The sequence below is a fragment of the Zeus faber genome (assembly GCF_960531495.2).
Source record: "Zeus faber genome assembly, chromosome: 2".
NCBI lineage: Eukaryota > Metazoa > Chordata > Actinopteri > Zeiformes > Zeidae > Zeus > Zeus faber.
Window position 1 is genome coordinate 23,185,258 of NC_137189.1, and position 123,551 is coordinate 23,308,808.

At 41.7% G+C, this 123,551-nt stretch overlaps 8 protein-coding genes across 14 annotated transcripts in view; 6 read left to right on the forward strand and 2 right to left on the reverse strand.

Moving 5' to 3' along the window:
* Nucleotides 1-8,962, forward strand: part of slc30a2 (solute carrier family 30 member 2) — a gene marked incomplete at both ends in the record, with an annotated part of 15,579 nt that extends 6,617 nt beyond the window's left edge. The window contains 7 exons of the mRNA XM_079996744.1: nucleotides 482-693; nucleotides 3,989-4,135; nucleotides 5,158-5,311; nucleotides 6,136-6,355; nucleotides 6,882-6,987; nucleotides 7,670-7,804; nucleotides 8,817-8,962. Of these exons, the coding sequence (XP_079852870.1) occupies nucleotides 482-693; nucleotides 3,989-4,135; nucleotides 5,158-5,311; nucleotides 6,136-6,355; nucleotides 6,882-6,987; nucleotides 7,670-7,804; nucleotides 8,817-8,962 (1,120 nt within the window). The remainder of the gene's footprint in view (nucleotides 1-481; nucleotides 694-3,988; nucleotides 4,136-5,157; nucleotides 5,312-6,135; nucleotides 6,356-6,881; nucleotides 6,988-7,669; nucleotides 7,805-8,816) is intronic.
* A 6,751-nt stretch (nucleotides 8,963-15,713) lies between these two features.
* Nucleotides 15,714-44,620, reverse strand: gtf3c2 (general transcription factor IIIC, polypeptide 2, beta; the record flags this gene model as incomplete). Its single annotated transcript, XM_080023729.1, has 19 exons — nucleotides 44,531-44,620; nucleotides 43,493-44,039; nucleotides 42,696-42,823; nucleotides 42,045-42,247; nucleotides 41,721-41,815; nucleotides 39,557-39,634; nucleotides 39,155-39,253; nucleotides 38,521-38,748; nucleotides 37,124-37,235; nucleotides 36,840-36,957; nucleotides 26,887-26,918; nucleotides 23,628-23,757; nucleotides 22,887-23,031; nucleotides 21,739-21,900; nucleotides 21,519-21,606; nucleotides 21,013-21,141; nucleotides 20,460-20,573; nucleotides 16,335-16,553; nucleotides 15,714-15,719 (listed from the first exon to the last, which is right to left on the reverse strand). The coding sequence occupies exons 1-19, from the start codon at nucleotides 44,553-44,555 to the stop codon at nucleotides 15,714-15,716; spliced, it is 2,658 nt and encodes an 885-aa protein (XP_079879855.1). The 5' UTR covers nucleotides 44,556-44,620.
* A 3,125-nt stretch (nucleotides 44,621-47,745) lies between these two features.
* znf512 (zinc finger protein 512) lies at nucleotides 47,746-72,965 on the reverse strand (the record flags this gene model as incomplete). Its single annotated transcript, XM_080023740.1, has 19 exons — nucleotides 72,919-72,965; nucleotides 71,523-71,652; nucleotides 69,749-69,804; nucleotides 69,293-69,351; nucleotides 66,937-67,514; nucleotides 66,026-66,118; nucleotides 65,482-65,592; nucleotides 64,504-64,628; nucleotides 63,223-63,309; nucleotides 61,387-61,485; nucleotides 60,393-60,560; nucleotides 58,370-58,567; nucleotides 57,218-57,319; nucleotides 56,569-56,631; nucleotides 55,815-55,913; nucleotides 54,842-55,628; nucleotides 52,196-52,234; nucleotides 48,223-48,405; nucleotides 47,746-48,014 (listed from the first exon to the last, which is right to left on the reverse strand). The coding sequence occupies exons 2-19, from the start codon at nucleotides 71,617-71,619 to the stop codon at nucleotides 47,746-47,748; spliced, it is 3,213 nt and encodes a 1,070-aa protein (XP_079879866.1). The 5' UTR covers nucleotides 71,620-71,652; nucleotides 72,919-72,965.
* A 972-nt stretch (nucleotides 72,966-73,937) lies between these two features.
* Nucleotides 73,938-80,768, forward strand: LOC307246112 (uncharacterized protein). Of its 2 annotated transcripts, none has more exons than XM_080021917.1 (6): nucleotides 73,938-74,141; nucleotides 74,527-74,552; nucleotides 74,889-75,086; nucleotides 75,202-75,398; nucleotides 77,603-77,636; nucleotides 79,712-80,768. In XM_080021917.1, exons 1-6 carry the CDS (start codon nucleotides 74,110-74,112, stop codon nucleotides 79,792-79,794), a joined length of 570 nt encoding a protein of 189 aa, XP_079878043.1. In that variant the 5' UTR covers nucleotides 73,938-74,109; the 3' UTR covers nucleotides 79,795-80,768. The 2 variants fall into 2 exon arrangements, with proteins under 2 accessions (XP_079878043.1, XP_079878042.1); XM_080021916.1 differs by lacking the exon at nucleotides 79,712-80,768 and adding an exon at nucleotides 78,689-79,651.
* A 3,111-nt stretch (nucleotides 80,769-83,879) lies between these two features.
* On the forward strand, nucleotides 83,880-88,616 carry LOC307246622 (uncharacterized protein). The gene is made up of 5 exons (XM_080022608.1): nucleotides 83,880-83,890; nucleotides 85,485-85,679; nucleotides 85,777-86,000; nucleotides 87,307-87,346; nucleotides 87,656-88,616. The coding sequence occupies exons 2-5, from the start codon at nucleotides 85,664-85,666 to the stop codon at nucleotides 87,820-87,822; spliced, it is 447 nt and encodes a 148-aa protein (XP_079878734.1). The 5' UTR covers nucleotides 83,880-83,890; nucleotides 85,485-85,663; the 3' UTR covers nucleotides 87,823-88,616.
* A 333-nt stretch (nucleotides 88,617-88,949) lies between these two features.
* On the forward strand, nucleotides 88,950-94,562 carry LOC307227607 (uncharacterized protein). Of its 2 annotated transcripts, none has more exons than XM_079996984.1 (6): nucleotides 88,950-89,064; nucleotides 90,739-90,769; nucleotides 91,878-92,072; nucleotides 92,359-92,558; nucleotides 93,225-93,258; nucleotides 93,564-94,562. In XM_079996984.1, the coding sequence occupies exons 1-6, from the start codon at nucleotides 88,957-88,959 to the stop codon at nucleotides 93,728-93,730; spliced, it is 735 nt and encodes a 244-aa protein (XP_079853110.1). In that variant the 5' UTR covers nucleotides 88,950-88,956; the 3' UTR covers nucleotides 93,731-94,562. The 2 variants fall into 2 exon arrangements, with proteins under 2 accessions (XP_079853110.1, XP_079853111.1); XM_079996985.1 differs by having other exon boundaries at nucleotides 88,963-89,060.
* Nucleotides 94,563-94,662: 100 nt separating this feature from the next.
* On the forward strand, nucleotides 94,663-103,238 carry LOC307248214 (uncharacterized protein). 5 transcript variants are annotated; one of them, XR_013844766.1, is made up of 11 exons: nucleotides 94,663-94,802; nucleotides 97,612-97,667; nucleotides 97,808-97,823; nucleotides 98,261-98,446; nucleotides 99,271-99,476; nucleotides 99,590-99,683; nucleotides 100,075-100,269; nucleotides 101,451-101,671; nucleotides 102,144-102,185; nucleotides 102,537-102,620; nucleotides 102,715-103,238. XR_013844766.1 is itself a non-coding variant. In XM_080024528.1 (10 exons), exons 1-9 carry the CDS (start codon nucleotides 94,784-94,786, stop codon nucleotides 102,159-102,161), a joined length of 1,011 nt encoding a protein of 336 aa, XP_079880654.1. In that variant the 5' UTR covers nucleotides 94,663-94,783; the 3' UTR covers nucleotides 102,162-102,185; nucleotides 102,715-103,238. The 5 variants fall into 5 exon arrangements, 3 of the variants coding, with proteins under 3 accessions (XP_079880654.1, XP_079880652.1, XP_079880653.1); XR_013844767.1 differs by having other exon boundaries at nucleotides 102,576-102,620; XM_080024528.1 differs by lacking the exon at nucleotides 102,537-102,620.
* A 3,122-nt stretch (nucleotides 103,239-106,360) lies between these two features.
* The window catches only part of LOC307247578 (uncharacterized protein), a 38,848-nt gene continuing 21,657 nt past the window's right edge, over nucleotides 106,361-123,551 (forward strand). The window contains exons 1-7 of the mRNA XM_080023752.1: nucleotides 106,361-106,753; nucleotides 111,195-111,413; nucleotides 118,510-118,635; nucleotides 119,895-119,921; nucleotides 122,427-122,453; nucleotides 122,792-122,934; nucleotides 123,437-123,535. Of these exons, the coding sequence (XP_079879878.1) occupies nucleotides 106,735-106,753; nucleotides 111,195-111,413; nucleotides 118,510-118,635; nucleotides 119,895-119,921; nucleotides 122,427-122,453; nucleotides 122,792-122,934; nucleotides 123,437-123,535 (660 nt within the window). The 5' untranslated portion in view covers nucleotides 106,361-106,734. The remainder of the gene's footprint in view (nucleotides 106,754-111,194; nucleotides 111,414-118,509; nucleotides 118,636-119,894; nucleotides 119,922-122,426; nucleotides 122,454-122,791; nucleotides 122,935-123,436; nucleotides 123,536-123,551) is intronic.

Below are 123,551 nucleotides of genomic sequence, written 5' to 3' on the forward strand. Positions count from 1 at the left end.
ATGTATCCTGCTCAACGGATTAAGACTGTTAATCATTTTGGTGAAACATTATATTATTACTATACAATACAATACACTAATTATGGGGGGCAGTAGCTCAAGAGGTAGAGTGAACAGTAAGCAGAAGGTTGCTGGTTCGATCCCAGGCTCCTCCTGGTAGCGTGGCGACGTGTTCTTGAGCGAGACACTTGGCCCCCTAACTGCTCCCTGGGCGCCTCTACATGGCAGCCCACTGCTCCTAGATTTGCAGATACTAGGATGGGTAAATGCAGAGAAATTGTGAATTTCCCCGTTGTGGGACTGATAAGGCGATACAAATAAAAATAAATAAATGAATAAAAATACGCTCTATAGAGTGTGTGTTATTCAATTCCAAAACCCCTTTATCCCTACATTACTGAATCAGGCATGCGTGTATATGATATCACCTCTATATTTGATTGTGTCACTGATTCAATAACCCCTTATCTTATCCACTTAGCTCTTTCCCGGAGTCAAAAGACGAGTATCCCAAATTCCCTTTCGAGAATGGCGGCATGCCGGGCGCCATCGAGCTGGAGCGGCCCGTCGGTGCCCATTGCCACGGCAACAAGCAGTCGGCACGCGAGGGAGGCGTGGACAAGCTGCTGGCAAAGAAGAAGCTGTACATCGCCTCAGCCGTCTGCCTGGTCTTCATGATCGGAGAGGTCATAGGTAAGACTTTAATGCGTCTGAAACAAGGTAGGCACTAGGATCCACATGCAGAGCAAGGAAGGAGACGGCTAACTGGTTGGAACGGGTTTTCACGTGAAGCGGGAAAGTACAAAACAACAACAAAAGATACAGAGGCACCAGGAGGCAGCCCACCGGATCCGCGCCACGTCTAATATTAATAAAGTTGCTTTCACACATGCACTCCAGACAATATCTGGATAATCAGGTCTGGGCATTGTCCGGAGCTGCCCTTTCACACATGTAGCACACAACGGGAGATTGTCCGTGTCAGACACGTTCACACCTACTGGAAATACACCGTTTGCTTTTAGGCAAGGGGGGCCACCTGAGTAAAGCGTTCAAGGAGGCAGGACGTGACGTTTTTTTGCGTTGATACTCCGTGTATTTGGACATATCCGCAGTATAAACAAAAGAGTGGAAAGGAATATAAAGGAAAGCAGAAAGGAGTACAAAGCAGCTATGCTCTGTGCACGAAGATCCGCACAAAGGTAAATAACTGGCGCAGGATAGAGACCTCATCAGCACGCGACACGCCCTCTCGCTCGCTGTGAATTCTCCGGACAATCGCCTGCTCTGTTCGCAAACACCACTCAATCGTACATGGCACAGAATATGTACTAGGGTGCTCGCTGGGTAAAGTCAGTTTTAATGTCCGTCTCAACTGATTCCGGACATTTGCGTTCACACATACAGCTCCTCCGGGTAATGTCCGGAAAATTTCAGGGTTGCAGTGCGTGTGTGAAAGCAGCTAAACATGCGCCCGCTCAGCTCTGTGTAGCAGCCGGGCAGGGCTTCAGGGCTCTGCGACCGACTCACAAAGAGTGGCGCCAGCGGGATTGACGGATCAAGCAGGGTTCACATTCCTGCTCGAGATGAAATGTCTTCAGTTGTGAAACGGGTATGCACTACCTCAGAATACTTCTGAAAGTGGATTCTCACATGCTGTGTGCTCCCGCGTGTTCCTCACTGTATGAAGTGCTACGTTATTTGGCTTTTACACCATTACTGTTTTTAAGAGACAAAATAACACTTCATTAATTTGTGGACGGATTTGACTACGTGTTTTATGTGCAATGTATGTACAGAATATTTGAAATGGTCTCTGATGTTATATACTGTAAATGGAGGAGACAGGCGTATTTCTACTCTGTGAGGTGAGTACTGGAGGTAAGTTATGGTGAAGTTTCATTTTGGAGGATTTAGATGTATATGTAATACAACACAGTCAATTAATCCTATTATATAATTATAGAACACAGAATCGCGATTGTGGCGCCGCCCCTTCAAGATTCAAGATTCAAGATTCAAGATTTTTATTTGTCACATACATATACATACTTCCATACATATATGCAGTGAAATGTAATGCAACGCACCCGGTGATAGAACACAATATGTCCTAGGAAAAAATTAAAAAATAAAATAGAATAAAAAGTAGAAAATTCCTTTCTAATAGACCGACTAACTGACTCCTAAAACGTAATACAGTTAGTGGAATACTTATAGAATAAGATAAAAAATATATAGAATAAAATACAATAAAAATAAATTGAAATAAAATGGAATAGGTAGAAGGAATATGCCTATGTATATACAGATATGTGCATTTAAACAGATATGTGCATTTGCGGCCGCCTGCGCGAGCACCGCGTGTCGATTACGCACATTTGAGTATTTTTTCGAGCTTATAGAGCTTGTGCGTAATCAGCGGGTGTCATGACATTTCACTGCATATATGTACGACCGTATGTGTATGTATGTGACACATGATCTCTCGAACTTGAACTTGAACCACTGGTCAGGGTGCAGCTTTGTCTTCGGCAGACACACAAATGTGTTCTGCATGGTGATTGTATGTATGTCGATCGACAATAGGGAAGTGTATCACGGTCATTACAACAGGGTAAAATACGAAGGTAATCACTTTTGAAATCCTCATGATTCCCGTGTTCCTGCGGCAACGACACTGATCAGGCTCCTGGAGAAGACAAAGTGGGTTGAATGTAGCAGAGTATCCCTCGCTGTAAAAATATTTGAATTTAAGCTGCACGGGATCACTCGGTATGTCGGTGGCCTCCTGGGTCACAAAACCCAGCTTGTGTTTAAATAACACTGCCGGCCAATTTCACGTCTTGCTTGCTCCATCAAATGTTCCCTGAACAGAACATGGGTGTGTCCCAAGTAATTGAATGCCAGGCAGCTGCAAGTGAGTCTTATCCGCTTCATAGCTGATGTTTCATTTAAAATGACAAAGTTGCTGTATATTTTGCTGTTTTTAATTTCGATTTTATATTATCGTTAATTTTAGATTAATTATTTGAAATATATTTTCAGAGTTATTGTTTTTGGGGAGTTAAGAGAAAGCTCATTTTGATGCTGACCGCTTGTATGTTGAAATAATTGACTCCCAATCTGTTCTTTCATGGAAAAATCACCAGTGGTTTTCAACAGTATTTCCGAGTGAGAACAAATAACCTCTATACTGCAGGATGCACAGCCCAGATTTTTTGTACAATAGGATATAAATGACAGAACTTCAGTAGTTGTTTTATACTCCAGAGGCTCTCCAGTTCAGAGAGTAAGACATTACTTATTAATGGAGGACTGCAATATTATAAGTGTTCTATTGTTTACGACGCCGGTAAATTATGTGATTTGGTCACTCAAGTGTGCCAGAAAGGTAGGACCAACTAAAGGTCAAGGGCATTGATGCTACTTGCTGGATGCATACCTAACTTAATTTACTGACCCACTGAAGTGGCACTGACCCAGATATATTCATGAGGGTGTAGGATTAAAATAAATAGAGCAGAGACAAGCTCAATTTCTCTTTCTAATTGCCGCAGTACATCTAAAGAGAAATGTTCACGACAATAGGCTGCCTTCAAGCTGCCCTAACTCTCACAGTAGCTGTGATTGGTCAATGGACTGAAGGAGTTTAGCCCCAATGGAGGCCTTTTGAAGTGGGCGTGTCAACTATGTAATTCATGCAACACACAACGCTGTGATAGGCTGATACGCAGAGGCCTGAGGCTGCTGCTTGGGGCTCATAACAACCAGCCTTGCAGCCTGACATTACTCAGACCCTGTGTTTTCCTGGGGGCCATTTGGTAGTGCTGTTATTAGTGGATACACCAAAATTCAAAATAATGTATTTGGAGGGAGTTATTGACATGCAAAAGGACAGATTTCATTTGAATCCTATCTTCTCAACACATATCCCGTATACCTCACTTGTGTTGACTCTGTGTGTTTTTTTGATGGTGTACTATAGGAGGCTACCTGGCTCACAGCCTGGCCATTATGACGGACGCAGCTCACCTCCTGACGGACTTTGGCAGCATGATGGTCAGTCTGTTCTCCCTGTGGATCTCCTCCCGGCCTCCCACCAAATCCATGAGCTTTGGATGGCACAGATCAGGTTCAGACAGCTAAGCTTTGCTACCTCAGAACGAATGGGTGATGGTTGGTTTTACATGTGTGTATTGGTGTGTACATATTCATGACCAGGATGCCCCCACCCCTCCACATTTTGTCACATTTGACCAAAGCCCCCCTCAATCACCACTATCCCAAAAATAAGTCCGAAACCTAGGCCTTAACATTTGAACATAAGCATGAACTGACTAGATGGACTCCCACCCCTCCTTCCCCTTATGTATGGGCTCGGATCTATGTGTTGTCAGGATTAGGCGTACATCCTACAGTAAATGGAGGCATTCACAAAATGTTAGAGACGATATTCTGACCAAAAGCAGTTGTCAATAAAAAGTTATTTAGCTCTGATAAATAAAACTACACTGTTAAAATGAGACTAGGTGTGGCATTTTGGGTCATGGATCATTTTTTTGATGGGGCTGCCAAGGAGTGTCCAGAACCAATGATGGGGCGGCTTGAGAGACGATTCACATCTGTTATTCACAATGGCTCATAACCTTTAACTGTCACCTCTTTATTAACCGCCATTCAAATTCTGGGAGGTCCATTTTTCAAATTTCCTTAGGCTAATATTATAAGCTTTAAAGATTTCTATGTATATTTCTTATTCATCTAACTGAAGAGGTAATAGACTTATCACCAAATACAGTATGTGGAATCATGGAAGTTCATATAGATTACAAAATTGAGTTTGCAGTCATGTCTTTGGTCTTACACTTTTTGGAGAGCCCCGTTTCACCTATTCTCACCTTTTTATATATATAAGAAAGTCCAACCTACCATTGGATAAAGTGTCTAGTTTACAATGATGTGCTGCACTCAATACGGCAACGCTACGACTTCGAAACCAACACTGACCTTGGAAATTTGGCGTGGCACCTGAGGCGGCAAATCATTTTAAATGAGCACTCCCGGGCACGCCCCTGATTCAACTCCTTATTCCCTTATTTTATTCTTGTCCGTTTGATTCCATCCTATTATATTCTTTCCCACTCCTCCCGACAGAGATCCTCGGGGCGCTGGTCTCTGTCATGTCAATCTGGATCGTCACAGGAGCCCTGGTTTACTTAGCCATCGAAAGGATCGTGCGCAACGACTACGATATTGATGGTCATGTGATGCTGATCACCTCTGGCTGTGCCGTCATCGTCAACATCATGTGAGGGCTTCGATGTTTCTCTCAGCTTCGGCGTTGAGAAGCTGTTGATGTGATTCTCAAAGACATTGGATTCATTATGACTTTTCAGTGGAGACAGCATGACCCTTACACATATTCTAGTCATATTCTAGTCAAAACTGCCAATATGCACTGAACTTTGTAATTAGCCATTAAGCAACTTCACAAATGTTAGGACAAAGCTGGAATGGAATGGAAAACCAAATGTTCTGAAAAAATCTTTCAAGAAGTGCTACGTTAAAGACAGTTAAAGTGGCAATCCGTAAGATCAAGTCCCAGAATTCCATCTGAAACTCATAGGTTTTTGTTTTTTTAATGCCGACTTCTGATCGATTGTTTTGTACTTTTTCTTCATCAACTGAGGTTGCGGGGTTGTTTTTTTTCATTTTTGTTGTGAATGTTCATTCAGTTCGTCTAGTTCACTGACAACAACTAGTTATGCTGGTTCACCAAATTCTGCCGTTCACTACTGGCCTGATCATCCCGCCCTGCCACCATTAATGGAAACTGCATATACATATATTGCATATACTGTACAGTATATACAGGAGCTCATGCACAGCGGAAATACATGGAAAGGCTGTTTCTTGAAAATTGCCAGCTAAAAAACGATCAAATCAATTTGTAACAAATCAATTTTACGGATTACCACTTTAAACCGACACTGCGTAAGGAATCGGTGGCCCTGGTTAAATACTGTCGCAGTGAGAGCACAAGAACGCTTGCAGGATCCCTTGATTCGCTGCTCTCGTGGGTTACCGACGGGTGTAAAAACTATTGATTCTCTCACTGTTTCTCTCTCTCAGCATGGCTTACATTTTGCACCATTCCACCACCTTCCACGCCCACGGTGCAGGCTATCACCAGATAGACGAGAACGGCCTGAGCCCCGTGGCTCACGGCCACTCCCACGCACTCATTGGAGCCCATGGGAACACCAGCGTGCGCGCTGCATTCATCCACGTGGTCGGAGACCTTCTGCAGAGCGTCGGAGTCATGGTGGCCGCCATCGTCATCTACTTCCGGGTTAGTGATGTCGGGATTGACGTCATCTGACTAGTCAGAAAACGAATTTGTGATTACATTCCAAGAATTTTTAACTGAGTACCTTTATTATATACAGTATAGTTAATATATGATAATTTTTTAATGCCAGTTTGGACAATGTTTGTATTTGCCTCCATAAATAACTCTCAGCAAAATTCTTATTTTGTGAACACAAAATTCATAAAACTTTGCAGGAATTGAGTACGTTCTTGCCTCGTTAAATTGCATGAATCTTTGCAGGCTGCAGTATTAAATCTCTGGGGCTTCACGGAGGCAAAAGTGGACATTTAGGTCTGAAAAACAGTTAATATTCCCCCCATCGGGGCTGTAAGATGTTCCTGCTTGGCCGCTCGACCGATTCTGCTCGGAGCTTATTAATTTTAATGCGTAGTGACATTTCTTGCAGTACGCCATCTGAACTCCCTCACTCTCTCCGTTTCCTCTTTCTGCTACCCCACTCTCCTGAAAATCCTCGACCCCCCCCCCCCCAACCTTGGTCTTTCAGCCAGAATATAAAGTCGCTGATCCCATCTGTACCTTCATGTTCTCCGTCTTCGTGCTGTGCACCACTGTGACCATTCTCAGAGACGTCTTCAGGATACTGATGGAAGGTAACATGGTACCTTGTTGTAAAGGTTCCTACACTGTCTATCTATCTATCTATCTATCTATCTATCTATCTATCTATCTATCTATGTGTGGATGCATGTATGTATCATGCACATGTATGTATGTATGTATGTATGTATGTATGTATGCATGTATGTATGTATGTATGTATCTATCTATCTATCTATTTATCCATCCATCTATCTATTTATCCATAAACAATATGACAACAATAATAACAGAATAAGTTCAAATCAACACTTCATTTGAGGGGGAAAAATCATCCCGTGAGGAGAAAAAAAGGCCAGCAGCCATTTTAAAAAGCATGAACCTGAGAGTCTAAAGCAGCCTTTTAAAGAGGTTTTATACTAATAAGATAAGATACTGCAATACTTTCTTAGTCCCTGGAGGGAAATTCAGGTGTTACAGGAGCAAAACACAGTGCAGTCGAGAAAGAGATACAAATTAAAATGAGATAAGAAATAACGCATATGTACACATCAATCTACACAAGTAAACAGAGGAAGAAGAAGCACTACAGTATATGAACTAGTGAGCCCAATATGGACAAGTGACAGTGTTCGCTGCATTACTAATAAAAGTAGCATACAGTGGTAACAGTATTCACACCAGTCATAGAGTGGCATCCAGTGAGTAGGTGTGACTCTTTTTTTGCTTTCTAAGGGACTCCCAAGGGCATCGAGTTCAACTCAGTCAAGGAGGTGCTGCTGTCCCTCCAGGCTGTGAAAGCTGCACACTGTCTGCACCTGTGGGCGCTGACAGTCAGCCAGCCGCTGATCTCCGTTCACCTCGCTATAGGTGAGCTGCTGTAGGGGGCAGAATTGGATAGCAGCTCCCTGCAAGTATTAACTACCAGTTTAACTCAATTTTTCAGTTGCTTTGTGCCGTAGCGTGGTGTTGTACCGGACCGGGCTGTCTGTCTGATCGTACATTTATGCACCAACTCATACCAAGTCAAATTCCTTGTACGTGACGGAGTACGCGGCCAAACAAGCATTCTGATTCTGATACTGACTGGAAACCAAAACTTTGAAATTTGCCTTCATTTATATACATTTTACAACATGAAAAGTAGTTTTTGCACTATATGGATTTTAAAGATTTCTTCTAATCTGCTTCAGAGAGCTGGAGTTGATGTGCGTTGTCAAGGGGAAAAATGCTTTCTGGGCTGAGGTGCACAAACCAAAACCGGGGGCTTGCTGTCTACAAGTCTTCTGATTAGTGTAGAATTTGCTTGTTTCGTGCGTAAACCTCTCCTAGTTTTCTCAGTAGCTCGTAATGTATCTTGTGACTTTCAAAACAAGTATTGAATTTTTCCATTCTACATTATGAATGGCCATTGGCAAGCTACAGTAAACTTTCAAAGACAGATAGATACAGTTGTCGAAAAAAGGCAGTGGAAAAAAACTGTAGAGCTGCAAAACCATGAGATGTAATCCCTCCAACAGTGCTTGGTTTGCCAATTTCTGTTTGCGTTTTCAAGTGAAAGCCGCTATTTCAGAACCAACTAAATAGATAGTTTGTGCACAAATATGATAACATAAAAATATCGAATCGCAGATTGAGACTTTGTGAAATTTGCCCGTTGACCTCAATTCATTCAACACTGCATTTCGAGCGCCTCTAGTGGGCATTTGCCTTGAGTGGTGTGTCTTCCCCTTGACAAATCCAAAGTGCAGCCCCCGTGCCACATTACATCAATGGTTTTTATTTGGACTCAATAAGGCCTGTTCCAACAAAAATGTAAATGTTACCACAAAACAAGACACCACACCCAGCATTAATCATCTAATGTCTCCTACACCTTTAGAAAAGAATGCCGATCCCCACACGGTCCTGAGGGAGGCCACAGAGCTCCTCCAGACCAAGTTTGGCTTCAACAGCATCACCATCCAGGTGGAGCCGTACTCTGAAGATATGTCTCACTGTGTTCGATGCCAGGATCCCATGGACTGAAACTGCTCCCCCCCGCCCCACACACACAACTTTACTGTAAAGGCATCACTCCACACTGAATTAGACTGGATTCGACTGGACTGGACTGGACTGGCTGAAGCATCACTTTCATTGTCGTCATGAGGAGTGGTGTAAACTTTGTCGAGGCGTGAAAAAATTGTCGCTTCCTGCAAGCCTCAAGTAGTGCTTATTGTCTCCAGCTATTAATGGTTGAATTTGACTGTGACCATTGGTGCTCTTGAAACATTGGTGCTAGTAAAACTCAGAATAATACTGAAGTTTAAAAAAGGTACCTTTGGTTTCGGTTTTGGGATGCACATACAACCCACCAAACAAGTTGTCTCCTGCCCTGGTCTAGTCGCTGGTTTTCTCTGCCAAATTCGGCCAAAGTCCCACCTAGTGTCATTCGTTTAACAGGTACATGCAGCGAAGAATCTAGAATGTTTGATAAAGCTTTTGTTGGCACCCTCCATTAGGTCTAGTATTGAGTTTGTTTTTCCATGTTCAACATCGGTATTGACCATACAATCTTTGAAAGGCAATTAGAATTCTGTCGACACAGCCCCTATATGGGATTCTCAGCAAAAAAAGGGACTCTGCCGAATAGCGGCCATTATATCTCGGTGGATGGATGGCGGCCAAGAGTCGGAACAAATGAAAATGGATTAGTGTCAGATTGAGAAAGCGTCATCCAGCCTCTCCCACTGGAGGAAAGACGCTCGAAGGGGTGGAATGATTTACTCCCGGAGTCGGATGATGAGCTGTAGAGACGGATGAATCTATAGTGATTCATCGTTTTCTGGCCTAATGCTCCAGAACCTTCAGTTTTATCATCCATCTACTTTTCTCCATCTATCTATCTCTCTATCCATCCATTCATCCATCCATATATCTATCTATCTATCTAGATCCCCATTTATCTGAGACCTCGCTCATTTAAACTTATCTGCTTACTGGGAAACGGTGACTCCAAAGTGCAAAATAATTATCCGTCGTGAAATGCAAAGTGATAAACGTTACGGTTCCAAGCCAGTGCTCCTGAGCTGGGCACTTGAACCAAAATGTGACCATTTTTCACCCAGGCCATATTAAAACGTTGGTTCCCATCATTTATAACTGCTCATAGAAACAAGTCAAAATATGTTCAAAATCACACTCCTATTTTTAAAAGGGGGTTTCACATGTTTTTTTTTTTAGGGTTAAACATTTGCCCCATTGGACTGCATTAAAGCACAGTGTGAAGCCAGGGCGGAGATGTTTCTCAGTAGTTTCTCAATAGTGAAGCATTCAGTGATGGGAACCAACTTTAAACACATATGTTTAATAAGACCTGGGTTAAAAATAGCAAACCTACACAGCTTGCTTTACACCAAATCCCTAATCGTATCCAACAGTCGGATCCATCAGATGAACTACATCTGAGTTTCGTATCTCAAAATATGCTTGGGAAAACGGGAGAACTTGTTATTTTTTTTATTTTAAGTAGTTTAATCAACTGGACATTTTTGATTTCCATGAATGAGAGTTTAAAACGTCCTTAATATCGAGTTTGCAAAGTGCAGAAGAAAAGGTTGTTTGTCGTTTGTCGGATTCGGTGTGAAGCTGGCTTTAGTATTGCATTGGCGTGTACATGACTTTACAAACTCTCCTCAAAAACAATCAACATGCTACACATCTGTATACAGACATAGTGGTGATTTGGATAAGCTTAACTGTCCTTAGAATATTAGCCATATGAAATGTTGATGTAAATCAGCCAGCCAGTCAACCGGACAGACAGTTTTAATTGGATTTTTATTTTTTTTGCCTGCCGTGAAGTGTCTTCATAGTAAAAGCTTTTCTCATATTCCACTGTGGGGAAAGAAAGGAAAGGCCAGTTGACAAATTCTAAACGACATTCTAAACCCAAACATTTGCATGGTTGTTAGCTGTTACTCAGAAACACATACAGTGAAACCATACTCAAGACATTTCACTGCATATATGTATGAAAGTATGTATATGTATCTGACGAATAAACCTCTTGAATCTTGAGGTCGACTGCCAACCAAAGCAAAACACAAATACCTATACTTTGAAATCCTATATTTTGACCATGACCATGAGAAGATATATTTAAATGTGAATATCAAATGAAATTACAAAATGTTCCTCCTTTTGAAACAAAACAGTGAAACTAGAAAATAATTATGGAGAGAAAAAAAAAACCACCAATAATGAAGTGAATGTAATATTGACCAATGCATTTATTTTAATGTCTATTTTTGATACATACACCAACACATACAAACATGCTGGAATTCCCCATTTTATGCTGGGCTATGATGTCAGCCTGTAGTGAGGGCGTTCTTTGATAATTGCAGAATAAGTTAATATTCCAAATCATTCCAAAAATCAACCAAGAGACAAAAGCGATTTTGGACACAGCACCCTCAATCACTGTTCCTAATTGTTTCGCTTTGGAAGTGTAATGTCAGAGAATGCTGTTTGCACTGTCCTGGTAACGTTTGTGAAAATAACTGTAAAATTGTCTGACTTTTTGTAAATATGTTGAATTTCATGTATTTTCTGTGTACGATTCCTTTTTTGGGTGTAAATAACCACTTTCTCGTAAATTAAGTCTCAGATGTATTGTTGGTGACTGTTCGGTGATATTGTACTGTAGATGATTCCAGTTTTCAAGACTGTGCTGTTTGATATTTGGTTTGTATTTTTTGTGTGTGCCAAAAAAATGTTTTCTTTTTCCAATGCAAATAAATGAATGCAGACGATGGAAAGAGGCTCTATCATTTCTAATATAATCCACCTCAACTGTAGGAGACAAATTCTATTTATAAATCATAATTAATTAAGGCCGAGGCCAAGCAATGATAGCACCAGAGCTAAAAGTACAGATTCCTTTTGACTCCTGACAAACAAAATGCTTGCAGGTGGAGCAACAGTAATTAGTTAAAATATTTGGACATGTCATCCGTCACCATTCATGGCAAAGTAAGCATCCACGCAAAACATTAATTGTTAATGAACTGACAATCAGTCTATTAAAAATGACAGTTGCGGGTGGAGCTAGTTCTGTCAGACAACTTGACAGCGCCACATGATCCCACGGCCTTATGGGCCTTCCTACATTTAAGCAGCCAACCCTCCTGCCGCACCTGCTTTGGTTTCTGCTTTGCTGTGCTCCCTCCACCTCCCCTGCATCCACCTGTTGGGCTCTACTCTTCTGTCCAATGGGTGGATTTAAGCTCATCACTCCTTTATTTCTAGTTCACTAAGAACGACTATGTTTTCTGTACACCTCAGGAGGAGTGATGAGCAGTAGAGCTCAGACGCCAACTCAAATGAAGCAAAATAAATAAAGATCATTTTAAAGTAAATGTAAGAGTTGTTCGTCAGAACTGAGTTTAAAAGTGTCAATCTCGAAGATTTTCATTAAATAAATGTCTGCCCTTGGATTTGCAGTATTCTGAGTATTAAGAACCGGGTGTCTGTGGCGGCTTTCTCGCCATGCATTCAAATTCATGCATTCATGTGTACTGGCGACCTGGAATTGTTATGGAGGCGTGGCTCAGGTGCTAATTACCAACTGACTGCCGTCACACAGGCGACACTGATTTGATCTCTGGGAAGTGAGGTCCAAAAACACACCTGCAATTACTGCTTTTCACCATAGATGCCACCAAAAACAACGAAACGGCAACCTTAAATTGAATTTAAAAGAAGGGAAGATGCAGCTTCTTTTCTGACTGAAATTGGAAATTCCCGCCAGACCATAGTAAAGACGTAAAGATAGGGCCTTTATAAAAAAATGTTTCTTGAGAAAAAAGTGGATAAAAACTGACAGCGCAACTGTTTAACATTTACATCAAAAACAAGGACAACCACAAGGTTTCTCGCCATTTGAAGAGCCAATTGCTCTTAGCTATTATTAAAGAACTTGTCATGTTTCTGATGTTTGAATACTTGACTCATGCTCAAACTCTGATGTGATACAGATACAAGTGTAGTGGATATCTGCTGAAAAAAAAAGTCAACTTATCACAGCATGGGAAAAATATAAACAGTACCTCTATAGGGAATAGAAAATAAATATTATATAAATATTATAAACGGTATTACAACACATTAATAACTTTTCTACAGTGGTTAAAAAAACAAAACAAGGGCCTGTCCACTCTAAATTGCTTGAGATAGTTAACATAAACCACAAAACAATATTACTATTGTTTTTTTATTAGAAAAAGGTGGCCATTGGAAATTAATGTGTGTAGGCAGAATGGGCTTATACGCTACTTACTTTAAATTAGTAATCCATATCATCGTCCGTGGTATGTGGATTATGCTGTAAGTCCCAGAACTCTATTTGAAACAGCAAGGTTGCTTTTCAACATCTGCGTTTACCTTCGTCTTTGCTCTAGGATAGTATCTTTCTTTTCTCAAAAGTATGACACTTCTTGTGATCTTTGTGGAATTCACTGTGGCTGCCGTTTTTGCGCATGCACAAACGGTGCATTGTTGCTGAGAAAAGTGGACCCCACCATCAACTATGGAAACAGAGGAACACAAACATACACTACTCACAAAAAGTTAGGGATATTCGGCTTTCGGGTGAAATTTCAGGATGAACCTAAAATGCACTATAATCTTTACAGTTGAACTTCATTTGACCTTCTCTAAACTTTTGAATGCAAATTTCCAACTGTTCAATGTTTCAGTACTTTTTGCACAACTTGCTGTTCTCTAACAAGGAGCTGAACGGCAAAATTCACAACAGGTGTTTGATCCATGAATCGACCAATACATTTCCTGGTTCAATTAGAATTGGTATTTAAACAGTCCTCTTCATCATGCTGTTCACTGTGGCACGATGGCGCAGTGCATTGCACTGCTGCCTCACAGCAAGAAGGTCCTGGGTCCGATTCCCGCCTGGGGCGCTGTTGGCACCGTGCTCCGGGCCGGTTATCTCCCAAATAGGAGCCTTTCTGTGTGGAGTTTGCATGTTCTCCCTGTGCTCACATGGGGTTTCCTCCACCTCACGTCAGTAAGGACCCCCCTAAAACATGCACTCATCGTCTGACCAGCGATGGACACATCACCTGGTCCCCGGGCGCGTCCACGTATGCTGCCCACTGCTCCTGGCTGTGGCCCCGGAGGAAGGACAAGCCAGGATGGGTTGAATGCAGAGAATCCATTTCACCGGCCACCATCAAAGCATGTGCATGTGTGCAAGCATGTGTTGTAGTGTGGTGTGTTGTGTGACAAATAAAGACTGTTTCTTCGTCTTCACATTTTGACATCATGAGACCAAGACGACACCTAACAACTGATCAACAGTACCTCGCCATTGTGAGGCTTCAAACAGGATGTTGTCAGAGGGAAGTGGCCACTGAGCTTAGAGTGTCACAGAGTGTCATCAGCAGGTTGCAACAGAGATACAGAGACTGGAAGAGTCACAGAAAGACATAGAAGTGGACGTCCTTTGGCCACATCCCACACTGATGAGCGCTTCATTGTGAACAGTGCCCTGCGGAACCGGATAATGAATGCCACTCAACTCCAGGTACATTTAAGGAAGGTGAGAGGCACCCAAGTGTCACGTCAGACCATTCAAAACTGTTGACATCAGCCTGGTCTGCGTGCTAGACGACCTGCAAGGGCACCTGACCACACCACCAGGCACAGGCATCATCGTCTTGCATGGGCCAGGGAGCATTTACGCTGGATGAGGGACCAGTGGCCTTAGTGCTGTTCTCTGATGAAAGTCGATTCACGTTGAGCAGAAATGATGGCCGCCAACGATGTTGGAGACGTCAAGGAGGGCGCTATGCATCAGCCACTGTTGTCACCAGACGAGCCTTTGGTGGTGGTGGTGTTACAGTGTTGGCAGGTGTGTCTAGTCAATACAGAACTTCCCTACACTTTGTGAATGGTACAGTGACAAGCCCATACTACCTGAATAACATCATTCATCCAGTCATTGTGCCCCTGCATGAACAACACAGGCCTCATTTCATCTTCATGGACGACAATGCTCCAGCTCATGGAGGTGGCATCATTAGGGAACGGCTGCTGGAGACTGGGGCACCTCAAATGGAGTGGCCTGCACTTTCTCCAGACTTGAATCCCATAGAAAACCTATGGGATCAGCTGAGTTTCCGTGTAGAGGCTCGTAACTCTGTACCCCAGAACCTCAACGACCTGAGGGCCGCCCTTCAAGAAGAGTGGGGGGCCAGGCCTCAGCAGACAACAAGTCGAATTGTGAACAGCTTGAGACGTCGTTGTCAAGCTGTAATTGATGCTCGAGGGCACATGACAAGTTATTGAGACACTGACATTTTTTGTTGTGGTAAACCCACCACTGTTGTTGGCTTTTGTTTCAATAAATTGTTTAGGATGAGGAAATCACCATTGCATGGTTCTACTTAAATGCCCTACTTTCATGATATAATATCACTGTAGTGAACTTTTTACATTTCCAATATGGAAATAATTGCAATAAAATATTTTTATTTAAAAAAAAAAGTATGGCATAGCAATCACACACAAGAGGTATTTAGAATTATTTTTCTTCCAATGAATACATTTTCCCATACTCAATTTCTGTACCCAAACTGGGTGTTCATGAGTTTACAGAGAACAAAAAACCCTGAACTTTAAAATTTCCATAGAACTGTGCTAAACCCTAAACTAAAAATAAAAGTAGCAAAAGAGGAATGGTAAAAGTGAATCCAAGAAAACATTCAAAAATGACTCAAAACTGAAAAAGAGACATCAGGAATCAACATTATTTCAAGGTAAGACATGTTCAAGTATTTCCTCTCAGTGAAGGCCAGAGTTTTTCTGAATAACATAAGTGATAGCGACATGATACTCATTCAAGGCATGTAGCAGCAAAAAACTTGTTCAAGGTCAATTAAAAAAAAACATAAAAAACAAAACAGAAGTTAAAAAAAACATGACGGTAGAGATTCACCTTCACTGCACCTCAACTCAACACACACAGGTAGATTTATTTTCCGCTTTCTGTCTCTGCAACAGCTAACCATTGACAGTTAAGAGAACCACTCCACCCACACCCACACACACCCACACCCACACACACCCACACCCACATAAAAGTCATGTGTTAGTCCACCATTGCGTGAGGTTCCAAAATGATGAGAATGTAGAAGCGCTCCTCGTTCTGAGGGTTAAAGCTTATTTTCAAGCTGATCTTGCAAAGAAAATCTGAAAATGTGTGAGGAAGCTGCGTTACAGAGTGAGGTCAAACTGAATCGAATTAAATTTCAAAGTCCGCCAGCTTTCCGACAAGTGCACTTGAAAGATTGTCGCCTATCAGCCCACAATTCTTCTGGCGCGCCTGCTATAGTACCTCGGCGCTAGTTAGAGCTACCGTGACGGCTTCGGGCCCCGCCTCAGGACCGCCACCGTCCCCTGGTGAGTAGAGGGCGCTGAACTGCGTCTGGCTCTCACGCACCGCCTTGTGGATGTGGGGGCCGGTCAGGCCCTGGAGGCACTGGAGCCGAACCAGCCCCGCCTGGCCGGCCGAGGCCACCCACGTGTGGCAGCTCATGTTGGGGTTGAAGCGGATCTGTGGAGGGAGTAGGCGGGAGAGAACCAGTTACTCCTCTGGAGAGTGACTGGGGTGAGAGATATGTGCTTAAGTATCGTATCGCAACCCAAGATATGGATTATTTAAAAAAAAAAAAAATTTCTCCAAGACTATTTTGTGAGTTGTAATACACAAATACACTCACTGAATATTTTATTAGGAACACCATACTAATACTGGGTAGGGCCTCCCTTTGCTCTTGCTGTGAATCACCCGTTCTATCGCATCCTAAAAGTGTTCTATTGTATTCAGATACGGTGACGGGGAAGGTCACTGAAGAACATTGAACTCATTGTCATGTTCATGAAACCAGTTTAAGATGAGTTTAAGATTTTTGCTTTGTGACATGGTGCATTATCATGCTGGGAGTAGCCATTAGAAGATGGTAACTTGTGGCCATGAAGGGAGGCACATGGTCAGCAACAACACTCAAATACGCTGTGACATTCAAGTTATGATTGATTGGTATTAACAGGCCCGAAGGGTGCCCAGAAAAAATTCCCCATATCATTACAGCTCAAAATACTCAATACTCAAAATACTCAAACCAGCCCGTCTGGCACCAACAATCATGACACGGTTGAAAACAATGAGATCCGATTATTTGCAAATCTGAGGGTGGATGTGAACATTAATATAAGTAGGTGTACAGGTGTTCCTAATAAAGTTCTCAGTGAGTATATATCTGTAGAGATCAAGACAAGGCTCTTTAAAGACAGCTTTAAAACTAGGCAAACGAGGGCAAAATCAGTGCATTTTTCTCTGTTGTACAGAGTACTAGTCATGAACAGTTTGCCTCTCTCTCTTTTCTTTACGAGTGACTCAGTAAAAACATTCGTTCAGTTTTCCGACTTTGTTTGATTCAGGGTGTAACGAGTCAGAAGAGTCGGTTCAGCTCTGAGAATGGAATTCTTACAAGAATCATTTAATTTTGTCAAAATTAAGGAAGAATGCAAAGTGTAAATCAGCCACATTCAATAACAGTTATGAGACTTGCAGCTCTCGGCTCTTTTCGTTCAAGAATGGAGTCTGGGTTCAGCATGAGCTGCGAATTAACGACTCATTGAAAAGATTAATTCTCAAATAACGTATTGTTCGGGAGTCTTCCATCATTACCAAGTACCCACTCTTCAGCACTTGCCGATGCAGAGCAACCAACAAAAACACTGACATTTACCACCATAACAGCTGATGATTTTGACAATTCTGGGTGCTTGCTATTGTCAATAATTTATTAATTCACTGGCTCAGTGCAACTACGTCACATTGTGCTGGTGCTGGGTGTAGAGATGTAGGTATTTTTTTATTTATTTTTTTTTTAATGGTAGTGTTGCTTACACTATATATATATATATCTATCTATCTATATCTATCTATCTATATCTATCTATCTATCTATCTATCTATATATATTTATATATATATAGCTATATATATATATATATCTATATATATATATCTATCTATCACTGGCATCTGTGTATCCCTAATGAAAATCGGAAGATTTATTTTAAAGCACGTTAGATAACATCCAGAGAAAACAAATTTTACAGAAAACATATTATTTGTCCATTATAAATCATAGCAACCCCAAACTAACAGTCTCAACACACTCAACACTCACTAGTTTGAAGTTGTATAATGGCCTGTGAATATTTTTTGTTACTGGGCCAGTATTTAAAACTAAGAAAATACTGAAGTTAATAAATACAGTATGTGCTTTAGTGCAAGTTCCAATAAAGTATTAAAGACAGAGATAATTACAGTCCAACTCTCTTGATTCCTTTTCCCAGGGGCCCCTGTGAACCCCCGATGCACTCCTATTAAATACCAAAGTCAAAAACCAAACGGCGGTCGCTTTCTTTTATTCTTTGAAAAGAATTATCTTGTGAAGGGGCTCCTCAATCACTCGGGCCCAGAGGGCCCTGTCTCCACTCAAGACCACATACAATTAAACCGGTCCCAAAATGGCCGCGTTCTATCTCCGCCCTCTCTCGGTCCCCATCCCTCTGCTTTGTGGAGACCCAGGATATTTTGCTCATTTTACACATCATTAAGCTCTGACTGTCTTTATAGCCGACCATCAAGTGCAGAAGCCCCGTCCCCCACCCCCACCCCCAACACCACCTCCATCTCAATTCTCTCAAGTCCTTTTTTCTGCTCTCTTCTTCATGGAGTCCAAATACACCTCTGGTATGCTCACATTTCCATGAACATAGTGATGTTAATCTACATTTGTTCTTTTGCCGCGATCAAAATGTGTATTTGAGTTTGGAATATCTTCATTCTTTATGCAAATTGAGTCACCAACGCTCTGTAAAGCTTGATGCATTTAAGCAGATAAACACAGTTTAGGCCATGTCTGTGTTCTGTGTTTGTGTGTGTGTGTGTGTGTGTGTGTGTGTGTGTGTGTGTGTGTGTGTGTTGTTCATACCTTGTGTAGTGCGGCCATGGGCAGGACATCCAAGTCTACGTTTGCCTTTAGCTCAGTGGCCTGCATGCGCTTCCATGGAGCACGCTTCTGGTAATTCTTAAAGGTCCGCTGGGGTGGGGTGGGGGGTGAGAATAGAAAAGAAAAAGAAAAGAATATTAAGGATGTGTTTCTCTTGGGAGACACTAGAGAGAGGGAACTCTGTATTTCACAGTCGATGAGGGCAAATAAAAAACAGCCAATAACTTATTTTGTAGTTAAACAGTGACCGGACCATAAAACTGAATCATGGCGACAGTGGGTTGTATGGCTTGAACGAAGGGCTAATGCAAGTGTCTACTAGGAATAATTTGTACGATGACATCAATTGGCACTAAATCGACCCAATACAAAGACAGTATGATGATAGAGAAGACATAACAATTTTGGAGCGCCATTAAGCAAAATTCAAAAATGAAACGGAGACTTTCCACCCGCTAGCGGAAGCAGCGTAATAATACCTGTCATGTCTCGCGAGGTACGATGCCAAACAAAGTTGGTCAAAAACATAGCTGTCTTTATGGTGTTGGCTGTGTTAAATTTGTTCGTGCCATTGAGTTCTGAGCTGCTCGCCAGAGTTTTATAGCAGCGGGAGAATAGCAAGTCCGCCCTCACGGACCGTTAAAAAGAAAACGCCGAGCTGAAAAGCACATACAGCGCTAGACTGGGGAGATTATTCTCAGGGGCGATGGCAGTATTTAGAAAATTCCTTCACATCACAGGGAGTCTTCCGATTCAGTGCATTAGCAGAAATATCTCTTAATGGAGCTTTAAAGGGAGAGCCTGCAAAGATGGGGGGGGGGGGGGGATTAACACCGTAAGATTCAAGATTCAAGAGGTTTTTGACATGGCACCTTACACTTACAGAGGTTGATCGCTACACTTGTTGGCCTGTTATTGAACAACTCCACTTGACCAACAGCACAGGGAACATGGAGCCGTGCTTATGTAGAGCGCATGTGTGTGTGTGTGCGAAAGAGAATGATTTCACCATCTTTGTAGGTCTGCTGGGTCAGTGAAGCAGAAGGCAAAGGAACAGATGGAGGCTGGAGATGGCGGAGTGAGGGGGGTTCCCCACGGAAGACATAGTGACAAGGTGCTGTTTAACTTAACGGTGGCTACGGAACTTGGTTGAACCTTCAGACTGATTCGGATTATCCTTCGCTAGTGCTCGAGCGATGCAGCATCGCAATATTTTGGCCACGCCTCAGTGGCAGAAACACATGACTATGAAAACATACATACGGGCATCAGACGGGTTCATCCCCACCACTCACCATGTCATTGTCATGAAAGTGCAAGTAGTATTTCTTCACCGCGTCTCGGTATGTCTGGGGCTGGGGGGGCACGCTGTCAGTGGCCGGACTTTCCTTCTGACCGGCCGTAAGGCAGCTCTCGTCCCCGCCCCCTGCCACCCCTTTCTTTCCTCCCCCCTCCCGCGCTTCCTCTATTTCTTGGGTTTCTTCGTCTTCTCCGTCCTGTCGGGCAGCATCTGAGCTGTAAGGCACCATGTCCGTGAAGTACATTGGCTGGGAAAAAATACATACTTATATTTATATTATGACATTAATATAATAATTACAACAATAATTTAATATTATATATAATAAATTATACGTATTCCTTACACACAGTCACTTAAATATGCCCTCAAAAGTAAAAGAAAAACTTTTAAACTCACTCACTCATCTATCCATCTATCTATCTATTTAAATATTTTATATTTCAACTTATTTGGCCATTAACTCTGTGATTGCAGTATAAAAAAGAAAACTGTGTTACTCTTTTGGAAACCGGGTTTTAAACCGCGACAGACACAGACCAGACATCTAGCCACAGGTAGATCTGTCAAGGTATCCACTGTAGGACGTGCTGGCTTGCCACTAGCGCATCAGCGAGAATGTGACGAAAGGAAAAGATAAGGGACGAGAAGAAAAGGAGAGCGGTGGGGGCCGTGGTAAAACTCACAAAGCGCCTCTCGATGGTCCGGCGGATGTGGTGGTGGTTGTTGGTTATATCCGGGAGGAGAGCGACTATCACCTCGCCCAGACTGTCGGAGGTCACCAGGCTGTTCAGCCAGTCGCTGAATGATATCGACTGCAGGGGAATCAGTTTGATGTGAATGTTAACCAAAGGGTCACGTGTTGGGTATTTCAAAGACCTAAATGGCAGAAATAAATATTAAATAATAACATTTTTTATTTATTTATTTTTTAATATCATATTATTCTATTGCATTTTATTATAATTATAAAATATTAAATATTTAATAATATTAATATCAATTCATAAATATAACCGGGAGGGAAGTCAGGGCAGGAACGGACCACTTCTATTTTTTAACTACAAGTTGTCCATATCTAAAGTTATGTCGTAAGCCAGTAAGTTCAAGTTCAAGTATCAGTATTTACATTTTATATTAAGATGAGCTGAAACTTTGTGAAACCATGGTGGGCCGACGAAGTGACACTCACCCACACAGTGCCGACCCTGGGGGTAATGAAGATGGAGCGGCTATTGTGGTAGCCCGAGTCATGGAAATGGACCCCGTGTAGGCCGCGCCTGGACAGAGAAGGGATGGATCCGATTCAATTCAAATCAAAATGGCTTCGTTGACGTCACTGAACGTCACAAGGACAATATTGCGAGAACGTCGGGAAGCTTGAGCAAACGGACAAACGGAAGAATATTTACGGTACGTAGGCGCTCTCCTGTGCCAGGAGCATGCCGGGGGCCCTCAGGGGCCAGTAGACCTCAGTGGACAGGTTGCGCTTGTGGACGGTGATCGGCTCGTAGATCCTCTTCAGGTCCCACGTCTTCACCATGCGGTCGTCGCCACCTGTCACCAAGAGGTATCTGGGGGGGGGGGGGGGGGGGGGAGAAAGAGCGAGACAGAGGGGAAGACAGAGAGAGAGAGAGAAGGGAAGAGAAAGGTGAGAAAAAAATACGATTAAGAGACGGATTGAGCCTTAAGTCACGCATACAATGACCTTTGAAAAAGCCTTGGATTTTTTTGATTTTTGGGCACCCTGCCAACAGTGTGAGAGGTAGAGCTGAAGCGGAGATGAGGGTGTCAGCTCTTCGCTCCACTGGACTCCTTCTCCGACTGTTGCTCGGAGACAGACCTTGGTCCAACGGTTAATTGGTTAACAGTTGATTAGTTTGCCCCAGATTTTGAGCTGTCGGCTGGGCTGCCCTATGCGGTGCTGGGAGGTCTAGCATCTGGAGGCGAGAGACAGCTGCTGCCCCCTTCCCCCCCACCACACTCCCACTTTTTGCCAGTATGCACGGAAAGAGGGTTGATAGAGAGAGACTGAAAAACAAACAACTGTGAAACCTAACTTCCCTGAATGAGCTTTGGACAAAGGCACCAACTCCTAACTCCCAACACTTTAAGAGGAAGAAAAAAAGTCTATCACTTTCACACACACACACACACACACACACACACACACACACACACACACACACACACACACACACACACACACACTGGAATATAATATGTCATATTATACCTGAATACTCAGTTTGAATGCCAAGGGTTCAGGGGGGTGTGGCCTGCCAGACGCTGCAGTCTGCATTGTACATCAATGCTGTTATGTGCGTTTCAGACTAAATCGGGAGGTAATCTTGCTTTGTAAGTTAAATAAATTACATTTGATTGTGATTCAATTGTTTTCCATTCGTCAAACCACAACACAAGCGAGAGAGCGAGCGAGAGGGAGAAAATCGGCAACATTCATCATACTGGCATCGGCTTTGGTATCGGAATTGGGAGCTGGTCACCGCTGTTGGACCTCCCTTCACTTCTAATAAAGGCGGGCAGGTCACGGGCGCACCTGGAGACGGGGCTGAAACACAGCGTCCGGACGGCGTTGTCGTGGGCCAGGAAGCAGCGGTACGGCAGCAGGGTCAGGCTGTGGTCCGGCTCGCGAAGACGCAGCAGCGATGACTTGCTGGACAAGTCCCACAGCCCTATGATTCCTGCAGGGAGAGACGGGGCTGGTGATGCAAGCCTCGTGAATAATTTGTACATAGAGAACAGATCTTACAAATGACGAAAGAGCTGGCGAGCTGGCGAATGAGTAGTCTTGACAGATACTAAATGATTCTCCTGAGAATTACATTCACAACTCAAGTGCCGAACCGACTCTTCTGACTCTCTTTCATCGTTCTGGGAGTCCTCCCTCGTTCACCACGCGTTACAGCGACGGAAAAAAAAATTGGGGAAATTTAACCACTCTTTTTTCCCCCCGAGTGACTCAAAATCGTTTGAGTATTTTGAGGCCAACTTTACGGCATAAAACTTAGCTGAAGAAAACTAACACAGGACAGGAGCTCCAGGATTTTGCAGCAATTTTGTTGTGATTATTATGGGACAAAATTATTCAATTTGCAATCAATTTGCTCAGTGATTAAATGTGCTGATTATATTGCGGAAAATTGCTGCGGTAACTGCAAGTCGACAAAAGTCAAATTTTCTAAGTAATGTAATTTAGTAATACTAAATTTGTTGTGAAGTATTGACTAAAAATGACTCTCATGAAACGATATCAATCAATCAACGATTCCATTCCTACCGTCGTAGAAGCCAATGGCCAATATGTTGTGTGGCTTATTGGGCAGCCAGTCCAGACACAGCACCTGTCCGCTCTTTTCGTGGTGCGGGGCTTTGAAGGCACCCAGCTTCAACGTTAGTGCGCCTTGAGCCTGGAGAGAAAGACCACAATGACAAAAGCTTTCAATTATGTCTTTTGATTTTTGGTTGTGCCGAACCGCAATATTTAAATACACTTTGAACCTGTAATCTGCAAAACAATACTAAAAAGCAATATTAACTTTGGTTTTGTTGTGTTTTGACAGGAAAGGACTCGGTAAGGATTCGATTCTGTTTACGATGCAAGCAGAACATTTTTTATTCCCTGAGCGAATCTATAATGGAGTAAATATTTACAGCGGAACCACCCCTATTGAGGTTTCGTTTACCCGCAGGATAACAACAGCATGGTCACAGGGGAGGTCAAAAACACAACTACACATGTTAATTGTCCAAAACCAAAACAAACACACACAATTAAAAGCTTTGTCGACTTTGAAAACATAATGTGACAAAAAGAAAACAAAGAAAGTCCACCCTGGAAACACTCTGGGGTTACAATTAAGAGTTCTCTTGTTTGATCCGTCTCCCCTTGTGCACCAATCACAACAAATCAATAATTCATATACATGTCCATCACCAGTTCTCCCGCTACATATCTCCATCGTTACTCCCCGATTGTTTTGTGGTGAGCGTTCCCAGGGCGGGCGTTGAGGCCTTGGTTTGAGAATAGAGGAGGCCTGAGTGAGGGCCTGGTTAGAAAACATCTTCGTGTTGAGCTTTACCGAGCATAGCTTTATTGTTCATGTAGAGAATATTTAAAATTGATTCATTATGGCTCATTTATGTGAAGAGACTTGGTGATTTGACACGACCTGTCCTGCCAAAATAATGGTGACAAAAATAAAGACCCCCACCAAACAAACTCAGAGGAGCTTGTTTGGCGGGGGTCTTTATTTTGGCAGGAAAAGTTGGCCGTTTGTTTCAAAGCTTTGTCGTATTATTTACCATAAGGAGAAGTTTTCAACTGGGAAACACAGCGCCATGGGGATTACGTCATCCGTCTTCGATTGCTTATTGGTGACGGCGCCACCATGTCGAGGTTAGTCCACGGAGCTGCCTCAAATATGCTAAGGAAAGCCAGTGATGAAGCTCAGACCAGCTCTGTTCTTGTAGACCAGAGCACTAACACCCAAACTGTTGAACCGCGAACAACTCCACACAACACAGACACAACGGTAAATATGCCACATTCGATGCTAAGTTCTGAATTTGCTTGGATATTCGACGGTTTGCTTTGACATAACACACTTGGGCTGCTTCTTTAAACCAACTGTTTCACCAAAAAACCCTCTTAAACTGGTAATTCTTGTATTTTATGGATTCATGCTAAGTTTTAATTCTTAATTCTAGTTCTTAATGTCTGACTGATCCGCAGGCGAACCTCACAGATGGCCACCCGGAAGAGATCCTGTTCGGTGCCTTGGGCATGGGTCTGAGCTGCAACTTCATCTACGTCAATGGGGCCCTGTTGCTGGCGCTGGCGAGCAAGCCCACCCTCCGTGAGACCCCGCGCTATGTCCTGGTCGGCAACCTCCTGCTGGCCGACACCGTCCAGCTAGCGACCAGCCAGCTGCTCTACATTCTCAACTTCTTTGCGGTGCAGCTCAACTACTTTGGCTGCAGCTTCCTCATCTCAGTCCTCATCCTGACGTCGGCCACCGCCCCGCTCACCCTGGGCGCCATGTCCCTGGAGCGCTACGTGGCTGTGTGCTTCCCGCTGAGGCACGCCAGTGTGGTCACGGCGGGGACAGCCGGTGTCGCGGCAGTGGCCACGTGGGCTCTGAGCTCCCTCAACGTCGTGATCCGTGTGGCCCTCGTGATGACCAGCTTGAGGGGCCGTCTCAGGCCGTCTGATCCGCTGAAGTCCTCCTGCACTAAGGAGGCCATGTTCCTGGCGCCGATGAGCTACCACTTAGACAAAGCCGTCACCTGCCTCATGTTCTTGTCGGTGGGCATGGCAATCATTTGGTCGTATATCGGCGTGGTGCTGGCAGCGAGGTTGGCTTCAACCGACAAGGCCTCGGCAAGGAAGGCGAGGAAAACCGTGGGGCTCCACCTCTTCCATGTGGTCCTGATTCTGGCCTCCACCCTGTACTCCACCATCATCACCGCCATTATGGGGAGCGTGGTGGGGATGATGTATGATCCGGTGGCACGGATGCATCTTTATAACATTCTCTTCCTTGTTGTCAGTGTCCTTCCCAGGTGTCTGAGCGCTTACATTTACGGTCTCAGGGACCAAGTGATCCGACCGATCCTCCTCTACTACCTCTGCTGTTGCCGGACACGTTTGCCTTGTGCAACAAAGGCAGTTGGCAAGTGTAGCCTCAAGTAATTGTAAAATATGTGCTTTTGTGTTATTTTTGACTCCAATGAAAAAGACCATATAAGTGAAGAATGCGATGTTAGTGATAGTCATAGCATAGATAAATGATAGTGTAAGGTGAATGTAAAAGAACTTAGTCTACAACATGTCTAGTATGTGGTTCATAATACTAGGATTACTAGCTATACCTAGATGATGTTCTGTACTGTATTTTTTACAAGAGCTTTTGAATAAACCAAAAGAGAAACAGCTTTCTGGTCAACAGAGACAAAATATTGGACACAGGACATGTTATTTGTTGCACAATCATTCCTAGACCATGACTACTACACACATGTACCAAAGAGTGATTTTTAAAAGTCATCAACCTACAGTGGGTTTCACTGTAGGTCGATGACTTTAAAATAAGGATGCAACTCGAGTATGAATACCAAGCACTCACTCTTTGGTACATGTTGATACAGTTACATATACATTTTCAGTCAGTGAGAACGTTTATTTTTAAGACACCTAGTATTTATCATTATTATCACCAGTAATTAATTTATTTACTGCTGTGTTTAAATTACAATGGATATAATGTAAAATGTCACCACAGTTCTAAAAAAATAAAAATAAAATAAAGTACAGGTAGGTATGCACCCCGACTGTTCAAGTTCATGGTTGGAAGGTTTCGAAAAGTGCTGAGTTTAAAGGATTTGGAATTTCAATCAATAAATAGCAAATTCAGCAAGCCTGTCCCCCCTCCCTAGTTTCTGTTGAATGATTGCGTATCTTGTTTGTAACAAATAGATACGCAAGACTTCTCACATTCACACAAACAACACGAGGAAATGGTTTACTATGAGCTTACCTGAAACACGGGCGGATCTTGGCCATCTTCTCCTGTTGGGAGAAAACAAAGCAAAATCGTTAACTTATTAATATCACTTTCACCAGCAGGGACGCAGCACTACCACAAGAAAAAACACTGAGACACACATCAACCAACAAGCTAAAAGTACACACATTCATTGATGTGAGGGTGATTGATGTGAGGGTAACGTGGATTGGACCACGGCACATGCCGTGGAGAGAAGGCGGAATTTATGTGGTTGAAACAAAAACAGTAGAAGGGGCGAGTGGGTTTAATGACAGAGTGGATTATGAAGGGCAGGTACGACGACGAGCACATAAATAAACTGTCAGTAAGGATTGAAGAGCTATGCATATTATTATTATGATGATTATACCAGCGTATTTCAACATACCACGTGCTTCTAGCACTATCATTACATAGAATTACTATGCACTATCTACTTATGCCACATGATTTTCTCTTACTGTAGCATATTTTGCACACTTGCCCATATTAGGCGGACAAGTTGACAGTCAGCTGCTCAAGTAGATGTGTACAGACATATATTTCACTTGAACATTCATTTTGTATCATTCTTTTTTTTTTTTTTTTATCTATTTTTTGACAAACAGACGCAGACAGGTCGATGTGGCAGGAAACCAAGCAAGATTGGAGAAGAGAAAACAAGGTAGGGGACAAACCAATAAAACAGGGAGACAGATATGAAAAGGAAGCAGGAGAAGGAAACATGAGCTCACAACATGCCTGTAAGCCCCCACCCCGTGCCCCGCACCAACGAGTCAGGGGTGACTGAGTGGGAGCGGCGGCAGCATGGGGAGGGGGAGGGGGTGGGGGATGGGGGTGTCATCCGCCCAACCCTAAATCCATGGCTTCCGACGCCCAATAGCCACCATGGCGATGCACCTTCTTTCTTTTTGTCACTTTCAATTATAGATTCTTGTCGAACAGAAAACAGCACCGTAAATTATCTTTGCGTTCACAATCATACCCCTGCCCCAAAAAAGGAAAGAAAAAAACCCTGTAACTTAATTCCATCTTTTATCTCACGTAGCACTGGCCACTGAGGCAGACGACTAAATAATGTGAATCTTATTTAAACCCATGGTAAAGGATAGACACTCACGTAAAGGATAGATTCACTATTTTTCAACCTACTACTACTACTCACTAAAACAAAAAAAAAACAAAAAAAACAAAAAAACACCAACTCTGCTTTTTGAAAAGGGGACACTCACATTATAGTCATGCGTGACTTGGTTTATTTTTTGAACATGTTTTGAATAACAAGAATACCACATTTTATTTCAAATGTGTTTTTGGAATTGACGCAGTACAGTCAAAGCGTACCGTCGCCCGCATATGGAAATAGCCAAAAGAGCTGATTTGCAGAAGTGCCTATAAAACAATATTCTTCACAGTATCACTGGTCTCCGGGTTAAAAGCTGGACCTCTCCCTCTCACAGAAACCTCTGCGTATGTCTGCGTGTGCATCAAGGCCTCGATATCTTCAAATGTGAGTGCACCGAAACCTTTCAACATTCGTTCCCAGAGCAATGCGTGATTGGGGGAGAGGGTGTTCTGGTACAGAGCCCACTGCAAGGCTGGAGCCAATGATCCATGTCCGTGAAATGAAATGAACACTGCAGATGGGAACGAGATGTAAAAAAAAATAAAATAAAAAATAAATAAATCTTATCAGGGTTTCCATTCTCAAGAAGTGTTGGAATGGATTGTGAATCCCAACCGCAAATAATAGTTGCCTATTTATTTCAATACAGTGGCTTTATGCTGTGAGGTGGAAACAGATGGGAGGGTTGGGAGCGGAACGCAGAAAATGAACCATGATGTTGCCTCAAAGTGGAGGGCAAAACAGGGAACTGTGAAATTGCTACACAGTCGTATGAAAGAGGCTCGGTGCAAATTCATTTGTTCTGGCTAAAGAAATAAAAAGCACCAATCTAATTCTCTCTCTCTCTCTCTCTCTCTCTCTCTCTCTCTCTCTCTCTCTCTCTCTCTGTGTGTTTTTATTCTATATCTTCAAAGAAGAACTTGTTATTTGGTTATTAGTTCATGGGGTGGTTTGACAGGTTTTGGGGTGAGGTCCGAAACAGAATGTAAATGGAGAATGTCCAGATCGGACTGACTGTTTAGAGAACTTACAATCAGTGGAATGACTAGCATTGCTCAACAACATTTCCGAGCCCCCGCCATGATATCATTTTTTTTTATTCAACAAGCAAAAAAATGAAATAAAAAAACCCTGTAGACAACAATCCCCAATAGTAATTGATCGACTTTGAGGTTTGAGCAAAAAGCAGGCGATCAAAACAGCACAGTCACGGTAGCCCAAAGAAGCAAGAACTCCTCCATCGGACACATCCCAGAAATTAGTATCAGGCGGAAGGGGGGGGTAAGGGAGGGTAAAGATGGAGAGGAAATAAGGAGAGAAAGGGTGAATGGAGAAACAGTCAATGAAGGAAGCATCTCAACAATGAATCAGATCTCCTATAACAGCAGCGCTTTTCTCCTTGATAAGCGCTATACTGTAGCACAAATAGGGCAAGTATTAACAAGGTTCAAGATTCAGGAGGTTAATTTAAAGGCTGGCAGCACTAAGAGAGTGGCTTTGTATTGGATAAAACATTTTATTAGGCTCAAGAGATATCATCCAAATATTATCGACAACACATATTCCAAAGAATATCAGGAAATGTATTTCACCAGCTCCTAACTCCACTGACATTTTGAGTGAGAGAAAGTGAGAGACTTTTGTCTTCCTCTTAAAGTGCACGCACACACGCAGGAGCGCACACATGCATACACAGACACAAACACATCCAAATGATGGATGTCTCAGATAAGCATGCCATAAATCTCATTCATACAGTCTTTCATCACTGCAGCCCCTGGGGCCAGAATGTAAATACACTTGGACAACAGGCCACCAGCCACACCATCCACAACGCTAGTGATGTGCTGTATATTGTCTAGTGTGTGCGTGCGTGTGTGTGTGTGTGAGTGTGTGTGTGTGCGTGTGTGCATATGTAGTTAACTCCTTTAAGAATTTCTTTTTTTCTTTAACCGCAGTATTCAGTATGCTGTTCCCATACACACGGCACACGTTCACACCTAGCCACACGTGCTCAGTGAGGACCCTGAAGCGTAGGCCAGTGATGATTCATCATAACACTGTTTGAATGAATGCCTCATAATAATAAACACATTCGGGCAATCATGGACGCGTGCTGCGAGAGCGGATAATGCCTTCACGGGCAACTTGAGCAGTGAGTGGGTGTGATGCGTGGAAGGATGTGCATGTTGATAGGAAGGTCGTCATTCAATGAGGGCTAAGCAGCTTGTCTGGAGGTGTAGCTCATTTGCACAAGCAGCGGTATCATAATGCAGGGGATACTAGAATGGGATTTGTGGCCCCTAGGGGTCCCCAAAGCCCTTGCAATGAGTCCAAAGCAATATTTTCAAGATACGGTACACAGTACTGTGCAAAGGTCTTTTCACAGTAGATGTTTCACAAAAACATTTATTTTATATCCTCTGCATTAGTGTGTCAATATGTCTCTAGCACGACAACGACCCAAAACATACAGCCAGAGTCATAAAGAACTATGTTCAGCAAAAAGAAGAACAAGGAGTCCTGCAACAGATGGTATGGCCCCGACAGAGCCCTGATCGCAACATCATCGAGTCAGTCTGAGATTCCTTGATGAGACAGAAGCAGTTGAGACCTGAGCCTAAGTTCTCCAAGATGCTTGGGACAACCTTACTGCCGAGAACCTTAAAAAACTGAAAATTTACCTCGGAGAATTGGTGCTATTTTAAAGGTGGTCACACCAAATAATGATTTGATTATGTTTTTGTTTTTTTATGTTAACCACACATTGTATGTCGTTAATTGATAAATAAAAACTATTCATGGCATTATTTTTGAAAGCATCCTCACTTTACAGCATTTTTTCACAAGTGCCTAAAACATTTGCACAGTACTGTATAATTTTACTAAATATCTACTCAACCACACTAATCCTGGCATTTTTTTGTGGTGAGAGTTGTACTTTTTGGCAGTAAGGTTTAAGTGAAATGTTAAATCACATGGGAGTTAACAAGACACCTTGCTATGAAAGAGTTTGGGAACCTCTGTCATGGTGCAAAAACTGCTTGACGTGATTAAAATGAATCAACGCTGCCCCCTGCTGAGTAAATCTAGCCAGCACAAATCTGTGGGCTTTGAGAACACAGCGGAAGGTCATTTTGTCTGAACAGGAAGGACTGTTATAGGCCCTGAAGGTTGTTCAGGGCCTATATTCATCAGGTCTCATTCTTTAATCTGTATGTCCTAGTATAACAATAATAATAATAATAATAATAATAATAATAATAATAATAATAATAATAATAATAATAATAATAATAAATACAGCTGCAGACAGCAATACACAGGGTCCAGTTTGGTCCAGATGGGTATTACAGGTTTTGGAGGTTCCGAGGTTCCACAATCTGCGCTCTGTGATTATATGCAGGGACGTTTGGAACGGACCGAAGGATTTTCTCCTACCGCAGATTCTTTCTTTAAATCGCTCTCCTTTTGCGGGAATGGGGGCCACGCCGGCCCCTGGAGTGCAAGTTTGAGTTCAAATTGGCATTTTAGGAAGACCCGCCGTGTCAGCTCCCTCATCCCCGCTGCGCGTTGCCCGCTGCGGCCGGGGAGAGAGGAAGCACCGGCCCCCCTGCTGTACGATTGGCTGTTTGTGTCACATGGTTGTTTCTCTCATGTAATTTTTAGTGGTAACTTCTTTCCTGGGATTACATTTTCCATAAGTTACGTGAGCGAGTCACGTTTCCATGAAGTACGAAAAACGTTGTGGTATTTCTTTGAGTAATTACCATATCACAGCTTCTACGACGCCGTGCTGGATCTTGAACGCATCACTCACTTGCACAGTTGAGGGACTCAACATGGTCACGAGTTTTTGTGGACTCATGTTTTTTCGTATTTTTTCATGAATCCGGCAAAGTAATGAGTCTACATTGCATACTGTACCAATGTACACTCCAAACCAGAACATTTATGGTACATGGTATGATGACGTAAAAAGCTTCTTAATGTAAATTTAAAGCTTCTTAATGTAAATTTCATCTCGTTCCATTTGTTTTCGCACGTTGGCCCGTCGGTGAAGCACAACCACCTGGATACTTGTGGTCAAATTTGGTTGGTTTTTCACTATTTTCTCTTCCATATGTGGATCGATTTGGATGAAACTTAAACCACGAGATGCTTGTGACATACGGGTTGAAAAGACACCTCAACCGTGTTCGTAAATTCGGTCATTGTTGTGTTTCAGATACTTTTAGCCCTGTTGGAGATACTTTGGTGTTCGATGACTTAAGAGAGCGTCTGTGATTTGTGCCAAATTTGGTCGGTTTTTCACTAATTTCTGATCTGTATGTGGATCTATTTCGATGAAAGTTGAACCACGAGACGCTTGTGACATACCGGTTCAAACGACATGTGAACCATGTTCGTAACTTCTTTTGTGTGTGTGTGGTCAGAGATCTGTTTTTTTAACAATACAGTACTATGTGATGAAACACCATCTTAGTTAAGTCCTGTATTCCTTTTAAATGGACTATTCCCACACGTACCTTAAAAAGAAAATCAACGTAAATGATGTACTGTATGTGGTTTTTTTTAAATTATATATAACCAATACTTTTAACACATTTATTTTAATTTTCAGATTACCCCTGCAGTACCCCATTTGAAAAACACTGGTTTAAATGAAACTTGTCCCCCATTTTTCCGTATTTTGATTATTTCCACAAATACACCAACCCCAGAGTCATTTTCTTATATATGAACTGAAAAAATGATCTTAGAGGGGGTTCACCACTCTGTGCATATGTCATACACAGAGTAGTGAACCCCCTCCAAGTCCACTTCTCAGCTGAGTTCACCCTTAACTGACACCAGGAGAAAAAAAAACAAAATGAACACAAACCATGTACTATATGTTATTGTATTGTGTGTACATTATATATAACCAATATTTTTAATACATTTATTTGAATTTTCTGATTACCCCTGCAGTACTCCTGCAGTACCCCTAGGGGAGTACTCCCATTTCATATTTTATAGATTTTTTTTAATTTTATATACCCTTATCAGTCCCACAAAGGGGAAATTCAAAATTTCTCCGCATTGACCCATCCTCGTATCTGACGTATCAGAGACCATTTCAAAGATTCTGCACATACATTGCACATAAAACACAGTCAAATCCGCCCGAGGATTAATAACGTGTTACCTTGTCTCTTAAAAACAGTAACGAATAATGGTGTAAAAACTAAATGACGTAGCACTTTATATTAAACAGATCTAATGCTTCAGTATAACCAGATGTTGCACTGTAACTGGACAGACGCCATCTTATTCCAGAGCTTGTTTTGTAACACTTTACTAGTCTCCTGAGAGACGGTCAAAAATTGCCATTGCCGACTATATTTCAAGTCGTCAAGGCGGGGTATTGGGTAAAGTTTTCAACTAGCAATAATCGCGCCTCGGATAAACCTCATAGGCTACAATACTGCCACTGCGCAAAGCTGATGAGCTGCACCTCCTTGAGACAACCTGTCTCTGAACAACACACCCTTGTATCATGGTATATTATTATTATTATTTTTTTTTTTTACGAACTGGTTAAACCGTCTCCAGATAATTGAGCAGATGAGCCCATCTTTAACTTTTCTAACCATTGTTAAGAAAAGACGTAAGTTTAGCAGAAAAAGAAAATAAAACCCAGTTGCATTGTGGGATAACCAGAAAGACTCATTCACCATCCTCTGGATACTTGCTGTCGATTCTAAAATGATTTCAATAATTAAAACGGGTGTATTTCATTGATTTTGATATATTAATATTAATACAGCAACTTACATTTATGAAACTATAATATGGGGGGGAACGATTAAGATTCAAATACTTGTTGTGGCCGTACCTCATCTTCAGTTTATAAACTTTATATTATATATATATAATAATGTATTATAATATTTTTTGTTTAATACATCTGTGCATTTTTAATCGTTTACGTTTTCAGACAAATAAAACAGAATACATAAATAATAAATCAGTATAGAGCAAAGAAAAAAATATATATATGATCTTTTTTTTATTACATTTTGATTGATTCATTTAATTATGTATTGAATTGCATGTATTTATTTATTGTTTATTTTATTATCTCATTTATTATTATTATTAGTCAATTCACTAATGCTAAGTGTAAAAAAAACTAAAGTTAGTTCATGTTGCAGTTTGAATATATTTATATAATGTTTAATAAAAATGGTGCACATACAGAACATAACTTATGTTAATTTTCCGTTCCCCTCCCAATACCTGTGAAGGGGGCAATCAGCTAAAAAAACGATCCTCGAGTGGGTTTCACTACTAAAAAGAGTTTCAGAAACATTGTATTAGTGCATCCAGTGGACGTACTTAGTAACCGGTATTTATAAAACGTTATATGCAGACCACACAAAACACTGAGCAAATATTGAAGTAAAGCATAGTAGTCCACCAGCATTTAACTCCAATTTAAGAACAGAATTAAATGGAGTTTCTTTAACAGTTTGTCAGTCTCCTGAGAGACAATTAAAAATTGCCGTTGCCGACTATATTTCAAGTCGTCAAGGCGGGGTATTGGGTAAAGTTTTCAACTAGCAATAATCGCGCCTCGGACAAACCTCATAAGCTGCGCTACTACCACTGCGCAGTAGATACCAAAGATACCTGCTGTTGTTCCTGGAGACAACCTGTCTCTGAACAACACAATCTTGTCTCATGGGTCATAATGTCTTACTAGACATAGGGAGGAAGGGACTTCTCTGGGAAGCAGAAAAGTTAAATGATCAGAAAGTTGTTGCTGATACAATACAGTACTATGTGATAAAACATCATCTTAATCAAGTCCTGTATTATTTTTAAATGGACTATTCCCACACGTGCCCCTTAAATCCGCCACTATACTGCATCGGCTGCACTGTTGAGGTGATGGAACTCAACCAACCAGTCTCTGCACAGGGGGAAAACAGGCGAGAGTTAAAACCTCGTCTCCTTCTCACGGTTACTCCCTGGTCTCCATCAGCCGCCTCCTCTGTACTAACTTCAACATTAAAGCAGCGGCTCCAACTTCACTGACTCCCATTCGGTTCATTGTTCTGTTAGTAGTAATAGTTTTAGCCTGAATAATTCTGCAAATTATAAAATTTTCAAATAAACTGATCATAATAATAATAATAATAGCTAATACAGCTGCAGGCAGCAATACACAGGGTCCAGGTTAGTCGGTATGACGGTGACATCTGTGACGTAATGATGTTCAAGGCCTATTTGCAATGTTGTAGATATTATTAAGGTTAAGTTCAAGGTGACACTACCAAATAAACTGTCTCATATGGAATACACACTTATGTAATAATGGCAACAAATCTGACATGGTCGGTCATTCTCCATCTCTCTAGGGCACCCTTGGGGTGTGTTAACATGTTCCTTTCACAGTGTAATCTATTATGGTTATTATTATAACTTAACTACAATTCAGGAAGACCTATAAGCAAATTAATTGTCTGTTATGGAATACACCCTTATGTTATAATGACACATCTGGTTTTGACTATGAAATATGAAGTTTGTAGTATACCATTAATTTGGAATTTGGCTCAATACAGTATCTAAGGACTAATACAAATGAATGCTAGGAAATGCAGGTAAATATAGACATAGGTATCTGTAGAATTATTTAAAAATTCTGTAAATTCTGAAAGCTAACTCACCGTGGTGCGTGTATGCAGCTGCCCTCACAGTAACTGGCGTCACATTCATCCAAACTGTGATTACGCGTTGTGGGCAATGGTGCTGTGGTGGTCCAGCATGATCTCCTCTCTGCTCGGGCAGTTTATAAACTGCTTGCATTTCGGACATGTCTGTGTGTTCATCCAAACTTTAAATACGTGTTGTTGACGTTTTTAAAAACCCTGTCACACTGCAATGTTATGATTAGAAGATCTTGATGGTTGTAGGTGGGATTCGCACGACTAAATTTAACATTGGTAAAATTATATAAACAAAAACACACTTAAACAAAAGGAGAGCGTCAAGCCATTGCCTCTGTGCACGCAGCCATCTTGATCAAGTCCAGCAATAATGAATGACGCAATCAGTAGCAGTCCAATCAGTAGTCTGCAGTGCTATCAAGTGACCGTTTTGCAGATGAGAAAAATGCAGTTATTTTTTACTCTGGGCTGGACCCCTAATAATAATTATAATAATAAACTTGTATTTCTATTTTTATTATTATAATTATTAAAGCTGCCCGAAGTTGATATCCTATAACAGCAGGCTGCTGGGAACTCCTAATGGGTTAGTACTGCTCTCAACCTCATTTAAATCCTGGTGGGGATGAGAGTAGTTTCCTAGTTTAAGACAGTTGATAAAATGCTTTTCCGCCTACAGTATATCTAATAGTAGGACCAAATTTGTGTCACTCTGACAAATTGTTGGGCAGTTAGGACCGATTTCCTACTTTGAGAGGCTTGATAAATACGGACGATCCCTAACCATAAAAATCAATACAGTGCATTTGACGACTTCCTCTTTACATAAGAGAGCTAGAGCTATTATTATTATCAATACACCAAACTTTGCCAGAAACAGACATCTGAACAATCCACAATAATGCTGTCAAATAGTAACTTTAACTGTAAGCACCATTTGTATGGTTTTCACTAAAATGTGGATAAAAGTGACAAAAGTTTTGTATGTATTGGCAATGGAAGACATTTTATTTTTACAAATGCTTATCTACTCATTTGGTGGTTTGTTTTTCATGGCCTTTGAGGGGTGCATCGGGATGTTTCTTTTCCAGTCTTACCCGAGTTAGGGAGTTTCATGCTTGTGCGCAGGGCTTCGGGGTGGGGCAGGCTGTAAATAGTGACCACGCCGGTGGAGGTAGCCGCCGCCAGGAGACCCAGCCGAGGCAAGAAGGGAGCCTGGTGTTATGCGCGTCATTGCAATGGAATAGTACAATGTGTTACAATGACGTACTGTTTGCATTTCCGCTGTATTGAGGCAAGTGATCATTACTAGGTGAACGCTAGAGTACATCAAGGTATAATTGAAAATGGATTGTGGTTCGCCAGAGAAGTGCACACTTACCTTTCTGCTACAGGTCGGCAGCTCCCAGGCCCCAGCGGGGCACCACTTGAGTTGCCAAACAAAGCCTTTGTCCTGACCGAGACAGTACGCCAGCGAGGGGCATGACTCAGGTCTACAGGGTGAGAGGAAATATTAGGAGTGAGTATGTGTGTGTGTGTGTGTGTGTGTGTGTGTGTGTGTGTGTGTGTGTGTGTGTGTGTGTGTGTGTGCGGGAGGGAGGGGTATTTCCATGGCCAAATTCCAAAATTCCCTTCCCCACCAAATAAGTACTCATTGTTATTTTTTTGTAGTCAATGTCAATTACAAAATAAGTTAGCTGTTGAACAAAGAATCTACCTCAAGTTCACCACACTGAATAGGGGAATGGTGAGGAAGACAATAAAATCAAAAATTTGACTTTCAAATTGACCATAAACCAGTCGCCATATTAAAAAAAAAATATCCATCACAACCCAGCCGTCTCTTGAAGGGGACCTATTATGAAAAACTCACTTTTTCAGTCCTTGTGCACATACATTTGGGTCTCTGATGGGCCTACTAATACACAAACTGTGAAATAAGACAACCCAGTCAGTTCTTCTGCCTCGGTCAGAAAACGTGTGATCCAACAAGCCGTTCAGATTTGTCTCCCAAGCCTATATCACGTTGGCTCTCCTTAGAATTAGAACCGGCCCCCCACCTGATTAACGCCAACCACGGCTAGAGAAATAATAAAAGTGGAGTCAAAACTGCAGACAAGGGAAATATAAGTATTGAACAAATAATTCTGCTGTGTTTATTAAAAAAAAAAAAACAAAAAAAAACAAAAACTATGCAGCGCAATGTGCTATGCGTTTCTGCAACAAAACCAATACAAATAGGTTGTTTTTATTGTAGATATATTTATTTTATTTTATTTTCTGACATTAACTAAATTCAATGAAACAAAAAATCCCTGCGGTGTCCCCCACAAGCTTGAAGGTCGCAATGAAAGTTGGAACAAACTTCTAAATGAGGCCTTAGCAACTGGATTGCTTATTTCTCGCCTCAAACCTGTTCAGAAACAGATTTTGGTGGGCTGATAAGGTGAAATCAGTGAAGGTTTATGGCCTAAATACCATGCTCAAAACCCATTGGCTGACCGAACCCAGAGCTCATGCTCAAACCCCATTGGCTCACAGAACTAGGGGCCTCAGGAGGGAGGCGCCACCTACTGAAACAGACAGTCCTGGAACAGGATGGGTTCAGAGGCATGTTAGAATGGCTAAAATGCATAATCTGAGTGATATTTTCCGCAAAAATAAATAAATAAATAAATAAAAAGTTTTGGATAACACTTCAGACACATTAACTTGTTGAAAATGAGCATACTGGCGATGCGACACAACTGAATTAGGATGCGAGTGTGAAATCATTACCTGCTGTTGTACTCCATCTTGCCCATGTTCCACACCTGGACAAGGCCGTGCCCCTTGTACGTATGGTTCTTAAAATGCTGGTCGTCCATGCCCTGGTGGCAGGCCAGGGCCAGGTACTGGTCGGCCGGAGCGCCGTCTGGAGAAGGACACCACTCCAGGGCCCACACTGGCCCGCCAGCAAACAGGAAGGAATCCCAGCGTTCCGGGTGGGCCTCCACCGTCTCAAACCTGCTTGTCCATTTGATAAAGGGAGCAGGTGTCAAGGCGCGGATGGGTCTCGTATGAATCCCATTTAAATTGAACGTCAGTGTCTCAACAGGAAGCCTTGCTGATCAGAAAGCAGGGTAATGTTGACAAATGTGAAATAGATTGAATGCTTTTGCATGTGTTGTGTGATCACTGATTGTGTAACTAAAGCCAACCTTAAGATATGGTATAGTTGTGCTGGTAGTGACAATGAATTTAAGACATCACTTCTACACTTAGAAGAGGTAAGTTAAGGTGAACTGAAAGCTTGTGTAAGTTTTGCTGTTGTGCTATGTCATCAAATCAATGGCGGACGTTTGCTTTAGCGTGAACTACAATGTTCTGGCAGCGCCGCAGCTGATCCAGGGCGAGCGGATTTGACACCGACCTGTTGAGTCTGTGAAGAGTCTCCTCCTTGCTCAGTCCCTCCCTGGAAACTTTGAAAGCGGCGGACTGAAGCTCGAGGGGCAGGTACTTGTACAACTCACTGCAGAGAAACGCACAAGAGAATATTTGACAAGCAGGTGAAAGGTGAGCTTGCACACCTGTGGGGTCGAGAACCTAACTCTGTTACTAAATTTACCAAATGTACACATCGCATTAAAAGGCAATCTTAGAATTGTTTGGTGGAAAGTTCAAGAGAATACATTTATTTTTCACGTTTTCACGAAGAAATGAATTTTATCCTCAAATTGTCAGTTGTAAATTGTGCTTGATTCAGATATATATTTTTCTTTTTTCTAATTTCCATTGGTGATGTTGATTATTCGCAGAATGACCGATTGATTACCTCTGTGGTACTATGCGCCAGTCATTCACAGAGGGGACCCACTCTGGAAACACCCAGCTGCTGCAGTGCTCATCTCGGCTGAGACCGGAAAACAAACAAACAAAAATGTAATTAATGATCACAATTACCACAGCTCTTTATGGAGTTTAACTACAGTATGGCAGACTGTCTGATACCTAGCAGCCACTAAAACCCAACAAAATCCGAATCGCCACCAGAAGACTGAGGAGCCATCGCCCGGCCTCCACCTGGACTCTTCTGACTCTGAGCTGAACCAATTCCTGTTCACTTTCTCACCCTCCCCCGTGTCCGTTTGTTGTTATTCAAATCAAAGAAGCTTTCTCCAACTGTGCGGACTATGCTGATGTGCCTTGTTCTCATTAAATGAGAACAGTCAGTTGTTTTGCTGCTGTTAACACTGGCATTTCCACACATTAGATCGTTAGGACAGATACGCCATTTTTCCAACCCAGGCCTTATTAAATTGTTGGTTCCCATCATTTATAACTGTTCACGGCACAACCTCTTCTCTGCTGCACCTTCTCATTGTGCTTAAATGCAGTCCAATGGGGTAATGTTAAAAACATTCTATATCTCCGTTCTGAAAATTAATTTCAAATGTGTTGAGCAACAGTAATATCACATTTTATTTAAAACTACTTTTTGCAATTGCTGTAGTATAGCCCAAGTGGAGCTGATTTGCAGACTTGCAAATAAAAAGTAATTAAAACCCCAAAACCCGATCAAACACATAGTTTATGATTTCTTCTCTCAGTATAAATTACATTTAAGTAATAATATATTAAGTATAAATATTGAAGGCTTTAACATTTGCCCCACTGGACTACATTTGGACAGTGAGTTGCTGCAGAGCTGTAATCCATAGGGAACGGGGACGCGCAGTGGACCGGAGATCGTTTCCTTTCCACTGTCCCGATCCAATATGAAGCGGTCGGTCCCTTAACTCTGTTGTGCTCAAAAAATTAATTTCAAGTAGAAAACAAACGAAAATAAATACATCTAAAATTAAATACAGGAAAACCGGCGCGGAATGTACAGCACACTGCTGTCTAGAGCAGAGAAAACTCCACTCCAAGTTTTTAATTTTCCATACAAGTAAGAAAATCAGGAAACTAAAGTTTTCAGCCTAAACCCTGTCCTGTACAGTACACACAGCACCAAAATTTCAGTATGTGTTGTTTTTGATTTTGCACACGCGCCAAGGTCTTCGCATTTGGTCTGTGCAAATGGTAATTTGTACGAGTGTCAGCTCGTGCCAGCATTTCCGTCGTCCGGTAATTGTCGGTTTTTGACCAGGAAAATCTGTTGAAGTCCGATATATTTAAATCTCTCTGGTAATAATGTCCGGTGAAAAGAATTCCCTCCAAGCATAAATTGATTTAGTGCTGGTTGGATCATTTAGGTAAAAAATTTGGCAGATCTGTTCATTTCCGCACTCGGCAAGTTGCAATGGAAAGCCAACCAGTTTGGACGATCTAAAGCTGACCTTTCACCCCTGACCAATCACGTTCGTCGATATAGAAATAAGCCCAGCCCCCTCCCTCATCGACAGACTGCGCTTGTAAGCACCGTACACACGGAGCGGAGACAGAGCCGCAGCGTCTAGAACTCTGAGGAGAAACAGAAAGATGAAGTGTCGTTGACAACAAGGACACATACAACCATAGTTTGGCGTTTTCTAACTGACCCAAAGCAGACAGTGAATATTCATTGTGTAAAATATGTTGACGGGACGTCCTGACGAAGACGGACAACACCAACAACTTTACTTATTAAGACCTACTTCCCATATTAAATTTGTTTTTGATCAAAATTATATTTCAATGAAACTTCTTACTTCTTACTTATTGCTCACAAAGGAAATTATTTGATTTCAAGTCGTAATATTCGTAATAGTTATTTATTTTTAAAATAGCATTCACTGACGGGACTTATTTTATTTTGAATATTCAGTAAAAAAAATTATACTTCTACATGCCTTGATGATATCATTCCCTATATAGCCTGCTTATCAATTGTTTTTAAGCTCAATAAACACAGATAATGGGACGGGATGGTGACATATCGCCCTACACTTGTGATTGGATCACCCAAGGCGCATGCTAATGCCAGGTGTAAACAGGGCCTAAACGAGACTACATACAAAGTCTTGTTGGTGTTGTAGGAATCCCAGACCGGTTTCATCATGTTGTTGGGTAGTCCGTTGGCAGCTTTTCCGTACTGTTTGGCCTGGCTTTGCTTCAAAAGGAAGGAGTCGGGCACCAAAAAGGAGGAGAAAGAAGCACAGAAGAGGCTTAAGGTTAAGTTCTAATAGTTTTTTTTTTTTTAAAGAGTAGCTTTCACCCTCATAATCTCAACACTGTCTTTGTAGACTCACAAGGGAAACAACATTTCCTCAACTGAAAAATTGGAATATTAACATTTTGTCCCCACTGTGTCATGCCAAAAAAGCCAAAAAAGTACGTACAATGCTCTTGTGGAGGCGTTGAGAGGATTTGCTTTTCTCCGAGGGCTCCAGGTCGGACTCCACGCTGGAGGACTCAGTCTCTTCTTCCTCCAAGTCCTCCGCTGCTTCCATGTCCTCTTCAGCATCCGGTACAAAGTCCTCGTCTTCCGCAGTATTATCGCTGTCATCGTCAGGGCGCTTCCTCTTTCGGCCCTTAGCCCCCGCTGCACACAGCATAAAGCATTTTATATCACAGATCGCTTTAAGATCACCACTATCTTTTATAATGAATTTTCTGGATTCATACGGGGAATCGGCTCATTGCCAGTGAAGAGTGCCCTTAAGAGTGCCCATCAGATTCAAACATTTTGATACTGTGTTTGAAAAGGGAGAAGACGTTTGTGTACAAAAGAATGTGTTGCTGCCAAAATAAGACTTGACTGAGAAATAAAACTGTAGCTATTTTGCCAAGAACATGAGCTAAGAATATTATTTTGACCGGATTCACACACACACACACACACACACACACACACACACACACACACACACACACACACACACACACACACACACACACACACACACACAGTTAATAAAGAAAACAAGTATTTTCTGGACTTCAAAATGGTAGTTTCTTAAAAATGTGTATTCGATTTTGTTGTTCTGCACCTTTGCCGCCCCTGGGACCTTTTCGCACTGGCTTTGGCAGTGAGTCTGGGCTCCCATCGCTGGTCTTCTTCGAGGGTTCCGACTCATCTGGATACTCTTGCGCCAAGGAGTGGAGGTACTTCAACGCCCTGCGGGAAATATGTGTCGCAACACTGTCAGGCTTTGCATCAAATAAATGTGGAATTATTTTCTGACCCAACTTGTAGGAGTGAAGACAGACATGCATGTTTAAAGATTGAAATATTTGTATCTGACCGTATCCGACAAATTTTCTGCTACAAAATGCACATGGATAACACTTCAATTAAGTATTATAAATATGATGAATCAAATATATTTTTATATGTGTGAATCGAACACGGCTCTGTGTGTGCCCCGACCGCCGAGCCCCGTTCCACCCAATAAAACAACTAAAAACGGTGTGGGGACAAGGCACGACTTGTAGACCCGTTTGGATCATTTTCTGCGCATAACGCATGGAGAGGGGGTCATCGGGCAGAGAGTCATGGAGAAAGTGTCCCCATTTCAACAGTTTCGTTCCATACGCACCTGTCTCATTCCATAAGGAGACGTAAAATAACCTACATCTAAATTAAAAATGCACTGTTTTGGTGCGCCAACTGCAGACAACTCATCGCTGGCAGACAGGTTCCCCCCCGATTAGACTGACAAAACTCTTGAGTCGGGTACAGTACCCTACAATTTTGTAAAGAAAAAATAAGTAAATAAATGGTGAGACTATCTCAAGAAAAAGATGATGCCGAGCACATAGTGGCAGACTGGAGATTGTGACCTACACTTTAGCAGCACCTCTCCTTGGACGGCCGCTGGGAGTGGTCTCCTCTTCTGCGGCGGTGGGGGTTTGCTCCCTGTCCTCCTTCTGTAGTGCTGCGATTTCCACCGGCGCCACTCCCCGTGTCAACTGCTTCCTCACATACTTTCGTTTTGGCTTTGGCGGCTCCTCCGCTTGCTGCACTGTGTCGGCACATTCTGCCTCCGCTGTCGAGGGGTCCGTCCTGGATGCAGTGTTTTTTTTGGCGGGAGTCTTCCTTGCTGGGGTTTTTCTTGGGGTTGATTTTTGCAAGGTTTTGCCAGCGGCTTCATGGGAGGTGGCTTCTTGGTCATCGGCTTCCGGTGGTTTCAAAGTTTTCCTGGGTCGTCCTCTTTTGGCCGGGGTCTTTACAGGAGCCTCTCCGTTGACAGGATTCTCCTTGGTGAGAGTCCTTCTGGGTCGCTTCTGTTCAGGACTCACTGCGTCTGGTTTCCGCTCCATTTCATAGTCCAAAAATCTGGGATTTTTCCTCCGCTGGCGTCCCTGTGGGCTGGAGGTCAGTTCTAATTGCCCTGTGAGGAGAGTGTGATATTGTTATCCCACATCATTTTGAGTCAAATAAAGCATTAAACTTATCTTAAATTCTAAAAGATAAGAAGATAAGACTCCTAATGGAAGAAGTACATGGCCCGGATAATCTGAGTTCAAATCCCGTCACCTAAAATAAAAATGTGCCCACCGGTCTATTAGAAAAATAAAGGGTGTGTTTTTAATTCATTTTAGATTAACATGTATTTGTTTTCCTTTGTTTCCTCACCTAACCCATTCAACCCAGTCCTTTTAAAGATTTGTTCACTATGAATGAATCCTTTGTGAGTCTTGCATCATAAAGTATTAGTAGGCAATATTATTATTATTATTATTATTATTATTATTATTATTATTATTATTGTTGTTATTATTATTATTATTACTACAGTATAACAACATTTAATAAGGTTACTAGTATTTTCACCCATAACCCAAACAGTACAAGTGACAATAATTACATAATCTATCGTACCTTCCCCTGAGACGGGCACAATCATTGGCTCTTCATTTGCTTGCTGTGCTGTGTTGGTTTTCTCGGACGCTTCTTCACATGTGAGAGCACTGTCATTCTCCCTTTGGGATACCTGTCTCACATCCCAAAAATGTTAAAGATTAGAGACAGCCACTTTATCAAACTGTAATTCATGAAAAACATCCATGAATGTATTATACATTATACTTTTATTGACTTTGATGTGAAAACATAACATCAGCATCGCAGACTGTGGACACATGAGATGAAAAACAGTACAATACCTCCCAATGTTTCCTCTGGACTTGATGCCTTGGTGTGGTTGGGGGAGTCCAAATTGCAGATGGGGTCTGAGGGTCCTCCGCCAGCAACGTCTGAGTGTCCGAGACCTCATTTCCAGCATTCTGGTGGATTTTTTTATGCACATGAATCACAAAATCATCAACCAACAGCAAATCAACTTTTCTGTTACACACTCGCCCTCACATATGTAAAGCACTGGAATCCGTAATGTTTAGTATGGCGTTTATAAAGCAGCTCATTAATTACAAATAGAGTAAAACTACAAAGCAGGACAAATTAATTTACTCAACATCCTATCCTCTCCATCAATTCACAACCATTAAAACTCCACCTGCACAACATGTTAGATATACTATGAAGTTAAGCCCATTTGTAATATATGGGCTGCTTATTAAATGTCATTACGATGATGATGCATTTTGCTCTGCGCGTCCGTCCATGTTTCAGTCGCGATTTTAAAGCAAAAATCAACCTCTCTGTTTTACATTTGCAAACAAATTTTGGAGGGAATCGCATGTACAGGCCAAGTACATCAACTAGGTTAACTGTAATCTATGCGTGCACGGTCCCTCACATTCTCAGAGTCCTGGAGTCAAGTGATTAAAGGTTGGACTCGGTTCCAGACGAGTCATAGTGTTCGATTTTCCAACGCCTCTTTTACTTGGTGGAATGCAAAGTGTAAATCAGTCACATTCACCATGAATTACGCCAAACCCATTGGCCTATGTTGCCTTGAACGTATTCCTCTATTCCAGGCATAGCTGGACTGGCATCACATGCTGCCCATATCTTGATGCTGTTTGTAGATTACAGCTCAGCATTCAACACAATTGTTCCTGCTAAGCTTGTTCCCAAGCTCAGGATCCTGGGTCTTAACACCTCCCTCTGTAACTGGATCCTGGACTTCCCGACGGGCAGACCCCAGGTGGTGAGAATGGGAAATCTCTCCTCCTCTGCACTGACCCTGAGCACCGGAGCCCTGCAGGGCTGCGTACTCAGTCCCCTCCTGTACGCCCTGTTCACACATGACTGTGTGGCCACGCGCAACACCATCTTAAAGTTTGGGTACGACACCACCATCCTAGGTCTCATCTCCAACAACGATGAGTCCTCCTACAGAGAGGAGGTCAGCGTCTTGGCAACATGGTGCCAGGATAAACAACGTCTCAACGTCTGCAAGACTAAAGAGATGATCGTGGACTACAGGAAACGACCGCGGGCACGACATCGCGGAGCTGAAGTGGAGAGAGTCTCCTGCTTCAAGTTCCTCTGTGTGTCCATCAGTGATGACCTCTCCTGGTCCAGGCAATCGGAGGCGGCAATAAAAACTGCCCAAAAGCGCCTATTCTTCCTGATCAGGCTTCTCAACCTGCAACATCTGTAGTCACCTACAGTATGTAAATTAAATGTACAGCACCACAACTAGATGTACATATCCACCGGCACTCCTTCACTTTATATTTATATCCATATCTTGTGCAATAGACTGACCTATTTCTGTTGTAACTGCTACAATGTTCCAATTATTTTAGTTTCCATTTTAAGGATTATTTTTCTTATTTTCATTTTATGTACATACACTGTGACCTCTTACACAAATTTGTACCGAATGACCTTGTGTTGTACTTGACAAATAAAACACTTTGAACTTAATGCCCTATTTTGACGGTTTGCTTAGTATTTATTGTCTGGATGGAAACCGCTCACAAAATGCAAGTCGGCATTCATCCACAGTCACATGGGGACCTGGGTTGTAAAGATGGGGTTTTATTTTTATTTTCGGTTTAGATTTGTGTTTTCCTCAGTTTTCTACTCGAAGGAAGCAAAAAACCCAGTGCACCCTGTGCTGGGTCACCCACATCTCACTGTTGCTTTTTGTTGTTATGAGACTTTTACCTCTCAACGTATTTTCAAAGCAGAGTTTGATTTATAATCTGTGATAAGCTTCATTTAGGAGGATTTAAATGTATATTTAATACGACACAGACAATCAATACTATTATATTATTATAGAACCCAGAATCGCGATTGGGGCGCCGCCCCGAGCTTAGAGCTTATTGTACGTAATCACCGGGTGTGTTGTAGAAAATCTTTTAAACATCTTTTCCTACATTTCTGAGACAACAAGGCTTTTGCTGCTGCTACTACCTCCATATTTCTTGTCCGTCCTGGGGAGTAAATTGCTGGGAGTCAGGGTCAAGCTGAACACCAACACGACCAGCCTGGAATGAGAGTAGAAGAGACACATATAATCATCATCATCATCATTATTAGAGAGTTAGAGAATAATACATTTTGATTATGTCTGGGATGCATTAACATGTTAATGTGTATGTAATATACATAATATCCTCTGGAAGGAAGCGGGAGATGGAAGCCTCAGACCTCCCAGTAGAAAAAAAAAAAACCTCCGCAATTGACATGCTACATCCTACAAGTTCATTTATTGCCCCGCATACTTGAGTAAAAACAACAATGTCTTCTTAGACGTACAGTACTACGTTGTAGACCGGCAACAGGAGATAACGCATGTGACGTCACATCAACATGGGCCCACACGCTGTTGACGCCGACATGTTTCTATTTAACGTCATCAATCATGGGGTGGTTGTTTATTTCAATGGATGGGGTCGGTTGTTGTTGTTGTTACTTGAGTCTTTCTCCACGTAACGTAATGACAGTCATTTGCTTAACTCGTATTTTATTTAACTATCCGAGCGCCGGTGCATTAAGCGACACATATGGCCCTCGGGTTGCCAGTTTGAGTAGGCTTTGCTGAGATCGCTGAGGCTCGTCGGCGTGGTCGAACGTAGGCTGCGCTACGCGTCTCCACGTTCGGCCACTGCGCTTGAAAACAAGTTGGACAAACGCCTCGCACCACATCCACACGCACCGTACGCGCGGCCAGCGAGCTAGCGTCGACGTCTCCGAGCTAGCTTAAACACGCGACGCTGAGCGGGCGCCGCCGCCGAGACGCCGGCGCACTGCGGCGGTACGCGCACCGTCAGGAAGTGGAGCGAGAGAGAGAAGCGACCGCGACCCCGACTCCACGCCCGGACGGTGGCCCAGCGCGTTGACAGCGCCGCTACACGTGGCCCCCGGTCGAGGCTCGCCGAGCGGGTTCGAACCCAGCAAGCTGCCCGCCCCACCCCCGCCCCCTGCAGCAGCAGCAGCAGCGTCCCTGTCAAAACACCCGTGCGGAGCTTGTTACATACCCAGTTAAAACAAAAACAAGTCACCGAGTGCAGCCGTTTTCATTGACCGGGGCCGGGTTACAACCGTTTGGACAGATGGACCCAGTCGGGTACATGAGAACCAGCCTGGTCGCTCCAAAAGGCAGGCTCGGCTCGGCTCGGCTCGGCTCGACTCTCCCCCCCCTCCCCACCCACTCATCTCCGCCCGCCGAGGCGGTGTCGAACGCGGCGACGGGACGTTGCTTTCCCGGGTTTTTGTCAGGGAGCGGAGGTTGTTTTTGGCTGCGCTACTCTCCAACAGAAACGAAATACAGCTCACGGCGCGAAGCTCGCCAACGAGTCGGCCGCCGGGCACCACTCCGTCGAAAGGGCGGCCGACTGAAACGGAGTATAATTACTGAGGACCAAATGAAAGCCAAAAACCTCCAATGCATAATTAATGTTTAATGTGACCTCTCTACATTTTCTCACTCCACCAGAATAAATAACGTTGGCAGAAGTTTTTTTTTTTTTTGTTTGTTTTTTTTTGCGACTCGCACTTTGCATTTCTCTGACAAAAACAACAACTAAAACACGTTTCTGCGACCCGTGGTCCGCGACTAAATACATTCTTTTGACGTAATTCGAGATTCGAGAGGTTTATTCGTCACATACACACTTTCATACGCGATATGCGGTGAAACGTCTTTGCAACGCACCCGGAGATTATGCACAATAGCTACTAAACCGGACATAAAAGCTAAACCTAACTCCTACCGAGGAACTAACTGAAACTAACTGGTTCCTAAAACGTAATGCAGTTAGTAAATAGAATAATATATATTAAAAAAAAAGACTCAAAGAGATAATACAAAGTGGGGGTACAAAATAGAAGGGAATATAGTTATGTACGTATGTATGTATCTATTTATGCATGTCTGGGAAAGGCCATTTGTAGGTCCAGATATGAGATGACTCCCGTGAGAACTCATTCAGTCATTCACAACTCGGGAGCCAGCCGACTCACCTGACTATCGAGCTCCGCGCACTATACGCAAACAACCAACAACGCACAAGTCGTAAAAACCGAATCGAAACCGTGTGACTGTTCAAGAACCGAATCTCAAACAGGAGTCAAGACCGCTCATCAGCCGGCGGGGTCTCGTTCTACGCGGCCCGTGGCAGCGGCGGCGAGGAGGCACGAGCTCACGGTGCCGCCCTGGCGGTTTAAAAAGAAACGAAACCAAATTAGAAACAAAAAACAATAATAATTAAAAAATAAAAAAAAACGCTCTGCTCCGACGTGCCTCAACCACGAGGAATCAACCAAAATATAGTCAAGGCATTTTCAATGCATTGAACTATCAACCTCGTGATGTGACACCAGTACAATCGCCATCGAGCGTCGGTGTTGTAGGGAGCCTCCACCTAATCTCGTGAGTTTGGTCAATGTGGTGACTTTCTAATAAGACTGTGAGTGTGGTGAACAGAAATCTACCTCCAAAACGCCGTTTGAAAGGAACAACAGGTAATTGCTCGTCGGTTGCCACAAATGACCCATTATAAAGCGATGCCGTTGCTGTACTAAAGCTAGACTTCACACCGAATCCTGCAAATGTCTCTCAATGCCAGGAAACTTAATGATTTTAAGTAAATAAATGGTTTTTTTTTGGTCATCCATAGCCTGTGATAGAAGATCAAAATAACTAACGATTTACCGTCCGATGGATGATGAGGACTGACCAAATGTGTGTCCAATTTGGGCAAGTTTGGAAATTCCTTGTTCCATCTTTTTTGCTTTTGTCTTTCTTATTTTGAGCTACACTTTTGTGTTTGTATAATAATCCACACTCATGTTGTTCGCCAAACTTCGCTCATTTAGACTTGTTAACAATTCTACATTGTTGACAAGTGATGGATGATGACCTAAGGATTTTCTTTGGCAGTTGTTGGTGACTCAGCACATATTACCCAGCATACATGCAGAAGCGATTCGCTTGTACATCTGCATGTTGTAACGTTAACAGTGAATGAGCAAATAAAACAACTACTCATGCAACACAACATTTAGTTTAATTTATTTATTTTAGTCATGGATCAAATTGTTGTCAATTTACTACCAACCCACGACCATAATTCCTATTTGACTTATGTGGTATACACCGATCAGCCACAACATTAAAACCACTGACAGGTGAAGTGAATAACATTGCTCATCTCCTTCCAATGGCACCTGTCAAGGGGTGGGATATATCAGGCAGCAAGTGAACAGTCAGTTCTTGAGGTTGATGTGTTGGATGCAGGAACAATTGGCAAGCGAAAGGATCTGAGCGACTTTGACAAGGGCCAAATTGTGATGGCTAGACGACTGGGTCAGAGCATCTCCAAAACGACAGGTCTTGTGGGGTGTTCCCGGTATGCAGTGGTTAGTACCTACCAAAAAGTGGTCCAAGGAAGGACAACCGGTGAACCGGCGACAGGGTCATGGTGCCCAAGGCTCAGTAATGCCTGTGGGGAGGGAAGTCCAGCCCGACTGGTCCGATCCCACAGAAGAGCTACTGTAGCACAAATTGCTGAAAAAGTTAATGCTGCTCTGATAGAAAGGTGTCAGAACACACAGTGTATGGGGCTGCGTAGCCACAGACTGGTCAGTGTCCATGCTGACCCCCGTCCACCGCCTAAAGCGCTTACAATGGACACATGAGCATCAGAACTGGACCATGGAGCAATGGAAGAAGGTGGCCTGGTCTGGTGAGTCATGTTTTCTTTTACATCATGTGGATGGCCGGGGTAAGAGTCCAATCTGATGGAGCATCTGTGGGATGTGCTGGAACAACAAGCCTGATCCAGTGGGGCCCCCACCTCACAACTTCCAGGACTTAAAGGATCTGCTGCTAACGTCTTGGTGCCAGATACCACAGGACACCTTCAGAGGTCTTGTGGAGTCCATGCCTCCACGGGTCAGAGCTGTTTTGGCGGCACGAGGGCTACACAATATTAGTGGTTAATAGTGGTGGTTCTAATGCTGTGGCTGGTCGGCGTATATACAATTGACCGAAATGGTTGGAGGTACGGTGATGCTTTAAAGGTGGCTTTGTATCAGCGCTCAAACCAATTCCATTGGATACATTAATACATGTCAAGGGCCGCCCGACGTGCCAGGGGCCCGGGCAGTCCCAAACCCCAGTGCAATCGCCCCCCCAGCCCTTCCCAAAGCCCTGCCCCTGGATAACATACTAGATGTTATATCAACAGAGCTAGAGGCACTATAACTGAACCAGATGAAAAAAAAATCAATTTGAGAAAAAAAAATCTGAAACAAATCAAATAACTTATCAAAGACACAGAGTCCACATTTAGCATGAATTATAGTGCTTTATTTTTTTAGCGGTTGTTATAACACTGCCTGAACTATGAAATAGCAGCACATAACTTCTAAAAAACAAGAAACAAGTAACAAGGCTTTCAATATACAGGTTACTAACGCATTTTGGTCGGCACAATATCCCGTTACCAATCACATACAAATCACGCCCCCGCAAAATGGAGAAATGAAGTGCTTCTCAAACCCATTGTCATTTTACAAATGGCCCACGGTTTTTCATTCAATTTGTGTGTTTTCTTTATTCTGCCTCGCCTAAGCATGTCATTTCAGTTACGTTTTTAGATCTTACAAAATCTGTGTGCGGGTGGGGGGGTGGGGTTTGATATAAAAAAAAAAAGATAAATAACTTTGTGATAGGACTTGACAATATATATCAGTCTCACATGAGGCAGAATACAAAAGTTTTCTGTGGTCGACATTAGATAAACCAGATATAACAGTAATGATGTTATATCCTAGTGGGGCGCGAGGAATTGCAAGGGGCCGCGAGAAAATGAAAAACAAATTGTTTGGTGGGGAGGGACTATTTGTTAGATATTATCTGTTATTTTCTTTATTTAATTGAAAATAATACAATTTGTTCATATTTAAATGAATTTTCATTATTATTCTTATTTATTTCATTACTTGTGCACCTTTCTGCCCCTGTCAGCCTGTGTGAATAGTTAATAACAGCCACGAATGGGTGTGACTATACCTGGTTTACTATAAACCACGTTAGTTTGCATAAGACCCTTTTTTTTTTTACGTCAAATCCTTGAAATCCGAGGGAGGGGGGCTCTGCAAAAAAAAAAGTTTGAATACCGCTGATATAGAGCACGTCATGGCAGATGACATTTTGACCTTAAAGTGGAAACAGAGTTTTAAGGAATAACCTCAAAATTCTCATTTTCCATTCATTGATCAAAATTGGCCCTTCATCGTGAAATCTCTTAATCCACCAGCAGCAATTACTCAATAAGTAAAAAGTGCTTCTGTGGCATGTGTGTGTGTGTGTGTGTACTTGCATGGAAAGACACAGGTAATGTTTTCAAATGTTTAAAATAGGTTGAAAAAAAATCCACTTCTGAAAAGATGCTTCTTTATCAGATATCAGTACTTGATAACTAATGCAAACCATAACGTCAACCGAAATAAAACATGTTACAAATACTACTTTTACTGATTAATATACTTCTATGACACAGGGCATTGCTCGAAAAGGCATCTGACGGAGGGATATGAAACGTAATGCACTTTGAACCAAAGCATTTTTCAACCAAACCTTTTAATGTATAGGCCCTATTTTGTGATGCACTCATTCACAGAAATAAAAAGAGCACAATGTAATGCGTATGGCAAACGAAAGAAATTAAATCCAAACAATTACTCGGTGAATTTATATATTATTTTCCTTTAAGAAAATGAACAGGAGTGCTCTGACAACGTGAGAGAAAGAAACAAAATACATTCAGAAATGCAAAAAAATGAAAATAAAAAAATAATTAACAGGAGTACAAAAATATCCGCGACGACTGCTCCCCTGATATCCACCTCAACTGCAACTACTGTCAAAAGAATGCCACGGACGTACAACTGACGAACCACCATCCATAACCACACACCACTAATATCAAAGATACAAAATGCAGAATACATAAAAACATTACATGCTATTGGTTAAATATGCCGGGAGGTTAGATCTACAGAGAGAGAGAGAGAGCGAGAGAAGGCCCCTTCTGTCGTCTTATGTATTTATTTGTTTTTGTCCTTCATCGGAGGGAGGGAACCACACGTCGCGTACCTGAAGAGGAAGAGGCTGCATGCTGTCATGCAATTCTCCCCGTCGTCCACCCGGCCACAAAAGAAAGAAATGAAAAAATAAAATCAAAATTAAATGAAACCCTCCCTACACACAAAAAAAATAAATAAAAGGTGGCAACCGGTTTGGAACGACCCCCCCAAATATTTGGTTTAAAGAACCTTTCTCAGAGTGTAGGCTTTATTCAAACAGGGGTTCCCAAACTGGCGTTTTGTAGAAATGTGTTCAAAGCTGTTTATTAACTGACCCTCACATTTTTGTCGGAACATTTGTAAGACTTATAGGGTTAGGGTTAAGACGTGTTATATTTGTGCAACAGTTTATTACAGGCAGATTGTACTGTATGTGTATACGGCCGCTTCTGGAAAGGGGGTTGCTAAAATTTCTTTAAAATGTCTTTGTTTTAATTACCCATGCATCGGCTAATTCATAATGTTGCACGGTATGTATTGACTTGGAGCCGCCCGCTGAATTTGTACGGCCGAGCACCATTCTATAAGAAACCTTTTTCACATCCCAAAAGAACCTCTAGTGCAGCCTTATTTTTTTCAAAGAACCGGCTAAGAACCACTCTTTTTCCTGCGTCTGCTGAATCCGAGCTGAAATAATGACGACGTGAGAGGAGAGGACTTCATCTAGTTTATCGTTCCTATCGGCGCTTTCATCACTCTTAATTGTAATTTGGCGAATTGCGGTTTATTCGCTGTTGCTCTTTGCTACTAGCTGGTTCCAATCCTTTGTTTTTGTATATGTTTTCCATCATTTTGTGAATTTCTGTAACACGCTTGTTTTCATGTGCAATGCAAAACACTTTGTGAGATCTGGTTTTAAAATGGTGCTACATTTAAGGTTATTGTTATAATTGTATTGTTATTATAATTATTGTAATTATTATAATTATTATTATTAATATACTGATCAGTACCACTCCACTGCACTGGAAAAAGCTGCATCCCGAAAAAAATGTATCCAGTTCCACTTTAGAATCGGACATTTCAGGAATAGGTAAACAGTATATTCAAAAGGTGATGAGAGACAAAGGCAGGGACCTCAGATAAACGTTATGAAACAATATTGATAGAGGCACCACAGTCCTGTCTAATAGAGAGCGACTGGACAAGTCGGACACTCCTCCTTTCTCGGGGTTGAAGCAGCGTTTTCGTAATCGAAGGTTTCACTGTTGTTTGTCAAAAGAGATGTCCGTTTGTATATGTACACACCGCCCGGTACGCTGCCGCCTTCGGTACTGTGAACCGAAACCAATTCTGATCCCCCTTCCTTCTACTCTGCGGCCACATCACACATTGCCTTGTGTTGTTGTTTCTTCGTCCCTTTGACTTTCCAGCTGACCTGGTTTTAGAAGGGCTAAGGTTGGACGGGTGGTTCCGCCCACACACCGAGGGGAAGTCGGGAGTCGCTGACGCCGACTGACCGCGCTTTTTTAAGATGTCGCTTTAACTGCAGGCACAGTTTTTTGGTTGCTCAGGAACCTTAAAGGGCGAGGACGTTTTGCTTCCGGTAAAAGTGAGTGTCGGCAGATGGACTAATATCGAGGTACGGAACACATATACGGTCGAATGCAAATGCTTCCGCAAACCTCCGTCTCACTTCACAGTTCTTTTTTTAGATGTTGGTCCGCTGACGCTTACCTGTCTCTGGGTTGGTGTCCATGACGCCGGGCCTCTTCAGGTTCCACTGGTCGATTTGTCTCTGCCTGTCCTGCTGCTCCACCTCGGACTCGCTGGAGGAGCTGCCCGTATTGCTGCTGCTACTGCTGCTGCTGCTGTTGCTGTTCCCGCCCCTGGCTCCGCCCCCACCCCCACCCCCACCCCTGCCGCCGTAACCCGAGCAATCTTTCCTCTTCCCGTCAGCCTTCCCTCGCCCCCCCTTGTCCCTCCGCTTGCATTCCCCTCCCGCCTTTTCGGCGGCGCAGCTCCCCGACCCCTCCCCCATCTCCACCTGGACCTGCTCTGCCACGATGGCCGTCATCGTCGTAGTTGTCATCGGAATCACCTCCCTCTGATCCACCTCTACCCATATGGTTCCGACGGGTGGCTCTAGCGGGGCGTAGTGGAGGAGCACCTGCTGCGGGGGCTGTTGCACCTGCTGGCCGAGCTGCGGGTCCATCTGGGGCTGGCTGTGGTGCTCCTGGTGGTGTTGGTGGTGATGGACCTGTGCCTGGTGCTGGATGTGATGCAGGGGTTGCAGCGGCTGGAGCTGGAACTGCTGTTGGTGCTGCTGCTGCTGCTGGTGGTGGTGGTGGTGGTGATGGTGGTGGTGTTGGTTGTGTTGGTGGTGCGGGTGCTGGTGGTGCAAGTGATGTTGGTGGAACTGCTCCACGATCTGCTTGTCCACGGTCTGGATCAATCCTCTCGGCTGGCTCTTGAGGAACTTCTCAAACTTCTTGGAGGCCTTCTTGTTGGTCACGAACCAGTCCTGGGGAGGCAGACGGCGTTCGACCTTGGTCAAGAAAGTGTTGTTCCTCGCAGCACGTACACGCTCACATCCGCTTTGGCGTGTTTGGCAAACTCAATTAGAACAATGACCATTCATTTATGATTCCAATGTCACCAGCGACATTTTATAACCGCCGTCTAAGAAAACATCGTCTGGAATCTTTACCTGCGAATGGACAGAGTTGATGTGGTATTTCACTCCGCTCTCCGAGTTGAACTCCTTACTGCAGATCAGGCACCTGTATTTTCCGGCCTCAAAGTCACCCTGCAGATAAAACACAGGAGGAAACCAATGAGCTCTATTAGAGGGGAGAAACAAAACTATCGATCCGCATTGGAAACAAAGAATAAAGATTGGGAACTTTACGTTTTAAGCTTTTTTTGCTGCCAGAATAGGAAGTTCTCTGTGCTTTTATGCTCCTGTGTTATTTCCCCCCATTAGTGCCAAGCTTGGTAAGCCTTTTTACTTTGACTTTCAAAAAGAAGAAAAAAGCACAAACTAAATGAAAAATAAACACCAATCCAAAATATGTGCCATCGGGTGAGATCATTGCAATCGATACGATTTCTTAAAACGGAGAACAATAATGTCTTCAGACTTACTAGAATGTTGGTTCCCAGATGAAGGCCGGCTTCTTTTAACATCATATTGTTACTTAATTCACTTATTTTCATAAAAAAAACATAGCCTAGCCCACACCATGCATTTAAATCCGTGAGAGCCGATCTCTCAAGTACATGAAACACAAAAATGAATTACATATTGTTTTTTACAATGTTTATTTTATTGTTAAACCAACCTGTGAAGCTAAAGGAAAATTTCCACTTTGAGGTATTCTATACTAGTGTACTTTCGCTGCACTTGGCAAATCCATATCCTAGTTGCATTGGTTGTGAGACAAGAGAGCGATGTGTCTTACCCGTGTGCAGAGCCCGAGATGGGCTTTCAGTCCCGACACGCTGGTGTATGTACAGCCGCAGCCCTGCAGAGGGGAAAAAACAACATTCTCAATTTTGTTCTTCTTAATCTTCTTAACTAGTGAATTTGGTTCTTCTTTAGTTTCTTCAATAACTTTCAGAAAGCCATTCAGAATGCACTTTCAACTTAATTTAATATTACATTTGTACATTTACATGACTTTTTTTTTTACATAAGATTAATTAGATAGTTTTGAGAAAATATGTTTCTAACTGTCTTACTAATAAATAATAGCTATTTATGAGGATTTGAGGATTATTTATTAATAATAAAAAATAATAATATAATAATGTATTATTATTATTATTATTATTATTATTATTATTGAGGTGAAATAAGTCACCTTTTAAAGAGAAAATAAGACTTTTGGCTCTCTCCATAGATCAATTGTTTTTTTATTTTATCAAGGACACATCTTGTAATAATTTCTCACCCCATTGGCAGATAATAAAGAAGTATTTCCCCCTTCTTTCCACCTTTATTCTGACATAGATTATCTGTTTTACTGATGATAATAATAACAATTCACATCATTATTATTATTATTATTATTATTATTATTATTATTATTATTATTATATTATTATTACCTGGTTGGGACAATGGACTTTCTTCTGCAGTTTGACTTCGTTCTTCCACTTCCTGAGCACCTCTTGGCTGAAGGCTGGCAGCCCGGGTCGGGCGTACTTCAACTGGAAAGGGGACAATGTGAGGAAAGACCGTTACCAGAATTGCTTTGTCTTGTAGATATGCAAGTACATATTCACAATGTTCGTATGTGTCCCAGACTAAATCTTGTTATTAATTGACATGACATATCTGTACTTATTTGATTTTGTTTAGTCTATTTGAGTCTATTCTATTTAATAGGGATGCTGCATGTTAATAAACATTACAGAAAATGGGCCAAAATGGCCACTTTTCATCTGTTGTCCCTTGCTAGATGTTACATGGGCTCCCTAAAAAGAGCACAAAAATACAAGTACAAAATACAAGCATACAGTCAAGTCAAAGCGGAAAGACAAATCGTAAAACCACAGTTTGGCTATACAATTTGATTCTTTATTCTGATGTGTTGAACAAATAAAACACAACCTACACTTTTTGTTAAGATATTGATTAAAATGGTGGATTCCCTCATCGGTTCCCTATAGAAAAAAGGGAGAGTAGAGGTACAGTAGAGTAGAGGTAGAGGAGAGAAAGCAATAGAGTTGCGGTAGAGTAGAAGGAGGTAGAATAGAGTAGAGGGAGGTGTAATAGAAAAGAATAGAGGTAAAGTAGAGGTAGAATAGAGGGGTAGATGGACTAAGAGGGGCGGCCGAGTAGAGGGAAGTAACGTACTGTAGAGGGAGGTAGAGTAGAGCTAGAGTACAGGGATGTAGAGTAGCAGAAAGTACAGGAGAGGTAGAGTAGTGCGTTGAGCTCTCAGGGCTACTGTATGGTAGAGTGCAAGTAAAGTACAGTAGAGGTAGAGGTTGAGCAGAGATAGAGTAGAGGGGGCAGAGTAGAGTAGTGGTAGAGCAGGGTAGTGGTAGAGTAGAGGGCTATATATTGGTACATGGAGAGTAGAGCTGCATTAGCGCCAACATTGTGAGACTGTGTTGTGACGGTCATCATTACGCAGCTGTCCTATTGTAAGCCTACAAGAAAACTATATATGGTCCACTTGAGAAACCATACAAAACTTTATGAAAAAACTTTACAATGTTTTACAAAAGGTAGGAAGGAAGATGTAATCAAACCTTTTTGTCATCCGGCACCAGGTCAGACTGGAACTTCCTCTTGGGCCAGTCCTTGGGCAGCTCGTTGTTGGCGATTTCCGCCAGGTGGAAGTTGGCCACTTGGGCCGACGCCCGCTGCACTCTTCCACTGGCCGTCCTCTCTGGGTTGGCCTCTCTCTCTGCCTTCACCGCCTCATCTTCTTCACCCTGGTGCGGTGCCTGGTTAAAAGGCACAAAGAAGGAAACTTGTTGAATATGACTGAGATGTTTGCTGCAAACTGCTGTACACCTGTGGTGTGGGGATGGTGTGGTGAGCAGCACCTGACCTGGATCTAGGTGATTGGGATCAGGGTGGCTGCATATCCGTTGCTCGTTGGTTGGGCTAACGAGCAATAAGTTAAAACCCCCATTCCCACACACACTCAGGATAGGAGCCTGTATCATGACATGTTCTAGCTGCTCCTGGGCTAATTCCAGCTAGCCCACTCTCTACAATAAACTGGTGTCAACAACCCCCACGTGTCGGAGGGCTCTAAAACGCCACTTGGGTGGCGAAACTGCCACACTGGAACCTGAACAGGGACGCTCCAGCATGGGGAAGGGACACAGAGGGGCCGTTCGAAGATGTCCTGGAGCCACCAGCGATTCAACAGGTGGCCCCAGCTCCAACCATCACCCAACTGGCAGCAGCATCAGCCAGGGGGTCCGGCGGAGGACCGGGGGAGAAGCAAGCGCAGCAACAACCACAGGTAACTGCTGGCAGCTTCTCCGCCCAGCAGCCATCGCTGGGACCATCCAGCAGCCAGGCCAACCCTCCAAGCAGCCCCCGTGACAGCCAAGACCGGCCATGCCCTCACCAGCCCACACGGTAGCTCATGGTCCCACGCTCCAGAAGAGAGGAGGGGAGCCTGCATTGTCGCTATGGGGGAAGGAAGCTGGTTGACCGTGGTGTTCCGGGAAACCAGGTCCCCTGGAAGGCCAAGACCGGCCATGCCTTCACTAGCCAACACAGCAGCTCGAGGTCCCACGCTCCAGAAGAGAGGAGAGGAGGGGAGTCTGCATCATCGCTCCGGGGGAAGGAAGCCGGTCAACCGTGGTGTTCCAGGGGACCAGTCACATTTTTATTTGGACATTTGTTTGTTTCAGGGGCCAGTGTTTTTAGTATTTTAGGTATAGGAACCCTATGTCAGAGTCTGTATTTTAGGCTTGGTTTTTTTCTGTCCTCTGCTTGGTGGGGGGTGGGTGGGTGGGGGGGGGGGGAGTAGGCTTCGGCCAGGCCGTCTCCCTGGCCTCAATTTGGTGAGCAGCCACACCTGACCTGGATCCAGGTGATTGGGATCAGGGTGGCTGCATACCTGTTGGTCGGGCTAACGAGCAACAGGTTAAAACCCCCATTCCCACACATACTAAGGATAGGAGGACATGTTCTATCGGCTCCTGGGCTAATTACAGCTGGCCCACTCTCCACAATAAACTGGTCTTAACAACCCCCCGTCGTCTGTGTCTCTGTCCCGGAGGGCCCTAAAATGCCACTTGGGTGGCGTGTGGTGGCGAAATTGCCACAACAGCTGACTACATAAAATATATCTTTAATATCAAATCTGCCATATATCTATTTTAATCATATATCTATTTTTCGTGGTCTTCAGCACAAGAATACAAATACATTACAGAGAGAATTCTGTAGTTTGAAGACAGTCATCGTAGTGAGTTGCTTAAAGTGATAAATCTACCAGTCAGTTATTCACATATTCTTGCAATACTAAAATATATCCTGCACAGAGTCATAGTTGTGTTTCAAGGCCATCTCCATCTCTTTTCACAGCAGGAGTGTGAACTTTTAGAACAATAATCTGGTATATGTTGCAAGGTACCGGAAAACTGTTCTTTCTGGTGGTACGGCATATGCCATATTATCATTTCTTGTCTATGGCTTTGTCTATGTAGTTATGAATTATTCGCTTGTTGTGTTGTAGTCTACAGTACCAAGGCTTGGTGATGGCTCTATGAATTGCATTTACTAGTGAAATACAATGTCACTTACGGGGGCGTGCTCTGATTTGAGGTGGTACTCCAGGCCAGCCTTGGACTTGTAGGCTTTCCCACAGTGAGTGCAATTGAGCACCAACTTCTCCAGCTCTGACTCCTCTTTCCCGCACTTCTTCATGTGGTACATGTATCCCATGATGCTGGTGAAGGCTGCTGTGCAACCCTTTTGTTTGTAAAAGGCAAAAAAGAAAGGACAAAAGAAACAATGGAGAAAGCGTTGTTACATAGCTTTGCAACTGGCATTGTCTACTTAAGTGTTTCCAAAGCTTTTTTCTTCCATGGCACATTTTTTACATTGAAATAATCCCACAACAGACCACTATCCTTTAAACCACTAAAAATGCCATAAACATGCATTACTTTGCTTGTTTTTATGGCATACTAATAGTGATGCGAGATTCGCCACTGATCACTCAGGAGTCGGGAGCCACTTCAGAAAAAGAGCGGGCGAGCGAGTCGCTCACAAACACAAAATTCAAGTCCAAGGCAAAAAAAGGCATTTTGCATAATTTATATTGAATGAATATGGATGAATCAAATGAAGAAAGATTCGAGAGAGTAGAAAATCGAGAGAAGAATCTCAAAAAAGCAATCGAACCTTTCATCACTTTGAATAGTTCTCACTTTGAAACTTGTGCCTTCTGGAACCGAAGACTTTGAATAAGTACGGACTTGCAATTTTAATTTTCAACACAAAAGCTCATTTCCATTCTTTATCTTTTTAGATGCAATTTGAATGAATGTCTCAGCACACCTGGCACGCTCTTACAGCACACTAGTGTCGCAGCACAGCGGTTGCAAAACACTGGCTTTGGTTTTTGACAGACACACAAAGAAATATCACATCGCAAATTCAATGTTATTGTTCATACAGGGGAAGATGTTAAATCTCTTGAAGATATGGGTGAGAACTAAGGACTGATTGTGGAAAGGGCGTTCTAATCCACAGCAGGCCGGTCGGCTTTATTCCTAAGTATCCTCAGCCTTACCTCCCTGGAGCACTTTAACTTGCCCAGCCTCTTCAGAATTTTCCGCAGTTTGTCTTTGACAGCTCGTTCATCCAAGCCATTGGTATCGTCCACCGAGGGCTAAGGAGGATGGAAGATTAAGAGGTAACATAAACGGGGGTCAATTATGGCTGTATTCCATTCTAAAGCTTAGGCTAAGTTATGCATTATATTTGTGCTCGAACATTGACAATTTAGAATTTTCTCGCGCAACTGTTGGCACAGCAATTTCCTACATTATAAAGTCTGAACCGACCTAATCATCAATAAGAAGAGATTTAAAGCCATGAAATTATGCGTGAAAAAAACTTGCTTAATACAGTTATTTATCAGAAATGTATGGCAGTGACTGTGGAATGTATTGCAGGTGTTGCAAGTGTCGAAAAATAGAACAGAAAAACATGAACATATACATACGGCTGCACATAACGGCTATTTTTAAAGAGCTATGTTTAACATTGGTTGATAATTTTGGCTGTAAAACTTTGCATGTTAAATTTATATTGGTATTTTTAAATGACCTTTGTCCACTGGCTCACAGTAGATTTCGTAGTAGTAGTAGTAGTAGTAGTCGTTGCTTATGGTTAATGACTGATTCATTATTATTGACTATCTCTTTGCCAAAATAACTTATTGTCATAATACAACAAGCCACGGCCACCTAAAAATCTGACATTGCCCGCGAACTTGAACATGACGTCACATGGGGGAGAAGGGACAGAGCTAGTGCTACAGTGAACGGCAACTCGGCAAGAGATGCTCAAGAGTGTTTTCATTTCAGATTTTGATTTATTTCTGAGATCCGTACTTGTATGAAACTAGGGCTGCCTCTTGAAAGTCGACGAGTCGAATCAACAGTTGGAAACCGGTCAGTCAACTGAGATTCTTAAAGTCGAGCAGTATTTTTTTATTTTTTTGTTTTTTGTTAACTCGGTGTGAATTACAATAACAGGATAAAACAGATATCAGCTTATGAATGCCCAGGGATGACATTTCAATGAGGAATCATTAAACAAGGGCAATCATAAACATCTTTTTTTGTGTGTGAATCGAATGCGGCCCCTTTCCTCCAAATAAAACAACTAAAAACAGTGTGGGGACGGGGCACCACTCAGACCCGTTAAGATTATTTTCTGCGCATAACGCATGGAGAGGGGGTGACAGGGGATAGAGTCAGAGAGAAAGTGGACCCCATTACCCCATTTCGTTCCATACCGTTCCTTACACACTTGTTTCGTTCAATAAAGAGACGTATAACAAAATAACCTAATCTCAAATAAAAAGACAATGTCCTGGCATGCCGATCGCGGGCAACCCATCGCTCAAGCGCGCATCATCCGTGCCATCGGAAAGGGAGACAGGTGTGCCCCCTAGACGGCCGTTTATCTCGCCTAAAGGAAGAGCCGAGCTGTTTCCTACCTAAACGAAATATGGGATTTTATTTATTAAAAAATTGATTTTCTGTGTCAATCATCTTTACTCCTAATAAATCCCACCACAATCCTGCTATGAAATCACCAGCCGCAATATAAAAATGTTTACATGTTTACATGCCACGATGTTTTGCCCTTTCTGCACGTAAAAAAGGTTATTTTTTTATTATTATTATTATTTTCAAACAATCTTCTCAATAAGCCCCATGTAAATTCATTAAAAAAAACTGATAGTTGCTCTTTAATGACATACCAAAATGAAGACACACCAATTGAGGAGTAGTGATATGGACAAGAAAGTATTTAATTATCATTCTTAGACCATCTATCCGAAAAGGGCTGGAGACAGCAGGAGCTAAAGAAGAAGAAGAGTGAATGGCCTCACCAAGTGGCTGTGGTCAGCCATGATGTGGTACTTCATCCCCGTGGAGGACTTGAGCTGTTTTCCACAGTGCTGACAGGTGAAGGGTTGCTGCGAACCAAAAGGATCATGGTAACTTTGCATGGCTAGGAAGTGGCTTTGCACAAGTCACCGCAGCAGGAATCAGGCAGCAACACCCAGTGGGCTGCATCAAGAACGGACAAGGCAACCTGGGTCTCAGGATCGTCTGAGAACACAATATCCACTCATTTCAAAGACGAGGCGGCGATTGCAAATGCATTACTCAAAGCAACAATTAGAGAGCACTAAAGGAAGCCATGGAAACTACACCAACATCGTCAAACAGGCCTGCTCCTCCTCCTCCTCCTCTACGACGCTTCTTATCCGTCGCAGCGGAGGGGTCTTGCAGCGCCGGTCATTTGGTCGCTGAATGTTCAGCCATGCTTGTGCAAACTTAAATGAAACCAGTTCGGGGATATAGGTGCCCTAGGTCTGGGGGTGAGGGGCATCCTAACTAAAACTGATGTTTACAACTCTAAGAAGTACAGATTCACTGAGATAATATAGACAAAAAGATGGTTGTGCAGGTAGGGTGCCCTACCTTTACCAACGTTAACTTTGCTTGTTGTGTCACTTGCGGTTTAACATTTATTAAGATTAACGGTTTCTGTGACAGGTCAGGGGAGTCCTTCAACTTTTTGGAGTAAAGCCAGTTGCATGCGGTGGGGGGCCGCTCACAGGCCCCTCAGAACTCCCAGTTTAACCTCCTTGGCTGCATCTATTGCAAGTACCTTGGATAGTGACGTTCATAAGGAATTGTATTTTAACCAAACTATCATGGTGATAAGTTGTGATACATATTATAATACACACATTGCACACACACCGGTTTTCACACTTAAGGGAACGTGGGTGTAATTAATCAATAATGTTTTAGGTCTCATATGCTGATCTACATTTACTGTACTGTTGTAGGCAAACAGCCTTATAAACAGTTTTAGGCAGAGCTCAAGCTGAAATCCACTACCCCCTATCCCCAGCAAACATTAACGCCTTTCCTTGTGTATCGAACTGCACTGGCACAATCAAGATAGTACAAGGTGGGACAAATTTTAGTCAGGTGAGAATACTCAAGCTCTGTGGTGAGAGTGGTCGTAACGGAGCAACAATCTGTAAACACAATCGGTCAACAGACATTTTTCCTTTTCAAGAAGAGAATGGAGCTCCACATCTCCAGGACCCAGGGAGCTCAGTAACACAGGGGCTGCGACAGTGAGTACACACCAGCCTGCAGTTCTCCATGTGTTTCTTGAGCCCCTCCACCGTCTTCCTGCTGACGCTCTTGCACTTGGGACAGGTGACCCGGCCTTTGGCCAGTATCTGGAGCTGCCAGCGCTCCTCTTGGCTGCCTGTTAAAAAGAGAATTACTCGGATTAACATACATCATTCAATCTTTCACAAGTTTATCTGGAATGAGGTGAATTGGCGAGAGCAAAGGCTGTCAGAAGAAAGGATGTTCCATGCCATTTAGCATGAAATTGATCATAAAGAGTTGTATGGATATAGAAAAGGTGATTCTTGCTCATAGAGAAGTGAATGCAATATATTGAACAACAACTTACAACAATGTAGAATCTATAATAACTTAGTAAGTACATGGTAATAATTTATCATCTGTACCCTATACACCCACTATATATACTATATACAGTACCCACCACCTATATACCAATAGCTTATACTGTACACAGAATTGCATTTTATATAGTCTGTATATTTCTATATATTTGACTATTTTTCAGCTAATTGTGTATATTTAGCTTTTTTGTTTAATCTAAATTGTTATTCTATTGTATAAATATATATATATATATTTTTTTTTTCTTTTTTCTTTTTTTGCTATTACTGTTCTGTATTTCTGGTTATTTGTGTATGTTCGAATATTTTTAGTTACATTTTTATTATATATTTATATTCTTTTAATGACAAATTGTCTGTAGACAAAAGCACTAACCCTTACCATGAGAGATTTCTCATATATGAAAATATACACAAACATGGATACATTACGGAAAGGTTCTTCAAAGACCTAATGTGCCTAGAGGGCTGAACTGTCTTCGCCTTACAAACGACTAACTAACCCCTAACGCTAACCCTAAGTATATCTCAGATAAACAGGTTTGCAATAACTCTATTTCAAAATGTTTGGAGACTTCCACTATCAGCTATTAACATCTCATCAATTTGTGCAGTTCTTCTAACCCGGAGGGTAAGACGGAGGCTCCTTCTTGGTGGTGAGGACCAGGGGCTTCACGTCCTCACTGGGCTGAGCTGCAGTCGATTCTGTGTTGCTTTGGATGCCCGAATCTGAACCTATAGTTGAAAAAAATAAGAAATAACAAAAATGACTTGGACAAGGTAAACTTTTAAGACTGAACTGAGGAAAGAATAACTCGTCCACCTGCCCCAAGCATTCAGCCAAACAAGGGGAAAAGGGGAAAAGCAGACATAATGGTCACTTTGGGTGAATTTTACATAATCCCACAAACATTACAATATTTTATCATACTATTTTTTTAATTTATTATCATTATCAATAAATTGTACGTCAATTCGGCTGATTGAAATTTGTTTCCGTGTGTTTCAGTGTCAGGCTTATTTTACTCAAGAAACCAAGTAGTTTAATGTTGAAGTGTCAATATCCTGTGTAGCTGCTGCAACCCTTGATGGACATGAATTAGGTTGCAGAGTTTTTTTGCTATTTCCCGTTGTCACCTTAAATGTAGTGCAATAAGGTAAATCGTACCAGGTTCTCTACTGTCCTGTGGGGTCTGTGGGCAGCTAACAATAGCCGCATTCCGCTCCATCTCACCTCTCTGGGCTTTCTTCATCGCCAGGTCTAGAAGAAAAAAAGAGAAGCGCACACAGGTTTATCACGAGGAAGCGGTCCACTTGAGATCTACTATAGCACATATACACTAAATACACTATAGCACTATATACTCTATGTGCTGAAAGTTCTTTTTCATTTATTCAGTGTGAATGTCTAAGTGATTTTAACAATTGCTTCCAAAGATAGAAAAAACAATAAACCAACTTGATTGATTTAAGTGGGTACTACATGACAAACTGAGAAGGATTTTCCATAGCAAATACTATTCTATAATACTGCTACTAATACTGTACTTTTTACGGAGCAGTTACATAGGCCAGACATTGATGCAAATTGGAACCCGGTATGACTTTTCTTTCAAACAAAGATATGGACAGATTTTGCAAATTCATATAGAAATTAAAATACCCCCATGTATGTATGTATGGATGTCAGTATTAGTTGTATTGCTATTCGGCCGACAATTGGTATTGGTGCATCGCTACTTAGCAGACTAACAGCTGGGTGAGGACACACTGCAGACTTTATCTGCCGATGATAAACTGCCACGTGGTTTAACATTTAACGTAACCTTGCTGAAAAAATTTGCAATCTCACAACAAGAAAAGTCATTATCATAAGTGAGACTGAGTATATATATATATATATATATATATATATATATATATATATATATATATATATATACTGTATATAAATTACAAGATTTTTTTAAATTAGCAGCGCCCCCCTGCAATTCCTTCAAGGACCCCTAGGGGTCCGCGTACCGCAGTATGGGAACCCCTGATTCATACATTACTAGCCGATGTAGTTGAAGTAAGTACCAGGCCTCCAGACTTGTGAGTCTCCTCTGTCTCTACTGCTGCTCCAAGCTTGGTCCTGGCTTCGACCAGAGCCCCATCCGTGCTCGTGCCCGGAAGAGGGCCTTTCCCTTCCCGGTTCCCTCCCTGGATTCCAAGCCTGATCCTGGGCTCTGTCTCTTCCGTTTCCCCATCCCGGCTCGGGGCCTCTATCCCGTCCCGTGGACCAGGCCTGGTCTGGCGCAGTGTGAGCCCTGTCCCTCCCTGGAACCCACGTCTGGTCTTGACCGGAATGTCCCGCTCTGTCTCTGCCCGAGTTCCAAACCTGGTCCTGGGGTCTTTCTCGGCCCGTCGGCCAGTTCTGCTCGGAGCCCCGTTCCCGACTCTGGTTCCAGGACTGCTCAGCGGGCTGAGATCTCTCTCTGCCCGGTTCTGAAGCCTGGGGCCACACTTCCTTGGCTACCAGCCTGGGAGGAAGCCTGGCGGTGGATGGGACCAGGGAGCCTGCATCCAAACCGTTGGCTAGGGTACCCGAAGACATCGAGCAGCTGGTCGTGGCGTAATCTACGTTTCCTGTGGAAACACTCTGGAGGTCCTCATACCTGAGTGGTGGATGAAAAGAAAATGACACCTTAATTTAGCCATATCCGACCACACGCGCCTAAGGATTATCCTGGTGGGATTGGATTTCATTCATGTAATTATCATTGCACTGCTGCCTCACAGCAAGAAGGTCCTGGGTTCGATTCCCGCCTGGGGCGCGGTTGGCACCGTGCTCCGGCGGGTTATCTCCCAAATAGGAGACTTTCTGTGTGGAGTTTGCATGTTCTCCCCGTGCTCACATGGGGTTTCCTCCACCTCACGTCAGTCAGGACCCCCACCAAAAACATGCACACATCATCGTCTGACCAGCGATGGACACTCATCACCAGGTCCCCGGGCGCGTCCACGAATGCTGCCCACTGCTCCTGGCTGTGCCCCCGGAGGAAGGACAGGCCAGGATGGGTTAAACGCAGAGGCCTCATTTCACCGGCCACCATCCAAAGCATGTGCATGTGTGTGTGTGTGTGCATGTGTTGTAGTGTGTTGTGCTGTGTGCCGATTAAGGATTGTTCTTCTTCTTCAATTAAAAATGGAAGAGATGAGCATACATTATGGGGAAGTTTGTTTTTATTTTTTTTATCCATAATAGGACCACATGTATAATCAAAGCTTCTGGGGTCTTTTGCTGATACATAGAGGTACTTTTGAAAGGCAGACTTTATGGGAAAAAACTTTCATCCAAAACAGAGAAGCTTGAGAAGATAACGCTTTAAAGAATTTTTTTTTTTAAGATCTATGTGAAACTATGCAGAGAGAGAGAGCATCCTCATTTTTGACATCATCGTCAACCATATTACAATAGAATCCTGCTTATCCGCACTTCACTGATGTTCAGATTTTTCCAGACAAAGTTTGATTAATTGATTATGATGTGAGTCCATAATGTGAGTAAATAATGTAAGATATTTGTTTAAATTAACCAATTTTCTTGATCTAGTTACAGCTTTCATGTGAATTTCCCAAAGAATCATTCTTGTTGTGTTCGGATAAATTAGATGCTACCGTTGCTAAGCAACTGCTAAGCGCCATTGAAGTTTAAACTAATTCAAATCGTAAGCTGGATTGGTGCAAAACCTAGACAGAGGTCACCCGATGACCGCTGGGAGGCAGGATCTGTGTGTCGGATGGGTTTTCAGATTCAGTGTAAATCTGGCATTTAGGAAGCTCATTCACAAAACTTTTGATAAGAACTTAATATAAAGTGGAAAAAATAAATGAAAATTTAATTTGCACTGAATGTAAATTTTGTTTTCCTAATTTCCTCATTTCAATTTTTGTTAAAAACCTTTTACATTTTAAAACGTAACATTTTAAATCTTTCAATAAAATCCAAATAAATTAACAATTTTATAGAACTAAAAGAATGCCAATACATACATTTAAAAAAATAATAATAATTATTATATTAAAATAGCATGTCATATTTGGCAATGGTAATTTCTATGGCTTCCTGTAGCAGCCGAAATTTGTCACTAATTATCCAAAGTTACTCATTGCACTTTTAGTTTGACATAGTTGTCACGTTACACATTCAATGTTTGATTTCCTAAAATGTAATTTAATGGCAGACAATTTGTGAACTGACCCAAGCCGTTGTGTAGCATACAGTATACTGTTTATTACAGACCATATTTAGCATTTTGAATAAATTAATAAATAAATGAATAAATGATATAGAACATTGTAATAGGCACATTCATGCTATTTCCTCATACAAAACAATTGCTTTTACGGCCAGTGTATAAATTAAATGTGATAAATAATAGGAATTACTGACCTTTTCCTCCCATAAGTCCTTTTCATCTTTAGAGCATCTTGGACTTGGGATTCATCATTCTAAAACATTCAAGTACAGAACTGTGAAGTGGAGATCCAGCGGCATGCACAAAGTTAACAGATTCGTTGGCATTAGATATGGAAAAATGGACAACGACAAATGAACAAAACTGAAATATGACAGAAGTACACTGTCTTAGACTTATCATATCAGAGACAATTATGACGACGTTCTAGCCACTGTTGTTAGTCAACAGTCTAACAGTGACTGTGAATATAGGATTCTTGTGGTTCTGAATAGTAAATGTGTGCTTTTCACAAAATCTCCACCATGTAATTGCAGAAATGTGTGACGAATCACAAACATTTTGCATTTAATAGTGATTTAAAAGAACTTGAAAAAATAAACGTTTGGATAAGTGTGTGATATCATGCGTTGTCATTTATTCACGCTCACCTTAGAATGTCCAACAACGCTTAACTCAAAGGCTCTCTCTGGTATTCGCTGAACAACTGTTAGAACGGACCAAAATGTGTGTTATTTTTCGGACAGATCCAATATCTGAAGTTCTTGTTTAAAGTGCCAATGTCGAAGATTTTCATTTAAATAAATGTCTGTTAAATCACCATCTATCGCCGAATGAGGTAACACAAAGGTGAATGAGCCTAATGGCCCACCGATGAAAGCCCTTGCATTTGCAGTTTTCTGAGTATTAAGAACCGGGTGTCTGTGGCGACTTTCCCGCCATGCATTCAAATTCATGCCTCCCTTCATAACAATACCAGGTCGCCAGTAGACATGGCCACCTGGAATCGTTATGGAGGCGTGGCTCAGGTGCTAACTACCAACTGACTGACGTCACACAGGCGATACTGATTGGATCTCTGGGAAGTGAGGTCCACAAACACATTACCACTTTTCACCGCAGATGCCGCCAAAAACAATAAAACAGAAATCTTTGAGGTTGCCGCTTTAAACAAAAAGAACAAACAGTCTAGATTTCTCTATCCTAACTGCTATTAGGTCAACAACAAAAACATGTATGTGCATTACAATCACTGCAGAATTACGTTTGCATGAATGATGATGAGGCTGTTTTGAAAACTCACTGTGTGTTATCTCTTACTATAGTAGATACATCAATCTTTATACATAAGAGCTTACATTAGACACAAATTGCCCCACCAAATATTTGCTCGAAAATTGATCATTTTGCTTAAAAAATATATAATTATTTGACTGTGTTCCAAGTTAGTTCTACGTCATCCCAGTTGCAATGCTTTGGGGAGAAGTACCTGCACTTGCACGGAGTGCAAAATGCTTATCTGTCTATTCGGTTCCTGACACAAAATCCCCAACATTCAATTTCCACCACCATTAAAGGATAGGTTTGCTATTTTTCAACCCAGACCTTATTTAAATATTGGTTATAATCGCTTGGAACTGTTTGCTTGACTTTTGAGAAACATACCGCAATATGCTTAAATGCAGTGCAATGAGGCAAATGTTTAACCCTATAACAAGCCTTTAACAAAAGATTATTGTCGCTTATATCGCCTTTTCAAACACAGGAAACTAGTCACATGTGTCTTTGTGTATTTATGTTTCTGTTTACACATCTTCTTTACATGTTCATACACATGTTTCCATGTACGTAAAAATGTATGTAAACATGCAAAAATACACTTATATATTATTTCATAAATGTAAAAAAAACATGTTTAAAAACATGTTTTGGATAACAGTACCATCACATTATTTTTAAAACTACTTTTTGCAATTTTTGTAGTATATCCAATGTATGATGTGGGCGACAGTAGGTTGCCAGAGGGAAGTGGCCCAACTTCCTGTTTCTAGTCTCTTACTGTACATTAGCAGGGATGTAGCCAAAAGAGCTCATTTCAGAAGTACAAAAGAGTAAATGAAACCCTGAAAAACCTGATAAAATGCAGAGATTGCAGCAGAACAGTATTTGTTCCATTTACCATATCAAGACTGCACATACTGTATATTGTGAAATTCCCATATTCGAAAACAAAGACGAAAATTGTTTTTTTGCCCCATTTGACAGCATTTAAGAACAGTGAAAACTGCAGCAGAGTGGAAAGTTTCTCAATAGTACAGCGTTCAGCAAGGTTGCGCAGTTATAACTGATAGGAACCGAAATTTCTATATGGCCCGGGTTTAAAACTAGTGAATCCATCCTTTAAGGACCACCTTGAGTGTTTACCTGGACATGGCACACTTTTGGGTTGAGACTGGACCGACTTCCTCTTTCTTGGCACATACAGGGGTGACATGTCCCCACCGACGTGTGAGTGGTCCATTTTAGGAGAGACGGGACATGTTAGAGATCACGGCTGTGAACACAGAAGGAAAAGCCATTATGAGATACAGATGTTTTCTCTTGCATCAGACAGCTGCACCTGACTTCTGAGGAGCAATACCTCAAGACTCCTACCCTGTCTTAACCTGTCTTTAATACGACCATTCAACCTATTTTTCGAAATATACCTTTTTTTTATTGTTGAATATACCTAAGTATGTATACAATTGCATGCTATGATAGATCCTTTGATTCAAATCAAGATGAAAACCATGACTTGTTTTTTCTTTTTTCTTACTGTGCTTTTCCATCTTTGGAATGGTATAACAGGCATAGATAAACGTATGGATAAAAAGATACTAATGCTAGACAATATAATTTAAGAGACATGCCCATTAACTGAGCACAGCTGGCCTGAGGAAAAATCGACAAGGTGCATTAATTGTCACTGAGTCCCAAAGGTTTGGCTACATTTTTGTGAAAATACTCCTGTCAACATGAAATAAATAAATCTACGGTAACACAAATTATTTGGTGTTAATGGCAGTAATTGACCAGGGGTGAGTGAACTGGTGTTATCAGACCAGTCGTAGGCACTTATTGTTTGGCGTTCAAATTAGTGCCACAATACTAGAGGCTACTACATAATCGTAGTATTACACAGATAATAGATTCCTCAATATTAGTGACGGTGACTATGACTGTATGGCTGAGTGGGATTTGAGCCAGGATCTGAAGCCCAAACTTTATCATAAAACTGTTTTTTTTTTTTTTTTATAATTATTTTGTATTATTTGGTTTATGAATTGATTCATTTTTGCATTTCACAACACTATCCACAGACTGCAAAGCACACAATAACAATAATCATCATCATCATGATCATCATAATCATTATAATAATCATGAATGGAGGCAGTAAGCCACTTATCCACCATCATAACAACGTTTAATGTCTTTGTATTATTTCAAACATTCATTTCTACATTTTTTTTCTACATTAATTCGAAGTAAGTAGGCTACAGTCAAAACTGTCAACAACTAGTCTATAGCAAACCACCATCATTGTCTGTATAAAAAGGGGGTCGCTCTTCAGCTTTCACTCCGTCTTTCTGTCCTCGGTTCTGCGGCCAAACGCAACAGCGCCGAACTCACGCTCCTTCTTCTTCTTCTCCTTCTTCTTCTTCTCCCCCCCTCCTCCTCCTCCTCCTCCTCCTCCTCCTTCGCTCACTTTCCCGCTACGACGACCGCGATCCCCAATTCCGATTTGTTTACCGCAGCGTCAACAAACGATCCGTACCGTGCGCTCTCCCCTCCGCAAGGTTAACGCAAGCCTCCATATCTTCCCCCCAGCTCGTCCGCCTCCTTCGCCCGTCGCTGGCACTAAACGGCATCCCCGGGCCGGCCGACGGGGCCTCCGAGAAAAATCCCGCACGGGGGGGGGGGGGGGGGGGGTGTTGGGTGGTGAAAATAATAATAATCTACATCAAAATCTATACCTATGCGATTTTCACGGACACGGACGCCGCCATAAATCGGTCATATTGGGGCGTAGAGCCTAGATACGCCCTCACGGTGGCGGAGAACAAATAAGGACCTCGTCTCATTCAGTGGCGCTGTCCGGGGGGGGCGGGGCCACGGCCCGGCCTGATGGGCGGTTTGATTCCCGTCCGTGATCGACGCCCTTTCGGGCCGGTTCCAGCGGAATGAGCCGAACCCTTGGGAGTGAACCGGGACGTGCGAGTCGATACGGCAGCGGTGCACCTGCCTGCTTGTAATGACCCCCGCGCCCCCGAAAACCGTTTGTTTTTGTCGAGCTGAGGATCAAAACCCCCAAGGGGTCGACTCGCGAATTTTTCGAGCCGGGGCCTCGTTACGAACGCTCGGTTTCCCATAACAACTCCGTATGTACTGTTTTGAATCGCGCAAGAAGGGTTTGAGCCCAGGCGTTGAAACGTTCAGTTGCAAACCTGTAGGTAACAGTTTAAAACACTGTGTTGGCGGGGGGGGGGGGGGGGGGGGGGGAAGCCAAATGAAAGAGAATCAACCGGTTGGCCGAAACTTCGGGACGAGCGGAGTTGAATTCAACTCGTCGGCGGTCGCTTCGTTTGATTCGTTCATTTCGGTTCGCTCGATCGCTTTCGACCACCACGACCGCGCTCCCTCTCTCTCTCTCTCTCTCTCTCTCGCTCCCTCGCAGATCCCAGATCAAGCTCATTCCACTCGCCCGCGGAGCTCGTTCTCCGTTCTTAAGTGTCACGTTTACCCGGCCCCGAACACCCAGGGCCAGGGTACAAACCGCGAGTGATGAAGTGGAAAAGGAAATATTAAAAAAAAAATAATAATAATAATAAATAAATAAATGTCCTCAGCACGTTCAATGGGGACGTTCCCCATGGCGGCGTGTTGTGGAACTGTCCGCTCCGAATAAATACGGTACGACGTGTCAAACTCTCTGCACTTTCACTTTCAATTTCGGAACGTTGCAAACATGGCGAGGGAAACAAATTATCAGTCGTTTGGGTGAGTCAAGCAGCCCGTTTCCTACCTCCAAAACCAGCTCATTGGGAGTTGTACGCTGTTGAATGGACGTTTAGAATCGTGTGGCCAGTGTGCTAGTGTATGGTGATGTCAGATTCTACACGACGTCTCGGCGGCCCACCAGGATATGCTAATGTTGTTCTGGGCGTCGTCGTGATTATAAATACTTATTTCTAGTTTTTAGAGAGAAGTCCAGACACTAACGAATTATGGCTGTAGGAAATATCGATTGAATCAGTATTTACTTCCTTATTATATTATATAATTACTTGTTTAGTCATGAGTATTAGTCTTGATGCGACACAGACTAAAAACAACACGTATCGGTCAGTTTAAAACTTTGTTTTTATTAACTTTTTTTTTGCAGCGAGGGCGAATCACCAACTCATCATGGTAAGTTGTTGTAAATTGTAAAAAAAAAAAATGTAAAAGGATAAATTATGGGGGTACCACTTACTCCCATATTTTATTTATCATTTATTTGTTTATTTATTTTTCCTTTGTGCTATAAGAAACAGCTGTTTGAAGGCATTATGCCTGTCCACTAAACACTAAAATCATGGTCGGAACTAATGCGTTAGTACAATCCTGTAACTTTGATCTCGCAACACAAGGGCAAATTTCCATTATTATTATTATTATTATTATCATTTTTAAGTTGAACTTGAAATATTAGTTTGTCTGCGGTTACTATTTGGCAAATGCTGATTCACAAAAATGTGTTTTTAGGAAGCAGAAGGAGGCGTTTCCTCACCCTTGTGAGTGGAAACAGTCTTGGCGCTCACAATGAATTCATACAGAAGCTGAAGGCCTTGGGTCAGGCTGAGGTGACATTGTTTGACGACGCTGACTACATCCTGGCATTTTGTGTAGTTAGCACACGAGTTGGCACTGACATCCAACACGCAATGGAAACCTTTAAAACTGGTAAGGAATCCGCTTGAAATAATTGACCCACTGAGCACCAACTGATGAACAAATCAAATCCCTCCCTCCCATCCTTCCGTTATATAACCCTAAATATTCCTCTATATCCCAACAGGTGATAAACCAGTTCTTCTGGTCGTGCTGCATGTCACCTGCAATAGTGAAAAGACCCTAGCTTCGAGACCCAGGCCCGCGCCGAATGTCTTTCTCAGCGTGGACTGCCTGTTCAATGAGGGCCAGTTGTTGGTCTGTAACCAAAATGAACAGGCATTAACCAAAGTCAAGACGGCTCTTGGATATCAGTCCTCCATGGTAATGGCATCCATTTCCCAAACTCCAATCAAATCGGGTTTCGGTACTTATGCATTTCTGAAAAACAGGTGTTTTTATAGATTGTGTTGACAGACCCCGTAAACCAGAAGTCTCAAACTACAGGCCTGGGGGCCACCCGTGGGACAATTGAATACGGCCAGCTACACGTTTATGATATATTACTAAATCTGGCCTGCAAATTCATTTTGATTAAAACATTTTAAAATCACAATGTTTAATTAATCCGTGTAACAAAGAAACACATTAACAGGAAACACAACCGCATGAACAGGAAACACAAATGCATTAACGGGAAACAAAACCGGATGAACAGAAAACACAACCGCATGAACAGGAAACACAACCGGGTGAACAGGAAACACAACCGCATGAACAGAAAACACAACCGCATGAACAGGAAACACAACCGGATGAACAGAAAACACAACCGCATGAACAGGAAACACAACCGGATGAACAGAAAACACAACTGGATGAACAGGAAACACAACCGGATGAACAGAAAACACAACCGCTTGAACAGGAAACACAACCGGATGAACAGGAAACACAACCGGATGAACAAGAAACACAACCGGATGAACAGGAAACACAACCGCATGAACAGAAAACACAACCGCATGAACAGGAAACACAACCGGATGAACAGAAAACACAACCGCATGAACAGGAAACACAACCGCATGAACAGAAAACACAACCGCATGAACAGGAAACACAACCGGATGAACAGAAAACACAACCGGATGAACAGAAAACACAACCGCATGAACAGAAAACACAACCACATGAACAGGAAACACAACCGCATGAACAGAAAATACAACCGCATGAACAGGAAACACAACCGGATGAACAGAAAACACAACCGCATGAACAGAAAACACAACCGCATGAACAGAAAATACAACAACCGCATGAACAGGAAACACAACCGCATGAACAGAAAACACAACCACATGAACAGGAAACACAACCGGATGAACAGAAAATACAACCTCATGAACAGGAAACACAACCGGATGAACAGAAAACACAACCGGATGAACAGAAAACACAGCCGCATGAACAGGAAACACAACCGCATGAACAGAAAACACAACCGCATGAACAGGAAACACAACCGGATGAACAGAAAACTCAACTGCATTAACAGGAAATACAAACGCATCAACAAGAAACACAAATGCATTAGCAGGAGACACAATCGCATAAACAGAAAATACAACCCCATTATCAGAAAACATTATTTTGTGTCTGTTATTGTGTATATAAGAATTTATACAAGGAACAACCTGGAGCCGCAACTATCACAGACCAATCGCGTCACGGGAGACCACCATGTCCAAATCCTCCATCTGCTTCCTCCATGCAATTAATAAATAGAAAAAACAACTTCTATATCAATCCACAGTTTTTATTTAAGCCATTTAAGTGCAATGTTCCAGCGGAAACAGCTTCTACCGGCTCCGTGATAGTGTGGTGAAGTTCGTCAACGATTCAAATCTTTTTAAAAGGCAAATGGAGGATTTGGACACGGTGATTTCGCATGGCACGATTGGTCTGATAGTTGCGGCTCCAGGTTGTTACTTGTATAAATTATTATATATAATTACAGACATGAAATAATTTAGTTTAATATATTTTATTGCAGATAAATAAGTTCATCTGGTGTGGCCCACTTCCGTAATCGTGTGGCTCACTTCTGTAATGTGGTTTTGCATTTGTGTTTTCTGTTAATGCATTCGTGTTTTCTGTTAATGTGGTTGGGTTTTTCGTAATTTGCTTGTGTTCTTTTCTATTTGCATGTTTTTTTCTTAAATTGAGCTCTCAGGGCCACTGTACATAAGACTTACAAGATAATTCCATTGTGTGAAGTTTTTCATGCATTTTTCAACCACAATTTTGGAGAACAAAAACACACTACTTTGATTGGAAATTTTTAAATAAATCGTAAATAGGGAGCGGAATTTTAAATATTTTTTTCATATCTGTCCCATGACAATTCTTGATATAAAAACAACTGAGGACAAACCAGAAAGCTATCATAGAATTCTGATTGTTTTTTTATTTTCTCATGGTTGATTTGTACCAAGTACAGTAGGTAAATGGATTTTGATACAAATGCTTTACAGAAAATGAATATAATTAGCAATTTAATACTGGATATTTCACCCTTTCAGGCGACCCTCTGCTGTGTCCGCACGAGGCATTCTCGTAAGTACATCTGTGATTATGAATTGCATCGTGCTTGAATATATCATTTTTTGTATAATTCTGGTCAAAACTGAGTCTGGCTAAGCTACCAGTTTTGTTGTTTGACATTTACAAAAGCTCTCTCACCATGAGCTGCAGAAGGAAAATGGAATTTCTGGGAATTTTGTCTGGGGGACCTTTAAGCCTACGGTGAAACATAACTCGATTAAAATTTAAGCTGAATACTGAAATATATACACACATATATATATATATATATTTATATATATTTATATATGTGTGTGTGTATATATATATATATATATATATATATATATATATATATATATATATATATATATATATATACACACACACGCACACAACATTGTGAAAAACATACTATGTTTGGCAAGAGATCTGCAAGACCTTCCTTCTTTTCTAAGGCTTCTTTTTGTAGTTGGATCTCCTGGATTTCTCTTGGATCTTTTTTAAACACCTTGCTCCCTTTCATAGCTTCTATAATGGCCATATTTTATGGGTAATGGTGGTAAAACAGGGTTTTTTTTAAGCCTTAAAAAGAACGTCAAATCTTTTCAAAAACAGGAAGCTCACTATATAGTCATACTGTCTTAATACGTTAGACCAGGTTAAAAAAGTTGAAAATCTGCATTTTATCAGGTTTTTCAGGGTGTTAGTGACTTATTGGTTCTATTGATTGCACTTTTGCAATTCAGCACTTTTGGATTAATCCACACTAACATAAGAGACAAACAGGGAGTTGCACCGTTTCCTACTGGCAACCTATTGTAGGCAATCTTACGCTTTGGATATAATTTGTTTTTAAGTATTTTTGAACAAAATGTGATATTAATCATTCAAATCATGTTAAAAACAATAAACTAAGAAACACGTTTCCCATTTTGGAAAAGGAGAGTTAACCTTTTTTTAACACTTAAAACTTAGCGTGTGAATTTGTATGCACATTTCTTTATGTAAACACTCAAAAAAGAACCTCAATGTGCAGCCATAGGCTTTTGATTGTGTTATGCTCTCGACTTCTTCTTTCGCAGGTTGTGCTGTCCGGCTGTTCACGTTTTGTTTGGTCTTTTTAATATTATTGCTCATAATTTTATTGCCCGGCCTTGCAGAAACACATCAGTACATCGCCATAGTCACAATTATCCTTCTCATCTCTTCCCTCATCATCTTTTCCATGAAATCACTGCGCATGTAGTCAGAAAGAAATATCAGAAAAATGCTGCCACATGCAACCCAAGTGGCGTTTCCAGCGCCCTCTGGCACAGGCGATGGCACCACTCCCACACCACACCTTGTATATAAATGAAATAAATGGGTACAAAAAAACCTGAAAGCTACCATTACATTTTTATTTTGAACACATTTTGTATAGCCCAAAGGTGTTTTCTGTCCCCTCGCCCCTCACCCTAACCCTGCACACACATCCTCCATTATTTGTAAATGGGAAACTCCTCATAGGGCCTTTAAGGTTAGATGTAAGGAAGGGCAGGGACATGATGCTGGAGTATGTGCAGGATGGAATGGAAGGAAGGTTTGAAGTGGATCAGAAAGAAGAGCCTGAACACACAGAAAAATAAAACTGGGCAATTTGGAATCAAACATTGTTTTTCAAAGTGAAGCCATAGAAGAACCAGCACTGGTTCCGCAAAAACCCTTTCGGACCATTTTACCAGATCAAAGCTTAAAGCAATGGTGCATTTGCCTTTTCAAATGGAATTGACAAACGGCACAGTCAAGTAGCTGACAAATTATGTGGCGTAGCAGTGTGACTAGGAGATCATTTCTGAGGTTGGTTCCTCATCATATTGTTAAAGTAAAATGTAAATAGAGACTGTCAGGGGTAGGGTCAAACATGTGTGCTGACTGGTAAATGGAATAGAACTTGATTTAATGGTCCTTTTATGCATGAATGTCAACTTGCATGGTTACATGTACAATTTATATATATATATATATATACACACACACATAAATACATACATGTTTGAAAAGGAATTATTAATTAGCGTTAATTAACATTATAATTAACGCAACGCTCTTGACTTCTTTCACAGGTTTCCTGATTTTGGGAGCCATCATGTTTGCCATTATTGTTTTTTTGATTTTTCTCATCTTATTCCTTGAAAACAAGCTATAAATAATAATAGCAACGGCATCATGATCATAATCACCACGGTGATTAACATCTCTTTATATTAAATCACCACGCATGCAACGTTTTTCAGAAATAAAGATTCCTGCACTGTCAACATTTTTGGATCTTTTCTAAGAGAAGAACTGATCTGAAATGTATTGTATTAGGCAGCAGGAGACAGACTTGTAATATTTATAATTCATTTGATTTCTAGAGCACTTTTCTCAGAACTCCAAGCATGGTACCAAGTAAAACCAGATCAAATCTAAAACAATAGCAATTTATACCTGGCATTACCTGCCACTCATTAGACCAATTAATGAGCAATAAGTATACAGCCACACTGATCCTGGGCCCAATTACCTAGACCCAGGAAAGGTGTGGATGCTCAAACCACACCATCCCCACACAACATACCCCCGACACCAAACTGAGGCCAGGGCAGTGGCTGCTGGGCGGAGCAGCTAGCTGCAGGTGGTTACCAGTGGTGGTTGCTGCGGCTGCTTCTCCCCCGGCCCTCCGCTCGACCCCCTGGTTGCTGCTGCTGCCAGTCGGGAAAGGATTGATGCTGTGTCCCTTCCCAATTGGAGGTATGATGCACATTGGACCGGGCAAAAACAGAAACCAGTACTGAAAAAAAACTTGTGGGCTGAGGGGCACGATAACAAGTTTAAGCCGGGAAGGACCATACCAGTGTAAAATATAATGGCTTTTACCCCTTTTACTAGTCAGTACACACATTTCACAAAGGTTGTCTTAATCTCATAGTGCTAAAAAAAAATTTATTCTGCATTGTAATCTCCATCTCTGATTTCATTAGATTTTTCATCTGTATACATTTTGAGCAATAGGAATTTTGATGTGAATTAAAAAAAAAAAAAAAGATTGTGATGTGATTTCAATGGTTCATCCATTAAACCCATGCATATTGATTCCTGATTATTCATGTGTTCTAACCGTAACCATCAAAATAAATGTAAACCAATACACATTTCTGATGTTTTGTATTTTATTGTCAGGGTGGTATTGCTAATCAGTGAGATATGGGGTTGGTTCACCTAAAAGGAGGTGGTATACTGATCATTAGAATACGTTAGTATACTCATCTATATCATGGGAAACTAGGCTGTTAAGTAAGTATACTGCACATGGATTTCATGAACCCGACGAACTAAATCCTTGCATGCATGCACAAGTTGATGAAGCACACAGATCGCCACACACAGTTGTGATTGGACTTTAACTAAAGGAATATGGGATATGAACTGTAAACCATACAAAATTATAAGGTGACAGGTATTATTTTATTACTATTAACCTTTATTATGTTTGACATTTCTTTTTCAAGTATTACCAGAAGACAATTAGATTAAACAAAGCGTAGCACATTAAAACGTCACAAATATATACACTTCTGAGTACAACTGACACGCTGCGGAGAAAGTTCTACAAAATAAAAACCCAATAACATCACTTTCATAATTTATAGACATTCCAGAGATATCAGTGTATACGAACTTCCTGAATTATAATGACTGGTAACAATCACCGTACGCAATTACATAATACAAGGAACATGTTTTTATTGTGTATGTGTTTTGAAATATTTTCATTCTTTTTGTGTTTTTGGTGTAGCCCACTACACACAATTCCTTTCATTATATATCCTCTACAACCAAAGTCAGTTAAACCACTTACCTTTGTTTATTTATTTATAGCTTTATAAAATACATTATAATTGTGAAGGCAGTTTTCTGTTGATTTACAAAGTGGCATAAAATAATTATGTTCCCCAAAATGGATTAATAATCGTGATAAATAATCGTGATGACAATATTCTCCAAATAATTGTGATCATCCTTTTAGCCATAATCGGGCAGCCCTACTTCAGAATGATAACCTCCATAGTTGCGGCGTAGGACACCCACCCACAGCCGCAAACACCTCCTGACCATAGAGTCACACTGTAACCATGGTGCAACAAATTAAATTCTGCAGTCACAAAACACACCTGAACAGAGAGCCAAAGCACACTCGTCCATTGGACATCAACAAAGTTAATGGCTGACTACCCTTGACCCCGCGTATTGCTGCCTGCAGCTATATTTATTATTATTATTTTTATTAGGGGTACATAATATTTTTAATCTTCTCTGCAGTCCACGGTGATTGGTCGAACACATGAGCATGAAAAATACTCGTGAAAAAACATTTCATTTAAAGTAAACAAGTCTTTATTGATACACAATTTATTTCAGAAGCATTCATTGTAAAGGCACTTAAAGACTGATCACGGGATTACGGAAAGTCTGAAAATTGTACCTAACACTAACTAAACTAAACTAAACTGGACCCTGTGTATTGCTGCTTGCAGTAATATTTAATATATATATAATATATCATGTATTTATATGATATATAAATATCATAAATATACAGATAAATAAGCCTAAAACTATCTGGAAAACCGACTTTGGCATAACACACGAACATGGCTCCGTCTTGTTTGAACCGCGCTGTCACAAAGACCACGTGGTTGACGTTTCATCCAAATCCATCCACATGGAGCAGATAGTAACGAAAAACCTGTCCAGATTTTGAGCGATTTTAAGACCGACAAGCTAGTACCCCTGATGCCGAAATATGTCCAACCCAGCTAAAACTATCTGCAACACAACTTCGGCATGAGCTAGAAACACAGTTGAGTTGTCGTTTAAACCACTATGTAACAAGGATCTCGTGGTTTAAATTTCATCCAAATCGATCACACATGTACGTTACCAAATTATTGATTTACGTGTACATATATATAGCTTCTTACCTGGTAGATGTCAGGAGATCTGTTGGATTGATATTTTAAATCCGTGGTTCACATTACTTTGCAGGATTAATGAAAAAAATGAAAATAAAAACAACTCCTTAAAATACATCAGCGCGTCCCTCGAAAACGGTCAGAAAAATGTCAGAAAAACAGAAGCCATGCAATGGTAATTACTAACAGAAATATCTCAACGTTTGTCATATTTCATGGAAACTAAACTTACTGAAGATGTAATCCAACTAAAAAAACTGAACTCAACTTCACAAAAGAAATACGTAAATCACACTGCTATCGCAAATCGACGCCAATACGTCATAATTGACGTATGCGACACACAACATCTACTGGCACAGAAACTCTGGAAGTACTTCAGTGCAGCAAGTAAGTTATAACGATGACAATACATAGTCTCAAATAAAAAATAAAATATATTTTTGGGTAATAAATGAAACATTGTCCTATAACTACAAACTGTAATGAAACGGCCAAAAAGTGTTAGTGATCTTGACTCATTTTTCCATAATAATTATAATTGTAAATTTATGTTAAAGTTCCATAAATTTTATTAGAAGTCCAGTAGAAAAAATAATAATGTTCCAGGAAGAGATTATATCGCAATATCAGCATTTTTGAACATATTTTTATAACTGACCTTTCTGATACATCTATGTCAAAATCATAAATTAAAATCAACGTTTGACGTGTCGTTGAACTGGAACAGTTTCATTTGTAATGCCATTAGCGTCAGATTCACGAAACTACATGGACGTAACTACATTATATTTACGCGTCCAGGTCAGTCTGAAGGTGAGTTACAAAATTCAAAGAAGGGATTCAGTGTACGTAACTCCTCGATGTTTGATGTTTATACGTTAAGTAAATTGTGACGCATCGCACAAAATTATCAAGAAAAGTGTACCTAAAACATATACGCTGCCTGCAGCTATATTCATTATTATTATTATTATTATTATTATTATTATTATTATAATTATTTTTGTAGTAGTAGGAGTAGTAGTAGTAGTATTGTTATTGTCGTTATTTTTTTTTCATTATTATTAGTATTATTTGATTGCCTTGTATTTATGTAAACCACTACTAGTTGAATGTTGTCTGTGAAAAGTACTGCTAATAATTACAACAGGTTGATAAAACTTTCATTGAGTGTGAATATAGTACAGTATTAGCTTCGTCCCGTATGTTCTGTGGCAGACGCGCAACAACACGCAAGTTGGGTAAACAGTGAAAGTGAAAGTAAAATCACGCAGCGATGGCGGGGTAAGTAACGAACGCACTCGTATACAGTTCGACATCATTATACACTGTATTTAACCTTTTTAACGGTTAGATGTCATAAAAAAAAAAGCACGTCAAACACAGGCTTCCATCACGTTTCCCCGACTTGACGGAACTGTTATGAAACCACGAACCTTCCTTTTCACGTTCTGTCGTTTGCTTCTGCCGTTACATGAACTTCCCTAAAACGTTGAGCGGAATGCAGTCGTTGGCGATGGAACGTCCAGGCGCGTAGACGTCCGCTCAACTTTTAGAAACTTTGAACCCGACGCGGCGGGCTTCTGTTCCACGGGGTCACACGTTCTCAACCGCCAGGTCACGTCACGCCACGTCATATGCGCACGGAGTCTGGGGGCATTTCTAAGACTGACAAATGATATTCGAGTGATGTACTTTTAATTACAATTTCAGATAAGCAGGTTTAATAAACGTATATAATCATTTCTATATTATGCATTTGGTGCGCCCTGTCCCTAAAAGTAACCTTTGGCGTGCTCAAAATTCCCTTGAAGCCCATTGTGCAGTGTGGAATATCTGCACTTTGACCAGTCACGCGCTCAGTTGTGAAAGCACGGAAAGAAATGTTCTTAAAAGCCCTGATGTGAATTGTGACGCTTAAAATTGGTGGTGCTACCTCCAAAACAATAACGGAAGGACAAATAAAGAACATTTGTCGCGCCCCCCCAATCCCCCATTTCTTTCCCAATTGTATTATATACCACGTATACCTTTCACATCTATGTCGAGTTGGTAGCAATATTGATTATTTATTTCCGCGAGCTTGGATTCGCACTCTGCACCGTGCACCGGGGCATACGCGCCCAAGCATCGGAATAATGGAGCGGCCTCTGTTGCCTCGTAATACGGTTACTTTTCAAGCACTTCTAACGCTAACTTCATTTGTCTTCATCGTCTCCAGATGGATGGGCCAAGGCGGAGGTGGAAGCAGGCATGGTCCGTTTGCATAGCTTTTCTTTCCCGATGCTTGCCCGCCACTCCAGCTCGCACAGATACTTGTGCGCACTACCTCGGCACATTGATGAATGGAGAGTTTGATCAAAAACAAAATATAACGTATGTAAATAGAATGTAGTTACGTCCCCTGTCATTCCATGGAGCTAACGCTAATGGCGTTACGTTTGAAACAGTTCCAGTGCTGCTCCCAAAGAGCAGGTTTGCGCCTTGCACGGCTGCCTTCGCCATTGATCGGTGAACGGGTATGAAATGCACAGTTATAAGGTGCTATTTAAAATGCAGTCCACTTATCGGACTGCCATTCTGAAACTGGACTGAGGGCAGTATTGTTCCCCCTTTGTAATTGTTTTCATCTTTAAACCATGTTCAAGTTCAAGTTCAAGTTCAAGAGATTATTTGTCACATACATACACACACGGTCGTACATATATGCAGTGAAATGTCATGACACCCGGTGATTACGCGCAATAAGCTCTATAAGCTCTAAACAATCTACTCTACTCAAATGTGCGTAATCATATCCAGTTTTTCCAAACCTAATCCATTGGTTTTATATTGTGAACAGGCAAATACTGACCGACTCGTTTGTCTTTATTTACAGGGGGGCACCTAAGGAGGTTCTACAGCACCGTGAGTGGAAACACTCTCGGCGCTCACCATGAATTTGAAGCGAAGCTGACGGCCATCCGTCAGTTTGAGGTGACGTCACCCGAGGAAGCGGACTACATCCTGTTGTTTTGTGCAGTTAGCACGCGGGTCGGCACCGACATCAGTTCCGCGATGGAAATTTGTCCAGGTAGGGACCATTCAAGTCATTTCTCCTCCCTCTCCTCCCATTCCTTCATTTCGCCCTTCCTTTTCTTCTTCCAACTCCCGTCTCTGTGTCCTGACAGCCGGTAAGCCAGTGATTCTGGTGGTGCTCCATCACACCGATGACGGTGAGAAGTTCATCGCTGCTAACGCAGGACTAGCCTGGCCAGACCTGCTTCTCAGAGTGGACTGCCTGTTCCACGAAGGCCAGATGTTGACCTGCGCCCAGAATGATGACGCTTTCAGACGGGTCCAGGGAGCCGTTGCACGGCAATGGTCCATGGTACCGAAGCCATTTTTCAGCCGCGTGAGTCAGTTGCAATATGTTGCACAAAGTTGAATTATGTAACATCTGATTTATGAGGAATACATTTGTGTTTGTATACATTGTGTTGACGGTTTCCCAACCGTTTTTTTCTGCCGCGGCGCACTTTTAACGATGAAGTAATCCCACGGCACAGCACTCTCCTGTTAACCACTAAAAACATCATGCATACTGTACATCATTCATACCCATGTTTCTGACTAACAGATATAGTAGTTAGCCGGAAAATGCGACGACCCCTTTGACCGAGTGACTCGTCAAAAACCGAATCTGAAAGACTTTCATCACGACCAATAGTCCTCACTTTCAGAGTCGAGCTTGTTGTGATGAAAACAGAGCGGCCATTCTGGCTGGAACTGCTGAATTTATACAGCCTTGTCATTTTGATTGTGCAACACAAGAGCTAGTTGCCATTATTCATTTTTTTCAGTGAAATTGGAAAATGTTTCATGGCAAACCTGCCATGCTCCCATGTCACACTAGTATGCCACGCCACAGTTGTTGTAAAACACTGGTATAAACTACCCTTTATATTATAAATAACAATTTCATTAACTCCTAGTTGGGACATTTTACAAGAGACCATTCCAGTTTCAATGGACAGCGGCGTTCAGTTGGACAAATCGCTGATTATCTTTCTTGACACTGAGAAAAAATGTTCATCTATCAAGTAGCAGTTGGAAATTAGCCTCTGGAGCCCCCTGTCCCTTTATGAATTCTGCGGTTGGGTAAGATATTCCAATTGAAAAATTCCCCGTCACACGCACAAAGGTTTGCAAATTTTGTTTACAGAAAAAGGCACGGCAACAACAGCAGCAAAACAGTTTTTTTTTACCGTCTCCGCAGCCGTGACGAGTGGAGCGCTGTCGATGATGTCAGTTTGAAGCAGCCCAGACATCAACAAACCACACGTTTTATCTATCTATTGTTTTTGTTTTTCAAACTTGTAATAATGTGTAATATTAAGGAGTTTTTGGCGCCGATCATTTTTTGCACACATACACACACAGAGTGTGGCAAAGTTCACGACATGTAAGGAAAAATACATACATTGTTTCCACGAAATTCCATTTAGACCATTATCGTTCAAATTCTCTCTCTTCTCTTCATTTGAAATGAGCAGAATAAATACTCCAAACAGACATTTCTCTGAAGGAGAAGGGATGATGCAGTTAAAGAATTTGATGGATAATTGAATTGTGTGGACTTCTCAATTTACAACTAAAATTTGCATCCTGTTTGCAGTAGTATTTCTTTTCTTACAGTGTTTTTCTCTTCCACCCTCCAGTTCATCAGCTTGTTGGCCATATGGACATGGTTGTGGAACAGTAAGTGTTATTATTAATAACAGATTTCTGTATACTTCAGTGTTTACTAGATTACGCGTGCTTGACACTGAATCCGAAAACACATCAGGTCACCCAATAATGTTCTTTGAACAATTTTGCGTGCCATCACACCTCCTGGCTAGAACGTTCAGGTTATTTATGCCTGCGTGTTTTACAATTGATTCATTCTCCGCGGCCATGTGCTTTTGCTGTACATTTACAGTTACGTTGGCATTGAATATCGAGCTTCAAATAATACAATTTAAAATATTGTTCTTCTTTTTTGTGTTTTTTGTTTTTTTATTTTAGGTTTCTGGAACTTCCCGTTTGCCATCAAAGAAAAACTGCTTGATGGGATTCATTTTCCGTTTAAATGCGTACTCTCCATCATTCGATTTATATTTCTCTGGGTAAATTACGTCACCCAGTGGATCCATGAGGCACCAGTGGGTCTAAAGCGCCGGCGGGATGTATGATGGGCATCAGTGGATGGGTAGGTGGGGAAGTTGGTAAACGTAAATTGAGTGAATAGGTTGTAATGACGTTAAGAGGGTAGGGGTTGGGTGTAGCGGAATGAGAGGGCGCAGGACAGCAGGAGGGTTAGTGGGAAGTTCGCGGCTCAGGTAGAATTATCACACGCCGACATTTTGAGAGACAAGCTGGCTTGAGATGGAGACGTAGACACGTCACCTAAGGGTTTTTAAAGAACCTGTTAACAAGGGTCAAGTTCGGCAGTACAAGAGATGCATTTTATGGAGTTTGCGATATGTTAAGAAAGTAATATCATACATTTTTGTAGAGGGAGCGACTGCCCGGTATAAAGCTAAAAGACAAAATGTCGGTACTGGCTAGGAGTTTATTGCACCTTATTTGTTTTATTAATTTTATTAATTTGAATTATCATTTTGTAATGTCCATTATCATTTTACCCCTGCACGTGGAACACTTGGTCGTGGGTGGATCGAACAAATGCATAATGTACAATTTGTTGTTGATTCATACAAAAGGTTTTCGGCCCAAAAAGCGGACCAAAACCAAAGTAGATTCCTAACGTTCTGTGTATGCCATTGTTTTTTAATTCTTGTTTGTTTTTCTGACCTCGCACACGCCCCACACGTTGGGAATCTCAAAACCTGCTCACCTTTCATCTAAGGCTTTTTGTAGTATAGTTGATTATACCGCGATAACTGGGATTACGTGACTGAGATGTAGAGCGAGAGGAGACGGAGAGTGAACTGAATTGATAACACGGACAATAAAGCATGTTGAAATGAGGGCTACTTCTTTATTGGACGACACTACAGCTGTATTCATAGATTAGCTTTTTGCTTAACCGGGTAGGCACTAAGACCCAAAGGAGACAGAGGCAACAGCGTGAGTCATTTTTTTTAAAACAAAATATATACATACATATATATATATATATATATATATATATATATATATATATATATATATATATATATATATATAAAAGAAAGAAAAAAACATTTATACATTTATATTTAAAGTATATATATATATATATATATATATTTTATTTTTTACAGACACAAGCACAACATATTGTCTGTCTCTCAACCACACGGACACGAACCCAGCTGCCGGAAATGAAAGTGAAAGTAGACGAGTGGCAAACGCAACTTCACGTCCTCAAGTGCGGCGCTAACTCTGCGCCCCCCAAAGTAAACATCTCGTCAGACGCCCCCGCAAGGCAGGTAAAAAGCTTATCGTTGTGGTTGTGATAGTGTTATTATTATACCGCCACACGTTGCCTTCACGGCTGTGCGCCAAGCACGACGTGGCCCGGGCCGTTAACTGCGTACACAGCTGAAATGAGCGCGATGTTGTCTGCGACCGAGATGCAGAGAAAGCTTCCGTGGGAAGCAGCACGTGAAGGAGGCCAGCGGCGACCATCCCGCCAGCGGTTAGAAGCAGAAGCCTGCCCCGAACAATGACCACGTTGTACTACTAACTCCTGCTAGTACTGCTACTAATACCTGTTAGTACTGATACTAACCCTTAGTACTGCTACTACAACTTGTTGGAACTACTGCTGATACCTGTTAGTAGTACTAACACTAACTGTTAGTAGTACTACTAATACCTGTTGTACTAATAATACTAACTATTAGTAGTACTACTACCTGTTGTACTACTAATACTACATTAGTAGTACTTCTACTACCTGTTAGTACTACTACTACTACTAACGGTTAGTACTACTACTAACCGTTAGTACTAATACTAACCGTTAGTACTACTACTACAACTTGTTAGAACTACTACTAATACCTGTTAGTAGTACTAACACTAACTGTTAGTAGTACTACTAATACCTGTTGTACTAATAATACTAACTATTAGTAGTACTAATACCTGTTGTACTACTAATACTAAATTAGTAGTACTTCTACTACCTGTTAGTACTACTACTACTACTACTACTAACGGTTAGTACTACTACTAACCGTTAGTACTACTAATACCTGTTAGTAGTATTGCTACTAACTGTTAGTAGTACTACTACTACCTGTTGGTCCTACTAATACTAACTGTTAGTAGTAGTACTACTACCAGCTGTTAGTACTACTACTAATACCTGTTAGTACTACTACTAATACATGAAGTACTGCTTCTAATACATGTTAGTATTACTACTACTACTACCTGTTAGTACTACTACTACTACTACAACCTGTTAGTATTGCTACTAATACCTACTACTAGTACTAACTGTTAGTACTACTACTACCTGTAAGTACTACTACTACTACCTGTAAGTATTACTACTACTACCTGTTAATACTACTACTTCTAACTATTAGTACAACCAATACCTGATAGTATTACTACTACTACCTGTTAGTACTACTACTACTAACTCTTAGTACAACTAATATTAACTGTTAGTACTACCAATACCTGATACTACTACTACTACTACTACTACTACTACCTGTAAGTATTACTACTACTACCTATTAGTACTACTGCTATTAACTGGTAGTACTACCAAAACCTGTTAATATTACTACTATGACATATCAGTACTACTACTACTAACGGTTCGATGCTAAGTCGTTATTTTGAGGAAGTTTCTCATTATAATGTCTTTACAGGATCGTTTTTCTTTCATCCCATTGTCAGGACTGAGCTTCCAGACGTACATATGTACACACATGCACACACCAAGGTGCACGCTAGGCTAATGATGACACGTTTCCAATGCAGTGACTCACTCACACAATCGTAATCAACAACCACCTTCAGCACGCGCTCCCAAACAGAAGCCAAGTTTATTATACATCATGTTTTTCTACATACTTCTCCATACTACTCCTGTAATGTGCTTTCAACGCTTCTAATACTCACTCCCTTGTATTTTCCAGATCTCCGGAATGATGGGCCAGCGACCACTGAGTAGGGCCAGGTCTTATGTCTTATTTTTCCAGCCCTTCTTTTCTATTACAATGACGATAATGATGAAGCAAGAGTCAGTGGTGCTTCAATATTTGTTGGACACCTTCTTAGTGCTGGTGTTTTATTTCCATGGTGTGACCCTCATCATACTGTGTTTCATCTCCACTGTTCTTGGTTTATGTCTGCCTGTGTGTTGTCTGGTGAGCCGAGGACAACCTTCCACCACGCTGGACAATAAAGATCTATTATTATTATTATCATTATTATTATTATTATTATTATTATTATCATGATTCACAATTTAAAAATCCACTGCTACGTTCATTTAACAGCACACGTGCTATTCACGCTGCTGTGACGCTTTCCCTGTGTAAGTGCTCTGAAATAGGGCTGAACGACTCATCGCACTTCAAACCGACATCCCAATGAAGTGGGACGCGATTTTCAAATCGCAACGGCCGTGATTAAAAAGCTTAAGTTTTTTGTTTTTGTTCTTTTTGTCGACATTGGCCAAAAATCACTTTGGAATATTCCCTCGACATTCCTCCTAAGCTCATTCACTTGCGCCTGCAAAGAGGATGTGTGTGGATGTGTGTGCGCGCGCAACATTTTCACAAGAAGTGACGCATTTCTGCTGAAACACTGTATTTTTGCTTCGAGGGTTAATTTTCAGATTTGGATAATTACAAGGCTTGAAGTCCAATCCATCAGTCAATATTCTCCTGCGATGGAAGGTTTTTCTTTTTAGAATACAACAGTCCAGTAAAGATATGTTATTCGTATCAATATTGAATCTCATCTCGCCTCGCCTACAGGAAAGAGCAGTTTATATGTGGACTGTATCCAATGTTTGGATGGTCATACTATAGAATGATTTATTGCTTCTGTTTAGTGGATAATACAGAAGATAAGGAACTTATCGCAAAAAAAACCAAACATATGATATCGCAATATGGGTCTCAATAAAAAAATGTTTCGATCTGATTTCGACTCTCCCAAATCGTTCAGCCCTACGCTGGAATGTGACCCGTTGGGGGCAAGTCGGTGTCGTGTCAGTATTTTATGTTCATCATATGGTTCCGACTGACTCGTTTGTCTTCATTTATAGGAAGCAGCCTGAAGAGGTTCTACAGCGCCGTGAGTGGGAACACTCTCGGTGCTCATTGTGAATTTTCGAGAAAGCTGAAGGCCATCGGTCAGATCGAGGAAATGTCACTCGAGCGAGCAGATTACATCCTGGCATTTTGTGCAATTAGCACACGGGTCGGCACTGACGTCGGTTCCGCAATGGAACAATATCCAGGTGGGGGCTAGTCATCGAAATAATGGTGCTAGAAATTGTGAGTTACACGTCCATTCAAAGGTCATTTTTGGCCATCAAATAAAGAGTTCATTAAAGTGGGGTTATTTTCGTTGTCACTTGAGGTGGTGGGAAATCTGAAATTTGCACGCCCCATCTTTGAATAAGTGCCATTTTGTGAGATTTTTATTTACAAAATAAACTTATGGGTTGCCACTTTACTTTTTTTCCATTCATTAGTTTGGTTCATTGAATTCATTGAGTCCTGCCTTTCTCTGTGCCCTGACAGCCGGTAAGCCAGTGATTCTGGTGGTGCTCCATCACACCGATGACGGTGAGAAGTTCATCGCTGCTAACGCAGGACTAGCCTGGCCAGACCTGCTTCTCAGAGTGGACTGCCTGTTCCACGAAGGCCAGATGTTGACCTGCCCCCAGAATGTTGAAGCTTTCAGACAGGTCGAGAGAGCCGTTGCACAGCAGTGGTCCAAGGTACTGAATACCAGCCTAATAAATCCGATCGGATATGTTTTTTTTTGTAAAGGAGTTTTATAGAGTTCTTAAGAAGAAAAGTGGTATTTGCAGATCACTCCGTACAAAAACGCAAAAGCTCATTCCTCAGAGCGAATGACCCCTTCCTAGCATCATGTTGTGGATCTCAGTTAATTTTTGGTTCCAAGGTTTGTGAAGATAGCATTTGGTTCTACTGGAAACAGAAGTATAATTCATCAATCTTTTTTCTTTGTCTTTTCGTCTGGGTTTTGTGGTACAATTGTATCGCCATTGGCATTCAAATTATTTTCACCGCGCTCCACTGCAACCATCACTTAGCAATAGACGGTGAGACCTAGTCGTTTACTCAGTCAATCAAAGGAGCACGGTGTAACGTCACTAGTGTTCCACTTCACGGCTGTCTGCATGGTGAGTGAACAAGCTTAAACTGTGATACGTTTTTCAATTCAAGTAAATGTGCTCTCACTGGACTTGTGGTTATTTTATTCACCATGAAAACAGCCGAGGCCCAACATCAGAGAGCCTCAGACAATGCTCCTTTCAAGCCATCATTTTAGTCTGAAAAGTGGGAGGATTTTCAATTTTCCGTCAATAATTAACCGTCATGCTTTTCAATATTAACAGTTGTGCTTTTCAATTCCCCAGGTCATCAGCTCCTATGCAGCGTGGACCTACAATTGTAAGTAGTGTAATGTGCTCATGTTATGTGCTCAAATTATTCAACACAGTGATGCTCATTTTAGTTTTTAGTTTTTTTGAAGCCATTTTCCTGAACTGCACACAGAAAACTATTAAAATCCAATACACGGCGTGACAAAACACCTTTGTGATGGGGGCCGAAATATATAGATACACGATTTCTGAGTTATTATTAATCCATTATTTAAACCTATCTTTTGGAATTTTATAAAGTCTGCCGCCTTATCATTCACTCACAATGTAGTTATAGTCATAATTACAATACTGCTTCTTTCTTTGTTTCAGATTTGCGGAAGTCTCCCAGGACTGTGACTTTTGTGGTCATGATGTCACTGTTTTATGGCTGTTATGTTTCGAACAAGGCGTCTGAGTATGCCCAGTCTTTGTTTCTATGGATGAATCACTGGAATTGGTCAACTCCAATCATGCATCCAGAAGATGAATCATTGTAATTGATGCCTCCCAGACAGTGACTTTCTGGGCCACGGTTATTGTCCATTTGGAGTGTAAGACATTAATGCGGGGTTACGTCGGGCGGTTCCGCTTTGTTTATGAACAAGGGTTGCGTGTGACGTGTCATTGCATTTGCTGCAAGTTATAATATTTACTGCAATTGCAGAATCCATACATACATCACACTTTAATTACTCAAAGCCCTAAGGTCATTCCATTAATGTTTAGCGCCCACGTGACATCGCCTTCAAAAGGCTAAAAATATACACTGGTGGTAATTGTAGGTAATCATATAAAAGTAATACCACCGACACGTGCGGCCATTCTAAGGCACGCTGTAAAAGACTGGGTGCGGCAGGTTGTTTCTTTGACCTTAGTAAGCGCTGTTATGTGAATAGCTTCTTTGAAAGAAGCAGAACACGACACTGACACCGTTATATCTTGGTGAAGCCAGATACTAATCATCTTCGTTTCTATAGAGCCTGTCATAGAAAATGCACAGTTCTTAACAGGCATTTAGGAATTAATTTACAGTCATTCTTTATTTAAAGTGAATGAATAGTACAAGTGCGGAGCAAAAAAACAAATAAGGAAGAAAGAAAAGGGTGAGAACAGTCATACCAGTTAAATGCCAGAATAAACGTGTGTTTTCAGTTGCTTTTTAAGGACATCTGCACTCTGCTTCTGATATTTTGTGGGATGGTGTTCCACAACTTTGGGGAGTAGTGAGTATAAGCTGCAGGAAGATTAAGTGTTTTAAAAGTATTGGCATGTGTGTTAAAATACATTTGCAATAAAGTGCATGAACTAAACTTGGTTCACTTGGCTTAAGTTACAGCGAGTGGTCTCTGTGTTGCCGCCGTGCGTGCAGCACCCCAGACGGCCTGCGGGCGCCGCTGCAGCTCCACGGCCGCGGGCTCGGAAAAAGCGAAAGTGAAACTTTGCAAGCCGCTAAAAACAGTCCTGCGACGTAACGAGTCCTCAAGTTCGGTGAATTTCAGTGAAACAAAAAAGGTAAAGTAGTAAAGCGAAGCCGGGATCAGCGTTCACCCATGGATTCGCCTACAAACGGTAAGGAAGAACGTAGATACGGAACATGTAAAGCTGATAACGTGCTATCTAGAGCAATGTTGTTATATAACGCGGGCGGGCTGTGCAGCCGGACCGGCATCAAACTGGGGGTTGTTGTGTGTATTCAGGGTCATTATCGCCCTGGAACGCGGACGGGGCTGTTAGGTCTTGTTGAATTAGTCCTTGGCTGTTGCGTGTTCATGCATCTCTTCACCCCATCACACCGGGCCGTGCACAGCCTTCGCGTCCGCCAACCACTAAACGGGCGAAGCCTCTCTTTGTCGAGACGGGTCCGCAGGTGCAGATCCGGTTATTCCGTGACCGTCGGCCACTAATTCGGGTCAAGGGACCGTCGTCGCCTGTTGCACAGCCTCTGGTCAGGCTGTGCCCGCCCCCCATGCGCAGCCAAGATGCTAAACTCAGCAAGTGACCATGACACCAGATAACCTGGCTACACTGTGCTACTGAACAGCAAACCCAGTGCGGCCTCAGCATGTCAGCCTGTTCCAGCAAAGTGACGCCCAGGCTGCATTGAGAGACATTGAATTTGCATGGTACAAGTGAAGGCACGGCCGGAACGTCCTAACCCGGGCAAGCGGGCCAAAACGGGAATTGAATTCTCAACTCAAGCACGCATTTATAATAATGTCCAATCTTGTAAATGGGCTCCAGGGACCAACGTCGTTCGTCTGACGGCCCAGAGAATGTCAGTGTTCAGGACATGGCAGAGCTCCGAAAGAGAAAGCTTTAGCACAATTAGACAAGCTTGTAGTTGACTGACCTGTTCCAGGAGAACCGTGACAGATTTCCCAGGCTCAGCAGCAGCTGGTGTTGACAAGCGGGGGATCGGCGGGATCCTGGACCGTAACCTGGGGGCGTAGTGGGTTTGTGAAGAGGCCTCTCTTCTGATTTCATGGTAGCGTGAAGGAGAGCTGAAGGAATAAACACTGAACGCCGCTCAAGGCCTTCTTCAACGTCACCGGCCTCCCAGCTGAACAACATTCAAGAGGTTTATTCGTCACATACATACTTCATACATATATGCAGTGAAATGTCAACGCAACGCACATGGCGATTATGCGTAATATGTTCCAGACTAAACACAATAGCTACCTAATTTCTACTTTACTAACTAAAACTAACCGATTCCTAAAATATAATGCAGTAAGTAAATAGAATAAAATAACTCAAAGGTAATGCAGAGTGGGGGTACAAAATATAAATAAAGGGAATAGACTTATGTATATGGGATAGGTTACTATGTATATTCAGATATGTGCATTAAAGTCGCATGTGAATAAAGTGAGGTAGTGTGTGTGGAGATATACAGTACAGTATACAACAGTACGACACGGCAATACTGTAACAGCGAACAGAACAGCAGAACAACAGAGGCAGTGGCATTTCCTGCGTGTTGCTCCCTGGCCCAGCGCTGAGGGAACCAGTAGCTTCATAACCACTTCATGATGAGAAGTCATGGTTTGCACCAGGACTGAAATCACAAGTCTCACTTCCCCCAAAACCAGTGTAGGTCACACTGTACGCATTGCCACTGGGCTGCCATAACCCTCATCCTGGAAACCAGCGGATCCACTGGAAGACTTTCTACCCACAGCTGCCATGTAGTTAACATTGACATTTGGAGAGCTGCTGCAGACGCCAAATCCACTGCCAGCACAGGCAGTAGATGCTGGATCCCTGCTGACACAGCCATAGCCACCGCTAGGCACACCCTGTTTAGACAGTCCACTGAAGAGAAGTCCACATGGAAGGAGTCAGAGCTGGATGGGTAGCTGGGTTGGAGAAGCTGCTGCCCTGACCAGAACTCACACCACACCCACTATCCCAGAAGCCAGAGTTACAGGGAGACACCCCTCCTAGTAGTATTTGAGGGTGGAGAAAAGTTCACTGAGCCAGAATCGGGGGGGGGGGGGGCGGGACGACGACTAAGACTACACCCAACTCCTGAAGAAAACGTTGTGTGAACAGGTGGTTGTCTGAGCAGGTGGTTGTGTCATTTCCTCAGGCACCACAGAGAAGAGAACCTGATCACAACGGTACACCCTGATTAATTAAAGCCATTTAAAGCTACCAGACACACCCTTTTGCAGGCGAGGACATGTGACCGTGCCAAACAACAGAGTAGAAATCCATAGCGCCCTGAAGACAACTTGACTAAATCAAGCAAAAAAATCAATGCAGGGAAAATGAGGTAAATGTAGAAAACCCACATCCTGCATTCCTCATTCCTCATTCCTCATTCCTCATTCCTCATTCCACATTCCTCATTCCTCATTCCTCATTCCACATTCCTCATTCCTCATTCCACATTCCTCATTCCTCATTCCACATTCCGCATTCCGCATTGTGGTGCAAGTTGTTTGTTAGCCACTTTCACACTCTCCTCTCACAGTGCTTCTTTATAAAGCACTTTCCAAGCTGTACTAATGGATGCCTGATTAAGGACAGCGGAGACCCAGGGTGTAGACCAATGCCCCTTCTGCTAAAGATCTGTACTATACTATACTACGAAATGTTCAGCAAAGTCTCCACAACCCAACAACTTCAAAGTTATTGCAGAGTGGGAACCGTCCAGCCTGCCCTTCTCTTTAAAATGTTTCTTATTTCACTGAATGACTTAATTCAATTTTACTAGAATGAGCCGTATTTTCCCAGTAAGACAGTGGAAGACATATTTTCTAGCGAGCTGATCAATCGATTGCGAGCCTTTGTACTGATGGCTGACGACCGATGGACGCTAATTAACTTCACAAATCCTGCCTTCTTTTCTTCTTGTGTTTCCCAAAAGCCCAAGGCGGCACCAGCAGTGACATGAAGGTGAAAACAAGAAAAACATCCAAAGGGGTAAGTACAGGCAGCGCGATGGTCCAGTGACACTTTCGCTTCAAGGACAAAACAGAGATGCTGAAACTCACAGTTTTCTACTTGCTTCTCTTTTCTCGAGGTGCCCTGCGTTGACCATTTTCAAATCTGTTCTTTTGCAGGAGAAATCGCCAAAAGGTAACAATTGTTTTCATGCTGTAGTTCTTTCAATGTGCTGCCCCCACTGTCATACTGCTGCCGCTGTCAATCGTGGTTGTTTTCCGAAACCGAAAGGAGCGAATAACCAGGGAGTATCCGAGCTATTGAGGTATTTGATGAGGTCTAAAGACCGAACTTTTGTCGTGTTTACTTCACGTCCCAACGTATATATTTTAATTCATTCAATTATTCTATTGATTCCTTTTATATATATATATATATATATATATATATATATATATATATATGAATTCTTCTATATATTTCCAAGCCCTGGTTTTAAGTCATTTTCTTTCAGAGAAATTATTTCTCTCCTTGGCATTGAATATCGTTGTTCACCACCAAGTCATAGTCTTAGCAGCATCCACAGTCCCTGTGCGTTCATTTCTCAGATGTCAATGTTCATCCACTGGCAGGATTTACAAAGTTCTTCACCCATGTGACTGGAAATACGTTGGGGTGCCACAAGAGATTCACCCTGAAGCTGAAAAGCAGCGGCCTAAAGGAGGTGGATTCCGGAGACTGTGATGTCATCGTAGCTTTCTGTCCAATCACTTCCAGAGTTGGGACTGACGTTGAGTGTGCAATGCAGAAGATTTTAGGTATATTTCAATTTTGCTTGTTCAAGTTCAAGTTCAAGTTCAAGAGATTATTTGTCACATACATACACATACGGTCATACATATATGCAGTGAAATGTCATGAGACCCGGTGATTATGCACAAGCTCTATAAGCTCTAAAAATACTCAAATGTGCGTGTATGGTTCTAATTAAGGCTACACCATATGGGGAACGTACGTGAAAATGTACGATGATGAAACCCGATAAAGCAAAATGTGCGAGTTCCATTTCCATTTCTCACAAGCTGTGATATTTCCTCAATTCTAGCAGTGAAACAGTCTTTTCACCAGCCCTTATGGAGGCAGATCGCTTCCATATGCTCCCCTTCCCCTAGATGGTTCATTCATTCGGTGTTTTCACATCTTGTTATGTTTAACTGATGATTGTACTGTATGACTACGCTGTTGTCTTGAAAGACTCTGGCCTCAAGGCTCTGTTGATCGAAAAAAAGTTGAATACTAAAGTGATATACACAATTCGAGCTCAGTTAATTCATCAAATTCATGGACTATTTAGCTGATCTAGAAATGTGTATATACGAATAGTAACTTCATGATAATGAGAATAATCAGAATACTAATGGCTAGGGATGGTGCTCTCCACATGAAAGAAGACATCGCTCCTCATTTCAAACGAAAACATTTTCACCTTGCAAGATTTGCGTGTTATTTTGAGAAATCGTAACCTCGTTAAGTTGCGCTTTTTTTTTTTAATTTTTTTTAATTTATTTTTTCTTCCTGTGAATACCTCAGAACAGAAGAAGAGCTGCTTTGCACTCAACTTTCTCTCCCTTTCTCTCCACAGTTGGCAAACCAGTGATCCTCGTGGTGATGCACCACACGGACAACCCCAACGTCATCATAGCTGACAGCAGACCACAAGCGTCAGGGCACGACGTGATACTGACCGTCGACTGCTTGTTTCATGAGAGCACGGGACTTTTTAAATGTCCCCGCAACGACAACGCAATCAAAGCGGTCGTCAAAGCCTTCAAGTCACCACATCCGGTGGTAGGTTTTCATCTTTTATCTCGTATTCTGCCACTTCAAAATTTTGGATTGTGGTAATGTTAGTCGTCATACCTTTTAATGGCACAAATTTGTATATATAAAACTCTGGCTAGGTTCCTCGAGGAAGTGAAGGAAAAGAATTGCCTGAGACAGCTGGGACACCCCGGGGGAATCCTGTTTTTGCTCCTGTCAAGACTGGAGTTAAAGGTGAGATTGAGGTCATACAGAGAAATTGTGACACATACATGACCCTATAACTTAACACTATAACGTCATCACGTATAGTTTGCTATTATAGTATATGAAAGAAAAGGAAATCTGCATCAGTACGACACACCAACACAAAGAACCCGATAACTATCCCAAGGAACCATGAATGAAACAGCCTCACCTCGGAAACTGGCAACAAATAAAGCGATTCATCCAAAACTAGAATACTAGTTATCCTCAATAATGGAATGGGTACAAGTCGATAAAGGGACCAATCAAAATACAGTTTGGTAGAGGATTTTTCCAGCTGACTCGCTCAGTAGACTAGTCGCTCAGTCATATTCATTTTTTACTGTCTTATCTGTTTTGTCTATTTTTGTCAATGCAGGTCGCAAGAAGGTGTCAAAGTTTTGGAGCTTCCTAGCCGGAAACACCTGCAAGGCTGAGGAGAAGTTTGAACAGCATGTCATGAAAAACAGCTTCAAAAAGTCGACGCCAGAAAAGTGTCATGTTGTCCTGGCTTTCTGTCCGGTCATCTTTAATACTCAGTCAGACACCATGTCTGCAATGCAAATGATACCAGGTATTGTTCCTTTGATCTGAGTATTATCTTTTTACGATTATGTTTTTTTTTATATATATGAGCTTCCAAAGACCACGTTCAACATCAATCAATATTTCTACCTTTGTAGCCACGATCCATAGTTTTATTGTGGATGCCACTGATTATCGAATGCTATGATACTACTTAGGCTGATGATGATACTACGACTAGCAGTCAGACACAGATGCAGACTGAAGCTGGTTTTACATTGAATCCGGAAACTGATCCGACAGTCGGATCCAAGCCCCTCAGCGGCTGTCCGACGACCTGTGTCACACCAAACGGCGGCTTTCCTGTCGGATCTGCACGGTTGTCTCTTCCTTTTTCGTTTTTTTCAAAAAATTTGCCTTTGCCATTTTCACCGAATGAAGAGATGGCCTTCATATAGTGAAAAGAGCGGCAAAAACTTTATTTACGTGTTTTTACTTTTTTAAACTTTTCTTATTAAAAACAAAATTCATTTTACACGCAAAATTCATTGATGAAATTATTGATGGTAAATATGGCAACATCCAACGTTGGACATATATACAGTACAGTATAAACTGTGTATATACATATGAAGCATATATATGTAACTTGGAGTTAAATTGGTCTGATAGTTTAGCAGATGCTTATGAACGGTGGCTTAGAGTCGTACTGTTGGAGCGAAATTTATCGCAAGAGTTGGAAAATTTGAATGCATCCCGGGCCCCAACCGGATGCGGACACTCGAGCCGACTCTCCGTAGAAATGAATGGACTTCTGGTTTCTTGTCGTTTGTCGGATTTAGTGCAAAGCCGGCTACAAAGGCAAAATGAGGTTTCAAAGCAAAATATCTTTACTTGCAAATAAGACAATACAAATAACAAAGACCACACACTGGGAAGCATAAACACACTGCAGACATCAACCTGGCCTGGACAAGAACAGCAAGAGAAGAGCGATAGAGGCGGTCAGGGAGACTAGTCAGCATTAATTATAGAGTTAAACGATAGGTTTGTTATTTTTCAACCCACGCCTTATTAAGATATTCGTTCCTTCACATAGTTTTTGCTTTTCACGCTTTACTATTTAGAAACGTACCGCTCTGCTGCAGTTTATTTCTAATGACAGTTTGTTTGCAGCTGCCACTCCTATTACTGCCAATTGAAATATTTGTTTGTGTTTGCACATTCCAGACGGTAAACCGATGATTCTGGTAAGGTTGCATCCCAACTGCAACAAAAACAGCACCGTGTGCAGCCGCACTCAAGATGTGACCAAGGAAAACGTCCTCCTCACGGTGGACTGCCTTTTCCATGAGACCCAGGGGCTGTTAGACTGTCAACTAAATAAAGAGGCGCTCGAAAAAGTTGTGGCCAAACTTCGGAAGCTTCTTAAGAATGGCACTCTGAGAACGGTATTTGACTGGTTAAATGGAAAACTCTGATATTTCTTTTAACCTAAGCCTTATCTTTCGATCATTGGGAGTCAACCCGAGTGAATGGCATCAAAATCATCCTTTATTTATTTATTTTATTTTATTCTTTATTTATTGCATCAAGTTCTATTGCAAGCAATTCTTTATGATTAATTAAGAGTGGCATTGCAGGTTGAGAATTTGAACTCAGTTTGCAGATTAACTCTGTCTTGGATGCAATGGCATACGTAACCTGTGTCTATGCCCAGCCTGCTGCGGCACAGGTAAAAAAATAAATAAAACAGAATCTTATTTTAAATGGATCCAGTATTGATCCAATGGGGCAATCCCTGCCACGTTCTTTGGCAGCGTCAATTTAAACGTTTCACTCGGGTCCCCAGAGTTTTTGCTTTAAGTCATTTTAAGCTATTTGTTGCCTTTCCATCAGTCTTACTTTATGATCAATTCCTAGGAAAGTCAGGGAAACTGACAAATAAAGACTCAGCCGCCAACGGTGAGTGCTAAACCCCACCTTTATGTTATTCATTCAAAATTAAACAAATGAAACATTTATTTGATTGTCTTTCATCCATATTTGGATATGCAGTGCAGGCCATTCTTTTTAAAGTCTCCACTTTTATGCTTTTGACCTATTTAATATCCGTTTTCTGTATAGGTGTAGTGTTTTTGAAAGTACAAGTGATTTGAAGGACTTACAGCTCATACAGACAAGATTGTAAATCTTTTAAAACAAGTCAAGCAACGTTATCTTGTTGATGACTCTCTACTCTTTTCCCCAAAAGGACAGGCTGTGAAGTTGGGTTCTTTGTGGATTTTACATTATTGTCGTTTTGTATGATTTCAGACATTTTTATTATAAAAGTGTTATGTTGTCTTCAAAAAGGGTGAAATGTGCCTCCCTGTGGCCAGTTTGTGATGTCGATTTCAAGTGCGTACAATTTTCCGTGTTCAAATGGTGATAATTATTGACCTATCTTGCTCTATCGCTTTTAACGCTTACTTCTTTTGACTCTTTTTACTAGGGGCGGAACCGTTGTCCTTTCGGAAGCAGCGGCTGTTTGGGAAAACCCCAAAGAGTATCTCCCAGTCCCGAGTCCCCAGTCCCCTGATATCTGCGCACACTTTGGGACCCCGGTTTTGTAATAGCTTGGTGAGGTGTATGCCTGAACAGCAGTAAAGGCATGAGAGATCCCTTGTGTTGCTTCAAGACTTAAATATACGAGTGAAATGTTTATGTTATGCAAGAGACCAAATCAGCAACGCACTACTCACGTTAGACTAATGTGTAATTTGAGTTGGCTGTTTAAGGTACTTCTTTGACCCTTATATGACTTAAAGATTGGGTTATAGCTCTTTTGAAAGTAACTCATTATAAGTCGTTTACTCTCTGTGCAAGTACGCCTATATAATGTGTGTAAGTAGTTAAATGAATTGCTTTTTTTTTTTATTTAGAAAATAAAAGATAACTCTCTTATTGGACTATTTAGAAACTTCCTGAACGTCTATTCAAGTCTAAATTTATGGAATGTCTTATATGTCTAGTAAACACTAACTCTCACTCTAACTAAAATGAAACGGTGGAAGTTTTGTGTTTACGGGAGATTTTTTTTCCTCCCCATTTTCTCTCAAGCGGTACTCGTGAATAAGACAATACCAGAGAATATGCATTACGATTTTTAAATAAGAAAAACAACAACTTATGGAGCAGAAGTCCAATGTGCATATAATGTGAACGGATGTAAGGAATGAGGTTTGTAAGAGAATATGAATAAAAAATGAAATATGTATACAATAATCTAAAATCTAGATTTAAAGTCCTTGGTTTTAACTTTGTTTTCCATTTTTTTTTTACCATCACTCAGTACTTTATTTTCTAAAACCTCTTTAACCTCTTTCATGAGGCAAAATGTATTGGACGTGTAAGTGAATGGCGCCATCTATTGGACAAAAATGGGAGATTCGTTTTTTTGTTTTGTGTTTCAATTTTTCTGTTTGAAGTTCAAGTTCAAGTTCAAGTTCAAGAGATTATTTGTCACATACATATACATACGTTCATACATATATGCAGTGAAATGTCATGACACCCGGTGATTACGCACAATAAGCTCTATAAAAAAGAAGGGTTTAAAACAAAACATTTTAAAGACAACGTTGGATGTTTCTAGTCTCTCCTTTCTGAAACACACTTGTCGAACATTTAAAACCGAAGCAAATGCATTCATCTTCACGCATGATATCAATTATTTTCAACAAAATAAGTACAGATTAAAACAATTAGTCATACAAAAAGTCTCTTAACAATAAAGTCCATTTTTTTGTTTTGAAAAAGTTTATTGTGTATCTATCCGGTTAACTCAGTGCTACTACTTGACTACTACTGCTATTAATATTTATGCTATTTCTACTTTTTTATTTTTCTATAACTACTACTCCTACAACAACTAGTTGTACTTTTCTTTATATGTTTTCAATTGTTGCTACTGCTACTACTGCTACTACAATGACAACTATTTATAGTATATTTAACTATTGTTTCGACTTATTTCTATAGTTACTACTATTATTACTGTTCTATGTTTGCTGTTATTCCTACTTGTTCCATTGTTGCTACTACTAATGCTATTTATAGTACAAACTATTATTCCTACTTTTCTATTATTGCTACTATAACTACTTCAATGCGTAAAAGGAAATGTATAGTTTATTACCAACATATATAAAATACATATATTGCAGTATAAGATGTCATAATCATTTATTAAAAAATCAATTTCCTGTGGTTACCCGTATTTTGAGTAAGCTTCCTTTCTGTTTTCTAATTTTCTGATGGCATCACGTGCTAGAAGGACAGTTGCGGTTGATTGAGCCCTGTGTGTTGGCTTCATGTCATCCATCACCATCCGCTGCCTTGGTTACAAGAGGAAAGCAACCTGCTGTTACACTCCTACTACCGCTCATATGCCTACTATCACCATTATACACTGACATGAGGAAGCACTGTGGGAGCTGCGGCTTCTGGAGGATGTCTGACCAATCAGTGTCTCTCCAATTAGATAGATAGATAGATAGATGATAGATAGATGGATAGATGGATGGATGGATGGATAGATAGATAGATAGATAGATAGATAGATAGATAGATAGATAGATAGATAGATAGATAGATAGATAGATAGATGATAGGTTGATAGATAGATAGATAGATAGATAGATAGATAGATAGATGATAGGTTGATAGATAGATAGATAGATGGATAGATAGATAGATCGATAGGTTGATAGATAGATAGATAGATAGATAGATAGATAGATAGATAGATAGATAGATAGATAGATAGATAGATAGATCGATAGGTTGATAGATAGATAGATAGATAGATAGATAGATAGATAGATAGATAGATAGATAGATAGATCGATAGATGATAGGTTGATAGATAGATAGATGGATAGATAGATAGATAGATCGATAGATGATAGGTTGATAGATAGATAGATAGATAGATAGATGATAGGTTGATAGATAGATAGATAGATAGATAGATAGATAGATAGATAGATAGATAGATGGATGATGGATAGATAGATAGATAGATAGATAGATAGATAGATAGATAGATAGATAGATAGATAGATAGATAGACAACCCTTTAATGTCAGCAGAAGTGCAGACCTCTTCTAGCAACCATAACAAACACACGTGGAGTGAGATTCAGCACCAAAACTGTGGCTTCTTCTCATCTCTCTGTTACAGCTTATGTGCAGGCATTGGTGAGTTCTAAGTATGACCTTGTAATGCAGTTTTTCGGGGAAGTTTCGGAAGTTTGTTGAGTTGAAAACCACTCAGTGCATCTGTCCGCCTCCTGAATGTCACCCCCTCTGAATTGTTACGTTACAATATATAACACGTGAGCAAATGCGAGGCCCCTTTAATCACGACTCCAGGCCGCCACTTTTGGTTCCGGTGCCTCCTCTGTCTTCAAAATGACCTCATCTGCGAGGCCGACAACCCCCCCCCCCCCCTCCCCCCTCCCCCCTTTTACAGTTATGCGATGAACGAGGGAACAGGAACAGGGGAGAGCAGTGGAGTGAGAGATAGGAGCCGTGTTTGCGGGGGGGGTCACACCCCTGGCCTAAAAAGGTAAAGCAGAATGCCCGTGGTAGCTGGCAGCTCTAAGAATAGCCCGGGACCCTGTCGCCTGGCTCAGAAATAGTCTGGTGTGAAAGACATGTACCCAGGGTCTGGGTCCGCACCGTTCGATTGCATGCGCACACACTTGGAGAACGGGTGTGCACCGCTTCAACCAATGGACGGGGCGAGCTCCTTCACCCAGCTGAGTTGTTTGCTGCCCCTCGCGTCGCGCCGACGCGGACAAAAGCCGCCGGCGAGCTCGACCGAGGCCCCTCTCTGCTGAATGACTTCATGTAATAGTGAGGCGCCCTCCCCTCTGCTCCTTCTCTCTCCCGCCCCTCCCTCGTCCCCCCCCCCGGGGTGGATCTAATTCTATCAGGGCCGGAGGCAACCTTCCAGGCCCTCTCTCGCTCTCTCTCCCTCGCTCTCTCTCTCCCACCCCCCCCCCCCCCCACACACACACACCTCCCTGACCCGAAGGCGAAAAAAGGCCTAGAAGCTCCCCTGCCCCGGCTCGGTCTCCGTGTTTCCTCCGTCTGTCTACCCACCCGAAGACCTCCGCCCAACCGGAACCGAAGCGGACCTGCCCTCTGGACCTGCCCTCTGTGGAGCCCGCCGCTTGAAGGGATACATAACCTCCCTTTTGGGAAAAGGAGGAATTGAAACAGGGGTGAAGGAGAAAGAAGGAGGAAGATGGAAGGATAGGAGGCGAGTCAGTGGTGGGTTGGGTCGGAAAGGCAGTGCCCCACGCCCCGGGACGTCCGCCGTCCTCTGGATGTATTAATGCGTTGGATTTACCCAGGATACACGGGAGCGTGCAGAGTTGACGAGAACATCATTTTTTTCTTTTTCCACCTATGTCGCTGACACAAAGGAGTTATAGGTGGAGTACAATTTTTTGTTTTGCGCAATGACCGAGACAGTGGAAGGTAAAGTTCACAGCACTCTCGACATGCCAAAAACATTTCCCATTCTCTGGTATTATAATCTTCTTTAAACTGTCCCCCCCCCCCATCAAACAAGTACACCGAAATGCTCGGCAGAGGACTTCCAATGTTTGAAGTCTCGCTATTTCTGATTGATGACATCCAAAAATATGCAGCGATATCACGTATCCACTAACTAGGCAGCCTGAAGCAATGTAGCTGAAGGACTAGTTCACAGCGATCAGCGCTGGTCTGCCTGCTGCACTGCAACACACGGCTGTGTTTACATACTTAAATCACTTTTTTTTTTTTTTGCCATTTTTCAACGCAGGCCATATTAAAACATTGGATCCCATCCCATCATACCTTTCATAGTACAACCTAAGAACTCTACACTGCTGCAGCGTGTCAATGTGCTTGAATGCGTTCCGATGGGAGAAACGTTCAAGCCTTCAAAAAGCGTATTGAATCGCTTAAAAAACCCTACAAACTCTCAATATTTGTCTGATAGTCCGAATATATACAGAATTTTTTATTTATTTTTTTTATCAGGTTTTCACGTTTTTGTTGGATTTTGCACCTCCGCAAATCAGCTCTTTTGCCTATATTCATGCTCACATAAGAAACAGGAAGTTGCACACACTTCATTGTTATTATTATTTTTTGCCCCAAAGTTGAAGGCGCTGGTGATATTACTCATAAAAACAAGTTCAAAAATATTTATAAAGCAAGTTTCCTGTTTTGGAAAAGGAGATTAAGCATGTTTTTTGTATATCTATTTAGTTATTTATTTATTTAAAGGATTAAACATTTGCCCCGCCCCTAGTAACCAGGATTGCCGTATGATCATTGATATTTTCCTCGGCCACTGCAGCTCCCGTACAGATGACATCAGCATATGGTGGTGTGATCCGATCGTTATATTCCCAACACGGTGACTTTCCTCCCAAAAGTCACCGTTCCGGCTGTTCTTAGTTCGTCTTTGTTGAGGCATGAAGGAACTTATTTTTCCAGCGCCAGTCCAACGACTGTTCTGACATAAACCGTCATGGATACCTACTCACAGCAACCACACAAAAGTAATATCCATAGTCTTCATATTTTATTCCGAACAGGGATGGTTCAAGGTAAAGAAATGGTCAACGCACCATGGTCCTGGATCCAGGATTCGAGATTCAAGATTCAAGAAGTTCATTTGTCACATACATACGTTCATACATGTATGCATGATGTTTGTCAACAAAAAAGTATAGAAGATGTGCTGGTGGTTCCATTTCATACGCAGTTAAGTACAGGAGTTTCTGGCTTGAGGACATTGCTCGGCCAGTGACGTCTGTTGGTCAAGAGGTATGTTTTATACCGCCAAGATGCTTCGAGCTGTGTTAGCTTATCAGTTTGGGGATTTTGCTGCAAATACGATGCACAGAAAAGTGCTTTTCATTGACCAAATACAAGTGAGGAACAGGGGTGAGTTCAGCCAATGAGTTCATAGTCTCATAGATTTGGTTAGATATTATTTTGATAGTAATCACCCTGTTTTCTGCGAGCTGAATGAATGTATAAAAATATATGTATATAGAAAAATATATAGCCAACATATTTAGTGATATATTCGCAAAGACAAATTACATTTTGTTCATTCCTTCCATATATTCAGATGTATTTATTGTACATAACACTGTATTCTTCAATATATCTACTAATAATCTATCAATCTGTCTAACAAAGGACCACTGTTCTTCACTTAGATTATTATTATTATTATTATTATTATTATTATTATTATTATTATTATTATTATTATATAAATTATTTATTTATTTGCAATAGAAATCTAGCAAATCTAGAAGCACATGACACAAGTTTGATTCCCTCTTGGCATTTTTGGGTTTGTTACGATCAGGTTATGATATGAATGTTCCCTCTAGTGGTCGAAAAGACACCGACAGTGCAAGTTCAAATTGGCTTATCCCAACCGTACACTGTAGATAAACCACAGAAAAAAATGGAATGAGTCTGGGACGTTACCCGTTGGATTCTGAAGAGGCTAATTGAAGCCTCAGGTTTGGTGCTTATGCTGGCCGCCATCTCGGCACGAAACGAACCCAGACTGTCTTTGGGCGGCTGGGGGTCTTGATGTGTTGAGTTGGGGAATGAAACCACCAGACAATTTCAGGATGGAAGAAACAAGCCCATCTTGAGCACAAACTGACCCGTAGGTCAAGGCGATCCCCTCAAATATACCTCTATGTATCCTCTTTATGGAACAACAAAAAGAAAGAAAATGAGTAAAAAAATCATTTTCAGAATTACAATCAAGACACCCATTAGAAGAAGTGGAAGGAAGGGTTGAGGGATGGATTCTATAACTGCATATGGAATGCATGTAACGTATGGAATATTCATTATTTTCATTGCACTTAACTATTTAGAGCTGACGGAAGAATTAACAATCCATGCAGTCCCTGTCTCACCAACCACTTGTCCAAATTCAATGCCATGTCCATTTTGTGATTTTGCCGGCGCAAATGGCCGCGCACACACACACACACACACACACACACACACACACACACACACACACACCTAAAAACAGCAATCTGTAATTCAGCTCCATCTTTATTTACTTTTGGCAAAGTCACGTGAACAAAATAGGCAAGTCTCTTTTTTGCATCAGACGCGGTAATGTAGGTCATAGATCTGTGGGGGTGAATTTGTGTGCGTGAATTTGGCGTATGCCTCGTGTGTGTTGGTGTGATTTTGTGCCTGTGTTCAGTATGCGTGTTTCTCTCTGTGTGTCTGTCCATGTTAAGCGTGCACTGTGTACAGTATGTGGGTGTGTGTGTGTGTGTGTGTGTGTGTGTGTGTGTGTGTGTGTGTGTGTGTGTGTGTGTGTGTGTTGCTAAGCCACCTGACTCAGCTGTAACTGAGCACCCCTCGGTTTCTCCTCACATTGAACCAGCGGATGAGACGCAACAGGTGGAGCGTTCCTCTGCCTCCGTCACCGTACTCTGGTACACACGCACGTTATCATACGATTTAGTCAGCCAAATTTGTGTTTAGTACGCTAACCCTACTACGCTCAAATAGCCTGTGAAGAGTACCTGGATGACATACAACATACTACAGGCATTGTGATTGTGGTTTGTGTAATATCTATTAATTGAACAACACAGTGCTGAGTTCTATCACAACTGCAGGCTACTCACAACAGTGTATTGTAGTAGTAGTAGGGGGCTCATGTACTGTAGGCATCAGGTTGAGAGAGACCAGCCTGGGTTTCTCCACAGTCTCAGGACCATTTACGCGGACACCCGGCTGGGACAGTTTAAAGAAACAACTTACTGAAGTCAACAGTTTAAGATGTTGTTCTTGGTTTTTTTCTTCATATTACCCAGACTCAAACGAGAATGTGATTTAACTCTCGTGTGTCCAGTGCCGAGATAGCGATGGGCTGCATACTAACCTTTAAACACCAGCAGTCACGCCTTGCCACAAACCCGCCTTCGTAGTTCTGCTTTTTTGTTTTTGTTTTTGTATGTACTTTGTATGTGGATGAATGACAAATAAACAAACTTGAACTTGAACATGAACGAGCTGTGTTGGCTCAGTGCAAGGCCGCAGAGGCAAACAACTCGCCTTGCTCCAGTGAAATGGGAGAAATACACCTTCCGGCATCTCAAAAGATGAGTTTTTGAGGCGATACATCATGATGAGTCATGATGACGAGTGCAAATAAAAACATGATTGTTCCTTTAAATGTGGCTTCATTGTGAACTATTGCTGACACTTTTATCCATCTGCTGGGCGCGGCTGTGAGGTGGGTTGGGTCAGGTACAGGAAGCAATGGCTCACATCAGAATATTACCGTCAACACAAATCGGCGGACGGAACTGGCAACCCGACAGCACCAACACATTGAGTTTCACAGGCGCATTCAGGACTGATAGTGGTCTGGTGTTACCAGCCATAGTTCATCGTATTTTAGGTGAAGGATAGTTTGCATAGGCCTTCTAATCTCACTTTGATATCCAGCGAGCACTGCATTATCTATTATGATATGAGATACATTTAAGGCTTCAGTGTTTTCATATTGTGTGTGTTTCAAAGTAAAACATTGGATTCAGCTACCTGCTGAGTTCGCTCAATGTCGGTCCGTCTCAATATAAACTGCATAATGAAACAAGCATACATGCATGCAGGATATGTATGAATAAAAGAGAATGCTGCCATTCAACTTTTTTTCCATACAGTATTGATTTATACATATTTAAACAGGATGTACTGTATACAGCATCATGCACACATAGATGTTGATATCTGATGAGATCAAACATTAAACTCTCAAGGCATTTGATTCGATTGGCCTTTTTATTTTTAACCCATGAAGCATATCAAGGCAGTGGAAAAAACATCTTCAAAAGCGCGTGTCTCCTCTCCTCAGTTCGATCGTCTACCACCACCACAACCATGGTCATCGACCATGGTAAGAATGTTGATGCTGGCTCGCCGGCTGCACGTGTGCCCAGGAAGACCTTCACGGACGACCTCCACTCCACCTTCAGCTCTCCGTTAGCCTGGATCTTGGTGCTGGCCCTCCTCGTCACCTGGACCTGTGTCTTCGTCATAATGTTCGATCTGATGGACTACAAGACCGTCTCAGGTGAGGAGAGATAGTTGTGGGTCATGAAGGACATATCTTGACTGTTGCTCAAAAAAAAGCAAAAACCTGCATTTATTGGATATTGTGTATTTTTGCCATGCTGTTTTGTCCTCCTTTTTCATTAAGTATGTTCCCGACTTCACTTCTTTCATACAATAGAGCCGACTGCATCTGAATCCTGTGGGGCCTTTTTGCAGTCCTCAAGTCATTTTACATGAAGTGTGATTTTTTTCCCCCCAAAACGTCATTGAAACGTGCAACCTACGGGTTTATTTCATATGCATTAACGTCGACGTTCCCTTGTGAAAAGATGGGCCCGACCAATCCACATCACATGAAATGGTGCATCAACGAAACAAACTCTATAATCAACAAAAATTGTAAACGTATACGGAAAAGATATGGAAATATTGCCAAAATCTCATTCAATTCACTTAATAATAGTCTTAAATTATGCAATTGCGCATTTAGCCTCATGGTGTGCTAGCGCTACTGATAGTGGGCATGTATTGCGTTCTTGTGCTTTTTACTGTGCTGCAAAACTTTCTTGGAATTATAACTCAAGTCCTAAATTTGCATCGCCACAGATCTTAGTTACTTTGTTGCTTAACTTACACATGCTTTTTTGGTATTACAGTAGAAACCGCTTCTAATGATCAAGGTTACAGTGATTACATAATATATATAATCCATATAAGTGACGACTTATAGGGATCAAAAAGCTTGGGACAGAATCTTTCCTATACAAATGCTGTTTAAATAATTTGCTTATAGTAATCAAGTTGTTCGCTAACAGTGGTTTTTTTTATATACATGAAAAAATTTGGGGGGAAAAAAGTAAAACTATAGTAATTCTCTTTTTTTTACTTAACTCCCGTGATACTTTGCCTTGCAGCACTATGCCAGGGCTTGCCGGTGCTATAACCATGTCAGGATTTTGCATAGCACTGACACAGACCCCCCCAAGGATTTAGTTACAATTTTACATTTTCATTAAACATTTGAAATCCTCTCTGACAATTATTTTATGTTTAAAATGTATTTAAGACTGATTATTCATAAAACAGGTGGTGTAGGGCAGTGGCGTAAATGCGCAATGGAGAGAAGAAGAATCTTTAATTATCACACAACACACCACACTACAACACATGCACACACACACACACACACACACACATGCACATGCTTTGGATGGTGTCCGGTGAAATGAGGCCTCTGCATTCAACCCATCCTGGCTTGTCCTTCCTCCGGGGGCACAGCCAGGAGCAGTGGGCAGCATTCGTGGACGCGCCCGGGGACCTGGTGATGAGTGTCCGTCGCTGGTCAGACGATGATGTGTGCATGTTTTTGGTGGGGGTCCTTACTGACGTGAGGTGGAGGAAACCCCATGTGAGCACGGGGAGAACATGCAAACTCCACACAGAAAGGCTCCTATTTGGGAGATAACCCGCCCGGAGCACGGTGCCAACAGCGCCCCAGGCGGGAATCGAACCCGGGACCTTCTTGCTGTGAGGCAGCAGTGCAAGTCACCATTATTTTCCTCCGTTTCCTAATTGACCAAAACAAAAAGCCCTGTGCATCGCTTGTCATTGATAACATTGCCATTGACCCAACCAGATGGTAATCTGCATGAGAAACAAAGAAAAAGAAAAAAAATGTGGTTAGAAAAATCATCCGCTTATATTGATCAATTTGACCCAGACAGAGATGATCAGTATAAGAAGTTTCCACTGTAATTTAAAATTGTATTTAACAGAACATAATCTCTTTTGTTGCAAAGGGGTTTTGGCCCCGGCTTTTTCTGTCTATCTGTCTATCTGCAAACAAAATATGAGGTCAAATACGGTCTAGATGTTGAGATTCTTTTAGATTTTATTTGCTTTGCCTATTGTACAGTGTTAATACGCAATTCTTATTGTCAACTGCAGTAAGTTACTCCCCTACTGTGTGCTATATTCAAAGTATAGGTTAGGGTGGGAGTTAGGTTCAAATCTTAATTAATGACACCATTCTCAACGTTAATGTATGAACTGCATGAAAATTAAACATTCGCTACTTTTTGACCCAGGCATTATTAAAACGTTGGTTCCTGTCGCTTTGCGCTTGAGAAACTTACCACTCTGCTGCAGCTTCTCACTGTAATCAAATGCAGTCCAAAGGAGCAAACGTTTACGACTTAACACGTTGAATCTCCTTTTGAAAAACTTTTACAGAGGAAAATGGCAAAATAACCATATACTGTATGTAATCTACATTGTTCGTTTATAAAGACAATGTATGGTAAGTATTTACATTACATTACTGTAATTATTATTTCTGTCCTAGTGGTCCTATTGGTCCATTTTGTCCATTTCCCAAAACGCCCAAAGCAGAACACACAGATTATTATCATTATTACTGTTATTATTATTATTATTATTATTATTATTATTATTATTAGGGGTCCAACACGAAGGGGCCGGAGCCCTATTATTTTTGTTCAGAACGAAATGGAAGTGGAAGTGTGAAGTGTCTTGCGTTCAGAATCCATCGAACCCACAGACATGGCACACAAGAGCTTAAGTTCCAAATGAATGGTGTACTACAACCGCTGCACTTCACAGTCAAAACCAATTGTGTTGTCATTATAACATAAGGGTGTATTCCATTCCTGACACGGCTATCGAGCTGGCTGCTCTGTTTACCGAGCAGACTGGAATGGAGACTCCGGTAAGAGTGTGCATATACAGTATGTTAATAATGACACGTGTACAGCTACGAACATTGTTGGGACACATTGTTCCTCAGACATAGAATATCTGGCTTCGAAACGCAGACCCTTCTTTATCACATCTCACTGGAAATAAATTAGTTTGAAAAAGGAGGATGCAGGGAAGAGTTAAAGTGGAAAAACACACATTTGGCAAGGCAGTTACATACATTTGTATTAGTCCTTAGATATTAAGCCAAATTACAAATTGATGGTAGTCTACAGTAAACATTATATTCCACAAACAAAGCCAGATTTGTTGCCAGTATAACATAAGTGAGTATTCCATTACAGACAATTCATTTCATTGTCATCTTAAATTGTAGTTGATATTAAGCTCAATAAATTCTTCAGTATTGCAAAAAGGGCATGTACACGTTTCATCACACGAATTAACCTTGACCCTGTGCATTGCAGTTCATTACCTTTGCGAAAAAACATTTTTTGATAGCACTTTGTCACTCAATTGTTAGCGATGGAGGCACGTCATCACGCGCCATGGCTAAACAGACGTTCCATCGGTGCTCCTGATGCAGGCATTGACAAAACTCTAATCGACACCTTCAACAAAGAGTGAACTGAATGCACCTCCGTCCATCACAAAAGATAGCGGTTCAACTGGATTTGGAGACTGGAACTTACAACTCTATTCTTTGTTTTGTATGCAGAAAACAACCCTGATTCACTGTCTGCCAGTTGGTCCTCCTCATTCATGGTTAGCTACATAGGGGTGTTACCAGACTTGGATGCCTCTCAGTGGAGTCACAATGTGCACTGAAGTGTCATGGCAATTCACATCCAACTTGACTGACACTTTTCTATGAAGAAATAGCTGTATACAATTCCAATTTAGAACTTCATCGATGGTCTGATATTAAATTTGATTGTTACCAAAAACATTGCCTTTTACCGTCACAGGCACGACTTCCTTGAGATTGTCATTGACCAAAATCATGAGTCAACCACCTGGTGCCAAATGAGGGATCCAGCACAGCAATAGATACTTCACCCAGAGCAGCCAGTCCCTCTTGGTGTACCACGTTTGATAAAGATGTACAAGCCCAGGTGTTGGTCTCCATCACTCAGAAGCTGTCGCGTTTCTTCACATCAAAGCCTTGCGAAGTTTAGAAGATGCAAAATGATAGCCATCTTATTAGTGCGTGCGCAAAGTTTTGACGTCGACGCGATGGCGTCAACTGACAGCGTGAGGGCACTTCTGCAATCCACAAAGCACAGCTATTGAAATTACAGGTGTTTGAGAAGCATGTGTTGCATACCGCTGTTCTCTTATTGTTACCTCGATCAACAACACTCATTTTGAAACCCAACTTACTATTTTTGTAATTACCTCCATGAGGGCTGTGTCATTTGCTGCCAGCAAAGTTTCATTTCTTTGTAAATATGGACAAGAACAGTGCATTGCCGAAGAAAGCATCAACGGGAGAGTTGCTAGAAGGAAGCTTTTCCTACAACCTCAACACAAAATGAAGCTCCTACTGTATCTAAAAGAGAATGTTGAGAAACCTTTTGGAACAATGTGCTTTGGACTGACAAAACCAAAAATAAATGTTCTGGCCACAACCAAAGAAGCCATGTCTGAAGAAGAAAGCGTGAAGCACTTGTTGCCAACTGGCAAGCCTTGTGGTGGATCGATTATTCTCTTGGGTTGTGTGCCAACTGGGGGCACGGGAAATATTGTATGGGTGGAAGGACGATTTTTTTAAAATCAAATATCAAGAGATTCTAGAGGCTAGCGGAGATTCAGTCAAAACATTGATGTTGAGGAGAGGTTGGGTATTCCAGCAAGGCAATGACCTAAAGCATACCTCATGATCCAATCCAGCATACCTCAAAATGGAATGGCCATAACAGCCAACAGACTCGAATATCATCGAAAATCTGTGGAAAGATCTGCAACATGTGTTCTGCAAGGAGGAATGAGGTTAAATCCCAAAAGAAAGAAGTGAAAGACTCTTAGCTGGCTGAAGGAAGCATTTGTAAGCTCTTAAATCTGCCAAGAAGGATTTTTTAGATTTTTATACAGTGACAATTTGAAATAAAACATCATCTTGCTTTAAATTTTCAATGAAGGTGTCACGTTTGACTTTATATGCTTCGTAGTTCAGGTCAACTTTCGTTAACTTATACTTATACATATACAGTATATTCATTGGATCATGCATTTTGACATGGTGCGCCCAAACTTTTTCATTCCACTGTACCAAATGACTGGTGCTGCGATACCCATCTGCCAAGAAGGAGAAGTCTCGTTTGGCAATGTTGTTGTAGTTTCTACTGTCTGGCTTCCTTTACCAAAGGGAAATAGCAGAATGAAATATGACAACATTTTATATCAAGTCCTTCGAGTAATCGGTCTCAAGGCAAAAAAAACCCAGAAATAATGAGGAAAATTACTATTTAACAAAAAAAAGAATACTCATTACTTACTCTCTTTAAGTGAAATTAGTAACTTAAAAAAACCCCAGCAGCCTATCGATGATGCTCCAGCCCCCAGTATCATGTTCAATTTCTCACAGTTATTACAAACGAAACTTCATGAAAGTCGGTTCAGAATGAAGTGATTAGAGTTGTTACAGTTGATTTTGTAGAGAAGTCTGCATCTCTCAATACGCATTGTATTTGTTTACTAGTGGATCTTGACCGCTCCAATATGGAGCAAGCGAAGACGCATAGCGGTGACATACAGCAGCTCATTCACGATATGTGGTAAAGTGGCAGCAACATAGGTACCGTAAACCAATCATTGCGCTTCAGAGTAAAACACACCGCGCATCTGTCTTGTCTCTTATTTTCACTACAACTCTGCATCGAGATTTATGGAATTATTACTTTAAAAAGTAACAGCGGCAGTAAAACTGTATTTCACTATGATGGTTAAATTTTGCAATTAAACTGTGGTTCACATGCAAGCCGAACCGTGGGCGGCGACCCGTACGGATCACGGATCAACTACGTTTCGTTACACTACTAGTACCCTGTGTGCTAACAGCAAACTTTCTCACCTCACCTAAGGCAGAAAATTCAATTTTGCATTCCTAACTCCCACTTTATTTTGTCTCTTATACAGCTCCTTAATCCTTTCTTTTCTAACAGTTCACACAAGCAAGGTGGATTTTTTTCATCCACCTCGCCCCCTTCTCTTCTCTACTCTTGTCTGCAGTTGAGTACTTTTCTGCTGTGCCGCTATGCTTACCAGATGACTCTCTTGTCCTACCAGGTTCCCGCTCCTCCCCTGGTGTGAGGAAAACTTTAAAGGAAACAGGGCGCCGAGGCAAGGCACCTTACTCTGCTTCTAACTCCCTGCATAGTGCTCTGGAGACCAGAACTATTACCAGCTAAAGGCTCGCTACTAATACTAATACTAATACTACTAATAGGACTAATACTAATACAAATACTAATTCACTAAAATGGACTGTTACACTGATGGCCATCTATGTAGCTCCCTAGAAAATTGACAAATGTAAACACTGGATTCTTACTTGATAGTGTACTGTAATAGTGTCTCTTATAGCATCTATATAGAGATCAATAAGTATCTCTTCTGTACCCCTATATTTGCATCTGGGACATAGATAAGGGTCTCAGAAAAGGGTACATCTCAACTCATTACTGAGTTGAGATGTACTACCATTGCACCATGCCAGCTGATTTTCCCTAATTGGTTGGACCTCTGGTTTGTTGTGCTCATTAGCAAATCCAGATGCATGACTCAAAATAGTCAGGAGGACATATTTTTTCAACCTGAAAGCTTGACCTTGGCGCACTTTTGGCACCTTCATGTTTGCACCCTGGTGCCCAATTCAATGTGTTCAACTGTGGAATGGTGAGTGCCTTCGGGAAAACTGTTGCACTTTTGTCCTATAATATGCTGCGACATATTTGAAGACAAACTGCCACAGATCATTTGTAGAATTGAGTGCTTGATCCAAAATACTGCAAGGCACGGAATGCCATTTGCAGTGGTCAATTTGGAGGTGGACCATTCCGCTGAACCTGTGTTTTGCGCGGGATCCCAGAAACGTTAAAGTGTTATCACCACCCAATCCCCACTGCTTTTTTCCATGTTTTTTGTCTTGTCATTTCCTGGATACAGAAAAACCAAACAAAAAAACAATTTTATTGTATAAAACAATCGAAAAACAGAAGCTCTTCCTTAATTCCTGAGCTGTGTTCAGGAAAAACAATAAAAATGACTATGAATGACTGCACAATGATCATGACTGAATTAAGAGAATGAATCTATACAAGTTTGTATGCACAGCTGTAAGCGTTCAAGCGTATGCCTATTACATTCCTCTGCCACGTTCCTGTACCCATCACTAGGAAGCCTCGCCAGGATCAGCTCTGACCCCATTAAGGCTGTGAATGATGCAGTGGAGGAATCTTCTAATCTGGTCAACAGCATACTAAGATTCGCAGCCAACCTTGTTGCTCCCGATGAGGATGAAGGTACCCACAAATCTAGGTCCTCACAAGCAACCAAATAACACACAAATATGTCCCGACTTTGATATATGTTTGAAATGCGCACACACACACACACACACACACACATACACACACACACACACACACACACACACACACACACACACACACACACACACACACACACACACACACACACACACACACACACACACACACACACACACGCACACACAGATAGAAATAATAAAATCAATTAAGAATTAACTTGCTTGTTTCTGTCGTGTGTGATGTAACTTCCTGTGGCAGTTTTGCCCACCACACGCCACCCTAGTGGCATATTCAGGGGCCTCCGGCACAGAGACACAGACGATGGGGTTTGAGAAAATGCAAGTTTATTGTGGAGAGGGGGCTTGATAGAACCTGCTCCGGAGCAGATGAACACATGTCATGATAAGGGCTCCTCTCCTGAGTGTGTGTGGGGATGGGGGTTTTACCTGTTGCTTGTTACACCAACAATGAGCAACAGGTGTACAGATACACTAATTCTCGGCCCAATTTCCTAGACCCAGGACCAGTGTGGTTGCTCAAACCACACCATCCCCACACCCAGTTCCAGACACAGAACATTCCTGAAGATGCTGTACTTATTAGATAATTTGTGCAGCTTAAGTATAAAGTTCAGTCGAACTTTGCGTTTCACAGTTAACTAGGGAAAGCTGAGATGGACGTGACGATCTTTTCCGCTCGTGAAATCAATCGGAAGACTCCCGCTCATGCAAAGGATTGCGAAATACTGTCGATCGCCCTGAGAATTATCTCCACAATCTACCACTTCATGTGCTTTTTAGATAACCGTTTTCTTTTTGACAGTCCAGTCCAGCTGACTGTCTATTCTCCCTGTTATTTCACTGGCAAGCAACTCAGAACACCATGGTACGGCTACCTCACAATGGTTGAGAATCTGTGCACGAGTAAACGAGTGGCTGGTGAAGGGAGTCTAAAATGTAGGTAAACGTAAAATCAATTTATCGGAAGACAGCGCAAGGCTTGGGGGCAAAAGTAGCCAGCTTTAAAGATAACCGTCTGTTAATATGTCAAATTGAATAGTTGTGTAAAATGGAATTGTGATAGTCACACACTGTATGTACTCAACAATCCAATTCCATTCCTTCATTTCTACAACAACTTGTGTATGTGAAATTTGTCAATGGGTTGATCAATTTTGTTATGCTGCTGCAGCACTCTTAAAGTTTGTCTGCTCTCTGTCTGTCCTCTAGGGAATTTATATGCAGTCAGGAAAAAAGGTAAGCGCTTTTGTGTTGCTGCAACCCGCTATAAAGATGTCTCTCATTAGATATCTGCAATGATTCATAGTTGGTGCTTTGTGCATGCATGCATGCAACAAATACATGCATACACAAAATGAAAAACATTAAAATGGAAAATCAAATTTAAATCATAATGAACCAATGCAGTTCCAGCATGTGGTGGTGTAGAAAATTAAAAGGGCATCTCCAGACATTAGGAATAGATTTCTGAGTTCAAAGGTGAAATAGTTTGTTTGTTTTGCACAATGCATTAATAAAGATGGCTGTCTTTATATTGATGATATTCTGTGCTTTCAGCGCTTTCAGCTTCAGCTTCACCGCAATTAAGCTGGCTTTTCAAAACTTGTAATTTTTGAGTTGCGTGAAAGTTGAATGTTTTGTTATGTTTTGTAAATTTGGATTTGGGTGGGTTAGTTTAAAATGTATGACACCATCCAGAATGTTGATGTGTGTGTAAGACCTACTTATTTTGTAGGAAAAAAATGTAATTACTGTACTAGTTACAAGTAATTCATTCTATGTAATTCAGTGATGCTACATAGATAAGCACAGCCGTAGGTCAGAGGTGTGTAGTAAGCAGTAACTCAGTTACATGTTAAAATTAAATTGTATATTATTATATATAAAATAAATTGTAGATTATATTGTATTTGTGTATGTGAAATAATGTCCTTTTCACTCAGTTTCATTTTGTCAGTCTCTCCTTGTTACATTTTAAAGACACTTTTTTTCATAGTTTGGTCACATATGGTATTTACTTCTTTCCCTCCATCAGGTTAGACCATTATCAGTGATGTCCCTGTTTTTTTAAACCTCTCAACAGCTTGAAACCACTCAGTTTGAACTGTAAAATCAATATCTGTGTTGCCCTGGTATTAGAATTTTAAAGATATTAACAGAACAAAACAGTGTCTCAAATGCAACAACTTTGAGAAACAGTTTGCCTCAATACTTGCTAAAGATGCAAGACTCGTAACAATTTGTTCGTAGTGAGCAAAGCTTTTAAATGACTCAGCAGTCGAGAATCACTCCAATTAATGTCAAAAAGGTGAAGGCATTTGGCCTAATCATATTGAATATGAATTTACAGTTAGATTTCCACCTTAATAAATCATTTTGGCAGAATTAAATGATTCTTGTTCCATGATTCCATGATTCACAACTCAAATCAACCAACTCTTCTGACTGCCTCTGACCAACTGATTCAAACGAACAAAAAGATGGAAATTTAAACAAATCTTTCACCTAAGTCAGTTTCAAAGAGCCGAATCTCCAAAAAGAATGACGCTAAAACTCTATTACTCGTGTTGATTGTAAAACTGCTTTCCCTTATAAGCCAGTTAAAATCTTTAGGAATTAACAGTACATAAGTAATTAACATTTTTTACATAATAGGTTTTGAGTGCCCTACCGACCTGAGCCATAATTAAACATCAGAGTTTTCTGATTAGCTTGTCATAGCCTGGATTGCACCTGAAACTTAACCTATGAACCATCTTAAAGATTCAGGATGGTTGGAGGAGGAGGAGGAGACACGAGAAGTGAAGATTAAAAAAGGCAAAGGTATTACTTCCCAAATCCTGTTTCTGCTCAGCTGGTCTAACAGAGATGACTTATAATAGAGGGCCGCATATGGATCGACCTTAAGCCCCTGACACTTTAATGATTAACAATTAAAGGAGGGTAATTAAGACAACATTCTAGAAGAAATTAAAAATGGTGTTCCGATTTACATGTGAAATTAACAACATTTGCCGTGACTTGTTTGAATGTGTATCTTTCTTTGAATGCTTGTTAGTGCCAGTAACATTGCCACCGACATGCCATTATGCTAACTAATGCTGCTGAACAATTAGTTCTGACGGACAACTATTCGATTTACTTTAAAATTGTCTTTTTTAAATTTCCACCTTTTAAGTTTGGCGCCTGGGCTCTAATTCTCATCCGTCCCGACGACGTGTACAGCAAACATATACAGTACATAATTAATGAGCTAGAAATATAGGAGTGACGAGCTCTCATCCCCCCATTGGATAGAAGGGTAGAGCTCAACAGGTGGATGTCGTGGAGGTGGAGGGAATACAGCAAGCAAACAGGCATCAAAGCTGGTAGGTTAGGAGGGATTGGCTGCTGAATTTGGCTGCTGAATTTGGCTGTGTGGCGCTGCCAAGTTGTCTGACAGAACTAGCCCTGCAAACTATGCATAATTTAACTACTAAATGTTTCATAGCTTCCTAAAATGTTTATCATGTTCCATTATGTTATATCTATCTATCTATCTATCTATCTATCTATCTATCTATCTATCTATCTATCTATCTATCTATCTATCTATCTATCTATCTATCTATCTATCTATCTATCTATCTATCTATCTATCTATCTATCTATCTATCTATCTATCTAACTATCTATCTATCTATCTGTCTATCCATCTATGTTGCTGCTCTAATAAAACAAAACATTTTTTCCACATTTTAGGGGAATTTCTACCATCCCGTAGTAAAGGTGTGTATCCATTGTTTGGCATGGTTCTCTTTTGGTCCTCATTTTGATAAAAAAAAAACAAACAAAAAAAAAAACGACGTAGTGCCTCGGCTTGACATTCTGCCTTGACACGAGACACTTTTTTAATGATTCTGCCACATAATTATATGATGTCTTCTATAGATTACAACTAGCTATGGATAATTGTTCACGTTGCATTTCAAAATGATCACTCATCAGTAGTCTAACTAGAGAGATTCCACTCAGAATTCAAGTTACATCTCAGAACTCTGAATTTATTTTGAGAATTCTAACCTTTTTCTCATAATTCTGAGATAATCCTCTTCTGTAAATTACAGTTATAGGGATGCAAGCCAAGAAGGAACTGCCAGCAATCGAAGTGGTGGAGGAGGAAGAGGAGGAGGAGGAAGAGGCTGCTGAGGTAGAGGAGGGAGAGACAAGCGATGCTGCAGAGGAAGGAGCCAAAGAAGAAGAGGAGGAGGAGGAGGAGGAGGAGGAGGAGGAGGAGGAGGAGGAGGAAGAATACTATGAGGAGGAAGAATACTATGAAGAGGAGGAAGAGTATGAGGAGGGGGAGGAATATGAGGAAGAGTATGAGGAGGAGGAAGAGTATGAGGAGGATGAAGAGTATGAGGAGGAGGAGGAACTGGAGGAAGAGGAAGAGGAGGATGCATTGGGGGAGGAGGAGGGATTGGAAGAAGAGGAGGAGGGAGAGGAGGGCTTGGGGAAAGAGGAGGAAGAATTGGATGAAGAAAAGGAGGGGGAGGAGGAATTGAAGGAAGAGGAGGAGGAAGAGGAGGTAGAGGGATTGGAAGAAGAGGAGGGGGGATTGAAGGAAGAGAAGGAAGACATAACAGCGAGGCCCGAAGGGGCAGATGATGATGACGACGATGATGAGACAGAGGCCGGAGAAGAAGATGATGGCAGGGACGTCCATGAGGCAGACGAAGAGGAATCCGACGTCAGCATCTCTCCTTCCGCAGGGGCTAAGGAAGAAAACGGCGAAGAGGACAAAGATTATGATGGTGGGGAAGATGAAGAGGAAATGGCCACTCTCACAGAAGGGGACGAGGGAGATGAAAGTGAAGATGACGCTGA

What these genes read in the sequence shown, in the direction of transcription:
- LOC307227607 (XM_079996984.1), top strand. Translation starts at nt 88,957, where the DNA reads ATGAAAGTGAAAGTAGACGAGTGGCAAACGCAACTTCACGTCCTCAAG. An exon ending in CGCAATGGAACAATATCCAG is followed by an intron (nt 92,073 to 92,358) that starts GTGGGGGCTAGT and finishes GTGCCCTGACAG; the next exon opens with CCGGTAAGCCAGTGATTCTG. An exon ending in TTGCACAGCAGTGGTCCAAG is followed by an intron (nt 92,559 to 93,224) that starts GTACTGAATACC and finishes TCAATTCCCCAG; the next exon opens with GTCATCAGCTCCTATGCAGC.
- LOC307246112 (XM_080021916.1), top strand. Translation starts at nt 74,110, where the DNA reads ATGGCGAGGGAAACAAATTATCAGTCGTTTGG. An exon ending in AATGGAAACCTTTAAAACTG is followed by an intron (nt 75,087 to 75,201) that starts GTAAGGAATCCG and finishes ATATCCCAACAG; the next exon opens with GTGATAAACCAGTTCTTCTG. An exon ending in TTGGATATCAGTCCTCCATG is followed by an intron (nt 75,399 to 77,602) that starts GTAATGGCATCC and finishes TCACCCTTTCAG; the next exon opens with GCGACCCTCTGCTGTGTCCG.
- LOC307246622 (XM_080022608.1), top strand. An exon ending in CGAAGCCATTTTTCAGCCGC is followed by an intron (nt 86,001 to 87,306) that starts GTGAGTCAGTTG and finishes TCCACCCTCCAG; the next exon opens with TTCATCAGCTTGTTGGCCAT. An exon ending in ATGGACATGGTTGTGGAACA is followed by an intron (nt 87,347 to 87,655) that starts GTAAGTGTTATT and finishes TTTTTATTTTAG; the next exon opens with GTTTCTGGAACTTCCCGTTT.
- LOC307248214 (XM_080024526.1), top strand. An exon ending in TCAAGTCACCACATCCGGTG is followed by an intron (nt 99,477 to 99,589) that starts GTAGGTTTTCAT and finishes AACTCTGGCTAG; the next exon opens with GTTCCTCGAGGAAGTGAAGG. An exon ending in TGTCAAGACTGGAGTTAAAG is followed by an intron (nt 99,684 to 100,074) that starts GTGAGATTGAGG and finishes TTGTCAATGCAG; the next exon opens with GTCGCAAGAAGGTGTCAAAG.